We start from the raw sequence: 144179 nt of genomic DNA, 5'->3' as shown, positions 1-144179 counted from the left end.
TTTACAATTGGGACATAGAGGAGTTTTCATAAAGCCTATAGTTTAGAGGCTAGTAATTATAGTTTATCTAAGTAATACTTGTAGCTATTGTTCAATTGTTACTAGCTTATATCACTTGTATTGAAACGCTCAACAAATACAGCTTGCGTTAATTATATTTGTTTGAGCAACGAATATAATCTGTATTAACTGTATCCGTTCAAGCAATTATATTCATTAACATAACGAATACAATATGTGTCAAGGGTGTATACAAAAAATATAATATGTATCGGTTATATTCGTTCGTGCAACGAATACAACTAAGGCGAAATGCAAAAATACAGAAAAATAAAAGGGAGATTTCATAATTACCTATGAATTTTAAAAATATTCCATAATCTACGACTTGTAATAGAATAACATATTCTACAACAAATGTATAAAACATATACTCTAAAAAAAGTAACTTTCCTAATAAAGGGGAATTTTATTTTGAAACATATCCCATAATTAGCTCATAAAAATTCTTCAATTTATTAATTATTGATTATTACTATAAATACATTAGGTTACCATTATAACACTATCTCATACACACTACATCCTCCATAAAAATAGGGACTCCATAAAAATATGTTGCATAATTTCGGATGAAAATTTCTCCATTCTTTCATCCTTTCATCATCTATAAAGTTTTAATAATACAAATATTATATGTTAGTATACAATATACAAAATATTATATATATATATATATATATATATATATATATATATATATATATATATATATATATATATATAAATAATATACAGTATATATATTATATATGACTATACAATATACAGATATTAATTAACACTTTGCAAAAATACATAAAACAATTTTAATATAGTCTACCTTTAATTTATAATAAAGTGTATACACATAAATAAGTATTGTACAATATCCTACATACAATATATGTATGTTGTGGGGAGAAGATAAGTTGGGTGATAAGAATGATTCCAACAATCAGAAACGGGAAGAAGTTTTAGAATTTGATGCGGGAGAGACCTGTGACATATAATTTTGATGAGAGAGAAAATATGGTAATTTAAATTTAATGTAGTGATATTCTTTAATTGGTATAATTCCTATTTTTAAGGTTCAATAAATGAGTTTTAAGAGAGATATTAGGGATGAAAAGTTAAATATAATTTAATTAAAAAGGTGTGATTTTAAAGTAAGTTGTATTATATGTAATTTTCAAGAAGTGGTTGTAAGTTATTTAAATAAGTATTAAGAATGTTGTATTCTATGTAAATTCATCAAATTAGAGTCGAACTCAAGGCATCCGCTAATCAAGTAGGCCCTCTAACCAACTGAGCTACGAGAGCTTGTTGCTCTCTTGTTTCAGTTCAAAACTAATAATCTCTTATTTCATGAATTTGTTATAAAATTCAAATATAGCTACGAATAGTAGATACAGTGTAAATGTTTGATGTGCATTTACCATTCGTAACTATACTTTCAGCAAATTTACCATTCGTAACTATATTTAAATTATATAGCAAATCCATAAAACAAGAGATTAATTATTTTAAACTGAAACAAGAGAGCAACAAGCTCTCGTGGCTCAGTTGGTTGGAGCGCCCGTTTAGTTAGCGAAGGTTTTGAGTTGGACTCTCAACACGAGCATTTTATTTTTTTCTATTTCTGTATATTGCCTTGATTGTATTCGTTGCGCGAACGAATACAGTCGGTACAGGTTGTATCCTTTGTATACGCTTTTGTATTTCGCCTTGGTTACAGTTGGCACATGTTGTATTCGTCGCACAAACGAATAATAATGCGCGAACTGATACAGTTGATACAGGTTGTATTTATTGCGCGAAAAAATACATTTGACACAGGATATATTCGTTGCGCGTCTTAATACAAGTGATACAAGCTAGTATGAATTGAACAGTAGTTACAAATGGTAATTAGACAAACTATAGTTACTAGGCTCTAAACTATAGAACTTTATGAAAGTTCCTCTACATATCACTTAATCACAGCGAAGTGTTAGAAAGGCTATATGCAAGACATGTTTTATATTCATGGGCTTGAAGTAAACAAATGGTGCAGGTAAAATTTTATCGATTTTGAAATTTGTTAATCCACGTCATATTGCAATCTTAAGTCCTTGTGAGAGCTAATATCTCTATCAAGGTACTTATCTCAGGTGGAATATCACCTATGAATTTTTGAATTTACATGTTGTAACTAACTCATGCACTATATTTACTATAAATAAATATACTTTAAAATAATTATAATTCGTAGATACACTTTTGGTTTTATAGCAAATACCTTATAATTTTCATAGAGTTCCTTCTTGAGTACCCCCGCACCGCCTGACGTGGAGCCCGCCGCATTTCAGCCAATCAGAACCGTTTAATTTGCTGGGTACCTTCTAACTAAGTTAAGCAATGGAGTAATTCTATTAGGTTTCTTTGATTTAATGGGGTACGGAAGCGAAATCCAATTTGGCGGCCAATGGATCTTGGGGATTGGAAGAGGAATCTGGGGATTGATCTTAAGACTTGAGAAACTGCTTCTACTGTCCAAATGGGTTGGTGGGAAACAAGACTTCGACATTTGAGCCGCATAAATAAATGTGATGAACTTAGGAGGGAAAAATACTTGGTGTCTAGACACATCAATTTAGCATCAAACTTTGTGAGCTTCTAGCATATATCTGGGTCATCTTCTTCTTCGACGAACGATAACAACAATAACAATTCGGTAAAATTCCATAAGTTGGATCTGAAAAAGTAATGTGTACTCAAACCTTACCCCTATCCCAGAGAGTAGATATACTGTTTTCGATAGACCCTCGGCTCAAGAAGACAAAAAGAGACAATAAATCAATAATAGTAACATAAACCAAAAAAATAATATCATCATCGTAAGAGCTAGGAGTATCAATGGTTCGGTTCGGCCGGTTATTTTATAAAATTTGTACCATACCAATTTTTCGGTTATTCTATTATGTATAATCAAAATTGGACTTTACGAAACCGTCCCAATTATGCTGGTTTCTCTTCGGTATCGGTACGGTTCGGTTAATTTTCGGTATTTTTTTAAATATCATATAAAATTCATCAGTAAAAGTAGAATGCAATAACATATGTTCTTTATATGACTTAGCAAAACTCTCTAGACATTTTTACTGTTTAAAGGGTGATGAATTAAAAAAAATAAAAGATGAGTATAGATCCATCAACTATTCTACAATAACGTAAAAGAAACCAAGCAAAGGCAAAAAAAATATAAATCACACGAGTGGAAAGATATTAACCAAGTTAGGACTCAAGAATAAAGTCTATAGAAGATTTAATAATCAAAAAGATAAATCTAAATTATATGAAAGGAAACATATTCAATACATTGTAGTTTGCTACTCATAATCACTAGAATACTTTGTGCCTTGCTAATGAAGATACTTGAAATAACTTAGTTTAAGTAGAAGTAGCGTAATAGGTTTTAGGAATTAATATTTTGAGTTTAATTACTTGTTGGCTTGTAACAATTATAATTCCAAGGCCCAAAGAAAAATTTAATGTATTATTATTTTTAAACTTACTACATAAATATATTTTTCACATGTAAAATTTATTCGATACGGTTCGGTATTTTCGGTTTATTTTCATAAAATAAAAAACCTACCCTAATTATCGGTGCGGTTATATATTTATATAAAAACCTACGGTTTTCTTTAAAAGAAATCTAAAAATCGGTTCGGTGCGGTACGGTTCGGTCGGTTTAGTCGGTTTTCGAATATTCATTGACACCCCTAGTAAGAGCCAGAAAATAGATGGAAAAGCAATAACAATAACTAATAAATATGGCCCGGTACTATGAAAAATGGAAAAACAGTGTGAACACAATGTTAACCACTAACAGTCTAAGACAAAATACTATCAGACTAGCCTCACACCCGGTACGAAGTAGAAAAATACTCAACTACCTCCTAACCTTCAACCTTAATGCTCGACCTCCACACTTTCCTATCAAGGGTCATATCCTCAAAAATCTGAAGTCGCGCCATGTCCTTCCTGATCACCTCTCCCCAATACTTCTTAGGCCCCCCTCTACCTCTTCTCATACCCGCCAAAGCCAAATGATCATACCTCCTTACCGGGACATCTAGGCTTCTCCTCCGCATGTGCCCAAACTATCTAAGCCTCTCTTCCCCCATCTTGTCATCCATGGGAGCCACGTCCATCTTCTCCTGAATGTCTTCATTCCTAATCTTTTCCAGCCTAGTGTTTTCGCATATCTACTTCAACATCCTCGTTTCTGCTACTTTCATCTTTTGATATGTGAATTCTTGACAGGCCAACACTTTGCCCCATACAACATGGCCAGTTTAACCACCTGTAAGACCCCGTTAAAATTTCCTAATGATTTAAGATTTTAAAGTACGCCAACGGTATTTGGGAATAACATATTCTAGTATTAAAGGAGACACATGGGATAGAACCACATCATTTTGAAATGAAAATATATGTTTAAGGTGTGTTGGAACATACTAAGGAGTTTTGTGAATGGGTAGAATTTGTGTGGAACAAGTTGGATACATTAAGTGGAAAGGATGTCTCAATTAGCACAAGACCCGACTTCAAACGAATAGAACTCCCACAATATAGAGACTTAGGTGGTGATATACCTATCAAATTATAACTCTCTAAGTCTAGTTTTCAACGCATTAAGCCGTTTGTCATTTGGATATGTATACGGGAAGTTATGGATATTTTACCAGACCTATGCCATATGCGCACCCAGAATGCACGGCCGCGCATATAAGGGGGTTTCTACCTCGTGTGCGCGGCCGATGCGTGGTCAGTTGCCCAGGTGCGTGGACGCGTATGTAGGAGCCCTATAAATACCCCCAAGGTCGGGTAGAGAGAGGGGCTAAGTCATTTGTTTGAGCTAGGGCTTACATATCAAGGGGAATCCGTCCAACACTTCCCTCCCATGAACCAAGGTAATGTTTTTGGAGTAATTTTGAGTTGATTACTACTCCTAAATACTTATACTAACTAGGATTAATTTTGAAGATCCATAGATTTCCATTCAAATCCCCAAATTGGTCAAGAACCCTACAAGTTGGGATTTTCAAGAGTCTCACTACAAGAGGCATGTCCACCATCTCTAACTAATTCATAGTGATTATTTATGTATGAAATATGTGTTAGGACTTATGGGATGGTGATTGGAAGCCACAAATACCTAACCTAGGTTGTGTAGGTATTGTGGAGATTGTAAAATGAATTAATTGATAAGATTTATAGGTTGGGAGTGAATTGTTGGGCATGCATGTGCTAATGGAAGTTGTGGATGGCCTAGAGACGATTGTGAGGTGAATCATTGGTTTGGAAGGTGGTTGTTAGGTGAAGAAATTCCATTGGAGGTGGTTGTAGAAAGATATGCACACTAGATGTTTGATAAAAAGTCTAAATGGCTTAAAGTATAGAAATCTTGCTAATATTCGTGCAATTGTGTTGCATTGTTGTAGATTGAAGTTGTTTAGTGTGGTGGAACGTCGTAGTATTATTAAGGGGCGAATTCCAGGTATGTTGGCTAAGCTTCTCTCTTAGAATTAAATCACACGATGTTCTTGTAAGTCCCGAGTTGTTCATTATAAATTGACTATTCCGAATAAGCTTTGTGTAAGGCCCCGTAAAAGTTTTTCTAAAAACCCGGGTTCCATGATGCCAAAGTAGGCATAGAGGTTAATAATAGTAGAAATGACTTTTTGGGTTGAACAATGCACCGGAGAGTAAAGGAAAATATTTGGCAATGTTATGCATTTCTGTGGTCCATTATGCGACCACAGAATCACTCTACGGGCCGAATAATGGCCACAGAGTGAGGCAGTTAATTGGGCCAGTTTGGATGAAATGTTGCGGTCGACTATGCGACCGCAGAACAGGTCTACGAGTCGTATAGTGGCCGCAGACACAGACAGATTCTTGATTGTTTTGGTCACCGATTATGCGATCGATATGTGGTCCGCATATCGATTATGTGATCGCATATACGATCGCAGACCTTGTTCCGGAGCTTCATTTTTGGGGGTTTTAAATCCGACCTTATTTCGTTAAAACACATCTCATGGACAATTTTAATCATATTTTCTAATATTTTTAGAGTGAGAGAGAGGGTCCTAGTGGGAGAAGTGATCTTCATCACATTGCTCTTCAATTCTCACTTAGAATCTTGAAGATTATCAAGAAAGGCACCTAGGTCTTCTTCCTAAGAAGTAAGAATCTATCACCTAAACTCTTAATTTCAAAATGTAACTAGAATGTGCCATTAGTAAGGTAATTCATGGGGATGGGAGTGCTTACCTTGCATGCATGTATCCTTGTAGTATGTGGGAAGAGCTAAAACTGACAGAGAATGGGTTAGGAAAAGATGAAATCCTCCACAAATAAAAGGGCCTTAAGGCATTGATGCACACCTAGTATTTGATAATATGCTCAAATGAGCTAAAACCATATTCATGTTCATCTTCCTAATTTTGGTTCAATTTTGTTATATTGCTAAAATAGATTGAAGTGGCTAATATTCCGGAACATCTTAGAGTTTTAAGGAGCTCAATTGAGTTATGTTGGCTAAACCCCCTTCTTCTTAGAATCGAATCCCACGGTGATCATGTAATTGGAGTAAGCCCTTGATCATTATAGAATTTACGATTTCTAACGTGTTTGTGTTGAAGGATGTAAGTTCAATATTTATTCTAAATACTTCATCATGTTATCTTGTCATTGAGGATGTGTTTAAAAATGTGGATATGTGTTAGAAATGTTAAGACTTCATGTCAAGATCGAAATAAAGGTTGTTATGCCAAATTGTATAAAAACCCTCTATGTGCCTAAGATTTCCAAATTGCTCATATGTGAATTTAAACTCTCTTACCAGCAAAGAAAAAAACTTATATCTGATGCAAAATATTATTTGTAGAATGAACCTTACTTGTTTAAAAATTGTGCAGATAATATCATTAGAAGATGTGTACCTGAAGAAGAGTTGAACACGTTGGTATTGTGGATGAAATTGTGAAAAGGGTTGATGTATCAAATGAGATGGCCTAGCCGATCGAGCCGTGATCAGACGCCATGCCGCACATATGGTGGTACTGTGCTGGAAAGTTATAATGAAATTGTGGTAATGTCTCAGATGAGGCGGTCTAGCCGATCGGCCCGAGATTGGACTCCGTGTAAGAATACAGAGGTATTGTGAATTGTGGAACATCGGTACTAAAGGTCACCCAACCTAGTAATATGAAAATTGACTTGAAAATGTATATGATCCTTAACTTGTTGTTTTACTATTATTTGAAGCCCTTATTGAATTCTTGATTGTTCCTCTTGTATTATTATTCATTCTATTGAGTTGGTGTTTAGCTATACATACTAGTGCTATTCGACGGTACTAACGTCCCTTTTTTCGGGGGCGCTGCATCTTTAAATGGATGCTGGTGGTTACATAGCAGACAGTGCGGATCACAGATAGTGATGCATCCTCTTCTCAGCGGACTCGGTGAGACCTATTTCATTTCGGGGTCATGTATTGTACCTTTTGTATATATTATGGTCACTTTTTGAGGTATAGCCGGGGCCTTATTGCCGGCACCATCTTTACTCTCTTTTGTATCTTTAGAGGCTCCGTAGACGCTATGTGGGTTGTATATGGGTGTTGGGAATGTTAAACAAGTCATGCTGTGTTTGATCACTTGTTCCACTTGAACTTTAAGAAATGTGTATTTTGGGACTTAAAAGCGCAATGACAAATGAAATAATTTAGGAGTGTATGAATAAGACTCCTACTGTATAATTAATAAAATCACGTCTTCTCGTGATCATGGGTTAATTGGGTAGAAAGTATCTAACAGGCTTGCTCGGACGGGTTCACTCGGTTAAGCGCCGGTCGCGCCTCCCGAGGATGGGGCGTGACACTTTGTGCCGAAAGAGATATGTTCAATATGTGTTATGAATGCTCTTATATTGTTATGTTATCCTTCGGAAATGTGTTCAAAGTATGGGTTGTGTATTAAAATGTTATGGCTTTGAATCATGTTTCAAATGAAAGTTATGATGCCAAATTGTGTGAGAAAAACTTGGTGTGCTTAAGACTCTTAATTGTTCATATGTGTACCTAAGGTCTTGATTAGAAATGACTTGTTTTTGATAACCCATAAAGATGATGGAAAGTGAAAGAAGTGGGTTGGAGATGTAAAGTGTGGCTACCGTGCCAATAATGAAAGTTATATTTGTGGCCAATGGTTCCAGCAAAATGAAATTATGCGAGAATGGTTATGAAATAAGCCTTGATTCAACTGCTCCAAATTGACTTCGAAAATAGATTTGCCTAAAAGCTTTATGCTCAAGTCATGCCCAAAGGTGGCTATTTTAACTAATGCTATGCTTTGTAAGTATTTCCAATGTGGTTTGAGCTCTTACATAATCATTAGTTGAAATTATGTATTGCCCTTTTGGGGAAAAGTATTTCAAGAATAAATGGTGTGCTACTCGTTTATGATTTTAACTTGCACTTCGATTGCCAATCATTTTACTCCAATTCTTGGAAAGAAATCTATTGTGTTTAAAGCCATCATTACTAATAAACCTAAAGTTGTGATTTTCGGAATATTCTATATGTTAATATTTATGATGACGATCCATGAAAGGAAAGATATAAAAGTGTGGAATATGAAATACGGCCATTGTTCCATGAAAGAAGAATCATATATATGTCCAAGAGAGCCAATGAAATAATAATATTGTAGGTGGTTGAACGTATGAATGAAGTGATAAATGGTGTAAAAGGTTATGAGATGAACGTATTTGTACTTTTGTTTCTAATGTGTTATAAGCTCCTACGTTCTCATGAGTAAAGGCTATGGTGTTCCTAAATGTTTTAAATGCTCTTAATGTTCTATGATCACCCATGGCAAGTACAAGTAATTGATAGTATGAACATGAAATGTGTCCGCTTGCCAAGATGAGAATTATGAGGCATTGTATGTTTCAATGGTTTCAATCATTGTATGTATGCTTCTAAAATAATAAATGCAAATGACTTCGATGTCAAGTCCCCAAGAATCATGAACTTAGCTAATGACCTTAAGTTGACAGGAGGGTATATAATAAGGTGAAAGAGAAATGTCCTATGCTAAATGATGATAAATCTTATGAAAACGAATTTGGGCCATGTGCCATTGAAATTGACTTATTGATTCACCATACATGTGCTAATGTAATGAGCTATGTTTCTCCATGATGAGCATGAACATGAAGTGTTCCAATGATCCGGGAACTTACGACCTTAAAAGTAGTATTAATCATGTTGCTTTGAGTTTATATATGGTTATGTGCATAATGATGTGTTATGAACCCTATGGACGGTCTATTAAACATATAGGTGTATTGTATATGTAATCCTATGGACGGTTTATGAGACGCATAGGTGTACTATATATGTAATCCTATGGACGGTCTATGAAACGCATAGGTCTATTGTATATGTAATCTTATGGACGGTCTATAAAACGCATATGTGTATTGCATATGTGATCCTATGGACGGTCTATGAAACGCATAGGTATATTGTATATGTAATCATATGGACGGTCTATGAAACGCATAGGTGTATTATATAAGTGATCCTATGGACGATCTATGAAATGCATAGGTGTATTGTATATGTAATCCTATGGACGGTCTATGAAACGCATAGCTATATTGTGTATGGAATTGTTACATCCCATATTTTCGTACGTGAAAGTACGCCATATATAAATTGATAAGAGCTCGGAAATGAGATATTACATCCCGCATTTTTGTACGTTAACGTTTTGTCGTAAGTTAATCGGCGTAAGCTCGGGAATGAGATTATTTTGGGATTATAAGTATTATGCTATTTCAAACAAGGGATAAGTAAATTCTTGAAGGTGAGATGGTAAGCAAATCGAAGAAAATAAGTTTCGCTGAAGTTTGGCAATTTGGGATAAAATACAGTCCAAGCTATAATACTCCGTATTTATGGACTAGTGCCATACAAGGTACCACATGACCATGATAGTGGGGTGTATAAAGAGTGTTAAAAGTGAGTAGTATTTTAAGTAATTTAAGATAATTCTTAATTATGTGGATAATTGATTAATTGTGGGAATAATTATGGTATTAAGTGGATAAGGATCTTTTTGGGGCTGCCACATTGCATTAGCTAAGCCAAAGTGGCAAAATATGAAAAATGAGTCATAAGACATATGATACCTTGTTTACACGTAAGGATTCTTGGATATTGCTTTATGCAATTGCAGCATCTGTATTACAGAGGAGGAAACAAATCATTGAGAAGTATAGTAGCATAGATGAAATTTTAAGGGAGTGCAATAACATGGCTGGTCATCTTGATGTATGGAAGCTACTAGATGATGCCCACGATTTGGTGGTCACTCTCCATGACAAGATATAAACACCTTTGTTATAGTGCCTTCCAAGATTTTATACCACTAATTTATTCTCTTTGCAAAATTTAGCATTTATGAATGGGTGCTCTTTAAGTCGTCACATTTTTGTGGCAAGAAAGGACTGTCAACCTGACAAGTCACAACACTCTATTGCTTCTTTTTTGGGTCAGATATCGTACATTTTGAAGTTGGGAAACATCTATAACTCAACTCTGTCGGGTACTAGTATTGTTATTTGCTCAGTTTCAGTGTAGCCATTATTAGAAAGCTGATGTTGCAGACTGGCTACCATGCGTAATATATATTTTTTAAGTTCTAAAAAAGGGGGATTCTTGGATATGGAATGAAGATATAATGCCTTGATGAATTACCTTTTCTTGATATCTTTATTGATAAGGCATAAGACTTTTCTAAATTAAGCAAAATAACATCCCTACATCAATAAAGGAATCGAAATGCTTGCTGGAGATTACAGATGGAATTCTCCAAAAAGAATTCATGTGACTCTTTACAATACTATTGCAGCGTGAATTACAAATTCTAAGGGAGCACGATGCAATCTTTCTCAAGAATATCATACGAATTTTCTCCTACTTCGATCCGTCGTTACATGTTTTGCCGCAATTAACGTGTGTTAGAGGAATCGTCAATAGAATCGGTTCAGGTATGTTAAGGCTAAACCCTTCCTTCATTTTGGCATGATCTCATAATTACATGTGTTTGATAACAAGGCATAAAGAGAAGTTAATACTCCCAAATTTATATACACTATCCTAGTCTCATAAGTTATAGTATTCTCCCGTATCGGGACTTTATATTTAATTGAGTATTGTCTTCTTTCAGTCAAGAGAGCAGAGGGTCTATATATACAGTATTAGAGTATTTTCACCACCATCGAGCTATAATCAATGGGCAGGCCCATATTGGGCAACCTCTGATCAAATGGTAAGTTATATACCGAGCCTACTGTGGCCGAGCGCCTATGAGCGAGCCTAGTTGGCCGAGATACAGAGCCTAGTATGGTCGAGCACCTATTAGTGAGCCTACTACGGCAGAGCAGTTGTATATATACCGAGCCTTATAGGGTCGGACAACTATTTTACATACTATATTGAGAGAATTGAGTCAGTATTAGCAGGTAAGCATATCTTTAGATTATCTTGACTCCAATTATTTTCAGTTATTATATTATCAGTTTAGTTTCAGCTTTCAGTTAATCTGTTGCCTTACATACTCGGTACATTATTTTGTATTGACGTCCCTTTCGCCAGGGACGCTGCATTTCATGCATGCAGGTTCAGACAGCCAAACGAGTATACCTCCTCAGTAGGTGTTGCCCAAGTTCAGCTTGATCAGTAAGCTCCACGTCCTTCGGAGTTGTTGGGTATAGAGTTTTATATACATCTTGTGTATATATGTATATATATGTTATGGATAGGTCGGGTCCCTGCTCCGATCATAGTACATCCATCACTAGAGGCTTGTAGACATATCATGTCAGTTAGTGCAGTATGTTGGGCTTGTAAGCCTTGTATATATATTTTGTTGGTTTGTCAGCTGTAGTAGTTATGTCGCCCTTGTCGGCCCAGCTTTATATTGATGTTTTGTTAGCGTTCGCAAATTGTCTTGCAATGTGGCCCATGGCCAAAGTATGACATTATATGTTCAGAGTCCCTTAGTTGCAAGTTGGTACGCAAGGATAGGTGAGGCACCGAGTGCCGGTCTAGCCCCCAGGTTCGGGGCGTTACAAAAGTGGTATCAGAGCAGTTCTGTCCTAGGGAGTCTACAAGCCGTGTCTAGTAGAATCTTGTTTATGGGTGTGTCGTGCACTACACTTATATGCAGGAGGCTGTAAGGCATTTAGGACTGTCACTCTTTCCTCTTAGTCTAGATCGTGTGGTAGAGCTTAGTTGAAAGAAGTCAAACTCCCAAACTCTATGTTACTCGTAATAAGATGATACCTACAACCAAAAGACAGTTGGTAAGAGATTTCATATGACTGTGGGAGAGTTGAGTCAGAGGAACTCGATTTTTCATGATGCTTATGATGAGTAAATGTAAGGTCTTCAGTAGATCATGTGTGTGCTAAGACGTGTAAGCCTCTCGATAAGGAACCTTAAGGCAATAATATCTATCCACCCCTATGGTGACATGCAATGAGAGATTCATAAGGTAGATACAAGCTTCAACAAGTAAAATGAGCAAGATAAGAAGGGTACGAGGTACCAGTTAATGAAGATTATCGGTATTTTCAACTCAGGCAGAAAAATATAGGCATTGTAAGTTACCTTTAACAGTAACAGAGCTACGTATAATTAGCCAAACCCATCTCAGTTATGCCCTATGGGGGCTAACAGGTGTAGTTAAGAAAAGGACGGGATATCGGGATCCGGCTGGAGTTAGAGTGACCCAAAATGGTGGATGGATTGTTTGCGTTAGTTGATATTTTCAAAGGATATTGCAAACGTGCTAATAGATCTCCTTGTGAGACACCCAGATGGTGCACTCTAGAATATTACAATTAAATGTGAATACTAGCATGATCAATAATTCAGAAGATAGGCACTGAAAGCCTAGAAGGGATAAATATTACCTTAGTGTGGCTCTTGTCCCTAGTAGAGCGAGAACGTTGAGCAACCCGAAGAGCCACTGGATGGAGCAAAGGGGAGCTAAAAGAAAAAGAATGTCTTGTTGAAGTTTTCAGAATAAAGTGATAGACATAAATATTAGCAGGAAATAAGAAGAGAGTCAATAAAGCATTATGAGTAATATATGATACATGGATGAGAACTGTAGATCAAAAAGATGACAATATTACAGAGTCTATGGTCAAGTGAAGGAAAAGACGATAGGTGATAGGCCTTAAGACAACAAAATAGTATAGGCCATAAAGTTATATCCTCATTTCGAGAAATAAGTTCGTGACTCCAACGCAACTATTAGAAGGAAAGTTTAGACCCCAAAATAATAGAAATCAGTATGGACTGATAAACAAGATAAACTAAATATGAATTAGGGACTGAGTGATTTGATAATAGTCGGTATCGTGAGAATTTTATATTTCGTTCCGGCGATAATAGAATGGACAACAGAAGAAGATTCATACGAAATTCAGAGAATGGTCATTCAGGGAGACATTTCCCTAAAGCCAGCAATGTGAGCAAAGTTAAGCTTAAGGGACTGTATGTGCCAGTTACACTAAGTGTCACCCTCGCGAGTAAGGAATTTTATTACTCTTGATACAGAAAGATTAACGCAAGGCAAGTAAGGTTCATCGATGATATGAAAAGACGCTAAAGATGAAGAGTTAAAACATCTATACGTAGATCATCATAGCACTAAATCTTAGTACTCCCCTAAAAGGGGGAATATGGAGCGATGTGACATTAAGTCAGAATTAAGTGGTTCTAGTAACTATGGAATGGTAAAGGAAGAATGCGATAAAAAAAAGGAATGAGATTGCACTTATTCAAATCCTACGGGTATGCTACGACTCCAGAACATTATGCAAGCACGACGTCAAGGAGAGGAAGTAAGGGTTCCGGCCCGGGATGTTTTTGATAAATAAGGAGCCAGCGCGAGAGGTAAGCTAAGACAAAAGAAATAACCCAAGAATAATTATGCGTAATACTGATATAAGAATGGGACAACAAGTAGTCAGTAGTTGATTCAGGAAAAAGCCTAGTTATGGCTAGACAAGAGGATACAGACAAATCAATAGATCATGCAAGATGAACTTAATGAACCCTAACATGTGGAATTCAGTCTCGCAATTATGATATTGTAATCCTTGAGAAATATTCAGATAGGATTGGGGTAGTTAAAGGTACCGTATGAGTGTTACGGAAATAAGAGAGAATCCCACTAGGAAGACAGTTAAAACTTCAGTTCGGAAGCAACCGTACGAACACATGAGTGTGGAGGTAAGTAACTAAGGATAATTATAGGTGAGTACGAACATCAAACATTCTATCGGGAATACGATGTAATAAGCTCGCAGCTTTACAAGAGTTAGAGGGTCCTCCCTAAGTACTACAATAAAAGACTAGCTGAGGAAATAAGGAAGAAGGTTTCAACCTAAACATGGTAACTTGAAGGAGAAATGGTCATGTAAAAACAGTCTCACAACAACATTGTATGCACTCTATAAGAAAGTGTTACCTACCGTGGTTAATGGACGGTGGGTAAAGATCAAAAGTGATATTCGAGACCATATAAGTTGCACAGAAATCCCGGCATGCGTGGGAACTAAGATAAGCTAAGTATGCACGCAATAAGGGGCAGAAAGATCATGAAAAGAAATAGTTTACGTTAAAGAAAGTTGAGATGGAACGAAAGGAATTATTTGGTTAATGATCCAGAGTTAGTTACGTTATGAACGCACTTAAGATTTCGGGGTACTACGCAGCATATATGTTGACAATCATACAGTCGTGGAAGACTTCGGTATAAGTTAAAAGAAAGAATTGAGCCCAGGTCATAGACACAGGATTGAATTATTAGAAGAGTGTATCATGGATATTCCATAGCGTCCATGAAAGGCTAAAGTAATAACTAATACCATGAGCCACAGATCGGAAGATAACTTAAACCTACATAAAGGTTGATCAGAAGGAAGAAGAAACTAAAAAGTTACATCAACGAAGTAAATCAGGAATCCGATTATTGGACCCAGAAAATTATAGGAATCATGATTGAGAACATAGCAGAATCACTCTTAATATCAGAGGTGTAAGAAAGATAGTACAACAACTATATTCTATAATGGCTCCATGATAAATCCAGTTAGAAAAGTACCAGCCTCATAAGAAGTCAGTATGAAGCTCCCACCTGATTGTATAGGCACCAGAGGTGCAAGTATTATAATAGAGCTTCAAATGGTGGATGTGAATTATACCTATTTGGGAGGGAGGTTATGAAAGAGATAGAAGATGTGAGGTGATATTTTAAAGTAAGTAAGGTAAAGGTGAACAACGTACGACATACTCAAGTGCAGAAGGATGTGAATGGTCCATACTTTAGATAAAAGGCTAGAAGCACTGGGATTCAGTATCCATGAATGATAACAGCATCGTCAGTGGCATATCTTCCAGCCTATGGTTTCTAGGTACTGAGAGGTCTATTTAAAAGAATAAAGAAGAGTTAGAGACGATGTGATGTCTCATTCGATGTTCCAGAATAACACAAGGAAATCTATGGTGGCTGCGAGTAATATAAATGGATATGTATGGGTCGCAAGCTAAAGTATGGTAGAGCGACAAGGTTGTAGGAAGACATGAGTAAGGATAAGAAAGGACGAGTGAGAAGGTGACGAGAATGGATAAGCCCTCGGGATTAAGCCCATGAAAATGAGAGAGAGATGGTGGGTTCTCTAAATTATATAAAGCTCAGTATAGCCTGAATGAGCTCAAAAGAGTCTAAGACTAGTAGCATTTAGAAAAAAATAGAATGTTGACCTGCTAATAAAACGAGGATATAATTGTGACAGATAAAGGATGACGTTTGGGCCTTCGATTGAATAATGATTTGAAAAAAAAAAGGAGAAGGAGAAAAGATTTCGCGGATGGCACGAGATTAGAAAGGTGAATCATATTAAGATACTATGAAATACGATTATGGAAATCACTTCAAATATTCCTCGATGCAACGTAAGCCCTAGCAAGTCGTGGTATGAGAAAGAGGACTAAAGGGGGGAATGCCCTGGCCTTTGGACTTATTTACACAACAGTTGCCTAGATGGCAAGAGGAGTACTAAAGTATTCACAAGAGATATGGGTTATGAGAATGATAAGTGCATCAGTCAACATTCGAGGACGAATGTTCCAAAGGGGAAAATGATAACACCTAATATTTTTGTACGTGAAAGTACGCCATATATAAATTGATGAGAGCTCGAAAATGAGATGTTATATCCCGCATTTTTGTACGTTAAAGTTTCGTCGTAAGTTAATCGACGTAAGCTTGGGAAGGAGATTATTTTGAGATTATAAGTATTATGTTATTTCAAACAAGGGATAAGTAAATTCTTGAAGGTGAGAGGGTAAGCAAATCGAAGAAAATAAGTTTCATCGAAGTTTGGCAATTTGGGATAAAATACGGTCCAAGCTATAATACTCTGTATTTATGGACTAGTGTCATACAAGGTACCACATGACCATGATAGTAGGATGTATAAAGTGTGTTAAAAGTGAGTAGTATTTTAAGTAATTTGAGATAATTCTTAATTATGTGGATAATTGATTAATTGTGGGGATAATTATGGTATTAAATGGATAAGGATCTTTTTGGGGCTGCCACATGGCATAAGCTAAGCCAAAGTGGCAAAATATGCAAAATGAGTCATAAGACATATGATACCTTATTTACACGTAAGGATTCTTGGATATTGCTTAATGAAATTGCAGCATCTGTATTACATAGGAGGAAACAAATCATTGAGAAGTATAGTAGCATGGATGAAATTTTAAGGGAGTGCAATAACATGGCTGGTCATCTTGATGTATGTAAGCTACTAGATGATGCCCACGATTTGGTGGTCACTCTCCATGACAAGATATAAACACCTTTGTTATAGTGACTTCCAAGATTTTATACCACTAATTTATTCTCTTTGCAAAATTTAGCATTCATGAATGGGTACTCTTAAAGTCGTCACATTTTTGTGGCGAGAAAGGACTGTCTACCCGACAAGTCACAACACACTGTTGCTGCTTTTTTTTGGGTCAGAGCTTGTACATGCTGAAGTTGGGAAACATCTATAACTCAACTCTACCGGGTACTAGTACTGCTATTTGCTCAGTTTCAGTGTAGCCATTATTAGAAAGCCTATGTTCCAGACTGGCTGCCATGCACAATATATATCTTTTAAGTTCTAAAAAAAAGGGATTCTTGGATATGGAATGAAGATATAATGCCTTGATGAATTACCTTTTCTTGATCTCTTTATTGGTAAGGCATACGACTTTTCTAAATTAAGCAAAATAACATCCCTACATCAATAAAGGAATCGAAATGCTTGTTGGAGATTACAGATGGAATTCTCCAAAAAGAATTCATGCGACCCTTTACAATACTATTGCAACGTGAATTGTAAATTCTAAGGGAGCACGGTGCAATCTTTATCAAGAATATAATACGGATAATTCCCTACTTCGATCTGCCGTTACATGTTTTGCCGCAATTAACGTGTGTTAGAGGAATCGTCAAAAGAATCGATTCAGGTATATTAAGGCTAAGCCCTTCCTTCATTTTGGCATGATCTCGTAATTACATGTGTTTGATAACGAGGCATAAAGAGAAGTTCATACTCCCGAATTTATATACATTATCCTAGTCTCATAAGTTACAGTATTCTCCCGTATTGGGACTTTATATTTAATTGAGTATTGTCTTCTTCCAGTCAAGAGAGCAGAGGGTCTATATATATACAGTATTAGAGTATTTTCACCACCATCGAGCTATAATCGATGGGCAGGACCCTATTGGGCAACCTCTGATCAGATGGTAAGTTATATACCGAGCCTATTGTGGCCGAGCGCTTAAGAGCGAGCCCAGTTAGCTAAGATACAGAGCCTAGTATGGCCGAGCGCCCATGAGAGAGCCTACTACGGCAGAGCAGTTGTATATATACCGAGCCTTATAGAGTCGGACAGCTATTTTACTTACTATATTGAGAGAATTGAGTCAGTATCAGCAGGTAAGCATATCTTCAGATTATCTTGACTTCCAGTTACTTTCAGTTATTATATTATCAGTTTAGTTTCAGCTTTCAGTTAATCTGTTTCCTTACATACTCGGTACATTATTTCATACTGACATCCCTTTTGCCAGGGACGCTGCATTTCATGTGTGCAGGTTCAGACAGCCAAACGAGTAGACCTCCTCAGTAGGTATTGCCCGAGTTCAGCTTGATCAGTAAGCTCCGCGTCCTTCGGAGTTGCTAGGTATAGCATTTTATGTACATCTTGTGTATATATGTATATATATTTTATGGATAGGTCGGGGCCCTGCTCCGATCACAGTACATCCATCACTAGAGGGTTGTAGACATATCATGTCAGTTAGTGCAGTATGTTGGGCTTGTAAGTCTTGTATGTATATTTTGTTGGTTTGCCAGCTGTAGTAGTTATGTCGGCCCAGCTTTATATTGATGTTTTGTCAGCGTTCGCAAATTGTCTTGCAATGTGGCCCATGGCCAAAGTGTGACATTATATGTTCAGAGTCCCTTAGTTACAATTTGGTACGCAAGGATAGGTGAGGCACCGAGTACCGATCTCGCCCCCCAGGTTTGGGGCGTTACAGGAAACATATGGACGGTCTATGAAATGCATAGGTGTATTGTGTATGGAATCCTATGGACGGTCTATGAAACGCATAGGTGTATTGTGTATGGAATCCTATGGATGGTCTATGAAACACATATGTGTATTGTGTATGAAATGTATAGATGTACGGTATGAATAAACACTATGAATGGTATATTAGACATATAGGTGTATAATATGATATGTGAACACTATGGACAGTCTATGAGACGCATAGGTGTACAGTATGATATGTGAACACTAAGGACGGTCTATTAAATGTATAGGTGTAAAATAAGAGAGGGATATGGACGGTCTAGTGAGACGCACTGTTAACGCAGATAATAGGTTCCACTTTTATTGCCCTTGTTCGTACATGTTGTTTCAATTACACTATATTATTTATTCCACGTATAGTTTATATGGCTCAATTGATCCCAAAGGAAGTTCAAAATGATATAAGTATAATAAGACTTGAAATTTGATTATATGGGATGTTTCGTAGTTTCTTGATGTACTTTATTTGCCTCTTATTTGAGTTACCGTATTTTCATAAGTTGTTTTATCTGCCTTACATATGAGTACTATTCCACATGTACTCACGTCCCTTTTGCCGGGGGCATTGCATCTTTTAATGGATGCAAGTATACTTCTATAGGATGATATAGATCTTTGATAGGGATCTTCCTCACTACTCAACATATGGTGAGCCCGCTACAGTTCTAGTGGGTGTTTGGGTCTAGTTCATTTTATGTATTTAGGTATTTATTATCATAGACTCCATGTTCACTGTGGGTCATGTAATTAAAGATTTGAGTTTTGTCATGTATTTATGTTCACAGTATTTATGAGGCTACGCACCCATCATGAGAAAGATTGTAGGCTATTGAGCCAAATATATTCAATGTAAAAGTCATGATCTAATGATGTTTTGATAAATCATGAAGGAGTTATGATGAAATATTGACGTAAAGTAGGCTTGTTCAACCGGGTTTACTTGGTTGAGCGCCGATCATGCTCCTCAAGTTCGGAGTGTGAGAAATTTAGTATTAGAGCATGGTTTAAGAGTCCTAAGGTGTCATGGAGCTGTGTCAGTAGAGTCCCTCCTATCGGTGTGTTGCGGCCACACTTATAATAGGGAGGCTACAACGACATTTTGGAAATGTTTCTCTTCTTTTATCCTCGATCGTGCGTTAAGGTTTCGAGTTAGTCTCAGAGTTACCTTGTTAATATCAAGGAAGGTTTGCACATCGTGCTGCGAAATGAGAAAGGACTAAGGATTAAAGGAATGACGCACACAGTAGGCATAATGTGTGAGGTGCCCAATTGTCCTCGTAATGGACGAAGGAAAAGTCAATGATACGACCAAGGTAAACAAGGTCATAGAGTTGGCCTCGAGAGTTATGGTTGGTGTTATTTTCATGTATATGGTATAATGTAGTGTTATCTATATGTTGTTAGTATTTCTTTTTGAGATTCTCTGACAAGTGGATATGCTCAATTACAAGAGAAACTCTGTCGAATTTTATGGAATATTCGGGGAGTTAGTCAAATATGAGGCTTGGGAATGTGAATAAAGAGCTAAGTCATATTGGGTGTTTTGTGGATTGCCCTAACCCTCATTCGAGGACAAATGATCCTAAGCGGGGGAGAATGTAAGGCTCCGTTAAAATTTTCTAATGATTTAAGATTTTAAAATGCGCCATCGGTATTTGGGAATAACATATTCGAGTATTAAAGGAGACCCATGGGATAGAAACACGTCATTTTGAAATAAAAATATATGTTTAAGGTGTGTTAGAACATACTAAGGAGTTTTGTGAATGGCAAGAATTTGTGTGGAACAAGTTGGATACATTACGTGGAAAGGATGTCTCAATTAGCACAAGACCCAACTTCAAATAAATATAACTCCCACAATATAAAGACTTAGGTGGTGATATACCTATCAAATCAAAGCCCTATGAGTCTAGTTTCCAACGCATCAAACTGTTTGTCATTTGGATATGTATACAAGAAGTTATGGCCATTTTACCAGACCTATGCCATATGCGCGCCCAGAATGCGCCGCCGCACATATAAGGGGGTTTTGGCCGCGCATGTAGGAGCCCTATAAATACCCCAAGGTCGGGTAGAGAGAGGGGCTAAGTCATTTCTTTGAGCTAGGGCTTGTATATCAAGGGGAATCCGTCCAACACTTCCCTCTCATGAACCAAGGTAATACTTTTGGAGTAATTTTGAGTTGATTACTACTCCTAAACACTTATACTAACTAGGATTAATCTTGAAGATCCATAGATTTCCTTCCAAATCCCCAAATTGGTCAAGAATCCTACAAGTTGGGATTTTCAGGAGTCTCACTACAAGAGGTATGTCCACCATCTCTAACTAATTCATGGTGATTATTTATGTATGAAATATGTGTTAGGACTTATGGGATGGTGATTGGAAGCCACAAATGCCTAACCTAGGTTGTTTTGGTATTGTGGAGATTATAAAATAAATTAATTGATAAGATTTATGGGTTGGGAGTGAATTATTGGGCATGCATGTGCTAATGGAAGTTGTGGATGGCCTAGAGACGATTGTGAGGTGAATCATTGGTGTGGAAGGTGGTTGTTAGGTGAAGAAATTCCATTGGAGGTGGTTGTAGAAAGATATGCACACTAGATGTTTGATAAAAAGTCTAAATGACTTAAAGTATAGAAATCTTGCTAATATTCGTGCAATTGTGTTGCATTGTTGTAGATTGAAGTTGTTTAGTGTGGTGGAACGTCGTAGTATTATTAAGGGGCAAATTTCAGGTATGTTGGCTAAGCTTCTCTCTTAGAATTAAATCCCACGATATTCTTGTAAGTCCCGAGTTGTTCATTATAAATTGACTATTCCGAATAAGCTTTGTGCCTAAAGAGATATGTTCAATATGTGTTCCGAATGCTCTTATCATGTTATATTATCCTTCGGGAATGTGTTCAAAGTATGGTTTGTGTATTAAAATGTTATGGCTTTGAGTCATATTTCAAATGAAAGTTGTGATGCCAAATTGTGTGAGAAAAACTCGATGTGCTTAAGACTCTTAATTCTTCATATGTATAACTAAGATGTTGATTAGAAATGACTTATTGTTGATAACCCATAAAGATGATAGAAAGTGAAAGAAGTGGGTTGGAGATGTAAAGTGTGGCTACCGTGCCAATAATGAAAGTTATATTTGTGGCCAATGCTGCCAATGAAATAAAATGATGCGAGAACGGTTATGAAATGAGCCTTGATTCAACTGCTCCAAATTGACTTCGAAAATAGATTTGCCTAAAAGCTTATGTGCTCAAGTCATGCCCAAAGGCGGTTGTTTTAACTAATGTTATGCTTTGTAAGTATTTCCAATGTGGTTTGAGCTCTTAAATAATCATGAGTTGAAATTGTGTATTGCCTTTTTGGGGAAAAGTATTTCAAGAATAAATGGTGTACTACTCATTTATGATTTTAACTTGCACTTTGATTGCCAATCATTTTACTCCACTTCTTGGAAAGAAATCTATTGTGTTTAAAGCCTTCATTACTAATGAACCTAAAGTTGTGATTTTCGGAATATTCTATATGTTGATATTTATGATGACGGTCCATGAAAGGAAAGATATGAAAGTGTGGAATATGAAATACGACCATTGTGCCATGAAAGAAGAATCATCTGTATGGCAAAGAGAGCCAATGAAATAATGATGTTGTAAATGGTTGAAAGTACGAATGAAGTGATATATGGTGTAAAAGGTTATGAGATGAACATATTTGTACTTTTATTTCCAATGTGTTATAAGCTCCTATGTTCTCATGAGTAAAGGCCATTGTATTCCTAAATGTTTTAAATGCTCTTAATGTTCTATGATCACTTATGGCAAGTACAAGTAAGTGATAGTATGAACATGAAATGTGGCTGCTTGCCAAGATGATAATTATGAGGCATTGTATGTTTCAATGGTTTCAATCATTGTATGTATGCTTCTAAAATAATAAATGCAAATGACTTCGATGTTAAGTCCCCAAGAATCATGAACTTAGCTAATGACCTTAAGTTGACAGGAGGGTATATAATGAGGTGAAAGAGAGATGTCGTATGCTAAATGATGATAAATCTTATGAAAACTAATTTGGGCCATGTGCCATTGAAATTGACTTATTGATTCACCATACATGTGCTAATGTAATGAGCTATGTTTCTCCATGATGAGCATGAATATGAAGTGTTCCAATGATTCAGGAATTTACGACATTAAAAGTAGTGTTAATCATGTCGCTTTGAGTTTATATATGGTTATATGCATAAGGATGTGTTATGAACCCTATGGACGGTCTATGAAACACATAGGTGTATTGTATATGTAATCCAATGGACGGTCTATGAAACGTATAGGTGTATTGTATATGTAATCCTATGGACGGTCTATGAAATGCATAGGTCTATTGTATATGTAATCTTATGGACGGTCTATGAAACGCATATGTGTGTTGTATATATGATCCTATGGACGGTCTATGAAACACATAGGTATATTGTATATGTAATCCTATGAACGGTCTATGAAACACATAAGTGTATTGTGTATGAAATCCTATGGACGGTCTATGAAATGCATAGGTGTATTGTGTATGGAATCCTATGGACGGTCTATGAAACGCATAGGTGTATTATGTATGGAATCCTATGGACGGTCTATGAAACGCATATGTGTATTGTGTATGGAATCCTATGGACAGTCTATGAAACACATAGGTGTATTGTGTATGAAATGTATAGGTGTACGGTATGAATAAATACTGTGGACGGTCTATGAGACGCATAGGTGTATAATATGATACGTGAACACTATGGACGGTCTATGAGACGTATAGGTATACAATATGATATGTGAACACTAAGGACGGTCTATGAAATGTATAGGTGTAAAATTTAGAGTGAGATATGGACGGTCTAGTGAGACGCATTGTTAACGCAGACAATAGGTGCCACTTTCATTGCCCTTGTTCGTACATGTTGTTTCAGTTACATTATATCATGTATTCCACATATAGTTCATATGGATCAATTGATCCCAAAGTAAGTTCATAATGATGCAAGTATAATAAGTATTGAAATTTGATTCTATGGGATGTTTCGTAGTTTCTTGATGTACTTTATTTGCCTCTTATTTGAGTTACCATATTTTCATAAGCTGTTTTGTCTACCTTACAAATGAGTACTATTCCACATGTACTCACATCCCTTTTGCCGGGGGCGCTGCATCTTTTAGTGGATGCAGGTATACTTCTACAGGATGATATAGATCTTTGATAGGGATCTTCTTCACTACTCAACATATGGTGAGCCCGCTACAGTTCTAGTGGGTGTTTGGGTCTAGTTCATTTTATGTATTTAGGTATTTATTGCCATAGAAGCTCCATGTACATTGTGGGTCATGTAATTAAAGATTTGAGTTTTGTCATGTATTTATGTTTACAGTATTTATGAGGCTACGCACCCATCATGAGAAAGATTGTAGGCAATTGAGCCAAATGTATTCAATATAAAAGTCATGATCTAATGATGTTTTGATAAATCATGAATGAGTTATGATGAGATATTGACGTAAAGTAGGCTTGCTCGGCCGAGTTTACTCGGTTGAGCGCCGGTCATGCTCCCCAAGTTCGGGGTGTGACACTTTTGGATACATGAATTCTTGACAGGCCAACACTTTGCCCCATACAACATGGTCAGTCTAACCACCGCTCTATAAAACTTACATTTATGTTTTGGTAGCACATTTTTGTCACACAAGACACTAGATGTTAAACTCCATTTCAACCACCCCACCCATATAGGGTGCGTGACATCCTCGCCGATCTCCCCATCCCCTAGATAACTGACCAAAGGTACTTGAAACTTCCTTTCTTGGGATGACTTATGAGTCAAACCTCACGTACATACTCGCTTCCCCCGTCACGTCGCTGAACTTGCACTCCAGGTATTATGTTTGATCTTTCACTCCAAGTATTCTGTCTTAGTCCTACTCAACTTGAAGACTTTAGACTCAAGGACCTGTCTCCAAACCTCTAGCCTCTCGTTAATGCCGCCTCACGTCTCATCAATCAGAACTATGTCATTAGTAAATAACATACACTATGCCATATCCCCTTCAATATGGTGTGTCAGTGCGTCTATCAACAGGGCAAATAAGAACGGACTAAGGGGAAAATCCTTTGTGTAACCCCCATAACAACCGAAAAATGCTCCGAGTCATTTCCCACTGTCCTAACCCGAGTCTTAGATCCATCATATATGTCCTTAATCACCCTAATGTAAACTACTGGCACACTTTTTACCTCCATGCATCTCTAAAGAACCTCCCTAGGGACCTTGTCATACGCTTTCTCTAGGTCAATAAACACTATGTGCAAATCATTCTTTTTATCCCTGTACTGTTCCACCAACCTCCTAATAAGGTGGATAGTTTTCGTAATTGAACGACCCGACGTGAACCCGAAATGGTTGTCGGATATAGACACCGTCCTCCCCACCCTCACTTCCACCACCTTCTCCTAAAGTTTTATGGTATGACTTAGTAACTTGATACCCCCATAGCTGTTACAATTCTGGATATTACCTTTGTTCTTGTACATCGATATCATCGTACTCCACCTCCATTCATCTGGCATTCTCTTCGTCCTCAAAATAACATTAAACAGCACAGTCAGCTACTCCAAGCCTGCCCGTACTCATCTTACGCATAGCCCCCACAACCTCTTCAACCTTGATGCGCCTATAGTACCTAAAGTATTGGTGAATCTCGGAGTTCCCCAATTCCTAGCACAATGTCTCTATCCCCCTCTTCATTCAGAAGTTTATGAAAGTTAGTCTGCCATCTTCGCTTAATCTGAGCCTCTTCCATCAATACTCTGCCTTTCTCGTCTTTGATGCACCTCACTTGGTCCAGATCCCGAGCCTTCCTCTCTCTTGCTTTGGCCAGCCGGAATAACTTCCTGTCCCCGCCTTTGTCCCTCAGTTCCTCATACAGACAACCTAATGCTCCAGTCTTAGCCTCCATGACTGCTAACTTCGCTTCATTCCTAGCTTTCTTATACCTTTCTCTGCTCGCTCTCCTCTCCTCCTCGTCTGTTCTCTCCACTAACTTCAGGTATGTTTCTTTATTTGCTTTCATTTTACCTTGGACCTTGTCATTCCACCACCAATCACCTATGTGGCCGCCAGAATAACCCTTCGAGACCCCTAACACCTCTCTCGCTGCCTCCCTTATACAGTTCATCGTTGTTGTCCACATATCGCTTGCGTCCCCACCTATCCTTTTAGGCTCCCATATCCATCAACTCCCTCAAACTCCTGAGCTTTATCCTTAGTCAAGGCTCCCCACCTGATCCTCTATCGTTCCCGTACGAATGTGAGGCCCCGTAAATATTTTACCTATAACCCGGGATTTTATGGTGCCGAAGTAAGCTATGTGTTGATGAATATGGAGATTCTTTGCGGCGAGCTTGCTAGCCGCGATACGGACTTTTTGGGTAGAACAGTGCACTGGGGAGTAAAGGAAATGTTTTTGGCAAAAAAAATATTTTTGCGCGGCCCACTATGCGGTGGCAGAATGAAGCAGTAATTGGGCAAGTTTGGAGGAAAGTCTACAGTGCATTATGGGACTGCAGAACAGGTCTGCAGTGCATTATGCGATCGCAGAACAGGTATGCGGATCGCATAATGGCCGCAGAGTAGGGCAGAGTTGCCCAGTTCCAGAGGACCATTTCGCGACCCATTTTGGGGACCGCAGAAGCATTATGTGGTCGCATATGCGATCGCAGATCTGTGACGGGGCGCCTTTTTTTCTAACTTTTTTTTACCCGACCCTATTTCGATATATTAGAGTAATGGACCACTTCTGAAGCAAAAACATATATTCTAGAGTGAGGGAGTGCCAAAGAGTGAGAGGAGGAGTTCCTAAGCCCATCATCCATCAATTCTTGCTCTAAGTTGAAGAAATTGTAAGAAGAATTCACTAGGTCTTCATCTTAGAGGTAAGTTTCTACTCCATAGCCCTCAATTTTGTGATTCTAATTGAAAATAGGTAATAAGCCAAGCAATTCTTGGGTGTGGAAGTTGTTTATTTTTACATGCATGCACCATCAAGGGAAGTGGGAGGATTGTTGAACTCTTTTGGGTGAACTTTGTGTAGTGAGGTGAAAAATCCACCATATGAGGACCTTGGAACCTTAATACACACCTAGTATTTGATAAAATGCTCAAGTGAGCTAGAATTATGAACTCATTCCTAATTTATGTTCAATTTTGCAATATCTCTAAATAGATCGAAAATTAAAAGGGCTCGAGGCAAGTTATGTTGGCTAAACTTCTCTCTTAGAATTGAATTTCCATGATGATCTTGTAAGTCCCGAGTTGTCCATTATGAATTGACTTTTCTAAATAAGTAAACGTCGGATGATGTGTGTGTATATATATATATATATATATATATATATATATATATATATATATATATATATATGAATATGTTCAAATGTGTTCCGGAATGTTCTTATTATATTGTGCTATTCTTCGAGAGAGTATTTGAAGTATGAGTATGCATTAAAATGTTGGAACTTCAAGTCAAGTACAAATGAAAGTGATCACATCAAATTGTATAAGAGATCATATGTGCCTAAGACCCTAATTTGCTTAAGTATGTGTTTAAAGTCTTAATTTTAAAGGCCTTGTTATTTATTATCCATGATAATGATTGAAAATAGAATAGTGAGCTTGAATTATGAAGTACGGCCAATGTGCCAAGAATGATAGTACGTTATGGCCAATGATATCAATAAAATGAATGACATGTAAAAGAATACGAATTGAATGGTAAATACTTTTAATAACAAATGTTTGGGAGTATCGATTAGCTACCGAGGAAGGGTAAGTCGGAATAACATAACCCCAAAACTATACGTGGCGGTGTAGGAGTGATTGAGGGGTAAATCCCTGTGTTAATGTGATGAGACTGTTTCCCCTTATATGGGATGAGATTGGTGTGTTGAGATGTTTTCCCCTTAAATGGGATGAGATTATTTATAGCTAGATGTGATGTAATGTCGACCCACACGTCATTGTGGTGAGACGGCTTAGCCGATCGGGCTGAGATCGGACGCCATGCCGCGCATATGGTGGTATTGTGAGTGTATATCTTGGGGCGAGACAGCTTAGCCGATCGGGCTGAGATCGGACTCCGTGCTAAAACACGGTGATATATCGGTGCTAAAGATCTCCCAACTTAAATTACCGAAGCCTACTTGAAATTTACATTTCCCCTAATGTGACACTTTGATACCTCTCTTATTGATATCATGTTTTATTTTCCATTTTCTGTTGCTCGTTCTACTGAGAGGATGTTTAGTTTACATACTAGTACTATTCCATATGTACTAACGTCTCTTTTGCCGGGGGCACTGCATCTTTAATGGATGCAGGTAGTTCCATAGCAGGTGGTATTGATCAGTGATAGCAGCACACACTCTCCTCAGCTGATTTAGTGAGCCCCACTTCATTTCGGGTTCATGTATCTTCTATCCTTTGTACATAGCGTTTTGAGATATTGCTGGGGCCTTGTTGTCGGCACTGTCATAACACTCTTTTGTTCCTGTTAGAAGCTTTATAGACATAATGTGGGTTGTGTTTGTTTTGGAAAATTTAAAACTAAAAATGTTGTAATTATATTGTAATTGTATCATCTGTCCCACTTTAACTATGATTGTACAATGTACTATTTTGAACATTTGTTAAGGATGTGACTAATGGAAATGAAATGGTGTTGTTCACATGACTTCTTACTGACTAATTAATGAAATGCATTCGTCTCTCTATTTGTGAGTGAGTTGGGTAGACGGCACTGTGCAGGCTTTCTCGACCGGAGTAACTCTGTTGAGCACCGGTCGCACTCCCCGAGATCACGGCGTGACAACGAAACTCTTCTTTCTCTTTATTATGATACCGACGTCCATCACTAAAAACCTATGTTGTGTCGCGAGGGTCAATCCTTGCACAACCCTTTATCACACCTCTTGAGGAAGAGATAATCAATTTGATTTTTAGCCACTCTACTTCGAAAAGTAACCAAATGCTCCTCCCTCTATGGAAAACTAGAGTTTGCAATCACCAACTCAAATGCCTTAGCGAAATCCAACAGTGAAGTACCTCCTCCGGTCCTATCCTCAAAGCCGAAGACGCCATGTACCTCGCCATAGCCAGCAGCATTCGTCCCAATATGTCCATTGAAATCCCCTCCTATAAATAACTTTTCAGTAGGCGGAATACCACGCACAACCTTATCCAACCCCTCCTAGAATCGCCTTTTAACCTCCTCATCAAAGCACACTTGAGGCACGTAAGTGCTAATGTCATTTAGAGTGATCTCTCCAAGCACCATCTTAATAGCCATTAATCTATCATTCACCCGCCTAACCTCTATCACTGACTCTTCGAGTTCCCTATCCACCAAAATACCTACTCTGTTCTTACCCTTCATGCCTCTAGAGTACCACAATTTAAACCCGTCTACATCCCTCGCCTTCGATCCTACCCACCTAGTCTCCTGGACACAAGTAATATTGACCTCTATTTTCTGAAAAATCTTCGCCAACTCTATAGACTTACCCGTCAACGTCCCTATGTTCCATGACCCAATTCTCAACCTATAGGCTCCCTTGTTCCCCTTACCCCCCTTGGCCACCCCTGACCCATGCCCCGCCCCCATCCCCCGAGGACATGACCTTACTGTATCATCATAGACCACAACCACTATACCTATTGTAGACTAGGGAAATCGCTAACACAAAACAAGCAACAGACCAAACTTGAAGAAAACTAGTTATAACTACAGGCACTCTAATAGTATGACTAAACTAGTATCAACTAATATGGCAACAATTTAACTAACACAAGAGAAAGAGAAACATGAAGGCGGGAGGTACCAACTCTCGAGAATAGAACCTGGAATTTTGACTTGGTGCACACCCGAGGTTGCGGAACCTGACGTACTCCCTTCCAACTTCCTACAGGCCCTTGCTCAACCGGAGATGTTCCGCACTGCTTTCTCGTATGCCTCTCGCTCGTCTCCAAACGCCGAGGCTAGCAACATGAAAAATCACAAAAAAATAACCACGAAACCAACAGAGAAGGGGGGCTATCACCGCTGCAACTGGTGACTACCTCTATGGCAGCCCTGGCTGCTGTCGGCAGGGCAGTGGAGAGGGCTGAAGAAATTAAACATAGGGAAGGGAAAAAGGGGGGGACGATGCAAGAAGAAAGAGGACAACCAGGGGGAAGGGGTCCTTGTGAATTTTTGAATCCACATCATATTGCAATCTTAAGTCCTTGTGAGAGCTAAAATTTCTATCAAGGTACTTATCCCAGGTGGAATATTATGTAGGAATTTGTGAATCTTATTAAGAAATGAGAGCAAAATAGAACAATATACTAACGGAGACAAGATGTATATGAGGAGAATGTAGAAGTTATTTTATTCAAGTGTGTTTCTTCTATGTACTTCATAGGATAAAGAATACCCTATTTATAGGATATAAGATACATGAAAAGTTACAAGAATACACCTAAAGGTTACAAATATTAAGTGATGAATTAACTAAGTACATGAACTCAAATGGTTCATGGAATAGGGATGTCTAAGAGTATTCAATGGACATCCACTTTAACATATTCATAACACTCCCCCTTGGATGTCCATCTAAAAGATATTGTGCCTCGTTAAAACCTTACTAGGAAAACCCAGTGGAAAAAAGCCTAGTAAAGGAAAAAGAGTATACATATCTTGTAATACGCATTGAGTTCTGCCTCATTAAAAACCTTACCAGGAAAACCCAATTGGGACAAAACCTTGGTTAAGGGAAAAAGAGTACATCGCATATTATACTCCCCCTGATAAAAACTTTATTTGATATCTCGGAGACGGCGCATTCCAATCTTATGTCTTAGCTTCTCAAATGTTGATGTTGGCAATGCCTTAGTGAATAAATCTGCTAGATTGTCACTTGAACGGATTTGTTGAACATCTATCTCACCATTTTGCTGAAGATCGTGTGTGAAAAAAAACTTTGGTGAAATGTACTTTGTTCTGTCTCCTTTGATATATCCTCCTTTAAGTTGAGCTATGCAAGCAGCATTGTCTTCATACAATATCGTTGGAATCTTCGTTTTTAAAGAAAGACCACACAATTGTTGAATATGTTGAGTCACTGATCTCAACCATACATATTCTCGACTAGCTTCATGAATAGCTATTATCTCTGCATGATTGGAAGATGTAGCAGCTAAAGTTTGTTTTGTTGAACGCCATAAAATAGTTGTACCCCCATAAGTAAATAGATAGCCTGTTTGAGATCGGGCTTTATGTGGGTCAGACAAATAACCTGCATCTGCATAACCAATCAACTGTGAATCGGATTCATAAGAATAAAACAATCCCATATCAATAGTCCCTCGGAGGTATCTAAAAATATGCTTAACACCATTCCAGTGTCTTGTTGTTGAAAAGGAACTAAATCTTGCTAATAAGCTTACTGCAAAACTTATATCTGGTCGAGTATTATTTGCAAGATACATTAGTGCCCCAATTGCACTAAGATATGGAGTTTCATCACCAAGAAGCTCTCCATCATTTTCATGAGGTCGAAATGGATCTTTATTTTATATCAAGTGATCTCACAACCATCGGGGTACTTAATGGATGTGCTTTATCCATATAAAAACGCTTTAGAATCTTTTCGGTATAAGTTGATTGATGGACAAAAATTCCATCTTTCATATGCTCAATTTGTAGATCAAGACAAAATTTTGTCTTTCCAAGATCTTTCATTTCAAACTCTTTCTTCAAACAGTCTACTGCTTTTGGAAGTTCCTCAGGAGTTCCAATAATATTTAGATCATCAACATACACAGTGATTATAACAAATTCAGATCCAGACCTTCTTATAAATACACAAGGACAAATTGGATCATTCTTATACCCTTCTTTCAGCAAATACTCACTCAGGCGATTATACCATATTCGCCCTGATTGTTTCAATCCATATAAGGATTTTTGAAGCTTTATTGAACAAGTTTTCCGAAAACTTTTATTAGTTTCAGGAACTTTGAGCCCTTCAGGGATTTTCATATAAATTTCGTTGTCTAATGTGCCATACAAATAGGTTGTGACAACATCCATTAGACGCATATCAAGTTTTTCATGGACTGCCAAATTTATAAGATACCTGAAAGTGATTGCATCCACCACATGAGAATATATCTCCATATAATCAATGCCAGGTCTTTGCAAAAATCCTTGTGCTACAAGTCGTGCTTTATATCTAACGACTTCATTTTTATCATTTCGTTTTCGCACAAAAAATCATTTGTATCCCACTGGCTTTATTCCTTCAGTTGTTCGGACTATACGTCCGAATACTTCTCGTTTTTCAAGTGACGCTAATTCTGCCTGGATAGCGTCTTTCCATTTTTGCCAATCATTTCTCTGTCTACATTCATCAACAGATCTTGGTTCAAGATCCTCATCTTGTTGCATTATTTCAACAGCATCATTATAAGCAAAAATATTGTCGACAATAATATTATTTCGGTTCCACTTTTTTGCCATAGAGACATAACTTATTGAGATCTCTTCATTCTTATTATTTTCAGATACCTGGACCTCCTCTGAGGTCTTATCATTTGTTATGTCACAGGGCTCTTTTTGAGCAATTACCTCTATATTATGATCTCCTAGATTATTTGCTTCTTTTCACTTTCGAGGATTTTTATCTTTGGAACCAATTGGTCTACCACGTTTCAAGCTTGTCTTAGACTCATTTGTATTTATAGATTGTCCAACCGGGACATCAATTTGAATAGGAGCATTAGCAGCTGGAATATGTGACTTAGTCACCCTTGGTAGGTTAATGAATGCATCAGGTAGTTGATTTGCAATATTTTGCAAATAAATTATCTTTTGAACCTCGTGTTCACATTGATTTATTCGAGGATCTAAATGAAATAGTGATAATGCATTCCAATCTATCTCCTTTTGCAACTACTTATTTTCTCCCCCTAATATTAGGTATACTGATTCATCAAAATGACAATCAGTAAATCTTCCCGTAAATAAATCTCCAGTTATAGATTCCAAATATTTTATAATAGAAGGAGATTCATACACAACATATATCCCCAATCTTCTTTGGGGTCCCATCTTTGTGCATTGTGGTGGAGCAATTGGAACATATACTGCACATCCAAATATTCTAAGATGGAAAATATTTGGCTCCTGACCAAAAGCCAATTGTATTGGGGAGACTTTATGATAACTTATGGGTCTGATCCGCACAAGAGCTACCGCATGCAAAATAGCATGTCCCCATGCCGAAATGGGAAGTTTTGTTCTCATAAGCATTGGTCTAGCAATTAATTGGAGGCGTTTGATCAATGATTCCGCTAGACCATTTTGAGTATGAACATGAGCAACTGGATGCTCAATTGTTATCCCAGTTGATATGCAATAATCATTAAAGGCCTGGGACGTAAATTCACCAGCATTATCAAGACGAAGTGTCTTAATTGCATAATCTGGAAACTGTGCTCGTAATCTTATTAATTGAGCTAGTAACCTCGCAAAGGCCAAATTGCAGGTTGATAACAAGCACACATGTGACCATCTTGTAGATGCATCTATCAAAATCATATAATATCTGAATGGTCCACATGGAGGGTGTATGGGCCCACATATATCACCCTGTATATGTTCCAAAAATGCAGGAGATTCAACTCCAACTTTAATTACTGATGGTCTAATAATCAGTTTCCTTGAGAACATGCAGCACAAGAGAATTCTTTAGTTTGAAGAATCTTTTGGTTCTTTAATGAATGACCATGTGAATTCTCAATTATTTTGCGCATTATATTATAACCGGGATGGCCCAACCGGTCATGCCAAATAATAAAATCATTAGTAAACTCCTTGTTTACTATGGCATGTGATTCAACTACACTAATATTAGTGTGATATAATCCAGAGGAAAATGCGGGAAGCTTTTCAAGCACATACTTCTTTTTCGCTTTTATTGTAGTAATATAAAGGTATTCCACATTTCCTTCATTGGTGGTCTCAATATGATAGCCATTTTGGCGAATATCTTTGAAACTCAACAAGTTTCTCTGAGACCTACTACAATATAATGCATCATTAACATGCAATATAGTTCCTCCTGGTAGTAATACAGTTGCTCTTCCAGAGCCCTCAATTAATTTTGTATAACCAGATATTATTATGATATTGACTTCTTTCATAATTAAATAAGAGAAATATCTCTTATCTTTTAATATGGTGTGCATCGTAGCACTATCCAGAAGACATATTTCTTCTTTATTATTCATACGGCCAAATGAAGACTGGAAAGTTTTCATATTCTTCAAAAAAAAATATACATCATAAGTAATATTGAAAAATTTAAGAACAAAAGAAACTACATTTATGAAATTAAATACTAACAACATAAAAAGTTTTATTCAAAATATGAATTTCATAAAAAGAAATACATTTATTCTTATAATTTTTCTCAATAATAAATTTTCAGTTATGATGCTCAAAGAAGTCTCCAGCTTCTAAATGAGTAATATCTGCAAGGACTTCAAAAATAGCATCTTTATAGGCAAGGTTTGCTTCAACTTTATCATGATTATTTATAGGACCCGCCTCAAAATCATTTTGAAAAGTCAAGTGAGTCTCAACTTTATTTTGTTTTCCTTTTATAGATGCTTGATAAAGTTTGACAAAATATTCAGGTGTACGACAAATTTGTGCCCAATGATTTTTCATACCACATCGATGGCAAACATTACCTTTACCTTTTGAAGGATTATTCTGAGAATCCTTATTGTTCTCTTGTTTATAACGACCACCACCATGGCGATTATTATTTCGTCCCTTGCCACGCCCACGTATATTTATACGGCCACGATAGTTATTTTGTCTTTTTTCAGACTTTGGATCTACCGTTCCCAGATTCGCTTTTGGAAATGGAGCTGATCCAGTGGGGCGGGCTTCATAATTTTTTATTAAAAGGGCATTATGTTGTTCAGCCACCAAAAGGCATGAAATTAACTCAGAATATTTCTTAAAGCCCTTTTCATGGTATTGCTGTTGTAACACCATATTTGAGGCATTAAAAGTGAAAAGAGTTTTTTCCAGCATGTCCTCATCATTCATAGGTTCCCCACATAATTTTAGTTGGGAAATTATTCTATATACAGCAGAATTATATTCACTTATGGTCTTATAATCTTGTAGCCGTAAGTGCATCCACTCACGACGAGCTCTTGGCAATACCGTGGCCTTTAGGTGGTCATATCGTTCCTTCAAACTAGTCCATAATTGAAATGGATCTTTCAAGGTTAAATATTCACTTTTTAACCCTTCATCGAGATGATGGCGAAGGAAAATCATGGCTTTCGCCTTATCCTGACTTGATGCTTCATTTCCTTCTTTAATAGTGTCACCAAGACCTTAAGCGTCAAGGTGAATTTCAGCATCAAGTACCCATGGCAAATAGTTATTCCCAGAGATGTCAAGTGCCATAAATTCAAGCTTTGACAAATTCGACATAGTAAAAACTATCATAGATATAAGTGAATTATAATGATAAGAATTATTATCAATTCAGTGCAGTACATAATCGTGTATTAATACTATATATGTAAAATTATCAAACAAACAATTATGTGCAGTGCGATGATAAATTAGTGTTTAATATTACCCACAAAAACTTTAGACATGTAAGTATATTTCCATAGAATAAATAAGTTGAATTAATATGTACTAGTATAATTTTGTTCTACTTAGAATACGTTTAAATAAGTTAAGTAGACATAAAACTAGATGATATCAATTTTGACAAGTTTCAACATTCAATACGATTCATCTAATAGTTCAGTCGTTAATTTTAAAGTCATTAATTAGTTTGTACACTTAAATGATAAATTTATTGGAGACACATTTAAACCTTTTGAAAATTTTGCAAGAATTCCTTCTAAATGCATATTCTGTTAGAATATTTGGATGCGGGCTTAATTAGTCTAATTATTGTAATTTAATTTTAATACTTATTTATTTATGTGTAGGATTAAAGTTCTTCGTAGTTTATATAATGAAATATCAATTTAACCGAAACTTATTATTTTCATACCAATGCAATTATTATAATCATATTCAAAATAAGTTATGCATATAGTAATTAAATTGCAGGTTAAAGAAAGATCCTAGTAGAAATATTATAAACGTAAGAATGTATAGCTGAATCGAAAAAGAAACTGATTACCTCTTTTAGAAAGAAGATAAAATTCGGATGAAGCAGATAACCACAGTTGGTTAGAACCTCGTGCTGATAACGTATTAAGAAATGAGAGCAAAATAGAACAATATACTAACGGAGACAAGATGTACATGAGGAGAATATAGAAGTTATTTTATTCAAGTGTGTTTCTACTATGTACTTCATAGGATAAAGAATACCCTTTTATAGGATATAAGATACATGAAAAGTTATAAAAATACACCTAAAGGTTATAAATATTATGTGATGAATTAACTAAGTACATGAACTCAAATGGTTTATGCAATAGGAATGTCTAAGAGTATTCAATGGACATCCACTTTAACATATTCATAACAAATCTTTTGTTTTTTTATGATACTTCGGACATAATATCAACACTTAAAACTTAAAACTCGGAAAGGAAAAAAAAGTATAAGGTCAAAAGTGCAAGTAAAGTGAAATATAATGACTGAAAGCATAAAAAGGACATATATTTGGACGTTGAAGTTGTCAACCATGAAGTCTTTTGAGTAGAAAAAGAAGTTTGTCCAAAAGTACCAGACCTATAGGCTAAAAGTACCATCTTTTAAGCGTATTTTAGGGGCAAGTCTACATTTGATTCTTTTTCACTATGGCAGAACCATAGAGATCTCCAATATCTATCAGTTAGTAACCTGATTTGCTTCCGCGACTGCTCCCTTCTGCTCCGGCGCTGGCCATGTAAATGTATTACGGTAAACTGTTTGATCATAGAACCGCAATTTCTTTTGGTTGAGAATTGTTTTATTTTTTGTCTTGATAATAAAAAGTTTGGATTTTAATTTTGTTTTTAGCTTGATTTAACTTAAAATTTGGGTTTGGATAATTTTTGGTTGTTGATTTTGAGCATCTCATTATTCCCATAAGGCCGAGTTTCATCATTCAATCAACTATGTCTAAATGTTAAGCTAGTTGTGATTGTTTTCATGAATCTTATATAATTGTTCTGCTCTACTCGGGCTCCTTTTATTTTAATGCTAATAATTTGTTTTATTGAGGTCGGGCTTGATGCTAGGTCCTAAACAGTTGAGTTGAACTGAGCTGGCTAAGGTTTCGGCTTGGGTCAGCTTGTGTGTTTTGCGGCAGCTCTGAAAATGTTGATAGAAGTAGAGGTTCTGCTAAAGATTTTACAGCTCAGTCTAATACAAGCCACTTATAAGACTTGTTTTTACTTTCTCCAAAGATTATAGGTTCAAACTTTAGTAATCAAAAAAAAAAAAAACGAACTGAAGTTTACGGATCTTATTACTTGCTGTAAAGGTTGGGAGAGTGGAAATTTCTGGCTGGGAAAAACTTACCATCAACAGGTGTTTGCAATAATCGTAAATGAATGACATGTGCGACTGTACATCTTGACTTTTTCTAATCGTTAATTACAAATATAATTAGTTAATTATATGTATTCTCACCCTGTTTAGTAATTGATGCTCCTCTTAGAGTTAGTACAAGCACTCATCGAACAATGTGTCTTCACCTTTTTCTTTTGACATTTTTATGGCAAACAATATAATTTTCACCTTGAGGTTTGGTTTTAGGAAAGTAGACATTGTCGGAATGATACCTTAATATGTGATTACCTTGCATAGGACACGTAACATGGCAACCCTTGATTTTATCTTGTTAATCATGTTCTGATAATAGACTAAATGCTTTTGTGCAGGTTGTAGCTCTTCACAAGGGTCAGCTTTTACCTAAAAAATTGCAAGATCAAGGCATAGCGTATTAGAAGTTTTCTGTGAGGGATAACTAAATAAGAAAACGGTTATAACGGTTTTTCTGTTACCTAACTGCTCGATCAATGTTCACCTCTAAAAATTCTAAAAGAGAATAGCTAAATAAAATCAGCTATTACTCATTTCTTCTTAAAGAATCTGAAAATAAAGCTTGCTGTTGAGATTGGAAGCTCATACTTGGCTGCTGTTCCATGGTTAATAAGTCTCCTTCCTGAGTGAATGTTAAGTTAAGTGATTAAAAATGGATAGGGATTTTGGAAAAGGGATGATGGGACAGCAAAATAACTTTGAACAAGCTCGTTATAGCTCTATAGAGACTAGAACAGAGGTCATTGGCTCTTCAAACCAGAGATTTTTCCAGGATTCATGCAGTTCTATCAGTGCAGACATAAGACCACCTGATTTCATTGTACCAGTCGGAGCTAGACCTGTAAACTATTCCTTTCAGACTGGCGAAGAGTTTTCTTTGGAATTTATGCGGGAAAGAGTTAACCCAAAGCAGAACCTCATTCCTCATGGTTCTGGGGGGACTACTGGAATTTCTCATACAGGTTCTGAAAGTGGATCAGATATTTCCATGATTGCCTCAGTTGGAAAAACTCGAGTTCAACATCACCAGAGGTCTAGTACTTCTATAAATGAAGGGATAAGCAACCACCAAGCTGTGCAAACTGGAACTAGAGCCTCATCAAGAAATAACAACGTCCATGGGATTCAAAGCCATATGTCTTCTAGATCTAGTACATCAACAAAGTTGAAGTTTCTGTGCAGTTTTGGTGGTAGAATTATCCCTCGTCCAAGTGATGGGAAACTCAGATATGTTGGAGGTGATACGCACCTCGTCCGTGTAAGCAAGGATATTTCTTGGGAGGAACTCAGGCAAAAGATGTTGACAATATTTAACAATTGTCACACAGTAAAATATCAGCTTCCTGGTGAGGATCTTGATGCATTAGTGTCAGTTTCTTGTGATGAAGACTTGCAGAATATGATAGAGGAATGTAATGTATTAGAAGGTGACGGATCACAAAAATTCCGGATATTTCTCTTTTCTAACAGTGACTTGGAAGATTATCTGGTTGGTCTGGAAAATATTGAAGGAGATTCAGAGATGCAGTACGTTATTGCTGTCAACGGCATGGACTTTGGTTCGAGAAGAAACTCTTTTGCCCTGGCCAGCACTTCAGAAAATAACCTGGATGAGTTTCTGAGTGCAACAATTGCTGGGGTGAATGGTCAAGTTGCTAGGGATCTAGCAGAGGCTGATACTTCAGATCCAGTCATTGGCATGCCTCTAACAAATCAATCTGCTCATGTAGGGGTAGGGGTGTCAATTTCATCACATACCTTCGACTCAAATCAACCAGGATACTTGGGTCAAACTGTATATCATGGTGACACTGAATGGCAACCTTTACCTTCTTCCATACCAGTTGACAGCTTCCGAGGTGTAGATGGCGAAAGCCTGGTTCTTCCATCTATGCAACTGCGGTATAACCATGGTTATCATCCGCCCAATATGCAAGTGCAGTACAACCATGGTTATCATCCACCCAACTCTTCACAAGTCACAGATAACTTTCTTGTAAGTTCGGGCCACGGTTACATGAATTGGAAAGGAGACGTGGCTCTTGGGCAGTCTTATCAGAGCTCGCATATGAATAACTATGAGACACCTGCTACAGTAGTAAATCTGAAAAGAGATAACTCTTCTCGGAAGCTGTTCGAACTTAGTAAAGATCATCGAGAGAAGGAAGTGCTTGAGGAGGGAAAGATAAAGATAGAAAGCTCTTTGCAGAAAATAAATGAGCCTGAAAAAATGTGTCCTTTGGAATGCGAAAGAGTTGTTTCCTCAAACCCACTGGATGATTCCACCTCAAGTCACGTTCCTAGAGTTGAAGTGTCGACCTTCACTGCTGTGGCAGTTGCTGCAAGTTCTGTTACACAATCTAAAATCAATGACAAGATTCAGGAACAAGTGCAGAGTTCGGCATCTCCTGAAGCTGTTCAGGAAGAAAAACTTGATAGGTTTACTGAAGATGGCTTCTCCAGATCTGGTAGAACTTCAAATGCTGGCTATGGTGACTCAGAGACACATCCACTTGATTTTAGCTACGAACAATCATCAATTCCTTCACGGCCTTATCGTTCTGAATGGATACCCAGGGAACAGCCCGGCCTTAATCGTTTATCTAGATCTGATGATTCATCTGCTTCGCAGTTCATAATGACCCATGCGCACTCTGGAGGCACACAGCACATCATAGAATCAGTAGATAAGTTGCACGACGGGAATGTGGCTCCCCAGACAGAGCATGTTATATCTTCTGGAAGATCTTTGTCTGCTAATCAACGTGCTACTGCAGAGAAAGGGGTAAAATTTCAGGAATCTATAGAGTTAAGTGTCAGTGCCACAGAAATTTATACCAAGGGTGCTGGAGAAGTTTCTGAAGCAAATCTCAATAAGCCTGAGCTGAAAGCTGCAACATATGCAGATAAAGTGAAATCTGGACTAGGTGATCATATCATCACAAGCAGTAATGTCCAGGCTGAGTCTGCTTCTGGGCAGACAGAGCTTCATTGGGGTGATGCAGCTGCAAATAGAGCCGAGGGAAATAAAGCAGCAGAGCAAATACAGCCTTTGGCTGTGAAAGAATGTCAGGTTGGAGAAGCAGCTTCCACAGAGAGGCCCTCTGTCACTGTTGGGACAATTGAGCATGGGAGCATTCTTTTTGACATTAATGACCGCTTTCCCCGTGATTTTCTCGCTGATATATTTTCGAAAGCTAAACTTATGGATGCTTCACCAGTGCCTGTTCCACTACACACTGATGGAACTGGTTTGAGCTTGAATATGGAGAACCATGAACCAAAGCACTGGTCCTTTTTTCAAAAGATAGCTCAAGGTGATTTTGGTAGAAGAGATGTCTCTTTGATGGACCAGGATCATCTTAGTATGTCTTCTACCTGTGCAAATGTTGATGATGGGGTGTCTATGGATTCTGGTTATCATCCTTTCCAGCGTGATGGAGCAATGATAGATCATATGGACTCTCAGCTCAATATTGAAGCTGAGTTCCAGCAACCATCACCTGAAATTGTTGGACCAGACACCATGGATTTGCCTTCAGAGTACAAACCTTCTCAAACCACTTACGTTCAAAGTATGCTGTATGATGGTGAATTGAGTTCAAAAATACCTGAATCGGGTTATCAGGTACTTTTTAGTAGTTGAGATTTCTAGCAGCATTATTTTGCTTCAATTTGAAATTATTGTTTTTTTAGCATATGGTGAAGTAAATTCTTTTATGTAACATGAAGGATGAGAACCAAGGAGCTCAGAATGCTGGCTTTCCCCCTACCAATCTCTCGCTTGGAGACTTTGATCCTAGCTCCTTGCAGGTACTGTGAACTATTCTATTGGTGGTTGGGTATGAGTTTAAAAGACGCCTGAGATTCAAAAAAAGCACTAAGGCTACTTTTGGATGGAAGTATGTGGAAGGAAGTGAAAGGAGACATTTCTTTTCCTTTCCTACTCTCTACATTCCTTACATCCTATACTAACAAAGTTCCTTTTAAAATAAAAGATTCTATACTTACAAAGTGTATATCGAGTCTATGAATTTTCTTTATGAAGCCAAGATATAGAAAAGCTTTGAGTTTCTACTTCAAGGTCCTGAATATATCTGCACAAGTTTCATGGGACAGCTTATAATTTTTCTGAATCGTTCCATTTTCTAAATCTAAATATATTAAATAGAGAAAGGTTTTGTAATTCTTCTTGATGTTCTGGACTTTGGTACAGATTTTTCTTAGGCCATCCACGCCATATACGGCATCAGTCTGTATTCTGTCTTGTTGATATTGCCAAGTACTAGCCCCTGTACGGCTGTACCTGGGCGAGACTCTGACATCACTTTTTGCCTTTCGCTTTTCTTTTTCTGGTGTTGATGGTGGTGCTTGGTTGGGGGAGGGAGGGTGGGGACAGCTGGGGCCGGAGGAAGGATAAGTAGCCAGTGACATATGATGTAGTAGGTTTTCTTATCCGTGCTTTCATTTTCTTAAGCAATAAAGGTAGTTCTAGTCGAGCCTTATTTTAGTGTAAAAGCAGCCTTTTCCCAAATTTCAAGAGAAAAGGTAGTATGATTTTTTTCCTTGGTTTCATTTTCTTAAGCAATAAAGTTAGCTTTAATCAAGCTTCATTTTAGTGTAGTCATTATTGCTATAATTTTTGTTCTTTTCTCTTTTTCATTGTGCATGCCGCAGGAAGAGAGGGGGGGGTGTTTGGTCAGTGAGGAGAGGGCTTTTCGTTCATATTTGTTACAGAATGTATATAGACTTCTTTCCTTGTACTGTACATAACCATATATAGGTAGCATATCCTTAGGATTCCTTCTTTATTTCTTTCCCTAGTTAGCTCCTAATGTACTGTATTTTTAACCATATATAGGTACAATATTGTTGGCTTTTCGTTCTGCATCTGGCTTGCATATGGAGTGTTTCCTACTTTCTATTAGTCTTTTCTCACACATCGATTATAGTTAATTATACATCTCTTCTACTTTAATGGGTATTTGCAACTCTTCTTTCTGTCAATCTTTGTTGTTAACTTGATTTATTGCATTATAGATTATCACTAATGAAGATCTTGAAGAGTTAAAGGAATTGGGTTCTGGAACATTTGGGACCGTATATCATGGAAAATGGAGAGGGACTGACGTTGCCATCAAGAGAATTAAAAAAAGCTGTTTCACAGGTCGCTCATCAGAGCAGGAGAGATTGGTGAGTGTCTTAAAGTAATAGCGTATTTTATTTCTGCTGCAATATGAGTAACAAATGTGCAGTTTCCAGTAGATGGTCATCTTGAACTGCAAAATTTGCAAAAATAAAACTAACAGAAGCTAAAAAGTTATACAACCATGTTATTGTTTTTTTGAGAAGGAAATCCATGTTATTGTTTGCACCGTCTATATCTCTATATCATGGTAGAAGCTGTGAAGTGTTTTCTTGTTGGCTCTGGGTTTATGAGATCTAGCGTAAATTGTACACCCAATTGATATTTTGTATCATTACAAGTTACTTTATACATACTTGAAATGGTTTTTATCGCAGTACAGAAATAGACGGAGTGAGTTCCATTGTAGTCTAGAATTTTATAAAATTTTGAACTTGTAGAAGCATTTAAGTACATAAATTGGTCATGCTTCTGCTTTCTTTGCACTAGCTATTTCATGATAGAACTTGGGAACTATTTCCAGACTGTGGAGTTTTGGCGTGAAGCTGAAATTCTTTCAAAACTACATCATCCCAATGTGGTGGCATTTTATGGTGTTGTGCAAGATGGGCCAGGGGGGACTCTTGCCACAGTAGCAGAATTCATGGTGAATGGTTCTCTTAGACATGTTTTACTTTGCAAGGACAGGTGCAGCAATACTGGATAGTACACTTCTTAAACTATTCATTTCGTTTTCTTTTTTCTCTAGAAAACTTATTATGTTCTCCTCCCTACTCGAACTGTCCAGACACCTTGATCGTCGCAAGAGGCTCATAATTGCAATGGATGCTGCATTTGGAATGGAATATTTGCACTCAAAGAATATTGTGCATTTTGATCTGAAATGTGACAATTTGCTTGTCAACTTAAAGGATCCTTCTCGACCCATTTGTAAGGTGACTTCAAGAATGTGCTGCTTTTGAATTTTTTCAATGGGTGCTGCATTTGCAAGAATTTGCTGGTTTTGATCTGAAATGCGACAATGTGCTTTGTCTTTCTATACCATACAAGTCTGACAATCATAATCAGCTTATTAGCCAATATATTAGTAATACCCTTTGAGAGGAAATAGATCTAAAACATTTATAATGCGGTTAATCCCGCCTTGATCCAAGCTATTATTGCGAAAATTCTTGATACAACCATCTGTAGACCAATAACAAGCAATAGATGGAATACCACAAGAGGACTTGTACCTATAAAAGTGTGATTTTCGTAATCTTTACACATTTTCTAGATCTAAGGTTGTCTTTTCCGGATTACTAGCTTAAAATGATAATGCACTGTAAACATCTTCTTCAGTCACTTCGATAACCACTCATTATACTAAGTTACAAGTTTAATGTGACAATTAATTCTTCGTCAAGTAAAGGACAGCAAAGATGTTGTGTAGGGAACAACCCAAAGCTAATGAAAATCGTGTTCTGTATAGGTGGCTGATTTCGGACTGTCAAAAATAAAGAGAAATACCTTGGTTACTGGTGGTGTCAGGGGAACGCTTCCTTGGATGGCTCCAGAACTATTGAATGGTGGCAGTAACAAGGTTTCTGAGAAGGTAAGCTTTCAATCCTATTTTTTATATTAACCTCTTCACATGTGAATGTGAAACTTAGTCTATTTCAGACATCATTTTTCACTTCGTGTGGGGTGTAGCGAAGGGGCATACTTAATGCTTATCAACTCAACCTGCTGTTATTGATTTTTCGCCAACTTCAAGAATCTGATGGATTGTGTGGTCTCTTTGTTTCATTAGTTTTGCGTTTAAGCTTCTGCATTCAATAGCCTCTATTTTCTTGCAACACTTCCTTCTAATTTTTCCTTTGAAATGTTGTTTGACCAAAACTTTATCAGCAGGAATTTCACTTTTTGGATAGAAAGAACCATGAAAAAAATGCAATCCTATACGCACTAGTTGCCATTCGTAGTGACAAATCAAAATTTTGCAGGTCGATGTCTTTTCCTTTGGGATTGTGCTGTGGGAAATCCTTACTGGCGAGGAACCTTATGCTAATATGCACTATGGAGCAATTATAGGTTTGTTTTACTCAATCCCTTCCAACATTTTGCTCTTGCTATTGCTTATTGCACTTTGTGCTGTCATTTGCTGCCTGCATCTGACAATAAAATTACTTGCTATATCCTATATTTCCTGCTAAATGACGCCTTAATGAAGGATAGAGGCTGGAGTGTTAAGAGTCCAGTCTAAAAGTAAGCAACAGAAGGTTGTTTCTTCACTGGAAAGTAAAAGCACAACATTTATAGATATATTTAGTCAATTCATGCGCTTCCAATTTTTATCCTCTAATTTCTGAAGTCCGCTACACTTTAAAAAAAAATCAATATCTAGAACTTCGTGATCAAAACTTTGGTCTTCTCAAGTTAATAAGATGTTTTTTTATCTTAAAACTATATCTGCAAGGGCATTCCATAAGTGGCAATATTAAAAAAGATATTGAAGCCTAACATGGTTCAACTAGTTTAATGCTTGTTCCTATTCCCTCTAATCTCTTACCTAGGAAGCCACTTAGAATGTCAGGTGCAGCTTGAACATACAAGAAAATACTTGGTATGTGGAACTGAGAATTGAAATGCACCGAAAAGACAAGTTATATAGTATTGAAGTGAAATGGGCTCGAATAGAGCGAAGATTATATAGAGGATTCTTATAGCTGACCCCAACTATGTTTAGGATTGAAGTGAAATTGATTTGATTGATAGACATCTAGAATAGAGCACCACTCCCCTCAACCCTACTTAATCTTCATTCCTTTTAATTCTCTCTTTGTTTTGGTTTTTTTCCCATTGTGTTCCACTCCTCATTCTCATGCAGGAATCCCTTGGTGGTGTCCCTCCCTGTAGTTTCTACTAGTTCTAAGCTGGGTAGAAATATAAAGAAATGGTGTGATCGATCCTACGTAAAAGCTGAAAGCTATACAAACCACAGATGCAGTTTGGAAATTAATGCAGTCTTGTATCCTTCTTAAAAGCAGGCTTGTATCGTTTGTACTGTATGCAGGTGGTATTGTAAGCAACACATTGAGACCGCCTGTGCCAAGCTTCTGTGACAGTGAGTGGAGAATGCTTATGGAACAATGTTGGGCTCCGGATCCTGCCATCCGCCCATCTTTCAGTGAAATTGCTAGACGCTTACGTGCCATGGCTGCTGCCTGTCCAACAAGACCACAAGCTCATCCAACCCAAAATAAGCAACCCAAGTGATGGTGTGGCGTCTTCTTTCCTGGTATCTGTGGCGGAAGTTTCTTATGAGTAGTTTCTAAGTATAGTCTGTTTATTCTGTAACATTGGAGTGAGGAGAGTGGTCTCCTTCAGGGTGTGAAACAACATTGTGAAAAAACTAATGAACGATAGATTATATATATTCCCGTTAAAAACATGAAAATCTTGTTACATATTGCAATTTGTAAGGCATCATTTGTATCTATGATAAATGGAAATGTAGCTTTGGCCTTAGAAATGCTTGGTGATATTACAAGTTTAAGTGATTTTATTTTGCCTCTATTTGGAGTTTGCTTCGTTTGGCAACTAGAGAAGGGGAGTGGATGGGAGGTAAGAAAAAAATTATTTCTTTTTTTTTTTTTCTGTTATACAAAATGCAAAAGAAAATCAGAAAAAAGGAAAAGAGCAAATGGATCTTCTCCTAACTTTTTCTCCATTATTCTAGAGGGGAATATAGTGAAAAATTATAAGGAAAACTATGGAAATTCTTTTCGGTAATAAAGTATATTCATTGCTTATCATCTCGTATAAGCAAATTAGGAGAAGGTTATATTCGCTAGTTCACAATGCAAATGGAAGTCTACAGGAGATTATTTTGAATTAGGAAACTGGATGTTTTTTATGTTCCCATCGAGGCAATTATATTTTAGTATTTTCAAAGCCAGCAATGTTTTATAATTTAATCTAGGGAAAAGGCCCAAAAATGACCTTGTGGTATTCGAAATGAATCAATTATAACCCCCGTTTAAATTTGAATCCAAAAATGACCCTGCCGTTATAAAATGGGTCTAATAATGCCCATGTGTTATTCAAAATGGATCAATAATGCCCTGGAATTTTTTTATTTTATAAAAATACTTTTAAAAACTGAAAAATATATATTCTGTAAAAACTAGAAAAAGAAAGGAATTGCAAAATATATATTTTTAAGTCTTTTCAGTTTTTTCAAAGTATTTGTTTTGTAAAAACTGGAAAAAAAATATTTTTTTAAAAACTGAAAAAAAAACTTTCCTAAAGCAGTGGACTACATATGCATTAGTTTTTAAAAAATAAAAATATTTTGCAAAATCTTTTTTTTTTCAATTTGACGGTTCAATATTTTTTCGGTTTATTTTTATAAAATAAAAAATCTACCATAATTATCGGTACAGTTATAGATTTATATAAAAACATATGGTTTTATTAAAAAAAACCTAAAAATCGGTTCGGCACGGTACGATTATGTCGGTTTAGTCGGTTTTTAAATATTCATTTACACCGACATATAACTGTAAATGAATATTTAAACCGACTAAACCGACATATAGATGTAAATGAATATTTAAAAACCGATTAAACCGACATAATCGTACGGTGCCGAACCGATTTTTAGTTTTTTTTTAATAAAATCGTATGTTTTTATATAAATCTATAACTGTACCGATAATTATGGTAGATTTTTTATTTTATAAAAATAAACCGAAAAAATATTGAACCGTCAAATTAAAAAAAAAAGATTTTGCAAAATATTTTTATTTTTTAAAAACTAATGCATATGTAGTCCACTGCTTTAGGAGAGTTTATTTTTTCCAGTTTTTTAAAAAAATATTTTTTTTCCAGTTTTTATAAAATAAATACTTTAAAAAAACTGAAAAGACTTAAAAATATATATTTTTCAAATTTCTTTCTTTTTCTAGTTTTTACAGAATATATATTTTTCAGTTTTTAAAAGCATTTTTAAAAATAAATAAATTTCCAGGGCATTATTGATCAATTTTGAATAACGCAAGGGCATTATTAGACCCATTTTATAACGGCAGGGTCATTTTTGGATTCAAATTTAAACGGAGGTTATAATTAATCCATTTCGAATACCACAAGGTCATTTTTGGGCCTTTTCCCTTTAATCTAAAACTTTTTGAAGGCGTATTTTGTTTTTTCAACTTGTACGTTTAATGCAACCAGTTGAACATATAAATCTGTGGCATCCATCTTTGGAGAAGCATTAACAAAACAGTTACTATTACTTATTATCCAAAAGAATTGTAATGCAACTAACAGTAATAGTTCTCTTTTTCCACTTATTCAAACACAATAAAATCTTTAACCACTTGAAGCAAACTTTCACTGTTGAGTTACAATCTACCACACCTGAACTTATTGATAACTATAAGAAGATATCATGAAAAAAGTTATATACATATTTGATAATCATTTGATGCGTGAGATCAGATGACAGACTCTGAACAAAATCCATAATATTTCGAATTGATCGTCAAATAAATTTACACAAAGAAGATCTGTCCAACATTCAAGAGGCTCTCGTGAGGTATATTGAAGATGACACTATTTTCCCTGCATATTTTCCTAAGAAATGCATATATATAGTCTATAGCTAGTTTCTTATAAAACCTGGATTCCCTTCTTGCTCTTATTACAGTGTTCCCAAGTATGTGTACAACACCAGCATCTCTACAATTATTTAAGAATTCCATTTCATCAACTTCTGTCTGTCCGCTCTCATGTCCTGAGGATGTGATTGTGTTGTTTCCCTGAGGATGAGATTTGACAGGGGCTATCGAGTCCATTGATGAATAACTGAGCTCAATATTTGCAGTAGAAGAGCTCCCGTTATCTCTCGAATGTTGTGTTTGCTGTCCGTATAAGCTGTATTCATCAGAGTCGGAGCAACCATCCATCATGGACTCCAGTCGAACAAACATAAAGAGGTTATCAAAGAGTTTTTTCTCAAAGTCGTCATCCTTCTTATGGAGGTCTTTGTAACCGTACCTTGCAACACATCGAAACATGTGAAAATTCTTTGGTCCTATCCGTTTCACAAGGAATCTCTCATCTTCTGGAACTGTGTAAACAGGAAGATACTTTACACAGACAAATACCATAACTGAGTGTATAGCAGGTAGGTTGGTAATGAAGTGAGAAAAGATGTGTGGCACTCCACTAGCTAGTTCGGTGTACACAAGTCCAATTCCTGGCACACGTACCAATCCTAAACTGGGGCCAAGTCCAAGAATCCATGCCATAGATACCTTGCTGTGCATCTCAAATTCATAACGTTTCACTGTTCCATAATGCCATACATACATGATCAGAAGAAAAGCTGCAGCAATCACAAGAGGAACCCAACCACCCTGGTCAAGCTTAAACAATACTGCAGAGAAGTAGGTACATTCAACCACCAGAGATAAGACAGTGAAGATAAGAACAACAACCCAATGGCAGTGCCAAACTAGTAACATTATCAAAGTCATGAGGAGTGTCGTCACCAGCATGACTATCACGACTGCTGTTCCTGTTGTTCAAGAAATGCCATGTCAACAAGTGAGTTTCAAGATGAGGCTCAAGTATGGTGTCAACAGTAAATACAAAAACCAAAGGCAAGGAAGAAAATTCAAAGCATGGCTAAACATGAAATGATGGAAAATGGTTGAGTACATCTTCTGGTTTGACTTTGTTGAGACAACTTTAAACTAATGCGCTACTTTTCTTTTATTGCTGAACCATTACAGAGACCCCATCTTTCTCTCCTTCAAATGAAAATGCAAAAAACAAAAAAGAAACTTAAACCATATATGACTGATTAACTGTTGCTAAAATTAAACTCTATTGCATATAAATGTCAGCAAAAACACAGTGAGAACTTCAGTAACCTACGATGACCTGATTAAGTACCACAAAGATAGAAAATCAACATGCAACCTAGAAAATCAACATGCAACTGTTTGATTGCATTAACTCTTATCAGCAAAATAGAGCATAACAACTAGTAAGGACATTAAAGGAAGACAACAAACAGAAATAGATTTGTAGCTTGAGCACTGTCCCCCGGGAAATTTAATCTTATCAAGACTTAAATCTATCATTGCATATGTAAAAGGCCAAACGGAATCAAGATATATTATTAGCAGCAAGACACAAACTCACCGTAAGCATTGCCTATTTGGCTTTGATTTTTAAATCCAGCAGTAACGGCAATGCAAAGAACCATAAGGATCCAATTTATATCAGGAATATATATCTGCCCTAAGAACTTCTTCGATGTATGTACAACCTTGACTCTCGGAAAACAGCCAAGTGCTAGAGCTTGCTTGATTATGGAAAACGTTGCAGATATGGTAGCTTGACTTGCAACAATAGCAGCTAGAGTTGCAATCACAAAAACTGGCCAGTATATGCTTTCTGCATTATGGAAACCATGTTATTTTTGTCAGGTACATTATAACTTGTAAATTTGGTAATTGATGTCACCTTTATTACTAACATTTCCTCCATTCTATTTTCTTCTTTGTTTCCCCACTTTTCTTCAAAGGAGGGCTGAAAATGGTAGTTCGTCATAAAGATTGTACACTATCACTTGATATATAATCCAATTAATACTTTTCTCATGTGTGTGAATTAGAAGACGTTTTGCTTTGTACTATTAACAGAGTAAGTTATCAAACAATATCACAGATATATGCTCATAATATTTAGGAATTTATGTACATAATTCCAAGCCACAACCTCCACCCCATGGATATAAAGATCCTGGCCTACCCAAGGCATGAATATTAATCATTAGAGCATGTTAAATGTTAATATAAACAGGATATGGGGAACCAGCCTCAGTGGTAGTATTCAAGTCTTGTTACATGGGAAAAAAAGAAGCATCTATGTCTGGTACATAACTAGAAGGGTCATTAACTAACTCAAATACCAATCATCAAAAGCAAACTCTGAAGGAGCAAGGCACACTGAGGAATCTCTTTAACATAGTTCCTTCAATAAGCCATAAATTCTGGGGCCTAAGACACAGCTCAAGATTGCCTCTCTTAATTTTCCATTATAAGAGATAAGGTTCCGTCTAGAAAAGTGTGCTTCTTTGTGCGATTGGCAGCTAGGTAAGTGATACTGACAGCCGAGAATCTGAGGAAGAGGAGGATCATACAAGTCAACTGGTGCTATGAAGGGAGAGAAATAGGAGAGCGTTTGAAGGGGTCGAGATTGATTTTGCACATGTGAGGAGTAGCCTCTTGTCTCTGGTTTCTTTTGGATGCACTCATGAGGTCCTTGTTTGTATAGATGAGTGGGTGAATTTTGTAGAGAGCCATATTTGAGTAGGTTTCTCTATTTTTTGGTGTACTTCTTGTATACGGGTATTTCCCAACATTAATAAAATTATTTACCTTATCAAAAAAGAGATATTCAGTATTTAGCTTTTATAGGTTGTTGGTGCATGATTTAAGAATTCTGCATTTGTAAAAGATCACTTAAACAGAAATTGGATAAGACCCTGTAGGAAAAAGAAAGTCTCAGATTCTCCTTTCTATCACCGCTCTTCTGCCTCACCTTGCTTGTGACAAGTCCTCCTTAGGCGTCTCACTCGTGGGAACATGCTATTTTGCTGTGTACTGAATGTGCACTATGCAAAAGATACTCCAGTCTGCACTCAAAGCTCTATCGATATTACGACTTCTTAGGTCTACATACTGTTAATCCGTTTTATCACAATTGAGGAGAAAAACAAATACCTCTAACATACTCACAGTTAGAGAGCAAGAAATACCTGGAATAGATCGATAGAATGCATCAACAACATGATCCTTATTTTGCATGAGGTATGCTGCTTGTCCAGAATAAGCTAGAAGAAGGCATGGGAAACAAACGACCGTGAAAGCAAGTTGTATTGCTGACACTGGAAAATGAGCAAGATCAGCAAAAAGTGCCTCTGTTCCTGAAATAGACAGCCAAACATATATAAGTAGGAACACACACACACATTTCTTTTTGCACTAATAAACTTTTGTCTAAGAACACACAGAAGAGGTGTTTGAAAAAAGGGGAAAGGTCAAGAGGAAAAGACCTGTAATGCTGAGCATGATCCCTCCCAGTGATGTCCAACCTTCACTTTTTCGCCTTCTAAAATACCGATATATGTAAACCGGAGAAAAAGCCCGCAAAACAGAGCTATCATATTTCCAGATATTATAGATGCCAATACCTCCTACTAAGAGAAACCAAAGCAGCACAACTGGCGCAAACAGCCAACCCACTCTGTCTGTGCCATAATGTTGTAAGCTAAACAAACCAACTAATATAATGACAGCAACAACCACAACTACATCTGCATAAAGAGGAGCACAGACATGAATTTTTTTATCATCAATAACTTAAAGAGATGCAAGTAAACAAGATGTGATTAACAAAGAAAAATATTTGGAAAGTAGTGTAGTACCGTTACTCATCTTCGGATGGTCCACCTTGATCCCACCAGAAGCTGAAAGAACTGAGAAAAATATTCTGCATAAGTACTTATTTATTTCAAACTAAAAGTATACTTTTCTTTGATAATAATTAATGAACTTCAACTTAGTCATTAACAAGCTGACAAGTATAAGATGAACTTCACACTAGTATACCTGAAATGGCAGGAGTCAGAATTCCATCGCCGATTACCATGCAAGTGCCAACAACTACAAGAATAAGAAGTGCATTCTTCCTGAACGGATATGCCTCCAACCATCTTTTTGTTTTTGCAGCAAATGAATGCTCATGGAATGTGCTACGGCTGTAAGTTGTCAACTCCTCATCAGTTCGATGTTGGTTTGGAATTGTGTTTATCTTAGCATGTCGACAAAGTAACGAATAAAGAGCAAAAGTCCCACCTGAAAATGGTAAATTCAGTTATGCCATTGTAGTGCATCATAAAGTACATATGCTCTTGCATTGGGAAATGTAGCTGATGCTACTGCAGAGAGCCCTTTCAATTAGATTAAACTGATGAGTTACCAAGTAATAATTAGAAAATGTTTCTCTTGTTTCACTATAGTTACATATTCAGTTATGAGGAATTCAAAAACATAGTTAAAATTAAATGCCTGATTTTAACATGAAGCTCAATTTTACTTTGCGAAGCCTCCATAATATTATCAAACTTAGAAAAATTGGTTTGCTGCAGTAAATAAATAACCTCTATTGCTCAACAAAGCGGTGCACACAAAAAGCATTAATATTCCTTCATGAAAAGGCATTACTATCGATGAGACAATCACGTAAAAGAAGGTTCTTTTGGCAAGCAGTCTCGATAATTGAACTCTGATATCGCTTGTCAAGCTAGAAAATATTCAGCAAGGGCATTAATATAGATGAGAGATAATCTTATTAGCACATAATAGTATTTACTGTTGTTAATTTTAATTTACTGTAGCTTATATTTTAAATTTATCTTGTTTCCAATATTATAGGAGTTTGTTATTTAGTTCCTTGATTTCTGGTTTGTTCCACTATAGAAGGAGTACTATCTCAGTAACTCTGTTATAGGCTTGTGTATATATTGAGTTTATAGTCATTCAATAAAATCATCTTTCTTTTGTTTCATCTTGCTCAGTAATTATATGGTATCAGAGCAGTCTCCTAGACTCTCACGAGCTTTTTTTTCGATCCTCTGACTACCACCACCGACACGCACTTAAAATGGCCCTCAATGTAACAAATGCTGACTCCACTAGCAACAACTCTAGTGCTATTATTCAGTTCAATCCTGTGTCGCAGCTGCCGATAAAGCTTGTTGGCAGCCATAACTTTGCGACATGGAAAGCCCAGATTTCCATGCTCATGCGTGGGCACAATCTGTTCGGTCAAAGATGACGGTTCTTCTCCCACTCCTTCGACAACTATCACACAAAATGATAGGCAAGTGGAGAATCCAAACTACAACATTTGGTTCCGTCAAGATCAGTTGATCCAGAATGCCATAATGGCTTCTGTCGATTCAACAATAGCCGCAACTGTGGCTGCTGCCTCCACTGCTAAACTTGCCTGGGACTCGCTCCATATGGCTTATGCCAACAAGTCCCAAACGCGAGTCTTTAGCCTTCGCGATCAACTTGCACGACTGTCCAAGGACCCTCGCCCAGTCGCCGAATATCTCCATGAAGTGCGCTCTCTCTGCAACGAGCTTGCCACTGCCGGTGCTTCAATCTCCAATGATGAGTTGATTGTGAAAATTCTGAGTGGCCTATGGCCAGATTTTCGTGAGATTTCCGCTGCAATCCGAGCAAGAGATTCCATCATCTCTTATGAGGAGCTATATGCCAAACTGATTGATCATGAGCTCTTTCTCAAACATGAAGAAGTGAAGAAGGAAACAACACCAATTACTGCTGCTATGGTAACTCACAACAGATCCACCAATTCCAATAATCGCAGTGCTCGTCAACCCAACAACAACTCACAATGGCGTTACAACAATCGTAGTAATGCGCCTTCTCAAGGACGTTACATCAATAACTCTGTTCGCTGTCAGTTATGCAATAGACAAGGTCACACTGCAAATGTTTGTAGGTCACAGTCTCATAATCATTTATAGGCAAAGGCAAATTTTCTTTCAGGTATGCAAGCTGCACCCAACCAATGGATTGTTGTCTCCGGTGCTACTCATCATGTCACCACAGAGCCTACTAATCTTGAAGAATATAATGGTCCAGAAGGAATAGCTATGGGCGATGGTAAAAAAATCCCAATTACTCACCTTGGTTCTACTGAATTAGTTGCATCAAATAATGCTTTCAAACTAACTGATATTTTGTGTGCACCTGCTATCAAACAAAACATTGTCTCTGTGTCAAAATTTTGTCAAGATAATTTGACCTCAATTGAATTTTTTCCATTTTTTTTCTCTGTGAAGGACTTGAAAACGCGGACTCCGCTGGTATCCGGTCGGAATAGGAACAGACTCTATGAATGGCCCAACTTCACTGTTAATAAGCCTACTGTTCAACTTGCCTCTACAAAGATTCCTCGTCAAATCTGGCATCGTCGCCTTGGCCATCCCCACTCAAAAATCTTGAACTTTGTTTTGAATAGATTTTCTCTACCAGTTTCATCAACAGACAAGTTTACTTTATGTAATTCTTGTTGTTCAAATAAAGTTCAACGTTTTCCATTCAATTGTTTGTCTCTAATTAGTACTGCTCCACTACAGATTCTTTTTAGTGACTTATGGGGTCCATCACCCGTCTTTTCCATTGATAAAAAACGATATTACTGTGTCTTTATTGACCAGTACACCAAATATATTTGGTTGTACACTCTTAAAAATAAACATGAAGTGCTGGACATTTTTTCCAAGTTTCATCCCTTAGTGGAAAACTTTTTCAAAAAGAAAATTGTCTCTCTTTATACTGATGGAGGAGGTGAATACAAAGGTCTTGATACATATCTCCATTCAAACGGAATCGAACACCTTGTATCACCTCCTTATACACCACAAAGAGTGGCCATAGCTGAGCGTCGTCATCGGCACATTGTTGAAACTGCCAAAACTCTTTTACATGAGGTATCCTTACCTTTAAATTTTTGGTCGTTCGCTTGTCAACACGCTGTCTATCTAATTAATCGACTCCCCACACAACTTCTAAACAATAAATCACCATTTGAAAAATTATTTGGTGTCACACCCAGTTATGATTCACTTAGAACTTTTGGTTGTCTATGTTATCCATGGCTTAAACCTTACACTAAACATAAACTTGAGCCTAGGTCAACTCCATGTGTCTATTTAGGTTTTTCTCAGGTTCATTATGCACACCAATGTTTTGATCCCACTAAATCTAAACTTTATATCTCAAGAGATGTAAAATTTTTTGAAAATATTTTTCCGTTTCAAACAACATTCTCGCAGTTAAAAGATAAGTCTTTTACACCAATGTGGGAGGTTTCTGATAACACTCCTACTCATTCTCCAATTCAAACTCCTCATATTTTTTCACTTCCTTCTCCTCTACTAGTTCGAGATAATTGTACCAGTGGCCAAACTAGTGAGCCCGTCTCCTCTGGCCAGAATCATGCGCATTCCACGGGTTCAGGTAATTCACTTTCTCTGCCTTGTCCTTTCCCTGCTTCTTTGCAGCAACCTCAATCCCTTATCCCAGCAAATAATCCAACTCCCCATATTATCACCTACCAACGTAGAAACAAAAACCAAAACCTACCACCTACTTGTACAACTTCTCCTGCACAACCAACAAACTTGCCCTCTCATTCACCACCTCCACATACTTCTCCTCCTCCGCCTCTGCCCCCGCCTCCACCTCCTCATTCAACCCGTCCAACGACACGATCACAGAACAATATTTTCTGTCCCAAGAAACCATTCAATTACCTTGTCCAGCTTCCTGCTGATGTTACCCCTCATACCTTCAAGCAGGCTCAAAAGCACCCAGAGTGAAGGTCATGAAAGCTGAATTTGATGCGTTAATTCAGAATCAAACCTGGGAGTTGGTTCCTCGAGATTCTAATAAGAATGTTGTTGATTGTAAGTGGATTTACAGGATCAAAAAGAAGGCAGATGGTTCGATTGACAAGTACAAAGCTCGTCTGGTTGCCAAGGGGTTTACTCAGCGACCGGGTCTTGACTATCACTGCACGTTCAGTCCGGTTGTCAAACCCACAACTATTCGTGTTGTTCTTTCACTTGCAGTTCAGCGAAATTGGGTCTTACATCAGTTAGACGTCAACAATGTTTTTTTACAAGGCACACTTGAAGAAGAGGTTTTCATGAACCAACCACTTGGATTTGAGAATGCAGCTTATCCCTCACATGTTTGTCGTTTGCGTAAAGCCATTTATGGTCTCAAGCAAGCCCCCCGCGCTTGGTACAATAAACTGACATCCTATCTTTTCTATATGGGGTTTGTTAAGTCTCACTCGGACCCGTCTCTCTTTGTTCGGCGTGACTCTAATAGTGTTGTGTATATTTTGGTCTACGTAGACGACATCATCCTTACAGGAAACATTTCTTTAATGGTTCTTCAGGTTATCTCTTCATTGGCCTCCCGTTTTTCACTTAAAGATCTTGGCCCTTTATCCTACTTTCTTGGAGTTGAGGTTCATCGAAATGCCAAAGGCCTATTTCTCTCACAAGCAAAGTATGTTTCAGATCTTCTCCATGACCTTCTGATGCAGGACTGCAAAGGTGTTTCCACGCCCATGAGTTCTTCTCAAAGTCTGTTGCTAAATGATGGTACTCCATCTCATGACGCTACAGAATATAGGAAAGTAATTGGCAAGTTGCAATACTTGTCTTTTACCAGGCCTGATGTTTCTTACTCGGTAAACAAATTGTCTCAATTCATGCATGCTCCATCTGAAACTCATTGGAAGGCTGTCAAGCAACTCATTCGTTATCTCAAAAGTACTGCTAACTATGGCCTTCAAATATCTCCTACCACAAGTCTTAATCTCTCTGTTTTTTCTGATGCTGACTGGGCCGGCAACCTTATTGATCGAAGTTCCACCACTGGTTATATTATATTTCTTGGCCTTACTCCAGTTAGTTGGTCCTAAAAAAAACAACGCACTATTGCTAGCTCATCCACTGAAGCAGAATATCGGGCTGTTGCTAGTGCTATTGATGAGATCACTTGGGTCAAAAATCTTCTCAAAGAACTTCATGTGAATATCTCCACACCTCCAACAATCTTTTGTGACAACCTCGGTGTCACCTATTTATGTGAGAACAATATTCTTCACAGCCGCATGAAGCATATAGCTGTTGATTTCCACTATGTTCGCCAACAGGTTCATGATAAGCGTCTTGTTTTCAAGCACATTCTTAGTTCCGACCAGTTGGCTGATGCTCTCACCAAGCCACTTCCAAAAGAGTCCTTCCATCGTCATCTGTCCAAGCTAGGTGTTGTTGCACACCATCTAACTTGAGGGGGTGTATTAGCACATAATAGTATTTACTGTTGTTAATTGTAATTTACTGTAGCTTATATTTTAAATTTATCTTGTTTCCAATATTATAGGAGTTTGTTATTTAGTTCCTTGATTTCTGGTTTGTTCCACTATAGAAGGAGTACTATCTCAGTAACTCTGTTATAGGCTTGTGTATATATTGAGTTTATAGTCATTCAATAAAATCATCTTTCTTTTGTTTCATCTTGCTCAGTAATTATAAATCTGTCTTTTGCCTCAATTTCAAATTGCTCCATTCTGTCCTTATAGCAATACGGGCTACTTATAGCTTACCAATGGGCCACTCAGTATCAAATATCAATAGGGGTGCTCTTGTCTAATGGAGTCAGCCTATGGACAATGATAGGCAGACCAAAGTGGTTGCTTTCTGCACCAAACATAGTTGAATTCTGAACTGCACTTTTTTTAGGCTATCATTTGGTGGTAATTGAGGGCACATACTTTCTAAGATTCGGTTTTTGAGACACTTTTAACTCTTTAATTTGAGAGGACTTCAAAAGACAGATCCTTGTGATTGAAAATCTCCAATTAGACTAAGCTTATGGCAAAGGAACGGGGCAGACCGCCTTCGGAGATGTCAAAAACTGTCTTTTCTTTCTCCAGAAAGTGAGACTAGTCGACTGCAATAGATTGAGTGCTTCATCTGATACAGCGACAGAAAAAGTGGACTGTGGTATATATAACGGGTTAACAAGACCTAACCCTCTTTATTATTTACAGTCCCAGAACAGAAAATCGTGTGTCATGAATCTTAGTATACCTCCTTAAGTATGGTGCCTTAATTTGAGAGGTGCGAGATGAATTTTCAGGGTTGCATGTTAGTAGGATTGAGTGACTGTAAGACTCATTCTAACTTGTTTCAACATTGTTCTTTGCCTTGAGGCTGATGCAAGAAACTATTCTTTGCCACATCATTGCTTAATGTGTTTAGCTATTAGATATTGAGATCACTGTGACAACAAGAATGGAAAGACACTATGCTGTTGCTGGTAAGGATGAAGTGTTTTTCTGCAGGGTATAATCTTTAATAGGATCAGAAAGCTTTCTTTGTTGATCTTAACTTTCTATTTACTCAAAGTAGCATACAACTTTCTACAAATACATTTGTAGGTTTAGAAAAATTGAGCAAGGGGAATGAGAATAGCAACCATGCTCTTGCATACTAGAAGTTCTTTCCGTTTGTCCTATATATGTGGAGCAAAAATGGTGTCTTTATGAAGGTACGTACAGGTGGATTGTTGTCGTATACCAATTTATTGACATGAAAATGAATGGGGAGAAGAAGCGTATGGAAACATAAATTACAATGCATTCCAAAAAGAGGAGTAGAAGCTGAGTAGCATCACCATAATAGCTTGAGGAGCAATGACCATTTTGTTTTTGAAAACAACTTTTAAAACCATATATGGATTTCTATGTTAAGCAAATCACATAAAAGTGTAACCCGCAGACCACTCGTGATATTTTCCTTTGGACCTACGCCGCACGAATTTAAAACGTGTCACTATGGTCTAAGGCATGCTTTCTTATATCCAGCATCTCTCCCGTGTATTGCCAATACATCCCCTCTTAGGGACTCAGCGTCCTCGCTGAGGCTTGCCCCACCTTCGTGGATTTACCTAAACTCAGTTAAACACTGAGGTTTGCCCCACCTTATAGGGATTTTCCTCAACTCAGTTGAACGCTGAGGTTTGCCCCATTATCGCTCAAGGTTGCACGCAGAGTAACTCCGATACTATGTGCAACAGCCCAACCAACTAGTGATATTGTCCGCTTTGGACCTAGGCCCGCACGACTTTAAAACGTGTCACTAGGATTTAAAGCATGGTTCCTTATATATCCAACATCTCTCTCGTGTTTGCCGATATGGGATTTGCCTAGTGTTACAAAAAGAAATTGCAAGAAAGAGACAATTTGGTAGACCATGTCAAATCTGAAACAAATGTCCTACCATTGGCGAAAATCATGCAGAATACTACAGAAAATAAAGGAATCTTCTGTGTCCAACTAGGAGAAATCAGCAGCACCATGCCTTTCAGCTCAGAATATTCTTTCGTGGCCATACCTACAGCTCCACCTTTGTTTCATTTTCTCCAATAAGAGAGCAACTCCAGAATACTGCTCATTAGGTGGATCAGTTTCTTGATGTATCTGCTCTATATCCTCTGTCCCTCTTCTCACCTTACAGACACATACTTTTTCACACATCCTGTTGATTGTTAGCCCTGATTTTCAATGCTAGGTTCCAAGTTGGTAACATAGAAATTGCAGGTGTCTCTTTAATTTACCGGTCTTCAAACTGCCGGACAAGGGAGCAAGGTGACCTAGCTTCTATCCAATTAAGGTCGAAAATCAAGGTAAGACAGCATATATGCCTTACTTAAAATGTCTTAGTAGCACAGAGTTAGAATTTTCAGCTACATATGGAATCGACATTTCATTGAGGAAGGAAATCTGCTAAGCCTTTTTGATGCAGCGATGGAACACTTATTAATCACAGGACATGCATATATATACAGGTACGAGGCATGACTAAATTAATCATACGAGTGAGATTTGTGCAAAATCAGCTTACCTTGGCCATTGTCGTTTGCTCTACATACAATGAAAACATACTTGAGGAGAGGGATAAGCGTAAGAGAGTATATAATTAATGAAAGTGCTCCAATGACATCCTCTGGATCATCAATTCCATGGGGAAATGTATTGTTGTAGACATACAAGGGAGATGTCCCAAGGTCCCCATACACCACCCCAAGACTCTGATAAGCAAGCCGCAATAACAACAATGTAGAGAATTTCTGTATTAACACAAAGTCAATCAGGCAACTGGCTAAAACAATGACCAGTACTAAAATGGTCCACTGGTTCATTCATTTTGTGATCTACGAAATCAGACACAAGTCTGCAGAGGATGTACAATTTCAATCATCTGCTTTCATCATAGTGTTCATAAAGATGAAGTAAACAAGTGCACACACGATGAACTACATATGTACACACACACACACACACACACACACACACACACACACACACACACACACACACACACATGCATACTTATGTATGTGTATGTACATATACATGTGATACATGATATTTGATATCATCCTAAAATCATCCTCTAAGTTTAATTGAATATCTAACCAATCATTCAGTGGCAGATACATTAATTCAAGTCTTACAAGATCCACCTAATTCTTTACATATCTATTTTATGAGACAGCAAATTACTCGTGCATTAAGATCAAGTAGGTAAGAAACAATCCAAGATTCTTCAAGCTGAATAACTGATGCTAACCTATTAAACTTTGGCCGCATACAAAAGAAAGAAAGAAAGAAAGAAAGAAAAGAAGCACTAAACCAGTAAAGCAAGCAGAAAGCAAAGGGTCCCAAAAAAAGAAAAAGAAAAAGAAAAAGAAAGGTATCTTTGACATAAACCTATTTCTAGGGAATCAATAAAAGAAAGCTACATCTTATACCTTTTCTCTATACATATTCCTTAGCCTTCCAGCTTCCTCATCCATAGGCTGATCCAGCTTTTGCTCTAAATCCCACATCCCTCCTTTACTTTCATTATTATTCTCTTCATCAATTTCCATTCCCGAAGCCATCCTCTCAGGGAAAGCCAAAATTGGAAATGAAACAGTTCAAGAACACTGTATATATCCAAAAACAAGATTTGATTTTTTTTAAGCTAGTGCAAGAATTCTCACGTGGGGTCAGCTCAGCTCAGACCACTACCCCAATCAATATCAGCCACAGGAAACAGCAAACCAATTTGGTAACTTCAACCCCTTTCAGTAGAAAACCACCGTTAGTTATGTGCTGAATATGCTGAGTTTAAAGAAAGATTCTCTTTTTTTTACTTATCTTCAATAAAAGAGCTCAAGAGACTTCAATATTTGAAGAAAGTGACTAAAACCCAATTCTTGAAAAGGAAGAGGGGGGGGGGGGGGGGATTGTGGCTGCAAAAAGAAGAGTCTGTTGTGGCTTTTTTTGTATTTTTGCAGTCATTGCTGCTTCAGAAAAACTAACTTTTTTCGTTCACTGTTTCTCTTTCCTGAAGAAGCATTTACAGAGCAAACAAAACAAAAAACTCAGCATCAGTTTTCATCTCTAGCTATACTGCTCTGTCTGTGTGTGCGTGTGTGTGCGCGCGCGCGCGCGTGTGTGTGTCAGATAGAGAGAGAGAGAGAGAGAGAGAGATTTGATGAGTACTGTTTCATGCAAAGCTGGCAGTTTTGGAAGTAAGTTAGTTAAGATGTTATTACAATGGTTAGATTAGTATTAATCTCATAAAGAATGTAGATTCTACTGACCAAATATTGTTTAATGCTCCACCAGTTTTAACTTATAGATAGCATTTTCATTTCAAAATGTGTCATTATATTTGATTTCACTAATAATAATCCCTCCGTCTTAATTTACCTGAAATATCATTATTGGAAAATAATTTTTTCTTTGACTACAATTTCTCACTTCTTTTTAAATATTTTGAATTAATAACTAAGTTAATGTATAATAGTATTCTTGATGTAATTTTTAAATTAAAAGTTTTAAAAATTTATGTTTGAATTCACATAGTTAATTATTGTAGGTGTTTTGATCCTTATAATCTGAACCACTTCACATAAATTGAGACGAAGAGAATAGTATTCTATATAATTTTCATAACGGTATATATTTTATCTATCAAATTAACGTTTTAATTATTCTTTTAACATTTTTCTTAGTGTCACTAATATATAAAATTGAATTAGTAAATTCCTAGCTCTTGATCAAGTGAAAAAGTTGCATGAGTTCACATATCTATGGTGAGTGTAGGTTAAAGTAAGTTGATGAATCAATACAATGACTTTCTTTTCATATGTATGTGAAGGAAGATTAGAGTTAGTTTTATCGATGGTCATTGAACTTTTGTGTTTGTTACCCAAAAATTACTTTTTTTTTGTTACGTAAAAATCATTTAACTTTGTGATTATTACTCAAAAGTCACTTTTCTTTCTTTTGTTACACAAAAATCATTTTACTTTGCTCTAGTTATCACAAAAGTTACATTTGCCAGATGTTATAATATTTTTACTTGAAAAGTCTATTATGTCATTGATATTATATAGATCTTCATATTTATGTAATACCTTCTATAATATATACTATATAATATATTTTTACCTAAGTATTTTATTTATAACTAAAATAACTTAATATTATTTTATTTATTATTTTTATAATATAACAACAATAACAACCCAGTATAATCCCACTAGTGGGGTCTGAGGAGGGTAGTGTGTACGCAGACCTTACCCCTACCCTGGGGTAGAGAGGCTGTTTCCAAATGACCCTCGGCATCCTTCCCTCCAAGAACTCCCCACCAGCAACTCTTGGGGGTGACTCGAACTCACAACCTCTTGATTGGAAGTGGAGGGTGCTTTCAGAGCAACCCACCTTGCCAATTTTTATAATATATTCGTATATTTAATTTTTCCTTAACGTTAATTTTCAAGATATATTGGTAGCATTATTAAATTTGTCAGTAACTTTACTATGAACAAATCTCACGTCAGCGTTCTTAACCACTCCTAATGAAATATTTTTAATAAGAATTATAAAATCAAAGCTCACAGATTTATCAATCAAGCTATATTCGTTAATCCAATAAATAAAATACCAACATTTAGTAAACTCACATCAGATTAACAGTTTCAAATAAATAATATCAACAGATAAAGCTTAGAATTTAATGTTAAACTCAAATATCTTTTAAAAAAAATTAAAAGTTTTACTGACTATAAAAAACTATAATTTGTTAAACAAATCCGTTTTTGTTATTTCAAATAAATATATTTTTGTCGTTTTCATTTTTGAAAATATGTTCATGCTTGAATATGATTAAACAAATTCAGTATCATGGGAAAATTAAACGTACTAATATATTATAAAAATAATAAATAAAATAATATAAAATTATTTTAATTGTAAGTAAAATTTCTTGGTAAAAATATATTATAAAATATATAATCTAGAATGTATTACATAAATTGGAGGATTTATAATGTAAAGGGCATAATCGACTTTTCAGGTGAAAGTTTTATAAAATCTTGTCAAAGTAATTATCGTGACTAGACCATAGTAAAATAATTTTTGTGTAACAAAATAAAGAAAGATACTTTGACACGATAATCACTTTGACAAGATTTTATAAAACACATGTAAAAATTAAAAATAAAATCAGTTAAGAAAAAATTAAATGTACGAATATATTATAAAAATAATAAATAAATAATATTAAGTTATTTTAGTTATAAATAAAATACCTAGGTAAAAATATATTATACAGTATATAATATAGAAGGTATTATATAAATATGAAGATTTATATAATATCAAGGGTATAATAGACTTTTCAAGTACAAATATTATAAAATCTGGCAAATGTGACTTTTGTGATAACTAGAGCAAAGTAAAATAATTTTTGTGTAACAAAAAAAAGAATAGTGACTTTTGAGTAATGAACACAAAGTTAAATGATTTTTACATAACAAAAAAAAAAGTGACTCTTGGGTAACAAACACAAAAGTTCAATGACCATGGATAAAATTAACTCGGAAGATTAATGTTGTATACCGATATAAACCATAAAGAAATAAATTTGAACTGCGATTAATAAAAACCAAAAATATATGTATTTAGTCAAACATAAGAATATTAAATGCACTCTCATCATAGTGACAAGTGTAAGATAAAATCATCTTGAATAGAACAAAATAGATATTACATATATATTATGATTCAAATTTTATGAGTTCAATCTTTAATAATTTTATTTTTAAAAGTATTGATTCAAATCTATTATTTATTATATTTTTAATAAATTCTTACACATTAATTATACTCTATATCAAAAGTATTGAATTTAAATAAATCTGATGATATCCGGCTCTGCGACATAGTGCTGTATTTATGTGATCATTGTGGCATTTTTTCTTATTGCGTGACAGGATCTTAGACCTTGGCAGGTACAAAGGGGGAAAAGGTCGATTCTTGATTGAACAATAATTATAAATATGTTACTCTAATCATGCCAAGAGAAGATAATGGTATTTAAGTGATAAATAATCAATAAAATAGTTACTAGGTTTTGAGAGCATTATTATTTTAATAAACAGTATAAGGGGAAGGTTTAACATAATGTTAAAATCATTATTTTGTTTTATGTCTATAGCGAAAAAGTGTGCGACCATAATTGAATTTGAGTGCTTAATCTAGATAGCCCACCATATGACAAAATCCATGTCATCTAGTTGAGCACAATAATAATAATAATAATAATAATAATAATAATAATAATAATAATAATAATAATTCATGTCTTATTGCATTCATCTGGTGGAGGCACATTATTTCAATTGGCCCTCAATATCCCAAAATAATTTCCTTTTATACCCTACGTGGGGAAAAATGTCAACTTCAATACTTTAAAAAAGAAAAAGGAGTCGTATATGTGCCGGATAAAAGAGAAATACAATAAATTATATTGTACAGAAAATGAAATACAGTCATACTAATCCACCAAAGTCCAAGATGAACGCAAATATAATAGTAACACTAACAACTTTGTACAATGAACACCATAGTACCATAAACACAAATTAAAAAATAAATGATAAATTAGCATTTGCAAAGATATGCTATCTTTTCGCCACAATACCTCAAATTAATGGAGTTATACTTCATTTATAAATAAATAAAAAGATTATACAACATATAAAATTTGTAATTTACAGAATATTGTAAAATAATTTTCTTATATAATATACTGAATTAGGAACGATGTAGCGTAATGGTTAAACTTTCACAACAAAAATAATACTCAGTCTTAAGCATCAAACGACCTATGCTTTTTATAATTGTACAACATATTTTACATTATATTAGATAAGTAAAAACAAAACTATGAGGATATATGCAAGTACAATCACCTAGACCTATTATAGATAATTAGGAATTGAAATGCTCAAAGTAAAAGTTAAAGCACTAAACTAAATATCTGAAATTACAAGTGAGGGTAGGAGCGCTCCCTCTCCCCCTCCAGAGGAAGAGTTATAGGTCATAGAGAGAGGAATAAATATGAAAATGAAACCTGGCACGACTTTATTCCACTGCAGAGGAGGCACATATTAATATTACTCATGTTGTTTTAATTTATTTGATTCTATTCAATTAGATATAGAATTTAAAAAAGAAATAAATACTTTCAAACTTGTAATCCTAATAAGTCATATTTGCATGGCAATGATACTTCACTTGTGGCGTTAAACATGCGAACGCATTTATATGAAGCATAAAACTTTTTTATTGAGATGGAATTTAAAATTTATGTTAAATTATTTCTAGATTATTCTTTTTGGGATGAAGTAAAAGAAAATAGGATTATATAAACAACAATGGGGGGAAGTAAAATCAGTGTTTTAAAAGGCGTTTCGGGGCGAGGCGCACCAAAAACGCCATGAGGCGATGGTGTGGGGCGAAAATCTCAAGAGGCATACGTCCAGCAATTCGGGGCGTACGCCCGAGCTTTTGAGGCGAGTTTTTTTTAGTGAGGCGTAAGCCCCAGAGACTTTTTCAAATTAAAACAAAATTTGTTGAATAAGTCTTTCATATAATACCCAAATTCTCAAAAGTCAGCTTGGTAATTACTCTAAAGTTTTAAAAAGGAACTGAAATGTATTAAAATTAAAAGTCAAGACCTTTTTTTATTGATTGAAGCCCCAATTCATGATCTTTTCCAATTCTTTATCTTGTCCGCTAGTCTACTAATATCTCATAAAAGCAACGAATATTCAATTTTTAATTTTACAAATACAAAGAGAACTACATTCTCCTTCATAGCAGCAAGTTCAAAGTTCAAATTGCAAGTTAATCATCATTTTTGTTCCTCTATGTAGAAAACATTATTTTTTTTTGACTCAATTACTTGTACTTCTAAATAGCGTATAATAGATTGTTTTGACTAGTATTTTGTGGGGATGACGCGCGCGCGCGCGCGCGCACACACACACATATATATATATATATCACATATTTATAATTTTCTTTATTTTTTATGATTTTACCTGTTTATAAATATTTACTGTAATTATATTATTTTATAAAATATTAAAAATTAAATATCTATGGGGCTTACAGTGCCTCAGGGCTTATATATAAAACACTTAGCCTTACGCCCACGCCTTTTAAAACACTGAATAAAATATATACAAAAATGTCGAAGTGAATTGACCATTTATTAATACGCGTAAAGAATTTTACACTCTTAAGTTGTATTATTAACATGTAATAAAAGGTTATTTATAAAATTACGAAATACAAACCTCACTAGTTTGAACCAATATTTTAAAAGGCGGGGGAGACGAGGCGTTTTACTTCTGACGAGGCGAGGCGTAAGCCCTGAGACATGGGGCGTAAGTCCCACAGATCTTTAAATTTTACTAATTTCAAGAATTTTAAGATAGTATAAAATAAAAAATAATTATAAAAATTACATTAAAATCACAAAATTATAACAAATAATCTATTTAAAATATATATAAATTATAATTAAACTATGAATAATACGAAAAGTATGACATATATCATAATATGCAAATTAGTTGCAACGCCGTTACAACTCATACATCAAAAGTAATGTATTCGATGCAAAATCTTATATGTATCTCTTAAGGAGTAATGAATCTTGAAAGAATTTCGATATTATAATTTGATATTTTTTTTAAAATACTCCTTTTATTTAATATGCTTTCTATTTGAAAGAGAATTTATATAAAAATATAATTCACAATTTAAATATGATTCTCTACCATCATTTATTTTTAAGTTTCAACAAGTTAATAAAGTGCAAATAATTTACCATACTATACCATGATAACTAATTATTTGTAAATAATTACTAGCTAATACTAAGCTATTAAATTAATAAGTATTGTATCTCGTAAACGTGAAAATAATAATATTTAGGAAAATAATTATAAAAATAATTATGGACTATTATATAATAAATACATAACAAAAGTTAATAAATAAATATTTTTAAATGAAAGATTTATTTAAAATTTACTATCATAGCAGTTTTAGTGGATAACGTACAATAATTTTTAATTTAATTATGATAAAAAATACTCTCAACTTAATGATTTATGATTAAGAAAAATATAATTTTGAATAATCAACGATTTATTAAGAAAATTTGAGAATTTACAAGGTTAGTTACACACAATTGTATAAAGTTTTATTAGGCGAGCCTAGTACGCTGGGCGTTGGGCGTGTCCGAGGCGTAAGCCCAGACGACCGAAGCGTAAGTCTCACGAAAATAAGCCCCTCATATAAGCCCAGTGACGTTTTACGAGTGTTTCGTCCCAGGACGAGCCCCGGACGAGTCCCAATTCTGCCTTTTAAAACAAAGGTTTGAACCATCGCGAATTAATTAGGCCACTTATTAGGCCCCAATCAAGTGAAAATGCTGGAGATTAGATATTTGCAGCCATCGTGTGGTCACACACATGTAAGAACTTGTTAGGTGTGGAGTACACGTGGAAACAGGGAAGCATTAATTGACAATTAAACGATGTACATGTAACCCCACATTGTCAGCGGGTGATATCATCCATTCCGCAGGTTTGCTCTCTCCTAAACTCCTTTATTACTACATTACACCCTCCGCGAGAAGAGTCAACAACCAAAGTATGATTTATATGGACTCAAGAGACATAAATAGGTTTAAAAATAAATTAGGTATCGTTTTATATATAGCACCATTATTCACCGCGTTATACTTTAACGACAGTTTTGTCCGTTAAGGTATAGCACGATGAATAACCGCATTATATATAAAATGTGCCCCCATCAATAATTCACCTGCACTTAACTGACCCACCAATAATTCAAATGTATATAACGTCTATTATGCATGCGCTATACATCCACTAATTGTATCTCCGGACTGGTTTTTTTTCTTATTTAAGGAGGTTCTGAATTTGGTAAAAATCCATAAATCCATTCAGCATCCTTCAAGTCTTCCGAAATATTTGTTTCGTTAAGTTATTTTGTATTTTGTCATAATATCTGAAGAGCGAAAAATTAGGGTTTTATTACATTGGGGGGGAGGAAAGGTTGTGGCGGAGAATAACTCAGTACGCTATAGTTGTTCTCCACCGTGTCATGTTCAGTTGCCACTTACAATGGAGTACGATAGATTTGTATCGTTATTATGTAAAAAATAAGTGTGAGCAAATGTTCGGTAAATATTAAAGTAACCGAAAGATATCCGTATTCTGTTACTCCGCAAGGGGTTGCTTGTTATGCTGAGTTTAACATCGAAGACGATGAAACTCTGACAGAATTTTTGAGGACTCCGGATGAACACCGGGAACTTCTTGTGATAAAAATATTGGAAATATACGTCAAGACGGAAGACATTCGCAATAATGAGGTTCCGCAAAGTAGGGATATCCCTCAATTATCGAGTGGTTATTTTGGAGCAGTTTTAGCCGAATAGGTTCTGGGTGAAAGAGTTTGGCCTGATCTAAACTTATCTCCACGGGAAAAATAGGACCGAGGACGTAATTTCTCCCCAAGTTTACATAATCCACAAGCCGAGTGGTAAACTTTAATTTTCCTTTGTGTTACAATGTTTATTTTTATGTATTGAATTTCTATTAATACTCATATACCGACCACCATCGCGATGAATGGGATTCCCGACGAGAAGTCGGGTAAGGCTATGATACCAGCCCATATACTCATGCTCGCCATCCGTACGCACATGTGGAGGGGGTGGCGGAATTAGGTCATACCTCTGGTCCCAAATCTCAATCTGGGCATCTAGCCAGTCCAAGTATGTCTGGTCAGCCCTGGAACGATCATCCCACTGGTAATATGTCCTAAGCCAAGTGGGCGGAATAGGTACAAGCTGCGGTCGACCAAACTGGCGAAGGACTCGCTCGGTGGCATGATGCTCGACAATATCGAGACATATCAGTGGGACGGAAGAGCTCTACATAGCTCGGCCGCTGGAGCAATAATTGGGCAAACCAGCTATGAGCGCGTCGCTGTATGGCCTCCATAAGAACTATTAATTAAACACAGGAATCGTGAGTAAACACAACACATATAAAGTCAGGCCAAGTAAACTTAAGATTACATGTACCTGAGCGCCTTCAAGCAAATCCAACAAATCCATGTAATAGGGGAGATGATGTCAAGCCTCGAACTCACGTCCGTAGCCTCGCCTATCAATCCACCTCCAAGCTAAAGGGAGAAACGGTGGAGGTGGTGCATCCGGAGCAATGGGTGGTAGAGGTGGTTGGAACTGCAGGAACAGCTCCCAGGCCCAAAACTAATATAGATTGTGGACGTAAAATTTAAGTTATTGTTTTTACTATGTATGTTATAAAAATGAAAAGAATTGACTATGTTTTCACCTGTAATAGCGGTAAAAATCCGGCAACGTCTCTCTGGGTGCCCATGCTAGCCCGACACATCTGCCTATACATGTAACCTAGAACATCTGCACCCCAGCTGTAACCAGGTAAATCATCTAGCCGCTCAAGATAATGTAGAAATCTCAAGCTGACTAGGTTTCCCGAAGTATTCGAAAATAGTACACTACCAAATATCAGCAGCAACACCAATCTCGTGTGTCAGTCGATAACCTCTGGCGGTGAATCATCTGTAATCTCCGCATCCATCGCCTCCAGATGCTGCCGGACTGGCGTCAGCTGCAAACGACTGGCCCCACTCAATGCAGTCTCCTCCGCTGGCTGGAATCTGGTAAGGCGCTGCAACATATGCAGGTAATACAATCCCATGTAGTCTCTGAGAGCATGCCAGTAAGCTACAGGTAATCCATCAACCGGCAGCCCGAAAAGAACCTCCACGTCCTCAAGCATGATGGTAGCCTCACCGATGGGTAGATAAAACGTGTGCGTCTCTGGTCGCCGCCACTCTATCATAGTCATGATCAACACCCAGTCGAACTGCAACCGACCGATCTCTATGATCCTGTAGAAACCCGTATCCTGAAGGTGTCTAACTATACGTGGATGGAGTGGGTGGGCCCTAATGAACTCCCGCATATCGTCTATACGTCTGGGGCGGAATGTCTAGGACAAACATTGCCCATCCCATATGTATGAAGACCTATGGTTGGCCTGTAGTAACAGTAGCTCTAGAGATGCAGGTCCAGGATGCACAAGGAGAACCTCCATGACGATGTCTGTAAATTGAACAATATTAATTAATGTATTTTTCTTTATAATTTCTTAACATATTTTAATATATTGCAATATCTTTTATATTAATATTTAATCGATTTTTTTACTATATTGTTACTTAAGTTGATACATTTTCTATATTATAATTTTATATGTTAGTTTATTATTTTATATGTTAGTTTCTTATTTTATATGGTAGTTTATTATTTTATATGTTAGTTTATTATTTTATATGTTAGTTTATTATTTACCTATTTTGGGTATAATAGAATTAAATAATTAATTTTTATATGAATACATGATTTAATTAATAAGTATTCATATACAAATAATTAGTTTGACAAATATTGTTGTTTTTATGTTATTTTCTTACATTTGTTGACTAGTATTCGAGAGACTTTGTGTTTGAACTATCATCTTTTTTCAGATATTTTTGGGGTTGACAGATAATTAAATGATTAATTTCAATAACTACAAAGATACTACGCTAAAGGACACTACATTGTACTACGCTCAAGGCACTATATTATAATTACAGGCAATACATTAAAATTACGGGCACAACATAACACTAAAGGAAACTAAATAACATTAATTATTCATAAAATAATAATTTATCTATTTTACTAATCTTTTAGCACATAAATAATCTAATCTGGATAAAAAATAACAAATTAATTTAATCACAAAACAATCACGACAATACATATACCACAGTAAACAATAACTAATAAATATTTTTTTATAACAACTAATAACATTAATTATTCATAAAATAACAATTTATCTATTTTACTATTTTTTAGCACAATAATAATCTAATCCGGATAAAAAAATAATAAATTAATTAAATCGCAAAACAATCACGAAAGAACATATATAACAGTAAAAAATAACTAATATGCATTTTTAATACATGAGTTTTAACAAAAAATAAGTCGGAATACCTCGATTTTAAAAGTTTTGAAAGGTGAAGATTTGATGATTTGGGGGCCGAAACGAGCAATCCACTACGCGATAACGCCTTAGATCCGATGTTAGCTTGCTACAATACCAAGAATCTACATTATTTATGGGACTGATGGGCTCCAATGGAGTTTTTTTGCGTTAAAAATGGGGGGAAGGGGGACCGCTGGGAATTAAAAAATAGGGGGGGGGGGGGGGCGCTGTTAATTCACGTCTGGTTGGGGAAGGAGAAGGCACAGTTTTTTATATAGGTATAGCGCCTTATATATGCGCGCTATACCTTTATAGTTCAAATATAGCGCGGTGAATAACCGCACTATACCTTAATGGATAAAACTATCGTTAAAGTATAGTGCGGTGAATAACCACGCTATATATAAAATGGTGCCCGATTTGTTTTTAACCTATTTGTGTCACTTGAGTCAAAAAAGACCACATTTAGGTTTCGGACTCCCACGAGAAATCATTCATTTATCACTGCAAAAAGTTTTAATGATTGAAGAGATGTGTTATAATATGGTTACATTATGATGGTGTTAAAATTCGGGTGAGGATTGTGGGTGGAGACTCAGAATGTTCTGGAGCGACATATCAAAATGGAGGTGCCATGGTGATATTATTTGCAGATGATATAGTGCTGATTGACGAGACGCGTTGCTGGGTCAACGCTAGGCTAGAGGTTTGGAGACAGACCCTGAAATCTAAAGGTTTTAAGTTGAGTAGAACGAAAACAGAATACTTGGAGTGCAAGTTCAGTGATAAGACGCATGAAGCATAAGCGGACGTAAAGCTTATTACACAAGTCATCCCCAAAAGTGATAGTTTCAAATATTTTGGGCCTGTCATTAAAGGCAACGGGGAGATTGACGAGGATGTTACACATCGTATTAGAGTGGGTGTGGATGAAATGGAGGCTCGCATCTGGTGTTTTATGTGATAAGAATGTGCCATCAAGACTTAAGGGCATGTTCTTCAAAGTGGTAGTTAGACCGACTATGTTGTATGGTGCTGAGTATTGGCCATTCAAGAAATCCCATGTCCAAAAGATAAAAGTAGTAGAAATGAGTATGTTGAGATAGATGTGTGGGCATACTAGGAAAGATAAGAATAGGAATGAAGTTATTAGGGACCAGGTGAGAGTGGTCCCTATGAAAGACAAACTGCGGGAATCGAGGCTGAGATGGTTCGAGCACGTGATAAGAGAGAAATAGACGATCCGGTTAGGAGGTGTGAGAGGTTGACCATGGCGGGTCTGAGGAAGGGTAGGGGTAGGTCAAAAAAGTATTGGGAAGAGGTGATTAGGCAGGACATGGCATTGCTTCAGCATACCAAGGATATGACCCTCGATAGGAAGGTGTGGAAGTCGAGAATTAAGGTCGGAGATTGATAGGCAGTTGAGGGTTTTTGCTAGTCTTACCAGTAGTATTAGTAATATTCTTATAGTTTCTTGTTCCTAGATCCTTTTTATTATACATTGTGTCATTCTTACTAGTAGTATTAATACTATTCTTATATTTTTTATCTCATGTCTTTATTTTTTTTCTTGTTGTTGTTACCGTTGGTTTATTCCTTGTCATTGTTCTTTGAGCCGATGATTTATCGGAAACAGCCTCTCTGGCTTCACAAGGCAAGGGTTAAATCTGCATACTGATAACTAGGGGTTTTAGCCTATTATTTACTCTCTTTTGCTTAGGTTTTGGGTCAAAAATGTGTAAAGGTATTCCCGAAAACTAACTTAATGTGCTTGCTTACATGGTTTAGTCAAAATGAGGCAAAAAAGCCATAATCAACTCATGAAGGAGTCAAACCTGAACAAATCCAAGGCTGAGACTGGAGCGCTGCGAGCGGCAGAAAAGCGCGACCGCGTAAGGACTACCGCTGAGGCGGCCACTATTACGCAATCCGTGAAAGTAGATTCAGAGAAGCTGCTTTGAGTACTAAAATCACCGCCGACCGCGTTGGAAAAATGCGTCCGTGAAATCTTTTGCGCGGCCTCAAAGGGATTTCCGCTGAGAGCGCATCTTGAGGTTCAGAGACCCTGCAAGTCAGGCTTAACTGAAAAATGCGGCCCGCATTCAAATTATGCGGCTGCGATGGAAGCACACGCGGACGCGGTCCGCAAAATTAAGCTTAATCCAAGCCCAGTATTGAAGAAATGCGGACCGCACTCATTATTACACGGCCGCAAAAGCTCAAGCGCGGACGCGGTCAGAATTACGCGTCCGCGAATCCTCCGCATGGGCATTTTTGTCCGAAAATTTCAGCCTAGTATAAATAGATCCTTTTATCAATTTTAGGTTAAGTTTTGTTGAGTAGAGCACGTGAACAACTGGTTTTTCCCTTTTTGGAAAATTTTAGAGTAGATTTACCTTCAAACTTTAGATTTTCATCTTGTACTTTAATATTATGGCTTATATTTCATCTTTATCTTTGATTTCTGCTGCTATTATGAGTAGCTAGACACCATAGCTAGGGTTGTGACCCAACCTTAGTGTGAGTATTTAATGGGTCTTGAATTTTAGGGCTTAATTGTTTATGAGTTACTGATATTTAGCCTAATTTATGTTAAAATTATAAAATTAGTGGTCGCAAACACTGATTCATGCCTTTATGACTTAGGCTCTTCTTGAGAAAGATGGATTAAGTCTAGGAAAATTAGGCTAACAAGGAATTGGGGCGAACTCAAGAGATTGATAGCCCCAATTAAAGGGTTAAACCTAGAGATAGTAATACCCGACTTGAGCAAATTTCACTTGTATTGTATGAACACCCATTTGGGCTTGAGAAAGCCAAATCGGGCAAAGTCACTCAAACTACCGAGAGGTATAGAGTGAGCATTTATGTGTGATGGTTATATCACGACCCCAATCATAACAAGCTTGTCCTATATTCTTGATACCCATTAGATACTCACCTAGGCGGGAGTCACTTCCCTAGTGCCTTTTAACACTTGAAAACTTTCACCAAAAATATTGTACTTAGCTTACACTCAGCATACTATAGTATAAAATTAGAATAGAATCAATCGCAACAATGTTTGGAAGTGCAACTAGGAACAACACGCACATCTAGATTAGTTAGATACCCAACTCCAAGCCAAATTAACTCCCTGTGGAAATCGATCCCAACCTCGTTGGGTAAAACTGCATCGACCATCCTCGCTACTCTATAGTGGTGTAGGTTTGGACCCGATCACATACACATTACCCTCCCCAGACCCTATGCTTGTGGGATTATATTGGGTTTGTTGTTGTTGTTGTTATTGTTGTTGTTGCTGTTATAATGCGATACACTCAAACAACATGCATTGATTATAACTTACTACGTTTATAATCAATTTCGTAAACTATTACTACGTTTTTCTAAGTTTCATATTTAATAAGCGTTTGGACATAAAGAAAATATGAAAATTTTAAAAATAAGTTTTTAGTTAATTTTAAAAAAAGGTATTTCAATTAAAATATTATTTGGACATATATTTCATTGGAAAAAATATTATTTACTTAAAAAATTGATTTAAACCACTTTTTCATACTCGAAATTCATTTTTCATAATTCTTTGAAACTCTTCTTTAAAAATTCAGTCCAAACAATATTTTTGAAAATAAGTTTCGAAAAAATAATCTTACGGACAAATTGTTCCTTAAACTATCACGTATTTTCATTACGCCCATGTATTAGAACTTTCCACGGTTAAAACTCTCTTCTCTGATTGGTTTGGTTTCAGGTGAGTTTCGGATTGATTTGGGACACTTAGTCCCTTGGTTGAAGGCCTTAGTTGTAAGAGTTGACCAGAATTTGACTTGTGTGTAGACGATTTTGGAATGGAGTTTTGATGATTTCAATAGTTTCGTACAGTAAGTTTGGACTTAGGCGTATGTACGGATGTTGATTCGGAGGTTCGTAGGTTGATTTGGTGCTTTTTGGCGAAAGTTGAAGGTTTTGGAAGGTTGATAGGTTTGACTGAGGGTTGATTTTATTGATATAGGACTTAGATTATGATTTCGAGAGTTTTTATAGGTCCGTTGGGTTATTTGGGACTTGCATGCAAAATTTGAGGTCATTCGGAGTTGTTTAGGCTTGTCCGTCGCAAGTTTTGAATTTGGAAATGTTCATTAGTTTATTAGGCTTGAATTGAGGTGCAATTCATAATTTTTATGTTGTTTGGTGTGACTTAAGGCCTTGAGTAGGTTCGTGTTATGTTTTGGAACTTGATGATATGCTTGGACGGGGCCTCGGGAGTGTTCCAGATTGATTTTGGCTTGTTTGGAGACTTAGAGGAATTGTTGATCTATTGAGGTCTGGTGCTTTTGCACCTGCGATGTTTGGGCCGCAGAAGCGGCCGATTGGACATATTCAAATTTGGGCTAGGGGAGCTGGGTCTGCAGGTGCGGACAAGGATGTGCAGGTGCGCGACAACAGAAGCGGAAATACTCCGCAGAAATGGATTTTGGGCTGGTTGGCAAGGGACCGCAAGTGCGGTGCATTGTCTGAAGAAGCAGAAGCATAGGTGTGCATTTTTGGTCCGCAGAATCGGGTTTCCTGGTCTTGAGTGGAGGACGCATCTGCAATGCTTTTTTCGCATATGAGCACCAGAGTTTGTCTGCAGAAGCGGAATTCACTGGGCAGAAATAGCTTGGACGAAGGTTTTATTTCATGTATCACATTTTGAGTTAGAGAGCTCGGATTTAGGCGATTTTGGAGGAAACTTTCACGATTTGAATCGGGTAAGTATTTTTGACTCGGATTCGTTCATTATTCATGATTCCATTTTATTATTTATCATTTAATTGGTGATTTGCATTGGAAAATTTGGGGGTTTTTTTTGTAAAAACTTTTCAAAAATATAAAGTGAGGATTTGAAGGTCGATCTGAGGTCGGAATTGAATGATTTTGGTATGGTTGGACTCGTATCAGAATGAGTGTTCGGAATTTATGAGTTTGGTTGTGTTTCGAGCTGCAGGCCCAGGTTGACTTTTTGAGTTAACTTTTTATTCTTTATTAAAGTTCGAATCTTTATTATACGAAATTGCTTTATAATATATATATATATATATATATATATATATATATATATATATATATATATATATATATATATATATATATATATTTTTTTTTTCAATATTTATGATTTTATCTGTTTATAAATATTTACTGTAATTATATTATTTTATAAAATATTAAAAATTAAATATCTATGGGGCTTACGCCTCGTGCCTCAGGGCTTACGTCTCGCTGAGGCATATGTAAAACACTTAGCCTTATGCTCACGCCGTTTGAAATATTGAGTAAAATATATACAAAAATGCCAAAGTGAATTGACCACTTATTAATACGCGTAAAGAATTTTACACTCAAGTTGTATTATTAACATGTAATAAAAGGTTATATATAAAATTACGAAATACGAACCTCACTAGTTTGAAGTTTGAACCATCGCGAATTAATTAGGCCACTTATTAGGCCCCGATTAAGTGAAAACACTGGAGATTAGATATTTGCAGCCATCGTGTAGTCACACACGTGTAAGAACTTGTTAGGTGAGGAGTACACGTGGAAACAGGGAAGCATTAATTGACAATTAAAGGATATACATGTAACCCCACATTGTCAGCGGGTGATATCATCCATTCCGCAGGTTTTCTCTCTCCTAAACTCCTTTATTACTACATTACACCCTCCACGAGAAGAGTCCAAAACCAAAGTATGATTCATTTGGACTCGAGAGACATAAATAGGTTTAAAAATAAATTGGGTATCGTTTTATATATAGCACGGTTATTCACCGCGTTATACTTTAATGACAGTTTTGTCTGTTAAGGTATAGCACGGTGAATAACCGCGTTATATATAAAATGTGGCCCCACCAATAATTCACCTGCACTTAACTGACCCACCAATAATTCATATAGGTATAACGCATGTTATGCATGCGCTATACATCCACTAATTGTACTCCCTGACTGTTTTTTTTTCTTATTTAAGGAGATTCTGAATTTGGTAAAAATCCATAAATCCATTCAGCATCCTTCAAGTCTTCCGAAATATTTGTTTCGTTAAGTTATTTTGCATTTTGTCATAATATCCGAAGAGTGAAAAATTAGGGTTTTATTATATTGGGGGGAGGGGAGGAGGTTGTGACGGAGAATAACTCTGTACGCTATAATTGTTCTCCACAGTGTTTTGTTAAGTTGCCACTTACAATGGAGTACGATAGATTTGTATCGTTATTATGTAAAAAGAAATGAGTGTGAGCAAACATTCGGTGAATATTAAAGTAACCGGAAGATATTCGTATTCTGTTACTCCGCAAGGGGTTGCTTGTTATGCTGAGTTTAACATCGAAGACGATGAAACTCTGACAGATTGTTTGAGGACTCCGGATGAACACCGGGAACTTCTTGTGATAAAAATGTTGGAAATGTACGTCAAGGCGGAAGATGTTCGCAATAATGAGGTTCTGCAAAGTAGTGATATCCTCAATCATCGGGTGGTTATTTTGGAGCAGTTTTAGCCGAACAGGTTCCGGGTGAAAGAGTTTGGCCTGATCTAAACTTATCTCTAAGGGAAAATGAGAACCGAGGACGTAATTTCTCCCCAAGTTTACATAATCCACAAGCCGAGTTATCATGACCCAATTTCACCTATAGGTCATGATGGCGCCCAACAATACAGCCAGGCAAGCCAACTAGTACTTTAAACCCTTCTTACCTGCAAGAATTAAAACAATCTAAAAAGATTTGGTAAATTAAAATAACCAAGAAAAATAATTAAATCAAAACATTCTACTAGTGTGTGTGCCAAGACCTGGTGTCACAAGTGTATGAGCATCTAGTAGATTATACAAAAATTATAAAAACTTTCTGAAATGAAATAGACAGAATAAAATTCCCAGAAGAGGCACTAATTGCTGCAAAACGGCTCAGAAAGCAGCTCATCACTAAGCCTCTAGATAACGCGGGTGCGCACCGATAGGTCTAACAATAGCACCTGTTTCAGGTCCTGCACAAAAAGTGCAGCAAGTGTAGCATGAGTACGTAAATAACGTGTACCCAGTAAGTATCAAGCCTAATCTCGAAGAGGTAGAGACGAGATGGCTGACTTTGACACTCACTAAGGGTCAATAATAATAATTGAAATAAAACTAGAATATCTAAATCAACATGATTCACAGATTTAACAATAATTTTATTTAACCAGCAGAAATAATTAAATTCCTTCAAATGCGACAATTTCTAATTTATTAATTAAATTCACAACTGCAATAAATAGCAAAATATCGAGTAATTATTATTATTATTATTATTAGGCACAATTTCTGCTGAGGTCGTACGACCCGATCCAGAGTGTCGTGTACACTGCCGAGGGACGTGCGACGCGATCCATAGATGCATCTATACTATACTGCCGAGGTGTTCGGCCCGCTCCACAAGAAAGGAGGACATTTTCTTTTGTACCTCCGGAAGGAGAGTATATTTATTAGAGGTTAATTCGAGAGGATGAACAAATTCTTTTAACAATTAAATTAATTCAAACAGAAAATTAAGTATATATGAGATTTCCATCTTACTATATTTCCCTAACAATTCACAATATATTTTAAATAATTTAATTAAGTAAAGAATACAATTTATACACGTAATTCATGATTTGAGTCCTAAACTACCCGGACCTTAGCATAAATAGTAGCTATGTACGGACTCTCGTCACCTCGTGCGTACGTAGCCCCCACATTTAGCAACAATTATTAATTTAAATCACCTATGGGGTAAATTCCCCCTCACAAAATTAGACAAGAGACTTACCTTGTCTCAAAGTCCGCTTTCCGGTTAAAATGTCGCGTAAAAATCTCAATTCGGTGCCGAAAAATCCGAAACTATACAAAGGTTATATAAAATAATTAATACATGTTCAATAATTTGAAATTCATCTATTAAATAAATTATCCTATCCAAAATGGTAAAATTTCTAAAATTCACCCCCACGTGCCTGGATTCCGGAAATTTTCGGATGAAAACGTTACCCATAATCTCAAGAACTCAAATATATAATTTCTATCCAATTCCATAACCATTTTCGTGGTTAAAATGGTAAAATTCCTAAAATTCACCCCGGATTCCGGAAATTTTCGGATGAAAACGTTACCCATAATTTCAAGAACTCAAATATATAATTTCTATCCAATTCCATAACCATTTTCGTGGTTAAAATCTCATTTTTATAAAAATCTAGGTTTTTCATCTAAACCTTTGATTTCTAAGATTTAAAAGTTATAATCTACCCAAAATCTATGTATTTAACTCAAATTATGTAGAATTAACTTACCTTCAAGTTGCTAGTTGAACTCCCCTCTCAAAAGCTCTGAAATCGCCCGAAAATGGAGAAAAAATGGGCTCAAAATGTCTGAGCCCCGATTTTTAACCATTCTACCAAGCAGTGGTTTCGCACTTGCGGAAAAGCCTCGCAGGTACGAATTTCACTCGACTGCCCCCTCTCGCATCTGCGCGCACTGCCTCGCACCTGCGGCGATGTCTTCCCTTTCCCTTTTCCGCTTTTGCACACAAAATTCGCATTTGCGAGGGTCGCACCTGCGGCTGTCCACGTACCAGAAGCAGAAGGCTTCAGCTCTTCTTCAAAATTCCAAAATTGGTCTGAGCCTCTTCCGGTTAACACTCGGGGCCCCGGGGCCCCACCCGAATATACCAACAGGTTTGAAATCATAAAACGGACTCGCTCGAACTCTCAAAACGTGTAAAACAACATCAAATCTAAGAATCATTCCCAAAACCAAATTGATTCAACTTAAAAATTTCAAATTCTTCAAACTTACTCCGAACCCGCCGAAATTTACTTATACTACTCGGAATGACACCAAATTTTGCGTGCAAGTCTTAAATCCCTATACGGAGCTATTCCCGAACTCAGAATTCCAAACGGACTTCAATTTCTCCAAAATCTACCCCAAACCAAATTTCAAGAACCTTAAGCCTTAAATAGCTAGTTTTCACTATTAAGCGCTAAAACACTCCCGGGATATCCAAAACCCAATTCGAACATACGCCCAAGTTCGAAATTATTATACAAACCTATTGGAACCATCAAATCCAGATTTCGGGGTTATTTTCTCAAAATGTTGACCGAAGTCAAACTTGGCCTTTTAAAGCCAAACTAAGGAACCTATTGTTCCGATTTAACCCCGATTACTTCCAAATTCTGAACCAATCATCCCCGCAAGTCTTAAATTATTAAAAGCACATTCGGGAAGTTTTATTTAGGGGAACGTGATTCTAAAAATCAAAATAACCGGTTAGGACATTACACGAGTGGTAAACTTCAATTTTCCTTTGTGTTACGATGTTTATTTTTTATGTATTGAATTTATATTAACACTCACATACCGACCACCATCGCGATGAATGGGATTCCCGACGAGAAGTTGGGTAACGCTGCGATACCAGCCCATATACTCATGCTCGCCATCCGTACGCTCAGGTGGAGGGGGTGGCGGAATCAGGTCATACCTCTGGTCCCAAATCTCAATCCGGGCCTCTAGCCAGTCAAGTATGTCTGGTCAGCCCTGGAATGATCATCCCGCTGGTAATGTATCATACGCCAAGCGGGCAGAATAGGTACAAGCTGCGGTCGACCAAACTGGCGAAGGACTTGCTCGGTGGCATGATGCTCGACAATATCGAGACATATCAGTGGGACGGAAGAGCTCCACATAGCTCGGCCGCTGGAGCAATAATCGAGCAAACCAGCTATGAGTGCGTCGCTGTATGGCCTCCATAAGAACTATTAATTAAACACAGGAATCGTGAGTAAATGCAACACATATAAAGTCAGGCCAAGTAAACTTAAGAATACATGTACCTGCATGCCTTCAAGAAAATCCAACAAATCCCTGTAATAGGGGAGATGATGTCGAGCCCCGAACTCGCGTCCGTAGCCTTGCCTATCAACCGACCTCCAAGCTAAAGAGAGAAACAATGGAGTTAGTGCATCCAGAGTGATGGGTGGTCGAGGTGGCAGGAACTGCAGGAACCGCTCCCAGGACAAAACCTAATATAGATTGTGGACGTAAAATTTAAGGTTTTGTTTTTACTATGTATAGTATAATCATGAAAAGAATTGACTATGTTTTCACCTGCAGCAGCGGTAAAAATCTGGCAACGTCTCTCTGGGTGCCCATGCTAGCCCGACACATCTGCCTATACATGTAACCTAGAACAGCTGCACCCCAGCTGTAACCAGGTAAATCATCTAGCCGCTCAAGATGACTAGGTTTCCCGAAGTGTTCGGGAATAGTACACCGCCAAACATCAACAACAACACCAATCTCGTGTGTCGGTCGATAACCTCCGGTGGTGAATCATCTGTAATCTCCGCATCCATCACCTCCAGATGCTGCCGGACTGGCGTCAGCTGCAAATGACTGGCCCCACTCAATGCAGTCTCCTCTGTTGGCTGGAATTCGGTAAGGCGCTGCAACATATGCAGGTAATGCAATCCCCTGTAATCTCCGAGAGCATGCGGGTCAGCTACAGGTAATCCATTAACCAGCAGCCCGAAAAGAACCTCCACGTCCTCAAGTGTGATGGTAGCCTCACCGATGGGTAGATGAAACGTGTGCGTGTCCGGTCGCCACCACTCTATCATAGCCGTGATCAACGCCTAGTCGAACTGCAACTGGCCGCTCTCTATGATCCTATAGAAACCCGTATCCTGAAGGCGTCTAACTATACGGGGATGGAGTGGGTGGGCCCTAATGAACTCCCACATATCGTCTATACATCTGGGGCAGAATGTCTTGGACAAACGCTGCCCATGCCATATGTATGAAGACCTATGGTTGGCCTGTAGCAACATTAGTTCTAGAGATGCAGGTCCGGGATACACAGGGGGAATCTCCACAACGATGTCTGTAAATTGAACAATATTAATTAATGTATTTTTATTTTTAATTGCTTAACATCTTTAAATATATTGCAATATCTTTTATATTAATATTTAATTGATATTTTTACTATATTGTTACTTAAGTTGATACATTTTCTATATTATAATTTTATATATTAGTTTATTATTTTATATGGTAGTTTATTATTTTATATGGTAGTTTATTATTTTATATGTTAGTTTATTACTTTATTTGTTTCTTTATTATTCACCTATTTTTGGGTATAATAGAATTAAATAATTAATTTTTATATGAATACATGATTTAATTAATAAGTATTCATATACAAATAATTAGTTTGACAAATATTGTTGTTTTTATGTTATTTTCTTACATTGGTTGACTAGTATTCGAGAGACTTTGTAATTGAACTATCATCCCTTTTTAGATATTTTTGGGGTTGACAGATAATTATATGATTAATTTCAATAACTACAAAGATACTACGCTAAAGGGCACTGCATTGTACTACGCTAAAGGGCACTATATTACAATTACAGGTAATACATTAAAATTACGGGCACAACATAACACTAAAGGGAACTAAATAACATTAATTATTCATAAAATAACAATTTATCTGTTTTACTAATCTTTTAGAACATAAATAATCTAATCCGGATAAAAAATAACAAATTAATTTAATCACAAAACAATCACGACAATACATATACCACAGTAAACAAATAACTAATAAACATTTTTTATAACAACTAATAGCATTAATTATTCATAAAATAATAATTTATCTATTTTACTAATTTTGTTTAGCACAATAATAATCTAATCCGGATAAAAAATAATAAATTAATTAAATCGCAAAACAATCACGAAAGAACATATATAAAAGTAAAAAACAACTAATAGGCATTTTTAATACATGAGTTTTAACAAAACATTAGTCGGAATACCTCGATTTTAAATTTTTTGAAAGGTGAATATTTGATGATTTGGGGGCTGAAACGAGCAATCCACTATGCGATAATGCCTTAGATCCGATGTTAGCTTGCTACAATACCAAGAATCTACACTTATTTTGCGACCGGTGGGCTCCAATGGAGTTTTTTTGAGTTAAAAATGGGGGGGGGGGGGGGGTTAAAGTATAATGCGGTGAATAACCACGCTTTATATAAAATGGTGCCCAGTTATTGTTTTAACCTATTTGTGTCTCTTGAGTCAAAAAAGATCACATTTAGGTTTCAGACTCCCGTGGGAAATCATTCATTTATCACTGCAAAAAGTTTTAATGATTGAAGAGATGTGTTATAATGTGGTTACATTATGATGGTGTTAAAATTCAGGTGAGGATTGTGGGTGGAGACTCAGAATGTGCTGGCGCAACATATCAAAAGGGAGGTGCCATGGTGATATTATTTGCAGATGATATAGTGCTGATTGACGAGACGCGTTGCTGGGTCAACGCTAGGCTAGAGGTTTGGAGACAGACCCTAAAATCTAAAGGTTTTAAGTTGAGTAGAACAAAAATAGAATACTCGGAGTGCAAGTTCAGTGATGAGACGCATGAAGCAAAAGCAAACGTACAACTTATTACCCAAGTCATCCCCAAAAGTGATAGTTTCAAATATTTTGGGTCTGTCATTAAAGGCAACGAGGAGATTGACGAGGATGCTACACATCGTATTGGAGTGGGGTGGATGGAATGGAGGCTCGCATCTGGTGTTTTGTGTGATAAGAATGTGACATCAAGACTTATGGGCAAGTTCTTCAAAGTGGTAGTTAGACCGACTATGTTATATGGTGCTGAGTGTTGGCCAGTCAAGAAATCCCATGTCCAGAAAATGAAAGTAGCAGAAATGAGGATGTTGAGATGGATGTGTGGGCATACTAGAAAAGATAAGAATTGGAATGAAGTTAATAGGGACAAAGTGGGAGTGGCCTCTATGAAAGACAAACTGCGGGAATCGAGGCTGAGATGGTTCGAGCACGTGATAAGAGAGAAATAAAATGATCCGGTTAGGAGGTGTGAGAGGTTGACCATGGCAGGTTTGAGGAAGGGTAGAGGTAGGTCAAAGAAGTACTGGGAAGAGGTGATTAGGCAGGATATGGCATTGCTTCAGCATACCAAGGATATGACCCTCGATAGGAAGGTGTGGAGGTCGAGAATTAGGGTCGGAGATTGATAGATAGTTGAGGGTTTTTGCTAGTCTTACCAGTAGTATTAGTAATATTCTTATAGTTTCTTGTTCCTAGATTCTTTTTATTACACGTTGTGTCATTCTTACTAGTAGTATTAGTACTATTCTTGTATTTGTTATCTCATGTCTTTATTTTTTTTTCTTGTTGTTGTTACCGTTGGTTGATTCCTTGTCATTGTTCCTTGAGCCGATGATTTATCGGAAACAACCTCTCTATCTTCACAAGGTGAGGGTTAAATCTGCATACACTTTACCCTCCCCAGAACCTATGCTTGTGGGATTATATTGGATTTGTTGTTGTTGTTGTTGTTGTTGTTGTTGTTGCTGCTGCTGTTATAATGCGATACACTCAAACAACATGCATTGATTATAACTTACTACGTTTATAATCAATTTCGTAAACTATTACTACGTTTTTCTAAGTTTCATATTTAATAAGCGTTTGGACATAAAGAAAATATGAATTTTTTTTAAAAAAAGTTTTTAGGTAATTTAAAAAAAAGGTATTTAAATTAAAATATTATTTGGACATATATTTCATTTGAAAAAATATTACAATTTTCCTAAAAAATTGATTTAAACCACTTTTTCATACTCGAAATTCATTTTTCATAATTTTTTGAAACTCATCTTTAAAAATTCAGTCCAAACAATATTTTTGAAAATAAGTTTCGGAAAAATAATCTTACGGACAAATGGTTCCTTAAACTATCATGTATTTTCGTTACGCCCATGTATTGGAACTTTCCACGGTTAAAACTCTCTTCTCTGACTTGCTAGATGGCAAAGTATGTGTTTATACATTCTTCACTAGCGTTTGGAGATAGATTTGGTTGAAACTCGAAAAAAAGTTTTTGAAGTTGTGTTAAAAAATAATTTTTGGAAGTTAAAGTTGTGTTTGGACTTGCATTTTACTTGAAAAAATATTGAAATTTTGTGAGTGAAAGAAAAATTTAGAAATGTTACGCGATACAACAAACATATCATTGTATTTACTATTCGTAGCTATACTTTTAGAAAATTATCATTTGTAGCTATATTTAAATTTTATGCAAATCCACATGTAGTACTTAAATAAGAGATCAATTGTTTTGAACTTAAACAAGAGAACAACAAGCTCTCATAGTGTGACGATATAACAACCCGGCCGGTCGTTTTGAGAATTTCAGCCCCGATTCCCCTATTTGATATTTTGCATATGTGTAATTGTGGTTACACGACTTACCGGTGTGATTGGTTTGGTTTCGGGTGAGTTTCGGATTGATTTGGGACACTTAGTTCCTTGGTTGAAGGCCTTAGTTGTAAGAGTTAACCGGAATTTGACTTGTGTGTAGACGACTTCGGAATGGAGTTTTGATGGTTTCAATAGCTTCGTATGGTGCTTTTGGACTTAGGCGTATGTCCGAATGTTGATTTGGAGGTCCGTAAGTTGATTTAGTACTTTTTGGCAAAAGTTAAAGGTTTGGAAGGTTGATAGGTTTGACCGAAGGTTGATTTTATTGATATAGGGCTTGGATTATGATTCCGAGAGTTGGTATAGGTCCGCTGGGTCATTTGGGACTTGCATGCAAAATTTGAGGTCATTCGGAGTTGTTTAGGCTTGTCCGTCCCAAGTTTTGAATTTGGGTGCAATTCATAGTTTTGATGTTGTTTGGTGTGATTTAATGCCTTGAGTAGGTTCGTGTTATGTTTTGGAACTTGATGATATGCTTGGACGGGGTCCCAGGGGCCTCGGGAGTGTTCCAGATTGATTTTGGCTTGTTTGGAGACTTAGAGGAATTGTTGATCTGCTAAGGTCTAGTGCTTTCGCACGTGCGATGTTTAGGCCACAGGTGCGGCACCGCAGAAGCGGCCGATTGGCCGCATATTCAAATTTGGGCTAGGGGAGTTGGGTCTATAGGTGCGGACAAGGACGCGCATGTGCGCAACAACAGAAGCGAAAATACTCCGCAGAAATGGATTTTGGGCTGGTTGGCAAGGGACCTCAAGTGCGGTGCATTGTCCGAAGAAGCGGAAGCGTAGATGCGCATTTTTGGTCCGCAGAAGCGGATTTCCTGGTCTTGAGTGGAGGACGCATCTGCAATGCTTTTTCCGCATATGCAAAGTCGCAGATGCGACTGTTTGTCCGTAGAAGTGGAATTCACTAGGCAGAAATAGCTTGGACGAGGGTTTTATTTCATTTATCACATTTTGAGTTAGAGAGCTCAGATTTGGGCGATTTTGGAGAAAAGTTTCACGATTTGAATCAGGATAAGTATTTTTGACTCGGATTCGTTCATTATTCATGATTCCATTCGTTTAATTGGTGATTTGCATTGGAAAATTTGGGGTTTTTTTTGTAAAACCTTTTCAAAAACATAAAGTGAGGATTTGAAGGTCGATCTGAGGTCGGAATTGGATGATTTTGGTATGGTTGGACTCGTATTGGAATGAATGTTCGGAATTTATGAGTTTGGTCGTGTTTCGAGGTACGAGCCCAAGGTTGACTTTTTGAGTTAACGTTTTATTTTTTATTTAAGATCGAATCTTTATTATCCGAAATTGCTTTCTATGACTTTTATTTATGTTATTAAGTTATTTTGGCTATATTCTAGCCGTCCGAAGTTGGATTTGCGCGGGAAGGGCTTGTTAGTGGATTGATTTAGCTTGTTTGAGGTAAGTGTCTTGCCTAACTTTGGGTGGGAGTACTACCCCTTAGGATTTGGGTTGATTGTACTATATGAACTATGTGGAAGACGTGTACATGAGGTGACGAGTGTGTACACGAGCTTCTATGTGAAAATTGACCGGCTTAGACTCTTGGGTTACTTATAAGAATATAATTAAAGTTGTTATTAATTGTTCTATATTTCGTTGTCAAGTTTATTTTTACATGATTTAATTGAAGTTGTTATTACATGTTCTAGTTTCCATTGTTGAGGTTTTCCTTATATGCATTTATTAGTAGTTGTTGTTACATGCTATTCTTTCCATTGTTGAGTTATTCTCATGAATTTAGTCGTAGTTTCTATTTCATGCTATCTCTTTTATTGTTAAGCTTATGTTATGCATTTGAATTGGAAGATGCCATTTTATGGAAATACCTTCATTGTTGAGTTGTTGAAGTTATAGTTGTTGAAAGCTATTAACACGGTTGTGGTTGAAATTATTGGTTATTGGGATGCCTTTCCTTGTTGAGTTATTTCTCGTTTATTTTGTTGTTATTGAGATTCTTGTGTACATTGTGGTTGAGTCGTGGGCTATGTGTTGTAGTAACATTGGTATTGTTGATTTTTGGCAATGTTGTGGCATATGGGCACGTGTGGTGCGAGTTGATTATTGTATAGTGAATATTGATATGCGCATGCAGCGGTATAAGGATAGGGATTGATGCGCATGCGGCGAGATAAGGTGAGATTTATACGCGTGTTGCTAGTAAGGGAATTACTTGAAGCCACACAGTGAGATAAGGGGGCTAAAGTGTGTGTAGCTATTTCAGAAAAAAATATTTTTTAAATAAATGCAAGGCTCATGCAGTGATATAAGAAAGATTGTGATTATGACTTGTGAAATGTGAATATGAGGTATGGTACTTGGGTTGTGATTCTTATTGTACATTCTATGTGAAAAGACTTGTTGATTTGAATGGTTATTATCTTTCCTTCATCCGTTTTACTTGTATTTTGACTGTATTTGATCACTTGTTGTTCTATCATATGTTCATACTTTGTTTTCCTTTATTGCCTAAATTTTCGTTGTTAGACTTATATCATCATTTTGTTTGTTGTCATTTATTTCTTTACTTTCCGTTATTAGATTACATTAATATTCTGTTCAGGTTTTCTATATCTAGTAGGTGTTTTGACATGGCCCCGTCATTACTCAACCGAGGTTAGGCTTGATACTTACTGGATACTGTTATGGTGTACTCATGCTGTGTTTCTGCATATTTTTGTGCAGATCCATGTACTTCTGCTTGTGCCGGATGCCAGTGATTTGACCCAGATGTTCCAGAGACTTCAAGGTATACTTGCCTGATACTCGCAGGCCTCAGAGTCACCTTCTGTTATTGCCTTTACAACTATTTATCTTTTTATCAAATAATGTTGTATCAGAGATTCTTAGTATATTTCAGTAGAGCTTATAACTCAGTTCCACCAATTTTGGAATATGTATGATCATTGTTCCATTTTGGCTTTATGGTGTTAGTTAGCAGTTTAATTTAATATCTTAGTCGTTGTTTTTGTTTAATTCTCATTATGTGTTAAGCTTACCTAGTCTTAGAGATTATGTGCCATCATGACATCCTAAGGTGAGAATTTGGGATTGTGACAAATTGGTATCAAAGCTCTAGGTTCATACGTGTACGAGTCATAAGCAGGTTTACTAGAGTCTTGCGGATCGGTACAGAGACGTCGGTACTTATCTTCGAGAGGCTGCAGAACTATTAGGAATAATTTCATTTCTTTAATTCCTTATCATTTAGATTTGTTGATTTCGAAATCTGAGCCTTTTTCTTTCTATTCTCTCACATATGGTGAGGACACACATTGTTGGATTAGATAATCAGACACCCTCACCCCTTGCTAAAGCCACGAGAGGCAGGGCTCGAAGAGGGGCACGTGCTGCAGCTAGAGCACCTGCCCGAGCAGCGACTGAGGAGCCACTAGTAGCTCTGGTTGGGGGACAGGTACCCGAGGCGCCTGGTGTTATCTGTGGACTCTAAGAGACTTTAGAACATTTTCTGAGTATGTTCGGCATTTTAGCTCAGGCGGGATTGATCCCGGTTGCACTAGCTACATCTCAGGCTGGGAGAGGAGCTCAAACTCCCGTGGCCCGTACCCTAGAGCAGCGGGTTCAGGTTGAGCAGGTTTTGGGAGTTATGCCAACACAACCCGTTATTCCGGTTCAGCCTGAGGTCAGGCCAGAGGAGACTTGAGATGTTCAAGAAGTATCACCCTCCTACTTACAGTCGCGTAGTTACTGAGGATGTGTAGGGTTTTCTAGATAAGTGCTACCATATTCTTCACAACATAGGTATTGTGGAGGTGAGCAGATTTTCCTTTACTACATTTCAGCTGTCAGGAGTAGCATATAGGTGGTGACAGGCTTACGAGGAGGGTAGGCCAGCCGATGCTGCCCTACTCACTTGGGCTCGGATTTTAGATATGTTTTTGAGAGAGTTTGTTCCCCAGACCTTCATGATGCATGGTGCACAAAGTTTGAGCAGCTGCGTCAGGGGAATATGCCAGTGTCAGAGTATGTTATCAGATTCAGTGAGTTCTCCCAACATGCACCTCCCTTGGTTTCTACACTTAGAGATCGAGTCTGCAGATTTATTGAGGGGCTCAGTTATGGTCTTAGATTCAGCATGGCTTGAGAGTTGGAGGCAGATACTACGTTTCAGTAGGTTGTAGAGATCACTCAGAGGATGGAGCGTATACGAGGTTAGGAGAGGAAAAATAGGCAGGCCAAGATGCCTCGAGATTTTGGAGGATATAGTGGTGCTCGCACTCCAGTTTTAGCTCGTCATAGCACAAGTTCTGTGAGTTGACCAGTTCATTCAGCACTTCCAGCCACTCGCAGTGCTCTGACTATTCCAAGGTCTCAGGTCACCCATTATGCACAACCACTTTCCAGTGCACCTCCTACACGGGGCGCCTTTAGCGGTCGGTCTAGCCGACCAGGTCAAATTCAGTTTCAGCAGCCACACCCGCCGAGAGGTTGCGTCTAGTATGGAGATACCAGGCAAATAGTGAGGGACTGTCCCAGACTTAGTAGGGGTGCACCTCGCTACACCGGCTCCAAAGATTCTACAGGGTCCAAAAGGTTCACAAACTATGGTTGTTGCTGTAGTTGCTGCTCCACCTACACCGCTAGCTAGGGGTGGTGGTCAAGCGGGTAGGGGTCGCCCTAGAGGGGGAGGCCAAGCTCGTTTCTATGCTTTTCCAGGTAGGGCAGAGGTGGTCGCATCATATGCTGTCATTACAGGTATTATTCCGATCTATCATAGGGATGCATCGGTCTTATTTGATCCCGGTTGCAATTATTCGTATGTCTCATCTTACTTTGCTCCATATTTGGATATATCTTGTGATTCTTTAAGTGCTCCTATATATGTGTCCACGTCTCTGAGAGATTCTATTATTGTAGCCGTGTTTATTGGTCGTGTTTGATTACTATCGGTGGTTATGAGACCAGAGTTGATCTTTTGCTACTCAGTATGGTGGACTTTTGTTACATTTCACGTTTTCGTACGTTAAAGTTTCATCATAAGTTAATCGACGTAGGCTCAGGAATGAGATTATTTTTGAGGTTATAAGTATTTATGCTATTTATAACAGGTGATAAGTAAGTGTCATGAAAGTTAGAGGGTAAACAAATCAAAGAAAATAAACTTCGTTGAAGGTTGTCAATTTGGGATAAAATACGGTCCAAGCTATAATACCCGGTATTTATGGACTAGTGCCATACAAGGTACCACATGACCATGATAGTAAGGTATATAAAGTATGTTAAAAGTAATTAGTATTTTAAGTAATTTGAGATAATTCTTGATTATGTGGATAATTGGTTAATTATTGATTTTTAGTGGGAGATTAACAAGGTAATTAGAATTTGTGGATAAGCTTAATGGAGACATCACCCCAATGTGGCAGCAAGGGGTTTATTTGCTAAGACCAAACAATGACTCTTTGGCTAGGTGGCATATTTAGGGGATGTTGGCAAAGTAATCCTTATCAAGTGGGGCCCAAAACCACTATGATAAGAGACCTCCCTAATTCAATAAAGGGAGATGGATATATCTATAAAGTAATGGATGAAAGCTTCAACAAAATTCATACGAAACTACCTAATGTGATAGCAACGTGACTTACAATTATAAGGGAGCCCGGTATACCCTTTCTCAAGAATATCATACGGATTTTTCCCTACTTCGATCTCGCCATTACGTGTTTTGTCGCGATTGACGTGTGTTAGAGGGATTGTCAAGAGAATCAGCTCAGGTATGTTAAGGCTATCCCTTCTTTCATTTTTTGCGTGATCCATATGATACAATGAAACGAGAAAACGCGCAACTTTCATGAATGACTCTATTCGTAAAAGTACTAGGGGTGCCTATATTATTGATTCCCCATGTGCCCTATTATTATATCGTCTGTTCATGGATCTCAGAAAATACGTAAGTTGATAAAGTTTATCCGAAGGCATATTGATCTTATGACATTCCGAGAAATCTTATTAACTTACTTATGCATTTCATTCATTTATACATGTACATTGACCCATGACAAGATGACGTTATATACGTGTATAGTATATGTATATTGGATATGGACCAGTTCTAACACTCCCAGAGAGAACCAATGGTTATGCTATCTATTGTGATACTTTGGGCGTTAGATAGGGTTATGTATTGATGCAGCATGGTAAGGTTGTAGCTTATGCTTCTAGACAACTAATAACCACGATTTAGATTTAGTCGCGGTGATTCATGCACTAAAGATATGGAGGAACTATTTGTGTGGCATTCATGTTGATATCTATACAGATCATAAGAGCCTTCAGTATATCTTCAAGCAAAAGGAATTGAATTTATGCCATAGGAGATGGTTGGAGCTACTGAAAGACTATGACATTGATATTTTATACCATCTGGGGAAGGTGAATGTAGTAGCCAACGCCCTCAGCCGTAGATCTATGCGTAGCCTGTCATATTTACAACAGAGAAGAGTAGAATAGCCCATGAGATTTATCAGCTAGCTAGTCTTGGAGTTCGATTACTGGACTTAGGTGATACCGGAGTTACTATTCAGGACACGACAACATCCTCTTTAGTAACTGAAGTGAAGGAACGCTAGTACGAGGATCCTGTGTTAGCTCATTACAGGGATCCAACCCCTCCGAAGGATAAGGCACCATTTGAGGTTACAGGAGATGGAGTCCTTAGATATCCGGGATGATTATGTGTCCCTAATGTTGCAGGACTGCGCCAGCAGGTTATGGGGGAGACTCACTATTCTCGTTATTCTGTCCATCCAGGAGAAACAAAGATGTATCATGATATCAGGGAAATACATTGGTGGGACAGAATGAAACAGGATATAGCGGAGTTTGTTGCTCAGTGCCCTAACTATCAGCAGGTTAAGATTGAGCATCAAAAACCCGGTGGATTATTGCAGGCTATAGAGACTTCGACTTGGAAGTGGGAAGTAATTAATATGGATTTCATCATAGGCTTACCTCGTACCCAGCGTAAGTTCGATTCTATATGGGTGATTGTTGATAGACTTACAAAATCAGCCCATTTTCTGCCTGTTAGGACTACATATTCCGCAGAGGATTATGCAAGGCTTTACATTAAGGAGATAGTACAACTTCATGGTGTCCCTATATCTATTATCTCAGATATAGGGGCTCAGTTTACAGCTAATTTTCGAAGGTCCTTCCAAAAAGGATTAGGGACTCAGGTAAGTCTTAGTACAACATTTCATCCCCAGACATACGAACATGCTGAGCGTACTATTCAAACACTTAAGGATATGTTACGGGCTTGTGTGATAGACTTGAAGGGTAGCTGGGATGATTATCTGCCGCTTATTGAGTTCGCATATAATAATAGCTATCATTCCAGTATTCAGATGGCTCCATACGAAGCTCTTTATAGACGGAAGTGTAGGTCGCCTATAGGATGGTTCGATGTTGGGGAAACTAAATTAGTAGGACCAGAGTTGGTACAACAGGAAATCGAGAAGATTAAGCTTATAAAGGAAAGGCTATTAGCAGCTCAAAGCCGTCAGAAGTCTTATACGGATAATCGACGACGAGACTTGGAGTTTCAGGTTGACGACTGGGTATTCCTATAAGTATCACCAATGAAAGGCGTTATGAGGTTTGGTAAGAAAGGAAAACTTAGCCCTCGGTACATTGGACCATATAAGATCATACGCAAGGTAGGCTAGGTAGCATATGAGTTAGACTTGCCTTTTGACTTGGAGTCTGTACATCCAGTCTTTCATATGTCTATGCTCCATAAATATATCGGAGATCCTTCCAGAGTCATGTCAGTTGACGATGTTCAGGTCACAGAGCATCTATCATATGAGGAATCTCCCATTGCTATACTAGATAGACATATTCGGATATTGAATACTAAAGACGTAGCTTCGGTAAAAGTACTTTGGAGAAACAATAATGTGAAAAAAATGACTTGGGAAGCCGAAGAAGACATGAAGTCTAGGTATCCTCACTTATTTCCTCTTCTAGAGATATCACAACCTTAAGGTGCGTGTGTGGATTCTTGTGTTAGTTATTGTCATTGGTCGTGTGAGGCCATTGTCGTTATTGATGATTGTGGCCCTATGTGGCATTAAATTATTGAGTTTTCTACAGGAAGGATTGGTAGTAGTATTGTTACAAAGGCGACTCTGCCAAATTTATATAGATCTTGGGGAGTTAAACATTCGAGGACAAATGTTTCTAAGGGGGGAAAGATGTTACATTTCGCGTTTTCGTATGTTAAAGTTTCATCATAAGTTAATTGACGTAGGCTCGGGAATGAGATTATTTTTGAGGTTATAAGTATTTATGCTATTTATAACAGGTGATAAGTAAGTTCCGTGAAGGTTAGAGGGTAGACAAATTAAAGAAAATGAGTTTTGTTGAAGGTTGTCAATTTGGGATAAAATACGGTCCAATCTATAATACCCGGTATTTATGGACTAGTGCCATACAAGGTACCACATGACCATGATAGTAAGGTATATAAAGTGTGTTAAAAGTAATTAGTATTTTAAGTAATTTGAGATAATTCTTAATTATGTGGATAATTAGTTAATTATTGTTTTTTAGTGGGAGATTAACAAGGTAATTAGAATATGTGGATAAGCTTAATGGAGACATCACCCCAACGTGGCAGCAAGGGGTTTATTTGCTAAGACCAAACAATGATTCTTTGGCTAGGTGGCTAGGTGGCATATTTAGGGGATGTTGGCAAAGTAATCCTTATCAAGTGGGTCCCACAACCACTATGATAGAGACCTCTCTAATTCATTAAAGGGAGATGGATATATCTACAAAGTAACGGATGAAAGCTTCAACAAAATTCATACGAAACTACCTAATGTGATAGCAACGTGACTTACAATTCTAAGGGAGCCCGGTATAACCTTTCTCAAGAATATCATACGGATTTTTTCCTACTTCGATCTCGCCTTTACATGTTTTGTCGTGATTGATGTGTGTTAGAGGGATTGTCAAGAGAATCAGCTGAGGTATGTTAAGGCTATCCCTTCTTTCATTTTGGCATGATCCATATGATACAACGAAACGAGAAAACGCGCGACTTTCATAAATGACTTTATTCATAAAAGTACTAGGGGTGCCTATGTTATTGATTCCCCATGTGTCATATTATTATATCTTCTGTTCAGGTGTCTCAGAAAATACGTAAGTTGATAAAGTTTATCCGAAGGCATATTGATATTATGACATTTCGAGAAATCTTATTAACTTACTTCTTATGCATTTCATTCATTTATATATGTACATTGACACATGACCATATGACGTTATATATGCATATATTATATGTATATGGGATATGGGAAAAGGTTACGGAGTTATATACGCACCACCACCTGATCAGTTGGTATACGTTGATGATTTCGCCCACAGAGGCCGAGATGATATGATGGGATGCCCTCAGAGGCTTGATGATCTTATGTACACATATACCTATGCATGATACAACATTTATATGCATATGCATGACTTTATAAATATTTCAGGATTCACAAAGTTATTTAGATTTACAAGCGGATTCCTTTACTCCATGTTTCTTTTATATCTTTTATACGGATTTTCATGCCTTACATACTTAGTATATTATTCGTACTGATGCCCCTATTTTCTGGGGCCTGCATTTTATGCCCGCAGGTGCATGTAGACAGGCTGACGGTCCCCTTTTAGGATCCTTGATCAACAAGAGTTGGTGTGCTCCACTTGATTTGGAGCTGTTATTGATTTTGGTACGCTATTTTTGTATGTAGATATGGGTACGAAGGGGCCCGGTCCTGTCCTTCATACAGTTGTACACTTTATTAGAGGTCTGTAGACAGTTGTGTATAGTTGGATAGTACGTGGTCTAGTCGGCTCGCCCTACCGTATTCCGCATGTATATGTGTACATGTCTTTTGGACATGTTTACCTCACGTATGTTATTCACGTGACTCAGTAGGTTATTGACAGATGCTATTCATGACCTACCCTTAATTCATGTTTATATCTTAGACGCATGCTTAGGGATGTTCGACAGGTAGGACTCGAGCACTCGTCATGGCCTAACAGTTTGGGCCGTGAAACCTTTGATGTGATATTAGGCATGGATTGGTTGTCGCCCTATCACACTATTCTGGATTGTCATGCCAAGACCATGACATTGGCTATGCCAGGGTTTCTGCAGTTGGAGTGGAGAGGTACATTGGATTGTATTCCTAGCAGGATTATATCCTTTCTGAAGGCGCATCGGATGGTTGAGAAAGGGTGTGAGGCATATCTAAACTTTGTGAGGGATGTCAGTACTGATATTCCTACCATTGAGTCAGTTCCGGTAGTGAGAGATTTCCCAAATGTGTTTCCAGCAGACTTACCGGCCAATGCCGCTCGATAGGGATATCGATTTTGGAATTTACCTTGTGCCGACACTCAGCCCATTTCTATTCCACCGTATCTTATGGTACCAGTAGAGTTGAAGGAATTAATGGAACAACTTTAGGAGTTTCTTGATAAGGGTTTCTTCCGGATGAGTGTCTCGCCTTGGGGTGCTCCGGTTCTATTTGTGAAGAAGAAAGACGACATTATGAGGATGTGTATTGATTACAGGCAGCTGAACAAAGTTATAGTCAAGAACAAGTACTTACTACCACGTATTGATGATCTGTTTGACCAGCTTCAAGATGCTCGGGTATTCTTGAAGATTGATTTTTTTAGATATTCCGAAGACTACTTTCAGGACTCGGTATAATCACTATGAGTTTTTACTGATGTCATTTGGGCTGACCAACGCCCCAACAACATTTATGCACTTGATGAACATTGTATTCCAGCCATATCTTGATTCTCGTCATGGTGTTCATTGAAGGCATATTGGTGTATTCTCGCAGCCAGGAGGATCATGAGCAGCACTTGAGGATCGTGCTCCAGACCTTGAGGGAGAAGAAGTTATATGCAATAATCTCCAAGTGTGAGTTATGGCTTGATTCGGTGGAGGTTTTAGGTCATATGGTGTCTAGTGAGGGGATTAAGGTTGATTCGAAGAAAGTGAAGGCAGTTCAGAGTTGGCCTAGACCGTCTTCTGCTACTGAGATCCGGAGTTTTCTAGGCTTGGCCGAGTATTATCGCCGTTTTGTGGAAAGAGTTTCATCCATCACAGCTCCTTTGACTAGATTTACTTAGAAGGGTGCTCTATTCAGGTGGTCCGACGAGTATGAGGAGAGCTTTCAGAAGCTCAAGACTGCCTTGACCACAGCCCCAGCCCTGGTTTTACCTTCAGCATCAGATTCATATACAGTTTTTTGTGATGCTTCGCGGATTGGCATTGAGAGTGTATTGATGTAGGAGGGTAGAGTGATTGCTTATGCTTAGTGTCAGTTGAATCCCCATGAGAAGAACTATCCTATTCATGATTTAGAGTTGGCAGGCATTGTCCACGCATTGAAGATTTGGAGACACTATCTCTACAACATGTCTTTGAGGTATTAACAGATCATCGGAGTCTACAACACTTGTTTAAGCAAAAGGATCTGAACCTAAGGCAGCGGAGGTGGTTAGAGCTACTAAAAGATTATGATATCACCATTTTTTATCATCCCGGGAAGGCCAATGTGGTGGCCGACGCCTTGAGTAGAAAGGTTGAGAGTATGGGTAGCCTTGCATATGTAAGGACCCGTAAAAATTTAAACTAAAAACTCGGGATTTCATGGCGCCAAGATAGATTCCTGTATTATTATGCGGGGTTCAGACTTTTTGGATTGAATAGTACCCTATGGACTGAGAGGAAAATGTTTCGCAGAAAAACACGTTTCTGCGGCCCATTATACGGCTGCATAATCACTCTGCGGACCGAATAATGGCCGCAGAGTGAAGCAGAAAGTTTGGCCAATTGGAGGTCAGTTTTGCGGTCGATTGTGCGACCGCATAATCGATATATGGTCCGCATATCAGACGCATAATCCCTCTTGGGTTTCTGCGGAGGGAGTTCTGCAGTGCATTATGCGACTGCAGAACAAGTATGCGGACCGCATACTGGTCGCATACCTGAGCCGAAAGTTCAGGCCCCTGAGGGCCATTTCTAAGGTCACTTTGCGGACCGCATAACCATTATGCGGTCGCATATGCGACTGCAGACCTGTGTCGGGGCACCCATTTTCTTAATTTAAAACCCGATCCCCATTCTGTTAAAATACCCCTTTAGTCTATTTTGAAGCTCATTTATGATATTTCTAGAGTGAGAGAGAGGGTTCTAGAGGGAGGGCCTAATTTTTCATCAAATTGATCTTTAATCATCACTTAAAGATTTGGAAATATTCAAGTAGAGCACCAAATGCTTCATCCAAAAAGGTAAGACTTCATCACCCCAACTCTTAATTTCAAACATAGCTATAATGGGGTATTAGTGTAATACTTCATGGGTATAAGGGTGGTTCATCTTGCATGCATGTGATAAAGAGTGTGGGAAAAATAAAAAGTGAACTAGAACCATGAACGTTTTCCTAATTTTGGGTTCAATTTGTATATTGCTAAAATAGATTGAGGTTGCTAAGGGTTCCGGATAATTGTAGAGTCTAAAGAAGCGCAATTGATGTATGTATGGCTAACTCTCTTTTTCTTAGAATCGAACTCCTGGTGTCCGAATAATTGGTGTAAGTTCCAACTTGATCATACTAGAATTGTTTGCCTTAGTGCGTTGGATTGAAAGATTCATGTTCCCTAATTGTTTTAGATGGTTACCATGTCATCATGCTAGTTGAGAACGTAATTATGTTTTTTCCAAGCTCCTTCCCTTATGTGTGCAATGCCTTATGTGATGGTATTTATCAACATGAATGATGATGTTATTTGAACGAATAAAAAGGGAAAAGACTTGAATTGTAAAATGTTCCCAAGTGCCAAGAACTACTTAATAAATGAGGCTGTTTGTGCCATGTAACTAAAGATGGGTAAGAAATGTGAATTTAGTGAACAATTGAAAGAGGTTATGTCTCAAGTGAGATGGCTTAGCCGATCGGGCCGAGATTGGACGCCATGTTGTACACATGGTGGCATTTGTGTTGGCATTATTGATTTATATTGTGGATATGGATATGTCTCACTTGAGATGGCTTAGCCGGTCGGGCCGAGACCGGACTCCATGTAAAAACACGGTGGCATTGTGAGTTGTGGCTTTGGCACTAAAGATTATTAATCTAAAAAGATGGAAAGATTGAATTGGAAACTATGTGATCCTTACTTGGTATTTCTTTGTATTTCTATGAAGTACTTATTGATTATTATGACTGCCTTCTCTTTGTTTCACTGTTCATTCTACTAAGATTGGTGTTTGCCTTACATACTAGTACTATTCGACAATACTAACATCCCTTTTGCCGGGGGCGCTACATCTTTGAATGGGTGTAGGTGGTTCCATCGCAGATAGTGTCAATCGCAGATAGTGGTGCTCTTTTTCTCTCCTCACAGCAGTCTTGGTGAACCCCATTTCTCCCAGGGGTCATGTAGTCCTTCTTTTGTATAAGTTTTCATATTTTGAGGTATAGCCGGGGCCTTGTTGCCAGCATTGTCATGTTGCTCTTTTGTACTCTTAGAGGTTCCGTAGATGTTTATGTGGGTCATGTATGTATGTTGGGGTGGTCGTTGGATCGAGTTATATTTTGGGAACTCAACTATGGCATAATGTATATAAGGAAAGATGAACTAGCAATGTTTATATATTTATATAACTGATCTCTCCCCTGTTTTACAAATGGTGATGCGATCCCTTTTTGGATTATGAATATGTCGGGTAGGAAAGGTTTAATAGGCTTGCTCGACCGGTTTCACTCGGTTGAGCGCCGGTCGCGCTCCCCGAGGTTGGGGCATGACAACTTGGTATCAGAGCCTAAGGTTTTAAAGTGTCCTAGGATGTCTCGGAGCCGTGTCTAGTAAAGCCCTTCTTATCGGGGTGTTGTCGACCACATCTATAATTAGGGGGCTACTTGGACATTTAGGAATAATACCATTCATTGTTGTTCTATATCGTGCGATAGAGCGGAATGTGAAGTTGTTCTCCTCTAACTCGTGCATTGTTCTAACTTTCAGTAAATGGCACCTAAGAAGAGAGCGAGAATTGGCCAAGAAGCCAATGCCACACCAGGAGTGGCTATTGATCCCCTACTTGATAATGCGGGTGAGGATAATCCCCCTACTATCACACTGCCTGATTCGTCTACTCCAGAACAGACTATCCCAGTTCCTACACCCGCGGAGGGTGCCACAATCCCTCCCGCCGATATACATGCTCTACCTCCAGCCCCAGCTCCAGGACCCAGTATTTCTGATGGGGATCTTAGAGGAGCTATTCAGATGCTGACTCAGTTAGTAGCTTCCCAGGATCAAAGGTCAAATGTTGCACCCACCTCATATAGCTTGCAAGGAGATTCTTCCGGTTCCAGGGTAAACAGGTTCCTTCAGTTAGACCCTCCAATGTTCACAGGTACTGATCCCGGGGCAGACCTTCAGGATTTCATTGATGAGATGCATAAGACCCTTCAAGTTATGCGTGTTACTGAGGTAGAGGGAGTAGAGTTGGCCTCTTATCGTCTGAAAGCGGTGGCATATTCCTGGTTTGAGATGTAGGAAGATTCCCGTGAGGAGGGGAGCCCTCCGGTGAGATGGAGTGAGTTTACGGATGCCTTCATAGACCATTTCTTGCCTACCGAGACTAAGGCAGCCCGTGCCGTGGATTTTGAAATACTTAAATAGGGTAGTAAGAATGTGTAGGAGTATCACATGGAGTTTGTGTGCCTGTCAAAGTATGATGTTCATATGATGCCGACAATGGAGGCTAGGGTGCGTCGATTTATGCAGGGCCTTAGCCCTTTGGTTATTAATGAGGCTGCCACGGCTGCTCTAAATTCTGACATGAACTATGGAAGGATGGTGGCATTTTACCAAGCTACAAAAGCTCGAAATTTAAAGCCCAGGATGGAACGAAAAGGTAGTAGTAGGGCCCGATCAGCAGGCAACCTTGGGGATTCATTCGGAGGTGGAAGATCAGCTTTTCAGGGAGGATCATCAGGGCTGTCCCAGTCTTATGCTCAGTCTTCAGCTAGTGCCCCGCCATCAGGGCATGGTCAGCAGTAGGGAAGTCACTTTAGGCCCGGTCAGGGCAGCAGGGGGTCCCACCACCAGGGCCGATCAGGAGGGAGATTCCAGCAGCAAAGAAGGCACCATGCCCTAAGTGTGGGAGGATACATTCGGGAGTCTGCTACCTGGACATGCCAGTATGTTACGGATGCGGAATGAGAGGCCATATTCAGAGGGAGTGTCGTGCATCCCGTCAGGGTGAAGGCAGGGGCACAACTCAGTCATCCAGTCCTACAGCTGCCACATCTTCAGCACACCCTCCAGCTCGAGGCTCTTTAGCACCCGCAGGGCGTGGTACAGCTAGGGGTGGTGCACAGATTTCGGGAGGACCCAGCCGATTCTATGCTATGAGTGGTTGACAGAGTGCAGAGGCCTCCCCAGATGTCGTCACAAGTATATTGACTGTTCAATCTCATGATGTGTATGCCCTTATTGATCCCAGATCTTCTTTGTCCTATGTTACTCCTTATGTTGCTATGAGCTTTGGGATAGAACCGGAACAACTTCATAAGCCGTTATCTGTATCTACTCCGGTTGGCGAGTCTATTATGGCCGCACGGATTTATAGGGATTGTGTTGTCACGGTGCATGGTCAGGATACCATGGACGATCTTATTGAACTAGGGATGATTGATTTTGATGTAATAATGGGAATGGATTGGCTCTATTCATGATTTGCCAAACTTGACTGTCGGACCAGAATTATGATGCTTGAGTTTCCTAACAAGCCAACTGTTGAGTGGGAGGGGAATAATGTTATGCCAAAAGGTAGGTTTATTTCTTACCTTAAGGCCACAAAGATGATCAGGAAGGGGTATATTTATCATTTGGTCCGAGTTACGGATACCACTGCTAAGGTGCCTACCCTTGAATCTGTACCAATTGTGAATGATTTCCCCGATGTCTTTCCGGATGAGCTCCCTGGAATTCCTTCAGACAGGGAGATTTATTTTGGGATTGATATGATGCCAGACATGTAGCCTATATCCATTCCACCTTATAGAATGGCGCCGTCAGAATTAAAAGATCTAAAGGAACAACTAAGGGATTTTCTAGAGAAAGGTTTCATCTGACCGAGTGTGTCGCCTTGGGACGCACCAGTTCTCTTTGTCAGAAAGAAAGATGGATCGCTGCAGATGTGTATTGATTACCGGCAACTCAACAAAGTCACAATCAAAAACAAATACCCATTGCCTAGAATAGATGATTTGTTTGACCAATTACAAGGTGCTAAGTTCTTCTCCAAAATTGATTTGCGGTCCGGGTACCATCAATTGAAGGTAAGGGAGCAGGATATTCCGAAAACAGCTTTCAGAACTCGGTATGGGCACTTTGAATTTTTGGTAATGTCTTTAGGGTTAACAAATGCCCCTGTAGCTTTCATGGATCTTATGAATCGAGTCTTCAGGCCGTTTCTTGACTCCTTTATGATAGTATTCATTGACGACATCCTTGTATATTCACGAAGTCGAGAGGATCACGTCGACCACCTCAGGGCAATTCTGCAGACTCTTCATCACCACCACTTGTATGCAAAGTTCTCGAAATGTAAATTTTGGCTTGAATTTGTTACATTCCTGGGTTATGTCTTCTCCAGAGAAAGAATTAAGGTTGATCCTCAAAAGATTGCGGCGGTGAATGATTGGCCTAGACCTACTACTCCAACAGAGATTCGTAGTTTCTTGGGTTTGGCCGAGTATTATCGGAGGTTCGTGAAGGGGTTCTCCACTCTTGCCTCTCCATTGACTAAATTGACACAGAAGGCGGTTAAGTTCCAGTGGTCCGATACTTGTGAAATGAGCTTCCAGGAATTGAAATCAAGATTGACCTCGGCGCCAGTATTAATCCTGCCAGAGGGTACCGAGGGGTTTGTGGTGTATTGTGATGCTTCAAGGATAGGTCTTGTATGTGTATTAATGCAACATGGTACGGTTATAGCATATGCTTCAAGGCAACTTAAGAATCATGAAAAGAACTATCCAACTCATGACTTAGAGCTTGCGGCATTGGTTTTTGCATTAACAATTTGGTGTCATTATTTGTATGGAGTCCATGTAGATGTATTCACCAACCACAAAAGTCTTCAATACATTTTCAAGCAGAAGGAATTGAACTTAAGGCAGAGAAGGTGGCTTGAGTTGCTCAAAGATTATGACATCGACATTTTGTATCATCCGGGGAAGGCTAATGTGGTGGCAGATGCTCTTAGTCGGAAATCTATGGGTAGTTTGGCTCACTTGGAGGCATGTCAAAGGCCCTTGGCCCGGGAGGTTCACCAGTTGGCCAGTTTAGGAGTTCATCTTGCGGACTTTAATGAAGGGGGTGGGGTGATTGTGCGGAATAAGGCGGAATCATCACTTGTGATGGAGGTTAAGGAGAAGCAATACAGTGATCCAGTGTTGGTGCAGCTGAAGGAAGGGATTCATAAACATAAGACTACGCCTTTTTCTCTTGGCACGGATGACAGTACATTATGGTACCAAGGACGACTATGTGTTCCAAATGTAGATGGTCTTCGGGAAAGAATCATGGCAGAAGCTCATACTTCTAGATATTCCGTGCACCCAGGCTCTACAAAGATGTATCATGATCTCAAGGAAGTTTACTGGTAGAATGACATGAAGAGGAGTGTGGCGAACTTTGTGGCAAAATATTCAAACTGTCAACAAGTGAAGGCCAAGCATCAAAGGCCCGGTGGGTTAGCACAGAGTATAGAAATTCCAATGTGGAAATGGGAAATGATCAATATGGATTTTGTGGTAGGGTTGCCGCTCACTCTGCGTAAGTTTGCCTCAATTTGGGTGATCGTGGATCGACTCACAAAATTAGCACACTTCTTACCAGTTAAATCCACCGACACTACAGAACAATATGCTCAATTGTATATCAAGAAAATAGTCGGGCTTCATGGCACTCCAGTTTCCATCATTTCCGATCGAGGGTCCCAATTCACAGCTAATTTCTGGAAGAAATTTCAGCAAGGTTTGGGTATGCAGGTAAATCTTAGCACGACTTTCCATCCACAGACTGACAGTCAAGCAGAGCGGACTATTCAGACGCTTGAGGACATGTTGCGTGCATGTGTGCTTGACTTCAAGGGTATCTGGGATGATCATTTGCCGCTCATAGAATTTGTTTACAACAACAACTTCCATGCCAGTATTCAGATGGCACTTTTTGAGGCCTTGTATGGTAGAAGATGTAGATCGCCGATTGGGTGGTTCGAGGTTGGAGAAGCTGAACTAATAGGACCAGACCTTGTGCATCAGGCTATGGAAAAGGTTAAGATCATAAAAGAGCAGTTGAAAACTGCTCAGAGTCGTCAAAAATCCTACTCGGATGTTCGTTGCAAATACTTAGAGTTCAAAGAAGATGATTGGGTGTTCTTGAAGGTATCTCCCATGAAGGGGATCATGCAGTTTGGAAATAAAGAGAAATTAAGTCCGAGGTATGTCGGGCCGTATAGAATCATTCAAAGGATAGGTTAGGTGGCGTACAAGCTTGAACTACCACCTGAGATGTCATTAGTACACCCGGTATTCCATGTGTCCATGTTGAAGAAGGTAGTTGGAAATCTGTCTGCTATTGTGCCGGTTGAGACCATCGAGGTTAGTGAAGAATTGTCATATGAAGAAATTCCGGTTGCTATTCTTGATAGACAAGTCCGAAAGTTGAGAAATAAAGAAATTGCATCCGTGAAGGTGTTATAGCGAAACCAACAAGTCGAAGAAGCTACTTGGGAAGCCGAGAATGAAATGAAAGAAAAGTACCCTCATTTGTTTGAATAGCCATGTAATAGTTCTATGAAGTTGTTTCCCATAAATTTTGTATCACTTGTTCGGCTAATGTAAAGGATATTCCTTCTGAGATATATGTTCCTTATGAGGCCTCGGTGAGTGTTATTTTGTGGTGTTGCGTTATTTGACCGTACGAATACGTGTTTGGATGTGTTTTTGGGGCACTCTGGCAGGTGGATAGGCCTAATTACAAAGGAAACTCTAGTAAAATTTTCAGGAAGTTAGGAAGTTAGGCAAATTTGGGGCTGATGGTATGTGGTATAACTGAAGCTGTATTAAGTGAACCTTGATCCTCATTCGAGGATGAATGATCTTAAGTGAGGGAGGATGTAAGGACCCGTAAAAATTTAAACTAAAAACTCGGGGTTTTGTGGCGCCAAGATAGATTCCTGAGAGGACTGAGAGGAAAATGTTTCGTAGAAGAACGCGTTTCTGCGGCCCATTATGCGGCCGCATAATCACTCTGCGGACCGCATAATGGCCACAGAGTGAAGCAAAAAGTTTGTCCAATTGAAGGTCAGTTTTGCGGTCGATTGTGCGACCGCATAATCGATATGCAGACCGTATATCGGTCGCATAATCCCTCTTGGGTTTCTGCGGAGGGAGTTCTGCGGTGCATTATGCGACCGCAGAACAAGTATGCGGACCGCATACTGGTCGCATACCAGGGCCGAAAGTTTAGGCCCCTGAGGGCCATTTCTACGGTCACTTTGCGGACCGCATAACCATTATGCGGTCGCATATGCGACCGCAGACCTGTGTCGGGGCACCCATTTTCTTAATTTAAAACCCGACCCCTATTCCGTTAAAACACCCCTTTAGTCTATTTTGAAGCTAATTTTTGATATTTCTAGAGTGAGAGAGAGGGTTCTAGAGGGAAGGCCTAATTTTTCATCAAATTGATATTCAACCATCACTTAAAGCTTTGGAAATATTCAAATAAAGCACCAAATTCTTCATCCAAAAAGGCAAGACTTCATCACCCAAACTCTTAATTTCAAACATAGCTATAATGGGGTATTAGTGTGATACTTCATGGGTATGAGGGTGGTTCATCTTGCATGCATGTGATAAAGAGTGTGGGAAAAATAAAAAGTGAACTAGAACCATGAACGTTTTCCTAATTTTGGGTTCAATTTGTATATTGCTAAAATAGATTGAGGTTGCTAAGGGTTCCGGATAATTGTAGAGTCTAAAGAAGCGCAATTGAGGTATGTATGGCTAACTCTCTTCTTCTTAGAATCGAACTCCTGGTGTCCGAATAATTGGTGTAAGTTCCAACTTGATCATACTAGAATTGTTTGCCTTAGTATGTTGGATTGAAAGATTCATGTTCCCTAATTGTTTTAGATGGTTACCATGTCATCATGCTATTTGAGAACGTAATTATGTTTTTTCCAAGCTCCTTCCCTTATGTGTGCAATGCCTTATGTGATGGTACTTATCGACATGAATGATGATATTATTTGAACGGATAAAAAGGGAAAAGACTTGAATTCTAAAATGTTCCCAAGTGCCAAGAACTACTTAATAAATGAGGCTGTTTGTGCCATGTAACGAAAGATGGGAAAGAAATGTGAATTTAGTGAACAATTGAAAGAGGTTATGTCTCCAGTGAGATGGCTTAGCCGATCGGGCCGAGATCGGACGCCATGCTGTATACATGGTGGCATTTGTGTTGGCATTATTGATTTATATTGTGGATATGGATATGTCTCACTTGAGATGGCTTAGCTGGTCAGGCCGAGACCGGACTCCTTGTAAAAACACGGTGGCATTGTGAGTTGTGGCTTTGGCACTAAAGATTATTAATATAAAAAGATGGAATGATTGAATTGGAAACTATGTGATCCTTACTTGGTGTTTCTTTGTATTTCTATGAAGTACTTATTAATTATTATGACTGTCTTCTCTTTGTTTCACTGTTCATTCTACTAAGATTGGTGTTTGCCTTACATACTAGTACTATTCGACAGTACTAACGTCCCTTTTGCCGGGGGCGCTACATCTTTGAATGGATGTAGGTGGTTCCATAGCAGATAGTGGTGGTCTCTTTCTCTCCTCATAGCAGTCATGGTGAGCCCCATTTCTCCCAGGGGTCATGTAGTCCTTCTTTTGTATAAGTTTTCATATTTTGAGGTATAGCCGGGGCCTTGTTGCCGGCATTGTCATGTTGCTCTTTTGTACTCTTAGAGGCTCCGTAGACATTTATGTGGGTCATGTATGTATGTTGGGGTGGTCGTTGGATCGAGTTGTATTTTGGGAACTCAACTATGGTATAATGTATATAAGGAAAAATGAACTAGCAACATTTATATATTTATATAACTGATCTCTCCCTTGTTTTACAAATGGTGATGTGATCCCTTTTTGGATTATGAATGAGTCGGGTAATAAAGGTTTAATATGCTTTCTCGATCGGGTTCACTCGGTTGAGCGCCGGTTGTGCTCCCCGAGGTTGGGGCGTGACAACATATATTCCAGTTGGAGAGAAACCGTTAGCATTGGATGTTCAGGCTTTGGCCAATTGGTTCATGAAGTTGGATGTTTCGAAGCCTAGCCATGTTCTTTCTTGCGTGGTTTCTCGGTCTTCTTTGTAGGAGTGCATCAAGGCGCGTCAGAATGATGATCCCCAATTGCTTGTACTTAAGGACATAGTACAACACAGTGATGCCGAGGAGGTTTCTATTGGACATGATGGGGTGTTGTGAATGCAGGGCCGAATCTTTGTGCCAATATGGATGGGTTGCATAAGTTGATTCTTGAGAAGACCCAGAGTTTGCGGTATTTTATTCATCCGAGCACAACTAAGTTCTATCAGGATTTGAGGCAGCACGACTGGTGGAGAAGAATGAAGAAAGTCATAGTGAAGTACATGGCTCGGTGTTTGAACTGCTAGCAGGTGAAGTACGAGCATCAGAGACCCGGTGGTTTGCTTCAGAGACTTGAGATTTCAAAGTGGAAGTGGGAGCGTATCACCATGGATTTCGTGGTTGGACTCCCACGGACCTTGAAAAAATTTGACGCGGTGTGGGTTATTGTGGATAGATTCACCATGTCTGCATACTTCATTCCAGTTGTGACTACCTACTCTTCAAAGAAGTTGGCATAGATCTATATCCTTGAGATTGTTCATATTCATGGTATGTCGGTATCTATTATATCCGATCGAGGAACGAAGTTCACATCGTATTTCTGGAGAGCTGTGCAGTGTGAGTTAGGCATACTGGTTGAGCTGAGCATGACATTTCATCCCCAGACGGACGGGAAGTCCGAGCACACCATTCATATCTTAGAGGATATACTACGTGCCCGTGTTATGGATTTTGGGGGTTCATAGGATCGGTTCCTACAGCTTGTAGAGTTCTCCTATAACAATAGCTACCAATCAAGTATTTATATGGCTCATTGTGAGGACTTATATGAGAGGCGATGTTGCTCTCCAATTGGCTGGTTTGATCCGGAGGAGGCTAGGTTGTTGGATACTGATTTGGTTCAGGATGCCTTGGAGAAAGTCAAGTTGATTCAGGATCGGCTTCGAACAACACAGTCTAGGCAGAAGAGGTATATCGATCGGGGGGCTTATGATGTAACATTTATGGTGGGAGAGAGGGTTTTGCTTAGAGTTTTTCCCATGAAGGATATGATGAAATTCGGGAAGAAGGGCAAGTTGAGACTTAGGTATATTGGTCTTTTTGAGATCATTGAGAGAGTTGGTGAGGTGACCTACAAACTTGCATTACCACCTATCTTATCGGAAGTTCACCCGGTGTTCCTTGTTTTCATGCTCCGGAAGTATTATGGTGATCTATCACATGTATTAGATTTTAGCTTTGCCAAATTGGACAAGGATTTGACTTATGTTAAGGAGCCGGTGGCTATCTTGGACAGGCAGGTTCGGAAGTTGAGATCAAATAACATTGCTTAAGTGAAGGTTAATGGAGGGTTCAACTGGTCGAGAAGTCGACTTCGAAGATCGAGCATGATATGCATAGCCATTATCCTCACCTTTTCGACACTTCAGGTATGTCTCTATACCCGTTCGAGGATGAACGTTTGTTAAAGAGGGGGAGAATGTAATGACCCAGCCAATTGTTTTGTGTATTACAGCCCCGATTCCCCTGATTGATGTTTTGCATATGTGTATTCGTGGTTACGCAACTTGCTGGGGTTATTGGTTTGGTTTCGGGTGAGTTTTGGATTGATTTGGCATACTTGGTTGAAGGCCTTAGTTGTAAGAATTAACCGGAGTTTGACTTGTGTAGATGACTCCGGAATGGAGTTTTGATGGTTCCAACAGCTTCATATGGTGATTTTGGACATAAGAGTATGCCCGAATGTTGATTCAGAGGTCCGTAGATTGATTTGGATCTTTTGGCAAAAGTTGGAAAGTTGAATGTTAATAGGTTTGACCGAGGGTTGCATTTATTGACATCGGGCTTGGATTATGATTCCAAAAGTTGGTATAGGTCGTTGGTTATTTAGGACTTTCATGCAAAATTTGAGGTCATTCGGAGTTGTTTAGGCTTGTGCGGCACAAGTTTTGAATTTAGAAATGTTCATTAGTTCATTAGGCTTGAATTGAGGTGCGATTCATAGTTTTGATGTTGTTTGTTGTGATTTAAGGCCTTTATTAGGTTCGTGTTATGTTTTGGGACTTGATGGTATTCTTGGACGGGGTCCCGGAGGCCTTGGGAGTGTTTCAGATTCATTTTGGCTTGTTTGGAGACTTAGAGGAATTGCTGATCTGCTGAGGTTTGGTACTTTCCCATCTGCGATGTTTGGGCTGCAGGTGCGACGCTGCAGAAGCAGTCAATTGGCCGCATATGCAAATTTGGGACAAGGAGTTGGGTCCGCAGGTGCGGACAAGGACGCGCAAGTGCGCAACCACAGAAGTGGAAATACTCTGCCGAAGCGATTTTGGGTTGGCTGGCTGGCTGGTGAGGGACCGTAGATGCGGTGCATTGTCCGCAGAAAAGGAAGCGCAGGTACGCATTTTTGGTCCGCAGAAGCAAATTTCCTGGTCTTGAGTGGAGGCCGCATCTGTGATGCTTTTTCCACAGATGCGAGTGTTTGTCCGCAGAAGCGGAATTCACTTGGCAGAAATAGCTTGGATGAGGGTTTTATTTCATTTATCACATTTTGAGTTAGAGAGCTCGGTGTTGGGAGATTTTGGAGGAGATTTTCACGATTTGGATCGGGTAAGTGTTTTTGACTCGGATTTTTCCATTATTCATGATTCCATCTTTGTTTTTGTCATTTAATTGGTGATTTGCATTGGAGAAATTCGAAATTTTTGTAAGAACCTTTCAAAAATATAAAGTGAGGATTTGAAGGTCGATTTGCGGTCGGAATTGGATGATTTTGGTATGGTTGGACTCATATCGGAATGGGTGTTCGGAGTTTGTGAGTTTCGTCGAGTTCCAAGGCGCGGACTTAGAGTTGTCTTTTTTAGTTGAATTTTTTATTTCTATTAAAGATCGATTCTTTATTATCCGAAATTGCTTCCTATGATTTTTATTTATGTTATTAAGTTATTTTGTCTAGATTCGAGCTGCCCCGAGTTGGATTTGCGCGGCAAGGGCTTGTTAGTGGATTGATTTAGCTTATTTGAGGTAAGTGTCTGGCCTAACTTTGTGTGGGGAAACTACCCCTTAGGATTTGGGTTGATTGTACTATTTGAACTATGTGGAAGACGTGTACATGAGGTGACGAGTGCATACACGGGATTATATGTGAAAATTGACCGGTTTAGACTCTTGGGTTTACTTATAAGCATTTAATTGAAGTTGTTATTCATTGTCCTATCTTTCGTTGTCAAGTTTATTCTTACATGCTTTAATTGAAGTTGTTATTATATGTTCTAGTTTCCATTGTTGATGTTTTACTTATATGCATTTATTAGTAGTTGTTGTTACATTCTATTCTTTCCATTGTTGAGTTATTCTCATGCATTTAGTCGTAGTTTCTATTTCATGCTATCTCTTTTATTGTTAATCTTATGTTATGCATTAGAATTGGAAGATGCCATTTTATGGAAATACCTTCATTGTTGAGTTATTGAAGTTATAGTTATTGAAAGCTATTAATGCAGTTGTGGTTGAAATTGTTGGTTATTGGGATGCCTTTCCTTGTTGAGTTATTTCTTGTTCATTTTATTGTTATTGAGATTCTTGTACACATTGTAGTTGAGCCGTGGGCTATGTGTTGTAGTAACATTAGTATTGTTGATTTTTGGCAATGTTGTGGCATATAGGCATGTGTGGTGCGAGTTGATTATTGTATTATGAATATTGATGTGCATGCGGAGGTATAAAGGTAGGGGATGATGCACATGCAGCGAGATAAGGTAGGATTTATACGCGTGTTGCTAGTAATGAAATTACTTGAAGCCACGCGGTGAGATAAGAGGGATAAAGCGCGTGTAGCTATTTCGAAAAAATATTTTTAAAATAAATGCAAGGCTCACGCTACGATATAAGAAATATTGTGATTATGACTTGTGAAATGTGAATATGAGGTGTGGTACCTCGGTTGTGATTCTTGTTGTACATTCTATGTGAAAAGACTTGTTGATTTGAACGGTTATTATCTTTCCATCATTCGTTTTACTTGTATTTTGATTGTATTTGATCACTTGTTGCTTATCATATGTTCATAATTTGTACTCCTTTATTGCATAAATTTCCGTTGTTGGTCTTATATCATCATTCTGTTTGTTGTCATTTGTTTCTTTACTTTCTGTTATTAGATTACATTAATATTCAGTTCAGATTTTCTATATCTAGTAGGTGTCTTGACCTGGCCTCGTCACTATTCTATCGAGGTTAGGATTAATACTTACTGGATACCGTCATGGTGTCCTCATGCTACGTCTCTGCACATTTTTCTGCAGATCCACGTACTTCTGCTTGTGTTGGACGCCAGTGATTTGACCCAGATATTTCTGAGACTTCAAGGTATACTTGCTTGATGCTCGCAGGCCTCGAAGTCACCTTCTGCTATTGCCTTTACTACTTTTTATCTTCTTATCAAACAGTGTTGTATCAGAGATTATTAGTATATTTCAGTAGAGCTTATGACTCAGTTCCACCGATTTTGGAATATGTATGACTATTGTTCCATTTTGGCTTTATGGTGTTAGTTAGAAGTTTAATCTAATATCTTAGTCATAGTTTCTATTATAATTTTATTGTGTATTAGGCTTACCTAGTCTTAGAGACTAGGTGCCATCATGACATCCTATGGTGAGAATTTGGGTCGTCATAGACGACCCAATAAGTCGCTTTGAGTACTAGCTTCCTTTTCTGTGTTCCGAAACTTCTTATAGTTTGATTTAATGATTTATGACTTGTTTGCATAGTCCGATTCGTTTTCCAGAAAGATTATATGTCAAATTTAAAGAAAATGTGATTTTAACCTTAAATGTTGCCAGAGTTAATCACAGTTAACATTTTTTGATAAATGACCTTGGATCAATATTTTTATAATTTCTTTAGGTTCGTATGATGTTTTTGAACTTGTACGCATGTTTGGTTGAGGTCCCCAATGATCCGAGGCCGTTTCGGCGCAATATGTGAAAAGTTGAAAAAATGAGTTTTGAAGTTAAAAATCATGAGTATTGATGATTGATTCTTGATATTTGATATTATTTTAATAATTTGATATATAGAGCAAGTTTGTATGATGTTATTACACTTGTGTGAATGTTTAGATTAGAGCCCGAGGGGATCAGATGTGTTTTGGAATATTTTTGGACTGCTGATAAACTTCTGGTGGTGGGAACCTGCAGGTCTCGCATTTGCGAAGACCTGTTCGCAAAAGCGATCCTCGCATTTGTGATGTTAGGGTTACATTTGCAAAGGGGAGCTAGGGGCTGGGTCTTCGCTTTTGCGAAGCGTACGTCACATTTGCGAACTAGGAGGGCATCGCATTTGAGACTCAAGGCTGGGCTGGAGTCCTTCGCAAATGCGAAGACAGAATCACTTTTTTGAAAGGTGGGCACTTCCCAAATGCGATGTTTCAGTCGCATTGGTGACATCTGAGGCACTAAGACACTGATCGCATTTGCGATCAGTGGTTTGCATTTGCGAACAAGAGTTCGCAATTGCGATATCTGCAGCTAGGTAAAATGGTGGAATTTCGGGACTTAGCTCATTTACATTATTTTTAACCTAGATTCCATAGAGGCGATTTTTGGAGAGCAATTTCTTCTCAACTTCATTGGTGTGTAACTTTATCTTGTTTTCAATCAAATTTAATTACTTTTTTGTGAATTTCATCATCAAATCTATGAATTTCAAAGTAGAATTTGGGGGCTTTGGGTAGATAATAGGAATTTTGTAAAATTAAGATTTAGACCTCGAATTGAGGTCGGATTTCAAAGCAAATCAAATATACGGACTCGAGGGTGAATGGGTAATCGGGATTTGGTTTTAAATTTGGATTTCGATCATGTGGGCTTGGATTAACTTTTTGTTGACCTTTTCAATTATGTTAAAGATTGAACTTTTATCGTACGGGGGTCGTTTCTATAGCTTGTACTGACTTGATTGAATAATATCTGACTAGATTTGATTGGTTTGGAGCTTGTTCTGAAGAAAAAGTCGTGTTTGATTGTTGACTTTATTCCGAAAAGAGGTAAGTATCGTAGTTAACCTTGACTTGAGGGAATTAGGACTTGTTTGGTGTATTTGCTACGTGATTTATATGTGGGGATATGTAAGGTGACGAGTGTATATGCATTGTCATGGGTTCAAGCATGCGAGGTGGACTACTTAATTGCATGTTTTCAATTAGATTATGTCTTCATCCATATTTTTACTTGTTACATGCCTTACTTGCTACATTTCATTATTTTTTAATTACATGCCTTCACTTGTTACATGCCTCTATTTACTATACGTTTCCATGTATTCATGGCTTCATTTATTGTCTGTCTTTACTTGACCTATGCTCTTACTTGTTATTAGATAGATGCTTTTACTTGTCTCATTCCTTTACTTGTTTATTCGCCTTACTTGCTTTCTATTTCACTTTACCATGTTATATTGGATTGTCTTAGAGAATTTATACGTTTTGGTGCCCTTTTATGTTACATTATGAGATATGCCGTAGTTGGTAGTTATTATTATATATGTGGATCGGGTTGCACGACGCAATAATATATATATATATATATATATATATATATATATATATATATATGTGTGTGTGTGTGTGTGTGTGTGTGTGGATGAATCGGGTTGTACACCGCAATAGTATTATATATACATATATATGGATCAGGTTGCACGGTGCAATGATATTAGTATTATATATGTGGATTAGGTTGCGTGCTGCAATGCATAGTTTAATAGCCCAGCCTGCTAGCGATATTGTCCGCTATGGGCCTAGGCCCTAATGGGTTTAAAGCGCGTCACTAGGGTCTAAGGCTTGTTAACTTATATACCCAGCATCCCTCTTGTGTTTTGCCTATGTGGGACTCTGTCTAAAGTATGGGGTGTTACATACACCCCCTCTTATGGACTCAGCGTTCTCGCTGAGGTTTGTCCCACCATATGGGATTCGCCTAGACTCAGCACTAAAGTTTCTCTGCCTAACCAGAATTTTCCTAAACTCAGTTGAACTCTGACTCACTATCGGCAAGGCTGACACAAGAGTGGCTCTGATACCGTTTTTAACAGTCCAGTTTGCTAGTTATATTATCCCTCTGGGCCTAGGCCCTAACGGGTTTAAAATGCATCATTAGGGTCTAAGGCTTGTTAACTTATATACCCAGCATCACTCTTGTATTTTGCTGATGTGGAACTATGTGTGAAGTCTGGGGTATTACAGAGAGGTTGTATTGTGGTTATTCTTGGCTGTTGATTTTCGTTACCATATTGTGTTGTGAGAATGAGAAGTGATGATATTCTGGGGCCCTCTGTCATTTATTCTTATTTCGGTTATCATGTTAATTAGTTGTTTCTCTACTTCGTTATTGCTTTTCTGCTTATATTCTTACAGGTTTATAGTGAGTGTCTTGTCATAACCTCGTCACTATTTCGTCAAGGTTATGCTCGATACTTATAGAGTACATGGGATCGATTGTACTCATACTACACTTTTGCAGCTCTTGTGCAGATCCTGGTGTTGGCCCCAGCAGTGCGTAGCAATGATTGCTCGGACCCGTCCTTTGAGGACACTTGAGAAAGAGCTGCACAACATTTGCAAACCCTGAAGTCTTCTTCCTATCTATATTACTTTTTGTTTTGTATCAGATAGTTGTATTTCATTTTAGACTCTATTGTAGTAATCTAGTAGCTTATGTACTTGTGACACTAGTTTATGGGATTAGTCTAGACAACGATGGTTTTGGATTATTATATATTTCATAGTATTTTATTCTTATTTTCTTAATATTTTTCTTTTAAATTGTTAAATTGATTAATTATTTATCTAATGTTGACTTGCCGAGCAATCGGACGTTGGTGCTATCATGGCTTCGTGGTTAGGATCTTGGGTCGTGACACGTAACTCGATTGGTTATAGCGCCCGCTTAGTAAGCGGAGGTCTTGATTTCAACTTTCAATGAGATCATTCTATTTTTCTGTACTTTTATTTTTTTCCTTGGTTGTATTCGTTGAGCGAACAAATATAGTCAATACAGTTTGTATCCTCTACATAACCCATGTATTTCACTTGTGGTTGTATTCGTTGCTCAAGCAAATATGTAAAAACTCGATCGGTCATTTTGCTTTCTAGATCCCTGTTCCCTTATTTAAGACTTCTCGTATATGCTTTTACTATTTTATGACTTGCGGGAATGATTGGTTTGGTTTTGGAGGGTTCAGGTTGAATTCAGAACACTTAGTTTCATAATAGTAGCCTAAGGTGGCCAAGTTTGACTTAAGTCTAACACTTTGAGTAAACAACCCCAGAACCGGGATTTGAAGGTTCCAATAGGTTTGTATGATTATTTTGGACTTGGACGTGTGTTCGAATCGAGATTTGGGTGATCCGGGAGCGTTTCAACGCTTATTGTTGAAAGTTGGCGCCTTAAAGGTTTTAGAGTTTCTTAAATTTGGTTTGAACAAGACTTTGGTGTTATCGATGTCCGTTTGGGATTCCTAGCTTAGGAATAGGTTCGTATTGTCATTTGTGACTTGTGCGTAAAATTTGACATTCTTCCGAGTTGTCTAAGCTTGATTCGTCATGTTTGAAGCTAGTTGAAGAAGTTTGAAGTTCAAAGGTTGGTTAATTTAGTTTTGAGGTGTGATTCTTAGTTTTAATGTTGTTTTAAGTGTTACGAGGCTTCGAGCAGGTTCAAATTATGTTTATGAACTTGTTGGTATATTTGGACGGGGTCCTAGGTGGCTCGGGTATGTTTCAGACCACCCGAAGTTAAGTCCAAAATTGTAGAATTTCTGCTACTGGTTTCCTTGTTCGCGAACGCAGAGGAAGTCTTGTGTTCGCGATGAAGAAATTGGGCCAGAGGCTTTTTGTGCTACGCATTCACGATAGTAGGCTCGCGATCGCGGAGCTTAAGGGCCAGTGTTCTACGCATTCACAACATCATACTCGCCTTCGCGTAGAAGAGATACCTGAGCATGGGAGGCTAGGTTGTTGGTCTTCACGTTCGTGAAGGGCTGTTCGCATTCGCGAAGGGTTGGTCAGGTTGACCTTCACGATCGCGAAGTCCTGGTCGCGTTCGCAACAAGGCTTTTCTGGGCATTGGTAGCTTTTGCCTTCGCGATCGCGAAGAAGGATCACTGGGCAGAAACATTTTAAAACACGGGACTTAGGCTCATTTTCTTCAATTCTCACATATCTTGGCCGATTTTAGAGCTCCTTGGAGAGGGATTTTCACCTAGCATCTTAAGGTAAGTAATTTCTACATAATGTGAGTTTAATACATGATTTATGGGTAGCTTTTTACATAGAAATTGTGGAAATTATGGGACTGTATTAGAAACCCTAGGTTTTGATAAAAATGGGATTTGGCCATTAAATTGATGTTAGAATTGGGTATAAATTATATTTGAGTTTGCACGGTTAAGGGTAACATTTATCTACGAAATGTTTCAGAATCTGGGCACGTGGGCCCAGGGGTGACTTTTATGGACTTTCCAAATTGGGTTGGAAAATTACTCTAATAGTTAAATCATGAACTTTTGGGCATATATTGATTAGTTTTTAAGACCATTGGGTAGTTACGATTGCTCGGCATCGATTTAATGCAATAAGTGAGGTTGGAGAGCTGGGTAGTGAACTGGGAAGCGAGGTAAGTTTCTTACCTAATCTTGTAATAGGGAAGTATCCCGTAGGTGTTTTTATTTTTTTTTATCTACTAGATATCGGTGCTACGTAAGCACGGAGTGACGAGGGTCCGTACGTAGCTAAAAGCATATTTATGTCCGAGTATACTTAGGACTTTATCATGCAATATTTATGCTTTTTTATGTGCCTATCCTTGTGTTGTAATTGTATGACCCGTAGATCGAAGAGTTTCTCTATGGCAGTGGGTTGTACGCCTTGGCAAATATTTGAGATGCATCCACAGATCGGGCCGTACGACCTCGGTAGTGTATGTACACGATTATCATGGATCGGGCCGTACGACCTTGGCATAACTCATGCGTAATATCGCTAGGTGTCTGAATATACATGATATTTCATTCTTGACTTGAGATTTGATATTTACTTCATGGTTCTTATTTGTTGAGATATCACATGATATTTGGGGGTTTTAAACTGTCATTATATTAAAAGATCATGTTATTTACCGTTTCTTATTCCATTGTTACTATTGTATTTCAGGCCGAATTATAATTCTTGTACTTTATTTATTGACCACTAGTAAGTGTCGATGTTGACCCCTCGTCACTACTTATTCGAGGTTATACTAGATACTTATTGGGTACGTGTTGATTTACGTACTCATGCTACACTTCTGAACTAATTGTGCAGGTATTGAGGCAGGTACATCTGGGGGCCATTCGGGTGCGCATCCCCATTATCCGGAGACCTAGTGGTGAGTTGTTTTTCATGCCAGTCTGCAGCACCCGGAGTCTCCTTCCTGTTATATTTTCTTTTATCTATTTCTTTTCAGACAGTAGCTATAGTGGTTTGTATGTTATACTATATTGCTCGTGCACTTGTGACACCAGATTTTGAGAATTTTGTAGATGTTATCGTTTTCTTAATGTTGTCACCATTTCCTTTTAATGTTTATTAATATTTTATATATCCATGATTTTCTGTGCATTAATTTCCTTAATTAATAAAAACCAGGATTCTAAAAGTAATAAAATGAACAATTAATTGGATAATTCACCGTTGGCTTGCTTAAGAGCGACGTTGGGCGCCATCACGGCCTATTGTGGGAATTGGGGCGTGATAGCTTGGTATCATAGCACTAGGTTCACATAGGTCTCACAAGTCATGAGCAGGCTTAGTAGTGTCTTGCAGATTGGTGCAAAGATGTCTGTACTTATCTTTGAGAGGCTATAGGGTATTAGGAAACTTCTCTTTCTTCATCTCGTATCGTGCAGTATATGTTGTGCTAAGTATCTCTCTCTTATTCTCTCATAGATGGTGAGAACGCACGCTACAGCTGTATTTGGCGGCAAAGGAACTGCTCCCTCGATTTTCAGAGGCAGAGGCTGAGGCCGAGGGAGGGCCACAATTCGTTCTAGAGGATGAGGACGTCCTAGAGTTGCTCCTGTAGAACCACCAGTGGATCCAGTGGATGATCCTATTATTGAGGAGCAAGATGAGGCGCCTGCAGCTGAGCCGGCCCTAGCGGATTTAATGACTGCACCAGGATTTCAGGAGGTCATGGGTCGTATGCTGCGGTTCATGGATTCTATGACTCAGGCCGGGCTATTTCCGGAAGATCCGTCCACATCTCAGGCGTGAGGGGGAGCACAGATGCCTACCGCTCAGGCTCTAGGGTATCACACTGCTGCCGTTTATCAGACCCCAGTCTCACTACCTACGGGCGTGCCCCAACCAGTTACGGTGGTTATACTAGAGCCCAGACCAGCCACTACCGTTGAGCAGAAGAAGCAGCTAGATTTATGGACTAGGCTTCATCATCCTGTCTTTGGTGATGAGTGGTCTGAGGACCCAAAGGATTTCAGTGACTGTTACAGGGAGAGGCTGCATAATATGGGAGTAGTGGAGTCCAACGGGGTGGATTTCACCACATTTTAGCTGGAGGGCAAGGCCCGTAGATAGTGGCAGTCTTATCTCTATAGTAGGCCAGCCGGTTCACCTCCCTTGACTTGGGACCAATTCACACGTCTCTTTTTAGAGAGAGATATTCCACCCTCTTAGAGGGAAGAGTTGCAGTCAGTTCGGGCAGCTCCAGCAGGGTCAGATGTCTGTGACCGTATGAGGCGAGATTCTTTGAGTTGACTCGCCATGCACTTATGGTACTCCCCACGGATGCAGAGAGTGCGGAGGTTTATTGGAGGCTTGCGTTATGGTATTCAGGTTACTATGGCCCAAGAGGTTGAGATGGAGACTCCTTCCGACCAGATTATGGAGATAGCTTGAAGGGTCGAGGGTATCCGCAACCAGGGCCGATTGTATACGACGGCGAAGAAATGGCCTCAGCATTTTGGCATATTCATTGGTGCCTCATCTGGGGGAAGAGGTCAGTTCATGAGGGGCCAGTCTAAGCATGTTCGTGTATTCAGCACCACCGCCTGCTCGAGGTGCTCCAGCGTGGACCTACTTCAGCGCCATTCCAGAGAGTACCTACTACCCATCGGCCATTCAGGGTTCCTCCAGTGGGTATTCAGGTCACCAGAGTCAGACCCAGGGTCAGCAGTCTTCCACACCGAGAGGTTTCTACGAGTGCGGGGAGCTTGGTCATATGAGGAGGTTTTGCCCTAGGCTTCGGGGCAAGGAAGTACATCAGGGCTATCAGCCCATGATCACCGCACCAGCTGCCGCACTACCCGTCCGGCCGGCTAGAGGCGGAGGGTAGGTAGGTAAGGGTCGCCCTAGAGGTGAAGGCCAGCCAGGTTGTGCTCCGGCTAGATTCTATGCTTTCCCAGCCAAACCAGATGCAGTAGCCTCAGACGCCAGTGGGTCTACTTATTCATATGTATCTTCTTTATTTGCTGCTTATCTGGATGTCTCTCGTGAGTCCTTGGGTATTCCTATATATGTTTCCATGCCAGCGAGTGATTCTGTTATTGTAGATCGGGTTTACTGGTCTTGTGTAGTGACTTTCTGTGGTTATGATACAAGAGCAAATCTTCTGTTGCTTTATATGACCAACATTGAGGTCATCCTAGGCATGGACTAGTTGTCTTCGTACCTTTTCGTTCTTGATTGACATGCCAAGACTGTTACCTTGGCGATGCCAGAGTTGCTTAGATTGGAGTGGAGGGGTTCATCTATCAGTACATCTAGTGAGGTTATCTCTTTCATGAAGGCGCGACATATGGTCGAGAAGGGTTATTTGGCCTATCTAGCTTATGTTCGAGATACTATTTTGGAGACTCCCATGATTGATTCAGTGCCCGTGGTGTAGGAGTTCTCCGATGTATTTTCTTCTGATCTACTAGGCATGCCACCACATCGTATATCGATTTCAGCATTGATTTGGTGCCAGACACCCAACCTATCTCTATTTCACCGCATCACATGGCTCCGAAGGAGTTGAGGGAGTTTAAGGAACAATTTGAGGAGTTACTCGAGAAGGGTTTTATCAGGTCGGGTGTGTCGCCTTGGGGTGCACCGATATTGTTTGTGAAAAAGAAGGATGGGAGTATGCGGATGTGCATTAATTACCAATAGCTGAACAAAGCCGCTATCAAGAATAAGTACTCGTTTTCGCGCATTAATGATTTGTTTGATCAGTTACAGGGTGCTAGTGTATTCTCTAAGAACTACTTGAGGTCTCAGTATCATCAGCTGAGGTTTCGCGGTTCATATGTCTCGAAGATGGCCTTCCGGACTAGATATGGGCACTACGAGTTTCTAGTGATGTCCTTCGGCTTGACTAACGCCCCGATGGTGTTTTTGGATTTGATGAATCGAGTGCTCAAGCCATATCTTCATTCATTTGTCATTGTCTTCATTGATGACATATTGATCTACTCGTGTAGTATGGAGGAACACGTATCAGACCTTGGGGGAATAAAAGTTATATTCTACGTTCTCCAAGTGCAAGTTTTGGTTAGATACTGTGGCTTTCTTGGGGCATATTATATTAGGTGATGATATTAAGGTGGATCCCAAGAAGATCGATGTAGTTCAAAGTTGGCCTCGTTATCCTTAGTTTGTGGAGGGCTTCTCGACTATTGTGGCTCCTTTGACTAGATTGACCCAGAAGGTTGCTCAGTTCAGATGGTCCGATGATTGCGAGGCGAGCTTCAGACGCTCAAGACCGTATTGACTACAACACTAGTATTAGTGTTCCCCTTCGGTTCAGGCATGTATACTATGTATTGCAATGCTTCGCGCGTTGGCGTGGGTTGTGTATTGTGCAGGAGGGGCGGGTTATTGCATATGCTTCACATCAGTTGAAGCCCCACGAGAAGAGTTATCCTATGCACAATTTAGAGTTGGCTGCAATAGTTCATGCTCTCAAAATTTGGAGGCATTATATTTATGAGGTGTCGTGCGAGATGTACACCGATCACCATAGTTTGCAGCATTTTTTTAAGTAGAGAGACCTTAATCTGAGGTAGCACTGGTGGCCCGAGTTACTGAAGGATTATGATATTACTATCCTCTATTATCCGGGCAAGGCGAATGTGGTTACAAATTTCTTGAGCAGAAAGACCGAGAGTATGGGTAGTTTGGCATTCATTTCAGCAGGGGAGAGGCTATTTTCTTTGGACATTCAGTACTTAGATAACCGACTTGTGAAGTTTGATATTTCAGAGCCTAGTCGAGTTCTTACATGTGTTGTAGCTCAGCCTTCTTTATTCGAGCGAATCCATGCTTGTTAGCTCGATGATCCGCACTTGTTGGTTCTTAGGGAGACAGTGCTCCGGGGTGATGCCAAGGAGTTACTATCGGTGATAATGGTGTTCTGCGACTCCACGGTCGCCTATGTGTTCCTAATATTGATAACCTGAGGGATTCGATTCTAGAGGAGGTACACAGTTCGTGGTATTCTATTCATCCAGGTGCCACGAAGATGTATCGTGACCTGAGGCAACATTACAGGTGGTGGCGGATGAAGAAGGACATAGTTGAGTATGTGGCGAGATGTCTAAATTTCGAGCAGGTTACGTATGAGCACCGAAGGCCAGTCGACCTACTTTAGCAAATGGTTATATCTGAGTGGAAGTGGGAGCATGTCACTATGGATTTCGTAGTTTGGCTGCTATGGACGTTGAGGAAATTTGACTCCGTTTGGGTCATTGTCAACAGATTGACCAAGTCTGCACACTTTATTCCGGTGGTGACTACATACACTTTAGAGAGGTTGGCCCAGATTTATATTCAGGAGATTGTCTGGTTGTTAGATACAATTGGGGCTCATTTCGATTCCCAATTGTTAGATAAAATTGCTTCTTTTTGCTGTTTGGTTCTCCATTATTTTTTAAGATTTTCCTTAAAAAGATCTGTTTTAGCCTCAACGGCAAGTAAACGAGAACAACTTCACTCACTGTAGTTTCTCTCTCTGCGTAATTTCCATATCGGCGAGTCAAAACCTTGTGATTCGGATACCCGAAGGATCCAGTCCTTGTCTTGAATCAAGGAGGGGTGAAATCCAATTGCAGAGTGAGACTACTAAGCTACTTATTGGAGGTTTTACTTTGAACATAATCAGTGCGTACGCGCCCCAAGCAGGCTTGGATGAGGAAGTCAAGAGGTGTTTCTGGGAGGATTTGGATAAGATGGTGCGTGGTATCCCGCATACCGAGAAGCTTTTCATAGGAAGAGATTTCAATGGCCACATTGGAGTGATGTCTGTAGGGTATGATGATGTGCATAGTGGCTTAGGTTTTGGAGATAGAAACGAAGGAGGAACGTCTTTGCTGGACTTTTCTAGAGCATTTGATTTGGTGATAGCAAACTCGAATTTCCCGAAGAAGAGGGAGCACTTGGTCACCTTCCGAAGTTCGGTGACCGAGACTCAGATTGATTATTTACTATGCAGGAAGTCCGATAGAGGTCTTTGCACGGATTGCAAGGTCATCTCGAGTGAGAACCTATCGACCCTCCATAGGCTCCTGGTCATGGACCCCAAGATCACGAGGAAGAGGAGGAAGAGGGCGATGTCTAGCCGACATAGGATCAAGTGGGGAGCCTTGAAGGAAGATAAAGTGCAGGAGCTGGGTATCAAGCTGGTGACTATGGGGGCTTGGAGGAGTAGTGGGGACGCAAGCGCTATGTGGACCATGACTGCGCAGTGCATTGGGGAAGCCGCGAGAGAGGTATTAGGGGCTCAAAGAGTTACTCTGGTGGTCAGGGAGACTGGTGGTGGAATGGAGAGGTTCAAGGAAAAGTGGAAACCAAGAAAACAGCATATTTGAAGCTAGTTGAAAGTGTAGACGAGGAGGAGAAGAGGGCGAATAAGGAGCATTATAAGTTGGCTAAGAAAGAGGCAAAGTTAGCAGTTATGACGACTAAGACTGCAGATTTTAGTCATTTGTATGAGGAACTCGAGGGCCGAGGTGGGGATACGAGGTTGTTCAGGTTAGCCAAGGCGCATGAAAGGAAGGTGTGGGACTTGGACCAAGTGAAGTGCATCAAGGACGAAGAAGGTAGAGTTTTGTTGGATGAGGGGCTTATCCGTCAGAGATGGAAGACCTACTTCCATAGTCTCTTGAACGAGGAGGTGGACATGAGCATTGTCCTGGGTGATTTGGAACTCTCCGGGAGTCGTTGTGACTTTGGGTATTGTAGGCGGATTAGGTTGATGAAGTTGAGGGGGCTATGCGTAAGATAAGCAGGGGTAAAGCGACCGGGCCGAATGAAATCCTGGTGGAGTTTTGGAAGAGTGCGGGCAAGGTAGGCTTGGAGTGGCTCACTAGGTTATTTAATGTAATTTTTAGAACGAAAAAGATGCCCGAAGAGTGGAGGTGGAGCACAATGGTTCCTGTATACAAGAACAAGGGTGATATCCAAAATTGCAATAACTATCGGGGTATCAAGCTGCTTAGCCATACTATGAAAGTCTGGGAGAGAGTGGTAGAGCTAAGGGTGAGGAGGAGTGTCTCTATTTCTGAGAACTAGTTTAGATTTATGCCTGGGCGTTCGACTACAGAAGCCATCCACCTTGTTAGGAGATTGTTGGAGAAGTATAGGGAGAGAAAGAAGGACTTGCATATGGTGTTCATCGACTTGGAAAAGGAGTACGATAAAGTTCTGAGGGAGGTTTTATGGAGATGTTTGGGGGCTAGAGGTGTATCTATTGCCTACGTTAGGTTGATTAAAGACATGTATGATAGAGTAAATACCCGAGTGAGGACGGTGGGTGGGGACTCGGACCATTTTTCGGTGATGATGGGGGTGCGTCAGGGTTTGGCACTCAGCCCTTTTTTGTTTGCTCTAGTGATGGATGTACTAACGCACCACATCCAAGAGGATGTGCCGTGGTGCATGTTATTTGCAAATGATATTGTATTGATTGAAGAGACGCGAGATGGTGTGAACTTGCAATTAGAGGTATGGAGGCAGACCCTAGAATCTAAAGGTTTCAAGTTGAGCAGGACCAAGACAGAATGCTTGGAGTGTAAGTTCAGTGGCGAGACTCAAGGAGGGGAATTGGAGGTAAGGCTGGACTCGTAGGTCATCCCTAGGAGAGAGAGTTTTAAGTACCTAGGGTCTATTATTCAGGGGGATGGGGAGATTGATGAAGATGTCACACATCGTATTAGGGCAGTTCCGGTATTTTGTGTGACAATAAGGTTCCACCGAAACTTAAGGGTAAGTTCTATAGAGCGGTAGTCAGACCAACGATGTTGTATGGGGCTGAGTGTTGGCCAGTCAAGATTTCTCATGTCTAGAAAATGAAGGTAGTAGAGATGAGGATGTTGAGATAGATGTGCGGGCACACCGGGTTAGATATGATCAGAAATGAGGTTATTCGTGACAAGGTGGGTGTGGCCCTTATTGAGGAAAAGATGTGGGAAACGCGACTTAGGTGGTTTGGTCATGTGAGGAGGAGGAGCACAGATGCCCCGGTGAGGAGGTGTGAGAGGTTGACATTGGAGGGCCTACGGAGAGGTAGAGGTAGGCCAAAGAAGAGGTGGGGAGAGGTGATTAGGCAAGACATGGTGCAGCTTCAACTGACCGAGGAAATGACCCTTGATAGGAAGGTATGAAGGTCGAGGATTAGGGTAGTAAAGTAGGTAGTCTAGAGTGTTCATAACAGTAGTATTGACACGCAGTCTCGCTTTCTGTTGGTAGTAGGTTTTTATGAGTAACCGTTATTTCTTTCATTGTTGATCACCTTACTATCTGGTTATTTTTATTCTGCTTTTATATGGTTGCTTGGTACTATCCCTTCTTGTCTATATTTTCATTAATGTGGTGCTTATGCTTTCCTAAGTCGAGGGTCTATTAGAAACAACCTCTCTATCCTCACAAGGTAGGGGTAAGGTATGCGTACACACTACCCTCCCCAGACCCTACGGTGTGGGATATTACTGGGTATGTTGTTGTTGTTGTTGTCCGTTTGTATGGTGTGCCTATTTTCATCATTTCAGATATAGTCCCTCAGTTCACTTCCCACTTTTGGAGAGCAGTACAGAGTGAGTTGGGTTCCCGGGTAGAGCTCAGCACAACCTTTCATCCGCAGACCGACGGGCAGTCGGCGCGGACAATTCAGATTCTAGAGGATATGCTTAGAGCATACGTGATTAACTTTGGAGGGCAGTAGGGTGGATTCTTAATTTTGGCTGAGTTTGCTTGTAACAACAGTTATCAGTCCAGCATCGAGATGTCTTCATTTGAGGCCTTGTACGGTTGGCGATGTCGTTCCCCTATCGGTTGGTGTGAGCCCGACGAGGCTAGGTTATATGGTACTGATTTGGTAAAGGATGCCTTGGATAAGGTAAAGTTGATACAGGAGCGACTTCGTACAGCTCAGTCCAGGCAGGAGAGTTATACGGATCAGAAAACACGCGATTTATTATTTATGGTATGCGAGAAGGTTCTCTTGAAAGTCTCGTCTATGAAGGGTATCATGAGGTTTGGAAAGAGGGGCAAGCTGAGTCTGAGGTTCATCGGTCCATTCGAGGTATTGGAGAGAGTTGGAGAGGTTGCATATAGGCTTGCTTTGCCTCCCAGCCTATGGGGAGTTCATCCGATTTTCCACTTGTCTATGCTCCGGAGGTCCCATGTGTTAGATTATAGCTTATTTTAGCTAGATGAGAGTTTGGGTTATGAGGAGGAGCCAGTTGCTATTGTTGACAAGCAGGCCCGCCAATTGAGGTCTATGAAGATTTCAGCGCTAAATGTCCAGTGGAGGGGTTAATCAGTCGATGAGGCAACTTGGGAGACTCCGTAGGACATGCAGAGTAGATATCCACACTTATACGACACTCCAGGTATGATTCTAGACCCGTTCGAGGACGAACATTTGTTTAAGAGGTGGAGAATGTAATGATCTAACCAGTCGTTTTGCTTTATTGATCCCCATTCCCCTTTTTAATACTCCTTGTATGTGCTTTTACTGTTTTATGACTTGCGGGGATGATTGGTTTAGTTCTGAAAGGGTTCGGGTTGAATTCGGAACACTTAGTTCCATAATAGTGGCATAAGGTGGCCAAGTTTGACTTTAGTCAACACTTTGAGTAAACAACCTCAGAACCGAGATTTGAAGGTTTCAACAGGTTCGTATGATAATTTTGGACTCGAGCATGTGTTCGTATCGAGATTCAGGTGATCCGGGAGCGTTTCAGCACTTATTGTTAAATATTGGTGCCTTGAAGGTTTTAAAGTTTCTTAAATTTGTGTTGAAGTAGACTTTGGTGTTATCGATATTCGTTTAGGATTCCGAGCCTAGGAATAGGTTCGTATGGTGATTTGTGAATTGTGCATAAAATTTGGTGTTATTCTGAGTTGTTTAAGTATGATTCGTCATATTCGAAGCTAGTTGAAGATGTTTGAAGGTCAAAGGTTGGTTAATTTGGTTTTGACGTGTGATTCTTAGTTTCGATATTGTTTTAAGTGTTATGATGCTTCAAGCATGTTCGGATTATATTTATGAACTTGTTGGTACATTTGGAAGGGATTCCGGGTGGCTCGGGTGTATTTTGGACCACCCGGAGTTAAGTCCAAAATTGTTAAATTTCTGCTACTGGTTTCCTTCTTCTAGAACACGGAGGAAGCCTCGCAATCACGTTGACGGAATTGGGCTGGAGGAGCAGGCTCACGATCACGGATCTTAAGGGCTAGTGTTCTACGCTTTTGCGACATCATACTTGCTTTCGCGTATAAGGGGGGTTGGGCCTGGGAGGCTAGGCCGTTGGTCTTCGCATTCGTGAAGGGCTGCCCGCATTCGTGAAGGGTTGGTCAGGTTGACCTTCGCGATCGCGAAGGCCTGGTCATATTCGCGAAGAGGCTTTTTTTGGGTGTTGGAAGCTGTTTCCTTCGCGATCGCGAGTGGACTTCCGCGATCGCGAAGAAGGATCACTAGGCAGAAATATTTTAAGACACGGTACATAGGCTCATTTTCTTCATTGCTCACATCTCTTGGCCGATTTTAGAGCTCCTTAGAGAGGGATTTTCACCTAGCATCTTAAGGTGAGTAATTTCTACATAATGTGAGTTTAATACATGATTTATGGGTAGATATTTACATAAAAACTGTGGAAATTATAGGACTTTGTTAGAAAACCTAGGGTTTGGTAAAAATGGATTTGGCCATGAAATTGATATTATAATTGGGTTGAAATTATTTATTTGAGTTCGTAAGGTCATGGGTAATATTTATCTACAAAAATTTTTGAAACCCGGGCACGTGGGCCCTAGGGTGACTTTTATAAAATTTCCAAATTGGGTTGAGAAATTACTTTAATAGTTAAATTATGAACTTTGGGCATATATTGATTAGTTTGTACAACCTTTGGCTAAGTGTCACATTGCTCGGCATCAATTTGAGGCAATTAGGGAGGTTGGAGAGCCGTGTAGTGAACTGAGAAGCGAGGCAAGTCTCTTGCCTAATCTTGTAAGAGGGAATTATCCCGTAGGTGCTTAAGTTGTTATTTGCTACTTGATATGGGTGCTACGCACGCACGAAGTGACGAGAGTCCGTACGTAGCTAAAAGCATGTTTATGTCCGGGTAGACTTAGGATTTTATCATGCAATATTTGTACTATTTGAACTCAACTTGTTAGTTTAATTACTTGAATTTATAATTAAAATTTTATTAGGGATTATGTTAGGCCTAGTTTAATTACCTTGAGTTTTGGCGGAATACTTTATTGTTGGTAAAAGTTATGCTTTCTTTATGTGCACATCCTTGTGTTGTAATTGTATGACCCGTAGATCAAAAAATTTCTCTATTCATGTGGATCGGGCAGTACGCCTCGGCAATATATTTCATATGCATCTATGGATCGGGTCGTACGACCTCGATAGTGTATGTACACGATTATTATGGATCGGGCCGTACGACTTCGGCACAACTCGTGCGTAATATCGCTAGGAGTCCGAATATACATAATATTTCATTCTTGACTTGAGATTTTATATTTACTTGATGGTTCTTATTTGTTGAGATAGCCCATGATATTTGGGGATTTTAAACTATCATTGTGTTAAAAGATCATGTTATTTACCGTTTCTTATTCTATTGTTACTATTGTATTTCATGCCTAATTATAGCTCTTGTACTTTATTTATTGACCACTAGTATGTGTTGATGTTGACCCCTCGTTACTACTACTTTGCGGTTAGACTAGATACTTACTAGGTCCGCGTTGATTTAAGTACTCATGCTACACTTCTACACTAATTGTGCATGTACTGAGGCAGGTACATCTGGTGGCCATTCGGGTGCGCATCCCCGTTATCCGGAGACCTAGTAGTGAGCTATTTTTCATGCCGATCTATAGCACTCAGAGTCTCCTTTCTGTTATATTTCTTTTCTGTCTATTTCTTTTCAGACAGTAGCTGTAGTGGTTTGTATATTCTACCAGATTGCTCGTGCACTTGTGACACCGAGTTTTGAAAATTTTTAGTAGATGTTATGCTTTGCTTAATGTTGTCACCATTTCCTTTTAATGTTTATTAATATTTTATATATTCATGATTTTCTACGCATTAATATCCTTAATTAATAAAACCAAAATTGTAAAAATAATAAAATGAATAATTAATTGGATAATTCATCGTTGACTTGCCTAACGGCGACGCTGGGCGCCATCACGGCCTATAGTAAGAATTGGGCCGTGACAGAAGACATTTGACACATGTTGTATTCGTTGCGCATCTGAATACAAGTGATAAGCTGGTAACAATTGAACGGTATCTACAAATGGTAATCAGGCAAATAATAGTTATGTATGGTAATTAGGCTCTAAACTGTAATGCTTTCACCCAAAAAATGATTTGAGTTTTCGGGACTTGAATTTATTTTTCCAAATTCTTTCAAAATTGATCAAATTTTATGAACAAATAATATTTTCAGATTTGTTTAGAAAAGAATAACAAAAACAAAAATCTATGTCCAAACGGGAGCTTAGAGGCGTGTGAAAACTTTAATTAGCCATCCACATGTCTTTTTATAACGGCAAATTCAGGAGGTAAATAAAATTAAATTTTCTTATTTTTTTGTTGTTTCTTTTTTCTTCTATTCATTTCTTTTTTTTCTATAGCGTAAATTAAGCTTCTCTTCATCCTTTTTGTGTCTATACTTTTCATTTCTGAACAGCTCTTCAGTGTAGTTATCCGAAACCTTTTTTTTATTAATTTGTTCTCTTTTCTTTTTCTTCTTTCATAAAACCCTAATTTTATCAAGACACCTTATTGAATACCTTTTCCTTAATTTCCTTTAGTATTTTTAAAACTCACATCTTCTGAAGGATGAACTACAATGTTTGTTGAGGATTAGCAGCAATGGTTCTCACCGAATTGGTAAAAAGATATCCGTCACTTCTCTTTTTTACCTTGATTTATAGTTCAAAATGATATTGAAATTGAAGTTTAAACTTATTTTTTATTTAGATTTAATGACATGTGAAAAAATTAATTGACACATGTCCTGCCACTTAGAGTTTTTGTATTTTTGTAGAGTACGCCTCAGGCACCATATAATATTGAGATAGGGTATTTTAGCCATGGAAAATTATAGTATAGAGTGTAACGAAACATGAGAAATTTAAGTATGAAACTCAAAAAAAGGGGATTGTTTAAGGGGTTTTAGTCATTAACACTCATCAAAATGATAATTTATTAAGTTATTCTTATTTAGTCTTTGATGTCGACTAATTATCATTCTTGTTTATACTACATTAAGTCTCTGCCCATTTATTAGAATAATGGTAAAAATTAAAAAAAAAAAACTGAATTACATCCATTATCCCCTTTTTCTGGGAATGACGGCAATCACAAGCAAGGTGTAATATCTGAGTGTGGGCCCCAAAAGCACATGCAGATAAGCATGTTTTTCAGGAGATGGTATAAAAGTGGATTCGATCCAGAAAGATAACTCTCAATAAAAAAATTAAGCTAGAACTAATCAAGATCAATAGGAAGTTATGAATCTATTGACAAAGTTCATGTCACGGCGTTCTGTATGACATTTTAAAGACCTCAATAGTCAACCAAACATTTTTTTATTCATAATGAATCAATTACCAGATGAAGAAAAAACATTCCCTCCCTCTAATTAATTCTTTCTTGATTTTTTAAAATGACAAATATTTTTGGATCAATTATTTTTAAGTAACCTTGACAACTGAAAATGATCATAGGGAGTACAACCTTCTAAATTGTGTCATTACACCTTCTAATTTTGTGTATAGTTAATTAATGGGGTATTAATTTCTCTCCATTTTAAATGTTTTTTTATACTCTCATCAAGAAAATTATTTCATAGAAGTAATTACAAAATTATCTGATTGAGTTACCATTTGTATTTCTTTTAATTATTGATGTTATTTTCCTTTACTAATCTAGTATATCAAAAATAAACTTTCCCTTTCACTTGTCCATTTTAACAAATATATAGAGATTTTTTATTTTCTTACAATATTACTCTTATCATTAAGCATCCAGACTTCTCAATCATTGCTTTGTTGGTAGGATTTTAGATACCATTATACACAAGAATTAAGTCCACTTCTTTAAAGATAATATCAACATGCTATTTCATTCTTTTTGTTCTTAGGAGTAAAGATCTTACTCCTACATCATATATTACGCTGAGAGTGGACATTATATACAAGCACTTATTGTAACGACCCAACCGGTCGTTTTATGTATTTGTGACCTGTTTTTCCTTTTTGATACTTTACACATGTGCATTTATGGTTTTATGACTACCGGGGTTGGTTAGTTTCATTCCGAAAAAGTTTAGGGTTGATTGGGACCCTTTGGTTCTTGGCTTAGAAGCCCAAGTTAGAAATACTAACCAAACTTTGACTTTAGGAAAATGACCCCGAAACGAGATTTGGATGGCTCCGATAGCTTCGTATCGTGATTTTGGACTTGGGAATATATCCGAAATCGAATTCAGAGGTCCGTAGGCTGATTTGTGTTATTTGTCGAAATTTGGCAGTTTGAGGTTTAGAAGTTTGACCGTAGGTTGAATTTTGGCTATTGGGTTTAAAATTTAGTTTTAGGACTTGAAATAGGTCCAATATGCTATTTAAAACTTGTCTGCAAAATTTGGTGTCCTTTGGAGTTGATTTGATAGGATTCAGACGCTTGGTTGCAATTCTAGAGGTTCTTAAACTTTACTTTGAAATTCATGCATTTTGGTGTCTGATTCATAGTTTTAGATGTTATTTTTGTATTTTGATCACGCGAGCGAGTTCATATGATATTTTTAGACTTATGTGGACGTTTGGTTTGGAGCCCCGAGGCCTCAGATGAGTTTCAGACGTGTTTCGAAAATATTTGGACTGAAACTGGAATTTGCTGGTGTGCTGGTGCTCTGATGTCGCAATTGCGAGTACCAGCCTCGCATTTGCAAAGTGGACAGGGGGTGGTATTTGATCGCGTCCAATTGCATACCTCAAAAGAAGTATGAAACGGTCGTTTGCAATTATAGAAACCCAACTAAGAGTCGGAGTCGAATCCACATGGATCTAAGATGGGAGTTAGGAGGTATATATTTCAATGTGCATGATTGAATTATCGATATTGCACTTCCACAAAAAGATTGGTTTTCTATTTCTAATTTTTACTCTATTGATTACAAAATATCAAAAGAAAACTAGAGATAACTGTTTTTGGTATTTTTCCAAATTGATAAAAAGCCTAGAGTTATGACCACTACCTAGGTGTTTGACCTAATGGGAAAAAGACTTTAATGCTTGTTTTGTTGACTGGGGTGTATTATAGCTATCAACTCTAAATTACCCACTCAATACCTCTCGGTCAGAGAGTGATTTTGCCCAATTTAGCTTTCTCAAGACCAAATGGGTATCACACAAAACAGTTGATAAAAGCTCAAGTCGGGTTATTACTATCTCTAGGTTGAACCCTTTAATTAGGTAAATCAATCTCTCAATTAACCCAATTTCTTGTTAGTCAAGTTATCCTAGACTAGATCTCTCCTTCTCAAGAAGAGACTAAGTCAAATAGGCATGAACTAATGTTTACAACCATTAATTCCTCAAATTAAAGCATGAACTAAGCTAAATAATAAATACCCAATCATAAACAAGCACTAAATTAAATACCCATAAGGTTTACACACTATGGTTGGGTCACAACCCTAGTAAAATTCTAGCTATTTATACTTTGATTTGAAGAAAATGAAGAAGAAGGACTAATTAAACTCATAATGATAGCTTAAAATAATTAAATCTATTGTAAAATACACCAAAGTTAAGTAAACTTCCTACAATGGCAAAGAAAAATGACTACAGTAATTGCTGATGTTCAAACTTGACCTAATTTCGTGAAACTCTTCTCTTTATACAAGTCTAAAAATCTCGGACAAAAATGCCCATCGGGAGGTTCTGCGGCCGCACAATTCCATGTGCAGTCCACAGATTTCTTCATCTGGCAAGTGCTGGGATTCTGCGGCCGCAATGCACTTTTCTGCGGTCCACAATAGTAGGATTGCGGCCACAAGACAATTTTCTACGGCCGCACAAATCTTGTGTTGTCCGCAATTCACTGAAGCTCTAGACTTGGTCTTTTTGAAATCTCTCTGATCTTGACCTTTAGCCCATCTTTTGCGGCCGCACAATTCATGTGCGGTCCGCAATTTGCACAATTGTCTGTAAAATTTTTCCTCTTTGGTTGCGGCCGCAGATGGAATTCTGCGGTCCGTAATTTCTTCTGCGGCCGCAAAATTCCTTCTGCGGACTATACATTTTATGCTTCTGTGCCCCTTTATTGCCTTGTGTTTAGACTACTCCTATTTGAGTCGGATTTCATCTCGGGAGCCCAATTTCCAATATTCCTGTAATTTTGCACAATTTTATTAGTTTCGTGAACACAATTCAATACTTTTGGGCTAAATAAAAGCTAAAAGGCGTTAATAAGCAGTCAAAATCCCCACTTATTAACTCCCCCAAAATTATGTCTTTGCTTGTCCTCAAGCAAATAAATTAGTTCCTACCTCCAAAAGTTAAGGGTCATTTCAGCAAGTCGAAGGTGAGCCATCCATACATCAGTTGGGACCAACAATTACCCACACTACTTAGGTATCATCAACAAGGCGACAAGTTAAACATTTGTGCACATATAGTTCTAGAGTGACATTTGAGCATCAAAAGTTGACTTTACTCATCAAGGACTCTTTCTCTATCATGTAGGTCATGGTGGATTTCAAACTCTTCCTCTTCTACTTTCCAGTTGCCTGGCTCACTAAAGAATTTTAGCACTCAATCCAACGATTTATGAAAGGTCCACTCATCTCTCTCAAGAGAATGTCACAAGTACGGCTTCAAGTACCATAGCCTTGCCCCTCATGTAGATCGCCACTAATGTAAGCTCACGCGGCTCGATATCAAATAGGACTTCTTTTAGGATGTAATGAAGGCTTTTGGATTAGGGTTGGATACAATATGGTTGAGTGGTTACATCTTCCTTAAGCACTCCATCATTCATTTCTCGGCTCACACTTTGCCAATTCCTTGAGTCACTTTCTTTTCCTTGGTGGACTAGAGAGACTTGACATCACTCTTTCTTGATCATTACATTCATATTTCTCCAGGTTTGGGATCATTGCCTTTCTTTGAATCCCTTCAAGTCTTCTACTTATTCATTTTATTGCATTTTTCTTTTTGTTCTTTTCTTTTCTTTGCCTTTTCTTCTCATTATTTCTTTTTCTCTTTTTGTGCCTTGATACTTTTTTCAATTTTCTCGTCTCTCCCCCAAACTTACATTTTTAGCCTTTTGTTTCACATGAGTATTAAGGAAAGCTCGGGTGCCAAGAGAGGGTCACAATAGAATGGCTAAAGGCTTATAACATGGTTTTCAAATGAGAACGGCTAAAGGCTCGAAGAGGTTTACTAGGGATGACATCATTGGTAGGCAATAGAAAATTCAAATGGGCCAAGGAAAACCTACAATCACTTCTCAAGCCAAGCAAAACTTAGGATTTCGTCTTGAAATACATTCAGGAAATATTCTAGACCTTTCGCATGGGTACTTGGACTAACAACAAAGAAAAGCACCTCTCACGCAACTGAATTGATAAAGAGGACAGAGTTGAGGGCCCACAATGACCACATTCAAGTTTAAAAATCACCACGGTTCAATTAAACGACCCGATGGTTGTCAAAGTCAATACAAGAGTTACAAAGTTACTAACTAGAGCTATTTCTTTCAAAAACCTTATTTTTAACCATAAGCACGTAATTAACCGTGTTTGTACCAAATGAAGCACGGTTGACTCTTCGAGCATGACTCAATTAGGTCTTTTTATTTATTACTACTATTATTACCTAAACACAAAACAGACTCATTCCCTTAATAAGGTTGTCACACCATCCATCATTGGGATAAGTCACCCGATTCATACAATAGCTACCTTTGGAAAGAACCGTGACATTAAGAAAACCAAAGGCCTATTATCTACTGAAACATAAAAAGAAGCTACTAAATAAAAAAGAAGCTACTAAATCAAAAAGAAGCTACTAAATTAAACACTAACTAATATAAAAACAAACATAAAGAATCTACAAAGCAAAAACTATCAAAAGCATAATGAATATACATAATGAGGGAGAAAGAGAAGATATATACATAATGAGAGAAGAAGAAGAAGAAGAAATAGTATCAAGTTATTACAAGCCAAATGTCTCAAAATCATCAAATAAGATCAAATAAACTCCAACTCCACCCCTCCCCCCCCCCCTCCCCCGAATAAAAATAAGCATTGTCCCTAATGCTTACCAAAATAAGAGTAAAGTAAGGGAAAGAGTGAAGAAGACTCCCTATGGCTCCTTGGACATTTCTGTGTCCCTAGCAATGTCACCGCCCTCAGTCTCATCTAACTAGATCTCATCATCCTCAGCTCTGGGTGTGACTGGGTTGGTGAACATCTGACGCACTGCCTTGGCAGTGTCGGAAGCAGAGTCTGGCTCCTCAGACTGGCCAGCTGGTGCCACCGGTGTTGATGGTGCTGCAGGACCTAGGCCTGAAAGGTGTGGGTCAATCAACATGTCAAACGGAATATCTTCGGCTGCAGCAAGCTTTGTAACCTGTCTCCGGAGCTTGTCCACTGATTTCTTGCTGGCCTGGGACTTTCTCATTTTTTTGATTTTTGGCCAGCTCTTCGATCACTAACCCATGTTGTACCAGGGTAGACATGATGGTGTTCTGGTTCTCTAGGAGCTTCTTTAGTGTCTCCTCAACTGTCGGGGGAATTTGAGGTGCATGAACTGAAGACTGTGTTGCAATAGTGTCATGCCCCGGACTCGGGGAGCGGAGCCTGTTAGATACTTTCTACCCAAACATACTTATGAATAAAGAGAATATATATTTTCGTTAATTAGACAATAAGGAGATCATGTATACAATACCAATTCATTACCATTAGTTACTTCATTTTAACGTCTCAAATTACACACATTTTCATGGTCTGAAGTGGAACAAGTAATTCAAACACAACATAACTTGTGTTACTTCCCTAACACTAATATACAACCCACAATATGTATACGGAGCCTTTAATAGACACAAAAGAGTACTATGATAGTGCCGGCAACAAGGCCCCGGCGATACCTCATACACAATACACAAGGAACAAATGATACATGGCCCCAAAATGAAGTGCGGCTCACCAAGTCAGCTGGGAGGAGGGTGTACTGCTATCACTGATCAATGTCTCCTGATGTGGAACCACCTGCATCCATTGAAGATGCAGCACCCCTGGCAAAAGGGATGTTAGTACATATGGAATAGTACTAGTATGAATGAAAAAATACCCTCTCAATAGAACGATTAATAATACAAGCAAGAACAATTATAATATCATTGGAAGTCTCAAACAACATCAAACCTCAAGTTAGGACCAAGGCAGTGTTCAAATAAATTTCCATATCTTAAGTTGGGAGATCTTTAGTACTAATATGCCACCATTCACAATACCACCATACTTTTAGCATGGAGTCCGATCACGACCGATCGGCTAGGCCGCCTTATCCAAGACATCAACCACATTCACAATTTTAATTATAATTTCTAGCATAATCACCACCATCTGTGCGGCATGGCGTCCGATCACGACCCGATCGGCTAGGCCGTCTCACCATAATTATGTGTGGATTGACATCATCCTTTTCTACCAATCATATAGTTTCATACTTCTTTCACGTCTTTTTATTTCATTGGCACTAGTGGCCACAATTATAAAATCATTCTTGGCACGTCGGCCATATTTAGTATTTCATGCTCACCTTTTTCACTTTCAAACATCATCATCATCAACAACTACAAGGCATTTCAAATCAAGGGTTTTAATACACATGTGAGCAATTAAGAGTCATAGGCACATAGATATTTTTTTTCACAAAATTTGGCATAATAGCCTTCGTTTGAGCTTGATTTGAAGTCGAAACATTTTTAATGCACAACCCATACTTTGAACACATTCTCAAATGATAACATAACATGATAAAAGTATTTGGGATATATATTGAACATATATCTTTCAACACAAGCTTATTCGGAATAGCCAATTTTATAATGAACAACTCGGGACTTACATAAATTACACGAATTCCGTGGGATTTAATTCTAAGAGAAGAGTTTAGCCAACATACCTTGCTTTGAGCTTTCCTTAAATTACTACAATGTTCCAAAAATCCTAGCAGGCCCAATCTATTTAGAAACATAACAAAATTGAATCATAATTAGGAATATTTTTGTGGGTTCACCTCATTTAGGCATTTCATCAAACACTAGGTGCGCAAGTTTGACTACAAAATTCTTCTACAAGATTTCCCTCACCCCAAAACCAATTCAATCCTAAGAGTTTACTCATATTAGCTCAATTACCTTTCCATCATCCTTATATTTACATGCATGCATAAATAACAACTCTCATACCCAAGAATCACACTCTCAATCTCCCATCTTCTGCCCAAACTCGAAATTGAAGACTAGAGTTAGAACCTTACCTCTTAGATAAAGACCTTATGAGTTTTCCTTGTGAATTCTCCAAGTCTTGAGCAAGGATTTAGGAATAATTAGCCTAAGGTTTCCTCCTCTCTCTCTCTCTCTATAGAACACTCTCACTCCTCTCAAAAATATCAGATTTTGGCCTTCAAAATGACCCCGTAAGGCCTTATATCAAAATAGGGTCGGTTAAGAAAATTTCCAAAAATGACCCCCTATACAGAACTGCGGTCGCATATATGACCGTATAACGCTTCTTCGATCCGCAAAGTGGACCGCATAATGGCCCTCCGGAACTAGGCAGTCGTGCCCCATTTTGCGACTGGTGTGCGCTTCGCAGACCTATTATGCGGTCACATAATGAGCCGTAAAACTCTCCTATGGAATATTTCATGTTGGATCTGCGATGGGTTGAGCGGTCCGCAAAATGATTATGCGGCCGCATAATAGACCGCAAAATGGTCCAAAATTTGCTCAGGTTTCTGCCTCAGTTTGAGGCAGTTGTGCGGTCCACATATCACTTTTGCGACGGCAAAATTGATCGCAGAAATGCTCTGCACCTCAAAAAATATTTCTTTAACTCCCCAACGCATTGATCAACCCAAAAGTCTACCTCGGCACCACGAAATCCCGGGTTTTAGGTAAAATTGTACAGGGCCTTACATCCTCCTCCACTTAGGATCATTCATCTTCGAATGAGGGTCAAAATCCGTCATTAGCATCCAATGTGGCCAAACTGTTAATTCACACACACACCAGCTGTTTCAAAATTTGGCTAACTCCCTAAATTTCCAAAATTTTGCCAGAGTCTCCCCTATAACTGGGCCTATCTACCTGTCAGATAATCCTATAAACCAATCCTAACAACGTATACATAATCCGATGATGCAATATAACATAAAAACAACACTAACCGTGGCCTCATAAATAATATATTACCAGAAAAGGAACACCCTTAGCATAAGCTGTACAAATGGTACGTAATTCACAGGGAACAATTTCATAGAACGATTACAAAGTTATTCAAACAAATAAGGGTGCTTCTTCTTCATTTCTTCCTTGGCCTCCCAGGTGGCCTCTTCAACTTGCTAGTTTCGTCATAACACTTTCACAGAGGCAATTTTTTTATTTCTCAACTTTCGAACTTGCCGATTAATAATAGAAACTGGAATATCTTCATAAGTCAGTTCCTCATTAACCTCAATAGTCTCAACCGGAACAATGAGTGTCGGGTCTCTAACTATTTTCTTCAACATAGACACATAAAATACCGGTTGCACTAATGACATATCAGGTGGTAGCTCAAGCTTATACGCTACCTCACTAATCTTCTGAATGATTCTGTACGGTCCGACATACCTCAAACTCAATTTCCCTTTCTTACCAAATTGCATTACACCCTTCATGGGGGAAACCTTCAAGAATACCCAATCATCTTCTTTGAACTCCTAATCCCTATGACGAACATCCGAATAGGACTTTTGATGACTCAGAGCAGTTTTCAACCACTCCTTAATGATCTTAACCTTCTCCATAGCCTGATGCACGAGGTTCGGTCCTATCACCTCTTCTTCCCCAATCTCGAACCACCCAATGGGAGATTTACATCTCCTACCATATAAAGCCTCAAACGGTGCCATCTGAATGCTAGCATGATAACTATTGTTGTAGGCAAATTCTATGAGCGGAAAATGATCATCCCAGCTACCCTTAAAGTCAAAAATACAAGCGCACAACATATCCTCAAGCGTCTGAATAGTCCGCTCTGCCTACCCGTCAGTCTGTACTAAGAGTCACCTGAGTACCCAAATCTTGCTGAAATTGCTTCCAAAAATTAGCCGTGAATTATGCCCCCCGATCTGAAATAATAGAAACTGGAGTGCCATGCAACCTGACTATTTCCTTTATGTATAACTGAGCATACTATTCCACTGTGTCGGTAGCCTTAACAGGTAAGAAGTGTGCTGATTTCGTGAGTCGATCCACAATTACCCAAATCGAGTCGAACTTGCGAGGAGTGCGATGTAGTCCTACCATAAAGTCCATATTAATCATTTCCCACTTCCGCATTGGAATTTCTATGTTCTGTGCCAACCCACCGGGCCTTTGGTGTTCGGCCTTCACTTGTTGACAATTTGGACATCTCGCCAAAAATCTTGCTACATTCCTCTTCATATCATTCCACCAATAGACTTCCTTAATATCATGATACATTTTTGTAGAACTCGGGTGCACGGAATACCTAGAAGTGTGAGCCTCGATCATGATTCTTTCCCGGAGACCATCCATATTTGGAATACGTAGTCAACCTTGGTACCTTAGTGTACCATCATCCATGCGAAGAGAAAAGACCATGGTCTTATGTTTATGAATCCCCTCCTTCAATTGTACCAACAATGAGTCGTTATATTACTTTTCCTTGACTTCCACAACAAGCGATGATTCGGCCCTATTTTGCACAATCACACCTCCTTCACTAGAATCCGCAAGACGAACTCCCAAAATAGCTAACCGATGAACCTCCTTGGCCAAAGGCCTTTGATATGCCTCCAAGTGAGCCAAACTACCCATAGATTTCAAGCTAAGAGCATCCGCCACAACACTAGCCTTCCCCGGATGATACAGAAAATCAATGTCATAGTCCTTGAGTAACTCAAGCCATCTTCTCTGCCTCAGATTCAATTCCTTCTGCTTGAAAATATATTGAAGGCTCTTATAGTCCGTGAATATATCCACATGGACCCCATATAAATAATGACGCCGAATTTTCAATGCAAATACCACCGCCGCAAGTTCTAAGTCATGCGTGGGATAGTTCTTCTCATGATTTTTGAGTTGCCTAGAAGCATAAGCGATTACCTTGCCATGTTGCATCAATACACACCCAAGTCCGATTCTCGAAGCATCACAATATACTACAAACCCAATTGTACCCTCTGGTAGGGTCAACACCGATGCCGTAGTCAATCCTGCCTTCAACTCCTGGAAGTTCCTTTCGCAAGCATCAGACCATTGGAACTTAATTGCCTTTTGCGTCAATTTAGTCAACGGAGAGGCAAGAGTAGAGAACCCCTCCATAAACTTTCTGTAATACCCAGCCAAGCCTAAGAAACTGCGAATCTCTGTTGGAATTATAGGTCTCGGCCAATTCTTCACAGCTGTAATCTTCTGAGGATCAAGCTTAATTCCTTCACTAGAGATGACATGACCCAAGAATATGACAGATTCAAGCCAAAATTCACACTTTGAAAACTCTACATATAACTTGTGCTGATATAGGGTTTGCAGAACTACCCTGAGATGATCAACATGGTCCTCTCGACTTTGTGAATATTCAAGAATATCGTCAATGAACACTATCACAAATGAGTCAAGAAAAGGCTTCAAGACTCGATTCATAAGATCCATTAATTCAGCCGGGGCATTCGTTAGCCCAAAAGACATCACCAAAAATTCAAAGTGCCCATATCGAGTTCTAAAAGCTGTTTTCGAAAAATTCTGCTCCCTGGTCTTTAATTGGTGATACCCGGATCGTAAATCAATTTTGTAGAAGTACTTAGCACCCTGCAATTGGTCAAATAAATCATCTATCCTTGGAAGTGGGTACTTATTCTTGATTGTGACCTTGTTGAGCTGCCGATAGTCAATACACATTCTTAGTGACCCATCCTTTTTCTTTACAAAGAGAACCAGTGCGCCCCAAGGTGACACACGCGGCCGGATGAAACCGTTCTCTAATAAATCATTCAATTATTCCTTTAGTTCTTTCAATTCTGTCGGTGCCATCCTGTAGGGTAGAATAGATATAGGTTGTATGCCTGGAATCACATCAATCCCAAAATAAATCTCCCTGTCTTGGGGGATCCCAGGGATCTCTTCCGGAAAGACCTCCAAAAATTCATTCACAATTGGCATAGACTCAAGTGTAGGTGCCTCAGCATCGGTGTCCGTAACCCAGACCAAATGATAAATACACCCCTTGTTGATCATCTTCGTGGCCTTAAGGTAAGAAATAAACCTACCCTTCGGCACCACATCATCCCCCTTCCACTCAATAACTGGCTCATTTGGAAATTCGAACCTAACGGTCCTAGTTCGGCAATCAAGCTTGGAAAAATATGAATAAAGCCAGTCCATCCCCATTATTACATCAAAACCAACCATCTGCAATTCAATGAGATCGGCCATGGTGTCCCGACCACGCAACATGACAACACAATCCCTATAAACCCGCGCGGCCAAAATAGACTCACCAACCGGAGTAGATATAGAGAATGGCTCATGAAGCTATTCCGGTTCTATCTCAAATTCCATAGCTACATAAGGAGTGACATATGACAAAGTGGAACCGGGATCAATAACAGCAGACACATCATGAGATTGGACAGTCAATATACCTGTGACAACATTTGGAGAAGCCTCTAAATTCTGGCGAACCCTCATACCATAGAAACGGCTGAATCCTCCCGAACTCTGTTCTCCACCCCTAGCTACAGCACGCCATGCGGGTATTGGAGTTCCTCGAGCTGGAGGATGTGCTACGGATGTAGCAGCTGCAGAATTGGCTGGCTGTGCCGTGCCCCTACCCGCACCCTAGCGGGACGAATGACAATCTCTATGAATGTGACCCCTCAATCCGCACCCATAGCATATGGGTAAGTCCATGTAGCATATTCCTAAGTGCATCTTTCCACACCTAGGGTATGGGGGCCTCCGCTTCTACTGGAATCTACCACCATGCCTACCCTGCTGGTAGGAGCCCCTGTTGCCCTGACTAGGCCTGAAACGGCTCCACTGCTGCTGACTGGGCCCTAATGGCGGTGCATTAACCGAAGACTGAGCAAAGTACTGAGATGGCCCTGATGACCCTCCCCTGAATACTGACATGTCACCACCAGAAGAACCACTAAAGTTGCTCGCGAACCGGGCCTTATTACTACCCTCTCGCTCCATTCTGTTCTTCAATTTGCGGGTCTCTGTGGCTTGAGCGAATGCCACCATCTTCCCATAGTTCATATTAGAATTCAAGGTAGCTGTAGTGGCCTCATTAATTACCGAGGGACTAAGGCCTTGCACAAACCGGCGCACTCTAGCCTCCATAGTGGGCAACATCTAAATAACATACTTGGATAGGTGCACGAATCTCATATAGTACTCCCACATACTCAGGCTGCCTTGCCTCAGGTTCTCAAACTCAGTGGCACGGGCTGCCTTAGTCTCGACAGGCAAGAAATGATCAGTGAAGGCATCGAAAAACTTACCCCACCTCATCGGAGGGCTCCCCTCCTCACGGTACTCCTCCCATAGCTCAAACCAAGAATATGCCACCTCTTTCAGGCGGTAGGAGGCCAACTCCACTGCCTCTGTCTTAGTAGAACGCATAACTTGGAGAGTCTTGTGCATCTCATCAATGAAGTCCTGGGGGTCCTCCTCCGGATTAGTACCCGTGAACACTGGAGGATCTAACTGAAGAAACTTGTTTACCCTGGAACTAGTAGAATCCCCTAGTTAGCTGGAAGAAGTAGGTGTAATATTCGATCTCTAGGCCTGGGAAGCCACTATCTGAGCCAACATCTATATGGCTCCCCTAAGGTCCCCATCAGAAACACTGGGACTAGAAGCTGAGGCTGTAGGTGGAATTGGAATATCAGTTGGAGGAATAGATGCATCCCCAGTGAGTGTAGAAACTGGTGCAGTCTGAGTAGGAGTGGTAGAATCAGGCAGTGTAGTAGTTGGGGAATTATCCTCACCCCTAGTGTGCTCACCCGCATCACCAAGTATAGGATCAACCGCCACTCCTGGGGTGACATTGGCTCTCTGGCCAGTTCTTGCCTTCTTATTAGGTGACATGTACTGAAAATTAGAGCAACGCACGAGTTAAAGGAGGAACAGTCTTACAATCAGCTTTATCGCACGTTCCAGAACATCAAAGCATGGTATTATTCCTAAATGCCCAAATAGCCTCCTAATTATAGATGTGGTCGACAACACACCGATAAGAAGGATTCTACTAGACACGGCTCCGAGATATCCTAGGACACTTTAAAACCTTAGGCTCTGATACCAAGTATGTTACGCTCCGAACTCGAGGAGCGCGACCGGTGCTCAACCGAGTGAACCCGGTCAAGCAAGCATGTTAGATACTTTCTACCCAAACTCACTTATGAATAAAGAGAATACATATTTTTGTTAATTAGACAATAAGGAGATCATGTATACAA

At 38.5% G+C, this 144179-nt stretch overlaps 6 protein-coding genes and 2 long non-coding RNA genes across 11 annotated transcripts; 4 read left to right on the top strand and 4 right to left on the bottom strand.

The window, feature by feature from the left end:
• Positions 1-17008: 17008 nt before the first annotated feature.
• LOC138905539 (uncharacterized) lies at positions 17009-17236 on the bottom strand. The gene is made up of 2 exons (XR_011413561.1): positions 17134-17236; positions 17009-17101 (listed from the first exon to the last, which is right to left on the bottom strand). It is a non-coding gene; the product is annotated as an uncharacterized lncRNA (long non-coding RNA).
• An 8360-nt stretch (positions 17237-25596) lies between these two features.
• Positions 25597-26091, bottom strand: LOC138905861 (uncharacterized). The gene has a single exon (XM_070194378.1). It carries the CDS (start codon positions 26089-26091, stop codon positions 25597-25599), a length of 495 nt encoding a protein of 164 aa, XP_070050479.1.
• A 10593-nt stretch (positions 26092-36684) lies between these two features.
• On the top strand, positions 36685-46202 carry LOC104106871 (uncharacterized). 4 transcript variants are annotated; one of them, XM_070196240.1, is made up of 9 exons: positions 36689-36915; positions 37881-41170; positions 41275-41355; positions 42583-42735; positions 43212-43375; positions 43476-43623; positions 44160-44282; positions 44674-44761; positions 45558-46202. In XM_070196240.1, the coding sequence occupies exons 2-9, from the start codon at positions 38195-38197 to the stop codon at positions 45584-45586; spliced, it is 3762 nt and encodes a 1253-aa protein (XP_070052341.1). In that variant the 5' UTR covers positions 36689-36915; positions 37881-38194; the 3' UTR covers positions 45587-46202. The 4 variants fall into 4 exon arrangements, with proteins under 4 accessions (XP_009613818.1, XP_070052341.1, XP_009613815.1 ...); XM_009615520.4 differs by having other exon boundaries at positions 36691-36907; positions 45744-46202; XM_009615519.4 differs by having other exon boundaries at positions 36691-36915; positions 45744-46202.
• Positions 46203-48186: 1984 nt separating this feature from the next.
• Positions 48187-61931, bottom strand: LOC104106872 (potassium transporter 11-like). Its single transcript, XM_070196238.1, has 8 exons — positions 61189-61931; positions 60279-60504; positions 52363-52608; positions 52179-52229; positions 51807-52067; positions 51510-51677; positions 49889-50143; positions 48187-49256 (listed from the first exon to the last, which is right to left on the bottom strand). Exons 1-8 carry the CDS (start codon positions 61318-61320, stop codon positions 48229-48231), a joined length of 2367 nt encoding a protein of 788 aa, XP_070052339.1. The 5' UTR covers positions 61321-61931; the 3' UTR covers positions 48187-48228.
• Positions 53594-54892, top strand: LOC138906731 (uncharacterized). The gene is made up of 2 exons (XR_011414335.1): positions 53594-54450; positions 54630-54892. It is a non-coding gene; the product is annotated as an uncharacterized lncRNA (long non-coding RNA).
• A 20278-nt stretch (positions 61932-82209) lies between the features above and the next one.
• Positions 82210-82605, bottom strand: LOC138905860 (protein MAIN-LIKE 1-like). Its single transcript, XM_070194376.1, has one exon. The coding sequence runs from the start codon at positions 82603-82605 to the stop codon at positions 82210-82212; it is 396 nt and encodes a 131-aa protein (XP_070050477.1).
• A 1569-nt stretch (positions 82606-84174) lies between these two features.
• Positions 84175-84870, top strand: LOC138905858 (uncharacterized). Its single transcript, XM_070194375.1, has one exon. It carries the CDS (start codon positions 84175-84177, stop codon positions 84868-84870), a length of 696 nt encoding a protein of 231 aa, XP_070050476.1.
• A 6011-nt stretch (positions 84871-90881) lies between these two features.
• On the top strand, positions 90882-96712 carry LOC138905857 (uncharacterized). The gene is made up of 3 exons (XM_070194374.1): positions 90882-91032; positions 93028-93154; positions 96334-96712. The coding sequence occupies exons 1-3, from the start codon at positions 90882-90884 to the stop codon at positions 96710-96712; spliced, it is 657 nt and encodes a 218-aa protein (XP_070050475.1).
• Positions 96713-144179: the final 47467 nt, after the last annotated feature.

The sequence above is a fragment of the Nicotiana tomentosiformis genome, chromosome 2, assembly GCF_000390325.3.
Source record: "Nicotiana tomentosiformis chromosome 2, ASM39032v3, whole genome shotgun sequence".
NCBI classification, from domain to species: domain Eukaryota; kingdom Viridiplantae; phylum Streptophyta; class Magnoliopsida; order Solanales; family Solanaceae; genus Nicotiana; species Nicotiana tomentosiformis.
This window is presented reverse-complemented; position numbering and strand designations above follow the sequence as displayed.

Excerpts from the sequence above, each read along its gene's own strand:
- LOC138905861 (XM_070194378.1), bottom strand. The coding sequence starts at position 26,091 with ATGAACTGTATAAGGGAGGCAGCGAGAGAGGTGTTAGGGGTCTCGAAG.
- LOC104106871 (XM_009615520.4), top strand. The coding sequence starts at position 38,195 with ATGGATAGGGATTTTGGAAAAGGGATGATGGGACAGCAAAATAACTTT. Across the intron at positions 41,171-41,274 it reads TACCTGAATCGGGTTATCAG|GATGAGAACCAAGGAGCTCA; the intron begins GTACTTTTTAGT and ends TGTAACATGAAG. Across the intron at positions 42,736-43,211 it reads CATCAGAGCAGGAGAGATTG|ACTGTGGAGTTTTGGCGTGA; the intron begins GTGAGTGTCTTA and ends AACTATTTCCAG.
- LOC104106872 (XM_070196238.1), bottom strand. The coding sequence starts at position 61,320 with ATGGCTTCGGGAATGGAAATTGATGAAGAGAATAATAATGAAAGTAAA. Across the intron at positions 60,505-61,188 it reads GGAATATGTATAGAGAAAAG|AAATTCTCTACATTGTTGTT; the intron begins GTATAAGATGTA and ends GTGTTAATACAG. Across the intron at positions 51,678-51,806 it reads GATCATGCTCAGCATTACAG|GAACAGAGGCACTTTTTGCT; the intron begins GTCTTTTCCTCT and ends TGTCTATTTCAG.
- LOC138905860 (XM_070194376.1), bottom strand. The coding sequence starts at position 82,605 with ATGATAGAGTGGTGGCGACCGGACACGCACACGTTTCATCTACCCATC.
- LOC138905858 (XM_070194375.1), top strand. The coding sequence starts at position 84,175 with ATGTGGTTACATTATGATGGTGTTAAAATTCAGGTGAGGATTGTGGGT.
- LOC138905857 (XM_070194374.1), top strand. The coding sequence starts at position 90,882 with ATGGTTGTTGCTGTAGTTGCTGCTCCACCTACACCGCTAGCTAGGGGT. Across the intron at positions 91,033-93,027 it reads ATCATATGCTGTCATTACAG|GACTGCGCCAGCAGGTTATG; the intron begins GTATTATTCCGA and ends CTAATGTTGCAG. Across the intron at positions 93,155-96,333 it reads ATGAAACAGGATATAGCGGA|ACGCATGCTTAGGGATGTTC; the intron begins GTTTGTTGCTCA and ends TTTATATCTTAG.